This window comes from Pinus tabuliformis, chromosome 1_1 (assembly GCF_031772625.1).
Source record: "Pinus tabuliformis cultivar Carrire ecotype Pingquan chromosome 1_1, CPIR1, whole genome shotgun sequence".
Lineage (NCBI taxonomy): Eukaryota > Viridiplantae > Streptophyta > Pinopsida > Pinales > Pinaceae > Pinus > Pinus tabuliformis.
The window spans coordinates 53,175,331-53,319,509 of record NC_142297.1 but is presented as its reverse complement, the minus strand read 5'-3'; positions in this window follow the sequence as shown (position 1 = coordinate 53,319,509).

Here is a 144,179-nt window from a genome sequence, read left to right as displayed (position 1 = left end):
AATTCTCAGAGCTCACAGATTTTGTCAATGCATCTGTAGTATTTTTCAAAGTGTCCACCTTTACCAACAACACCTTTTTGTCTTCTATCATATACCTCACAAAGTGATATTGAACATCAATGTGCTTTGTCTTTGAATGATATGCAGGGTTCTTTGCCAAGAAAAATGTACTTTGGTTGTCACAGTGTATCCTTATAGCTCCTTGTACTAACCCTATACTTGAACACAATCTTTGCAACCAAACTGCTTCCTTGCTTGCATGAGTTGGCTGCCATGTATTCTGCCTCTGTAGTTGATAGTGCCACTACATATTGTTTCTTACTCATCCAACTGATTGCACCTCCAAATAGGTTAAACACATACCCACTTGTAGATTTTCTCTAATCCAGATCTCTAGCCCAGTCTGCATCAAGAAATCCATGAATATCCAACACTCTGTCCAATCCTGGTCTTCCTTGGTAGCACAAACCATAATCACTAGTGCCACGCAAATACCTGAAAACCCGCTTCACTGTTGTCCAGTGCTCCTTCCCTGGTTTTGACATAAACCTGCTAAATACTCCCACTCCATCTGTAATGTCTAGTCTAGTACAAACCATTTCATACATCAGGCTACCGACTGTACTTGCATATGGAACACAGGACATGTCCTCTTCCTCTTCTTGTGTCTTGGGACATTGTTTAGCAGATAACTTCACACCTACAGGAATAGGAACCTTCACCAGTTTACTATCCTGCATATTAAACCTCTGCAATATTGTCTCGACATACTTCCTCTGGTTTAACTAGAGCTTCCTCTTTTCTCGGTCTCTTTTAATTTCCATGCCCAAAATATAGTTTTCAGCACCAAGATCTTTCATGTCGAATTTGGAGGACAATTGGGTCTTCAAATCCTGGATAATTCCTTTGTCATTTCCAACTAGCAACTTATCATCCACATACAAGACCAAATAAATAAAACGGTCACCAATTAATTTAAAATACTCATAGTGATCTGGTTTGCTTCTGGTGAAGCCAAGTCCCCATATAAATGTCTCAAATTTTTAATACCACATCCTTGGTGACTGTTTTAACCCATACAGAAAATTCTTTGACTTGCATACCATTTCTTTCTTACCCTTCACCCAAAAGCTTCAGGTTGCTTCATGTGGATCTCCTCTTCCAAATCCCTGTGAAGAAATGTTGTCTTCAAATCCATCTGTTCTACCTCAAAATCAAAAGTAGCAGCAACAGATAAAAGTAATCTAATAGAAGCTACCTTGGAAACAGGAGAAAAAATATCACCAAAATCGATTCCCAACGCCTGAGAATAACCTTTTGCTACCAACCTAGCTTTGTATTTCACCACCTTTACTTCTGCTTTGTCTTCTTTTTGAACACCCATTTTCTACCAATGGTTTTCCTTCTAGCCGCAAACTCCACCAGATCCCAAGCCTCATTTTTGTGCAAAGATGTCATTTCATCAACCATGGCCTCCTTCCAAAGTTTCCATCTTATGAATCTACTGCATCCTTCATAGTTCTGGGATCATCATCAGTAATAGATAAAGCAAAATTTGAATAGAAAGCAGATGGACTATATCTTTTCGAATGCCTTATTTCTCAAACTGATCTTCTCACACCCGGAGTTTGTGGCTCTTCATCTTCTGATTCCTCCTCTACTGTAGAGTCTGATTCATCCTCCTTAAGATCAAGCTCTATCTTTTCAAGTTCCTTTGGTTGGACTTCATATTTAATAACATGTTTTACCTCTCTGAACACCACATCTCGGCTATACACAACCTTCCTTGTTACTAGCTTCCAAAGCTTATAACCCTTTAAACCATCCTTATACCCAATAAAGATGCACTTTTCAGATTTACTATCCAACTTGGTTCTTTCTCTGTTGAAACATGTACATATACATCACATCCAAATACCATCAGATGTGAAAGAGATGGTTTCTTACCAGTACATACCTCTTGTGGAGTCTTATCATCCAATGTTAATGAAGGTGATCTATTGACCAAGTAACATGCTGTCTCCACCGACTCTGCCCAGAATTCCTGTCCTAACTTGACACCACTGAGCATGCTTCTTTCCCTTCCCATCAATGTCTTGTTCATTCTTTCTGCAACTCAATTTTGCTCAGGTGTGTATGGAGTAGTCTTCTGCCATGCTATACCATATTTCTTACATAATTCTTCAAATTCCTTGCTGCAAAAATCTCCACCATTATCTCTCCTCAACACCTTTATATTCTTCTCTATCTGGTTTTCCACTAGAGCCTTAAATTCTTTAAACCTGTCAAAGACTTCAAATTTATTCTTAGGGAAATATATCCATATATTCCTTGAGAGGTCATATATAAATAATACATAGTACACAAACTTACTCAGTGATGGAATCTTCATAGGTCCAAACACATCACTGTGCACACGTTCTAATATATGTTTCGCCCTCTTACCACCAGAGGGAAAACTCACCCAATTCTGCTTTCCATATACACAATTTTCATAGAAATCAAAATCCAGAGAGCTATTACTCATACCTTCTACCATACCTTTACCATGAAGTATTCGAAGGCCCTTCTCTCCAATATGTCCAAGCCTTTGATGCCACAACATGGTCTTCTCTCCAGAGACCACTAGATTTTCTGCTCCACTTTTAGGAACCACAGAACTGTTGCACCCATTAATAACAGTGCTACCTTGCAGCTTGTACATAGTTCCAATCCGAACTCCCCGCATCAATTCCAGTGCTCTCTGAACCATTTTGCAGGTATCCTTCTCGAACACTGTTTTTACACCTACGCCATCCAGCTTGCTTACAAAAATCAGATTTCTGGTCAATGGAGGAATATGCAGAACACCTGGAAGTGTTCTAACCCTTCCACCTTGCAACTTCAACTTTATTTTTCCACGATCAACGATTCTAGCCTTCCTGTCATCCCCCAAGAAGACATCACCACCAACATATTTCTCATACTTGCAGAACCACTCTCTATGGGGAGTGAAGTGAAAGGATGCACCTGAGTCAATCAACCATTACTCATGATCTACATGTGTACTTGATGAAGTGTTAGGCCCCTATACTACCAGTGTAACCCCTTATTGTTATTAGTACAACCCACTTATTGTATTGATATACCCATGTAGTGCCCATATTTTTACTAATGTGCCCCATAGAAGCCCACTATTGTTATTATTGTGCCCTTACATTATTATTGTTATGTCGGCTCTGGTTATGTTATGACCCCTTAGACTCCTATATATAGAAAGGAGGTCTTTTCATTTGTATCATCCAAGAATTGTTCATTTATGTAATGTAAAGGAGGTTTCCCCCTCGAAGAGGCTGAATTCTAAGGCATTGATCTATCTTTTATATCTTTTCTTGAGCTGGTTTCATAACATTTGGTATCAGAGCTTTGGATTCTAGGGTTTCGCTGCTCCAAACAGGTCATCGTGGAATTTTCGCTATAACTTTTTTTCTGTGACGTTTCAAAAGTCACACAAAAAACCCATTTGAGACGAAATCATTTTGAACCTTGGGTCCGAATTTCAGAGCTTTTCGCACGATATTTGCGGAGATATGATCTGAGGAAGTTGGTCTTTTTGCAGACTCCTGAATTACATTCAAAACAGGTGACCTGGGGAAAATAGTCATAACTTTCTCTTTGAGCATTGGATTGAAATTTCATAAGAAGGTAAAGAAAGAGGACGGACTGTAGTTTCTTGTATGCATTTTTCAGATCCATAGGTCGAAAAATTGACACGTGGCACTTCATACAAGTTCGATCTTCTGGAAAGGTCTATAATCAGGTCATCTTGGGAGATTGTGCATAACTATTTTTTGGGGAATCCAATTTGGATCAGACTGGTGGCATTAGAAAGAGGACATAGAGGGCTACTACAGGTAGCAATTTCAGAACTTAAGTATCCACAAGTACAAAGTTACAGTTGTTTCAAGTTCGAGGTCCTAAAATCAAGAAAAAGCAAGATGAGGAAGTTTGATGGCAAGGATCCAGTAAATTGGATACTTCAGATGGAGCAATATTTTGATCTACATGGTGTACCACTGTTACAAAAGGTATGTATTGCATCTTCATATTTAGAACTGGATTAATTTTTATGGTATAAAGGGCTTTGTTCTTGTAAGAAACTTGTTACGTGGTCAATTCTCACGGAGGAAATGATAGCACATTATGAGGATACAAAGAGCAACACCTTCTTTAGAGCAACACCACAAAAATTAGAAAGAGTAAAAGGGCTTTGTGACATAATTGAAAGTAAAATTATGGCAACAAGGAAGTCTACCCCTCACAACTATAAAGATGGACGTGTTGTTCCTCCTAGCCTTCCACAACCTACAAGGGTTACACCACAACAATTGGAAGAAAAAGGGCTTTGTTACAATTGTGATAGCAAATGCACTAAAGGTCATAAGTGTGCTGAGAAGAAATTATTTTACATAGAGTATGAAGAGGAGGAAGAAAAGGATCAAGAAACATCAAAAGAAGAGGATATATGCCAGGACCCGACCCCAGAGAAAGAAGAAATGAATCAGAACATATCTTGTAAACTATTGGCAAGAATGACCACTCCTCAAACTCTCAAGATAGAAGGAAATATCAAGAAGAAAAAGGTGCAAGAAGTGAAATATCACATCAAGAAAGAAGAAATGAATCCAACCATATCTTGTAATTCACTGGTCGGAATTACCACTCCTCAAACTAGCGAGACAGAAAGACATATCAAGAAGAAAAATGTTCAAGAAGTGAAATATCACATCGAGCGTCAAGAAATGAATCTGACCATATCTTGTAAAGGATTGAAAGAAATTACCACTCCTCAAAATCTAAATATAGAAGGACATATCAAGAAGAAAAAGGTTCAAGCAGTGAAAGATCACATCGAGCATCAACAACAAGTTCTTCAACTTTTAAAGGATAGCGCCACTTCGGTGCAAAATCAAATGAAACAACAGGTAGATCAACATCATATTGAAAAATGTTTTGATGTAGGCGATTGGGTATTTTTACTACTACATCTAAAGCAAGCTATTTATGAGAAGGAAACATTGGCAATACTACATGTACTTAAAAAATGGCGACCTTACCGAATGGGAAGACTCTTCAAGGATGAGGATGTGGAAGCATTGTTTTGTGCTATTTCTATTATCCAACCAGATTGGATAAATGAAGCAAGGGATGAATGGAAGAAGGATAAAGAAGTATGGCCACTTATTCAAAACTTGCAAAAGATCCCAATTCAAACAATATTGCCAGATATTGAAAAGGAAGGAAAAATCATATTGGAACCTGGAGCAGTCACAGAAACAAGAACTTGACAGCTACAAAATCGATCAATTTCAGAGTATCTCATCAAGTGGAAGAACTTACCCGCTGAAGATTCCACATGGGAGGACAAGAATTTTCTACAAAAGCATCAAGAACTACTCAAGCATTGAGGACAACGCTTTTTGAAGGAGAGGGGCATGTTAGGCCCCTATACTACTAGTGTAACCCCTTATTGTTATTAGTACAACCCACTTATTATATTGATGTACCCTTGTAGTGCCCATATTGTTACTAATGTGCCCCATAGAAGCCAACTATTGTTATTATTGTGCCCTTACATTATTATTGTTATGTCGGCTCTGGTTATGTTATGACCCCTTAGACTCCTATATATAGAAAGGAGGTCTTTTCATTTGTATCATCCAAGAATTGTTCATTTATGTAATGTAAAGGAGGTTTCCCCCTCGAAGAGGCTGAATTCTAAGGCGTTGATCTATCTTTTCTTGAGCTGGTTTCATAACATGAAGCCAAGTACACATCCCCACCTTCATCTGAGGTGGTTTTCGCCTCTGCAAAAGGAACATCATCAGATCCCTTTCCTTTGTCATGAGCTTTAGATTTACAATCCCTTTTTTAGTGCCTTTCCTTTCCGCATTTCTAGCACACCACCTTTACAGGTTTTCCTGAAGATTTAGATCTCCCTCTATATTTAAATCTCCCACTCGATGAATTATTTTTGTTTCTATTCTAGGACTCTCTTCGTATAGACAAGGCATCACCATTCTGGCTCTCCATATTTTTCCGTCTCATTTCCTCCATCAACAAGGATGAGACTATTTCATCAAACTGCAAGGAAGTTACATTGCTACCTATTGCAATAACCAAACTATCCCAAGAATCTGGTAGAGAACACAACAAACTAATTCACTTATCTTCATATGAAATTTTAATATCAACAAATAATAACTGACTTACCATAGTATTAAATGCATTCAGATGTTATGTCACCGAGTCTCAATCTTTCATCCTCAGGTTATACAAATTTTTCCATAGGAATAGTTTATTCACCAGAGACTTAGATTGGTACAAAGTCCCTAACTTTTCCCACAAAGCCTTCGTCATAGCTTCCCCTGATACATTCAACAATACTGAATCTGAGACACACCATGGTATTGTGCTCTTAGCATTTCGATCCAACTTCTTCCATTCTTCTTCGGACACTCCCATTGGTTTAGTACTTGGATCTACTGCGACCCACTGATCTTTATCCACCAACACATCCTCCATCTTGAGTTTCCATAACTCAAAACTCTGACCATTATATTTCTCGATCTCTATCTTTCCACTACTCGTCATCTTCCTTTACCACTAGAATCAATCCCGTAGATCTCCCACTAAACAAGGTCTACCACAGGCCTGAGCGAAACCCCTCAGCAACAAAGGCTTCCCATTGAAGCCAAAACAACTTTGATACCAAATGTAGGTTTTAACCCCATACATAAATTACTTGCATACAAATTCTAAAACATATAAAATAAACAATGTGAGAGCATAACACATAAAACACATATACATAGAGATTTTCCCCTGGATACCTAAACCAGGACTACCAGCTTGATTTTTCATTATGTTCATTTCAATGTTACAATACATATTTATACATGGTGAAACGTCCAATACCATGGATCGAAAACCATCGCGTCCAAAACCATGGACCGAAAACCATCGCATTCAAAACCATGTGCGAAAATCATGCAAAAAATCATAGGTAGGTCCGCCCGACCTAATATAGGGTCCAAAAACAAAATTTTCTGGGGCGCGGCCCCGGACCCCATAGAGGGGGGCTACCTGCACCCCTCAAACCCCATGTGACCCCCTTGCTACACAATCGGAACAACGAAGGGGGGGGGGGGGGGGGGGTTGGGGGGCTCCGCCCCCCCTCTAACCCCTCGGTTAAATACGTGGGCTAGTCATGGAAAGAATATAACACAACCCAACAGGCTACCTATAAGGTTTCTAACTTAATGATTAACCTTTAATTCATCTAATATATTTTCTTCATAATACATTATTTTCCCATGCTCCTAGTGTTTATATATCTTCTTAATGACATCTTTACATTTTCAATGTAAAACCTTCTCTCTTGATATATCAGAGCACTACACAACTTGGATGTTGGTGTTGTACTCCCCTTCCAATAGTTTTCTTCACTAAAAACCCCTTGCAATAGTGCTTCCTAACGAATACTTTGCCAACACTATTGTCTCTTTAGGTTTCTCTTGATATCTCTACCCAATAACATTGTCTCTTGGAGTTATCTTCAACCACTCGAAGACTTTAAAATATATCCTTCAATCTTCAAAAACTAATTGTTTATTATCTACATAGAGAGGCCAAGGTTTGCAACTCTTTTTACCAATAATGCATAGATACCAAAGATTTCCAAAAATTCTCAACACGCCATGTGAATTTTCTCTTATACTATGTGCACTTTCAAGTCCTTAATAACATATACCCAACTACTAATTAGAGTTGTTCATTTCCATTTCCTACAAATCTAGCTAGTAAACATTGAAATTGTTGTAAAAATCATCCACTTAGTTTTCCCTCTTTCATGTTGTGACTTATAGCAAGACTCTCTCAACTTTGACACCAATTAATGTATCCAATAATGTCACTAATTAATTAGTTGAAGCACACCAAAGATTTGAGTTGAAGGAACAAACACGTAAGGGGAAAATAAAAAAATTGCACAAACAAAGTTTCTTTTTTTCCAAAGGAAAGAAGCTTCTATTAGGCTGTAGATTAATGCATTTACAACATATGTCTCAATGGGCTTCCACTATTGAAATAATGATAAAGCCAAATTATCTTTTCTTCAATCACTAGAAATTCAAAGAGAGATGAGAAAAGTGTTAGGTAAACTTGACTCAGGATAGAGTCAAAGTTGACCAGGTTAAACAGTGATGGTTTTGGGGCACATGGTATTGTGCACCCATAGTATTCTGCCCGTGGTATTATATGTAATGGAACCTATAAAAGGCTGGAAGGACTTCATTATAAGGCAAGACCTAGAGGTGAGCACTGAAGGCTCACTTGGTCGGATTGGCCAAGGTTTTGGCCAAGGATAATGAAATTTCATTATGGTTGGGTTTTTCCCCAGATTTGGGGTTTTCCTTGATAGACTTTTGTGTTCATGTGTTTATGGTTGTTGCTGGTTATTTCTTATATTTATTCCTCTCAGTAATTATTTATGTTATGTAGTAAATTTCTTAATAACTGGTATCAGAGCTAAATGTTGACTTCAAAGGGACGCTTTTGTTTCCAAGGGTTTTTTTTTGGCCTGGTGAATGAAAAAAATTTGATTTGCTGCACTCATGGAGGTCTCGATCTGAAGATTTGAGGCGCAAGTGGCTGAAGATGCAGCCGTGGACTGATATTGAAGATTCATGGCCAGAGATGCCTGAGTGTAGTATACCTGTCGGGAACCCGATTCATACATGACATTCTGATATGAGTATGGGTCTGTGTGCCCAAGTGGAATAGGCACAACCAGTCTGTACATTACTCTTGCATCGCTGCCGACAGGAGCTGGGGTGTATGGACCCTTGGGAACTGGTTCTCTGTAGGGTTCTGTAGGATCAGGTGCGCTCTGCCTTAGAACGGTTGGCCCTGCCTGAATGGTGGTTACATGATTCGACAAGGGGGCCACTTTGGAGCTGTAGACCTGCACGGGCGAGGACATCCTCTGCATATGATTATAATAGGAGCCTCCGATTGTAGGCATGGGTACCGGTTGCCCAATCGAACAAATTGCAGACATGGGCATGGGAGATCCAGTGTAAACGAGGTCGTGAGGCCGCAGTTGATGTCGTGGAAGGAGAGGATCGGTAGCAGGGTGTCTCCTGATGGATATCCCCATCTATCCAACCATATTTGGAACTTTATTTCCACGGGTGTGCGTTTGCAATCCCATCAGCAGGACGTGCTTTGTGCTGCCCGGGATGTTGACCATGACCAGCGCGATGGGTAAGGCAATCATGGTTGGAGACAAGCCGGGAAGCTATGAGGTTCTCGTGGTGGGAAGGATGAGAGATGATGCGGTAGTAGCAGAAGGTGAATGTGTGGTAAATCGCATGAATGATGACACCAAAAATGTTGGCGTGTTTCAGAGGATGAAGGCCTAAAATCGTTGCAATGGAGATATGATATCGCAAAGCTTATGGTAATAAGGCACAAATAAGGGCTGATCTATTGTGTGCTTGGAATTTGTTAATAAATTTGATTTCAAGTGAAAATACCACTACGAATGGTGTAACATGGTCACATGATTGATGAGTTCTGCTTGTGGTGAGATGTAGAGCGATAAATTAAAAGATGGCTAGGGTTTCGTTGGATAATATGCGAGAGAGGATGGATCAGAATCGCAACAGCAATGAACAAATGTTTTTTTTAATGAAGTCAAAATTATTGCATGTAAATGGGCATACTACTGTAAGACCTGGCAAGGCATGTGTACCCCATGGTGATCACTAGTAAACTCTGGGTTAGACCTAGGTGATGGGGGGGTGTCAGGTTAATAATACCCCCAGTAAAAACTCTGAGGGGGGTAAGAGCTAGAGTGAGCGAGATTGTCTCAGTTAGCAGGTTTGGCTGGAGTTAGTCAAGGAACCCCAAGTCATGTTTAAGGGGGTTTGTTAGGTAAACTTGACTCAGGATAGAGTCAAAGTTGACCAGGTTAAACAGTGATGGTTTTGGGGCACATGGTATTGTGCACCCATAGTATTTTGCTTGTGGTATTATATGTAATGGAGCCTATAAAAGGCCGGAAGGACTTCATTGTAAGGCAAGACCTAGAGGTGAGCAGTGAAGGCTCACTTGGTCGGATTGGCCAAGGTTTTGGCCAAGGATAATGAAATTTCATTATGGTTGGGTTTTTCCCCAGATTTGGGGTTTTCCTGATAAAATTTTGTGTTTATGTGTTTATGGTTGTTTCTGGTTATTTCTTATATTTATTCCTCTCAGTAATTATTTATGTTATGCAGTAAATTTATTAACAAAAAGAAAAAGTAATTTATGTTTGGCCTCCTTCTATTATACTTTCCTCTACTTTTCTCTATTGTGGGCCTTCTTTGGTAATCCTTCTCAATTTATTATATTTCTTTGATTTATTTTCCTCAAACTTTGTTGAAACAATAACATTGTTCTACCCAAAAGTGTTTCTTGATGATAATTCTCAGCAAAAAATTATTGGAATTGTCTCCTCATCTTTGACATATCTTTTATTTTCCCTCCACTTCTAATTTCCTTATCCTCGCTGTTAAACACACATGGGCAAAAAAGGAATCGGAAAGGAATCAGAAGGATAAAACATGAGAGTACATATTTTATTAACAACTGATATACATTTATAGTACATTGTTTGACCGTTGGGTTTCACATCCCAAGGTCTCTTGGACTTCTTTTTGTCTATTCGGCTTCCACACTAACACATTGAGGATTAGGTGTCCAACATTCCCCCCCTTAATCCAAAGGGTTATGTATGAGTCCAAGAAGAGAGCTGTAATACAAAATGTGCAGAAATGCATGGCAACACTAGGCTGAATGTGCTCTATGAAATGTTGGTATAGAGGGCGGTGGTTTAAGGATGACCACCAACATTGGAACGCTTAGTGCAGTTCCTAGAACTCTTCCAAAACTGGTAAGAAGCTGAAGTCTTCTGCTAGAGGAAGTGCTCCTATTGTTTTGAAGAGGGAAACCTTCAACCAATAAAGGGAGGTCTCACCTCGCAGAAAAGGGAGAACTTCAACCTGAAAAGGGAAGTCTCAACCTGTGATGGTTTACGAATGACCAACAACTCTGGAATGCTTAATGCAATTCCTGGAACTCTTCCAAATCTAGCAAGAAGATGAAGCCTTCTGCTAGAGGAAGTGTCCTCAAAAGTGTCCTCAATTTCATTCCTGGAATACTTCCGAAACTGGCAAGAAGCTGAAGTCTTTTGCTAGAGGAAGTGTCCCAGATTACCATCTGAAGGCATGCTCAGGGGCATCTCTGTCTCTAGCTACAACTCTAAAACTGGTGTGGCAGGTTGTGGCTCAGGCTCGCTTGATGTGACTTTGAAACTTGTAGATGACCATCATTTCCCCCCCTATCAGATACAAGGTCAGATGATGGACAAAACTCAACTACAAGGCTGTTCAATACTCTGGAACAAGTTCTGACATGTGACTGGAATATCTTCTTGGCTGTTGATGCCCATTGCCAGGAAGCGATCCATCCAAGATGAATCTTTGTTCTTGTAGGACGTTTGTTTCTAAAGCATCTGTGTGAAGAATGGGTGGTTTTATGACAATTCTTACATGGATTAAGATCAAAATAGTGATATTTCAGATGACCAACTCAGTCACAGTGTTGGCATTTCACAATCTGTTGTTGTTTTTGTTGCTATGGAAGAGGGGCAGAATCTGGAACATCTGGAGGTGAACTGTCATGAATGAATCTAGCACTCTGAAACTGAATGGGCTTTGAGTAGTCTAGAATATGAAAGGACATGTCCTTCTCATATCCAAGACTAGTTTTGTGCTTGTTTTGGACAAGATGTTCCCAAGGTCTAGTGATGGGCTTGGGAAGTGCAGAATGATTTTCTGCATCTGCATGTACAACTGCTGCTTTATTGGGCACTGGATCTAAATGAACTTCAACAATATTGTCTTGTTGTTTATGGGAGTCTGTTTCATTGTTCTGAAAAGAAACAGGTTCAGAATGATGACTCCTCTATTTTAATTCTTCTCGCTGTAGCTGAGTTTCGAGCTGCAAAAATTCTATCTTCTCTTGTGCATTTTGCAGACAAATTCTAATGTCAATCAAAGAGGATTTTTTGATTTTTACTGTATCATTAGTAGTAGATTGTATCAGGATTTTCAAAAACTCTAATACTTCATAAGCTTTCCCCATTTTCTCTAGTTCAAGAGTGCCAAGAAAAATGCAGAATAATGACAAGCACTTGAATTCTATAGAAAGAAATATGTAGACACTTGCAGCAAGGTCACTATAAAACAATCTTGTCCCCTTTGAAATAATTCTCTTCCTCCTTAATTTAATGGCTTCATATTTTAAGCATTTAAAGGAAATTGAAAGGATTTTTTAATCCAAAATATGCATATAACCATCCACTCAAAGATACACATAACTATCCACTTAGACACTATATAAAGAAGCCAAATTTCACCTCATTAAAGTACGTGTAACAAACCTCATGTTAAGGTTTCACACACCACTAACTATAAAGACGTCCTATTCAAAAGTAGAGTTCCCCAGATTCATGTAACAAATTTATGTACTTCCCTAAACTCTTCATTCTCACGCATGCACATGGCAGTTAGGAAGTGATACTACCATTTCATGAACACAACACACTTGACATTTCAGATGATTTGATGGCCGTTAGGTTTCCTGAAACTAAAAAAATGTATAAATTTGATTCGATGCAATTTGGATTTTCTGTTCTGCCAGCTGCGAGAATGACCAGTTTGGAAAACTAAAACAACGAACGGAAAACACGTACATTTTCGACCATTACAACTAACATTTTGGTGGTGATGGCCAGACAACTTTTGACTGTATGAAGCAATAAAAATAAGGAAGCAGACCTGATTTCGAAGGCTATAGTGGCCGAAGAGTCCTGTAACCATGCTGATTCATATGATGCTGTCGCTGTTGTGAACAAGAGAATGTGTAACAAGAAAAGTGACTTGAGCTTGAACAATTTCTGGGGCATGAAGTCTTGCCATGTAGGCTATATGACAAAAACTGGATGGAACTATTCAGTGCATTACCTTGTAAATTCTGTTTTACGACAGTAGCTTGGAAAGATTCTTTTTGTGAGAAATGATGGTCAGAAAATAAATGTCACCCACAGATGGTTATACATTTGATTGTGATTTCCTCATCGCGTCTAGGGTGAATATCCTTGTAAATCTTACAAAATCCCCATTTACCAATACGCTTTCATTGCGGAACCGTTCGTGGCGATGTCGAGCTCCTTGAAATTGAATCCATGGGGCCAGAACTCTAGCTCCAATTCTTCGATACCAATGGACAGCGTTCAAGAACGTTCAACTTACCAACAACGTGTCAACCAACGATGGATTCATATCATAGCAACATTCACCGTGGAGTAGATACCAAATACCAAATACGATGGGAGCGCTGAATAAATGATGGTCTTCTTCAAGCACGGGGTTGTCCTTCACTGGGCCAAGAATATATTGCAGCCTGGTGGAAATGTTGAGTATATATGAATGAAAGCAACGTTAAACAACATTACAGCAGCATTAATATATATTGTGTATGGTAGTCTTCATTTGTGGGGACTCATATTATAGAATTGGTCCCAATGGACTGTTTTCCAGTGACTTGACAGATAAAATATTACTGCAGTGTGGATCAATGGATGAAAAAGTAGATGGGTGTGTGCTAGGAGGAAGGCGATGAGAGCTGGCTGTGTATGGAGGAGGTCGTGGAATATAACCTGCTCGTCGAGCAGGGTTCCAAACTAGGAGGTATCCACCGATTCCTGCAACTTTACTTGTGAATACATGAGGAGCAGGTTGCTATCGCAGGTAATACTGAGTCGAGGTAAGGAGAGTACACGGTAAGGAATGGTGATGGGATAGGGAATTTGTATCATCCCTATTGAGCGACAGCAGGTAATGACCGAGAATAATCATGACAAGTAAAAAATAGTAAATGGTTTAGCGAGAGAAGCAACATGTTAAACAGGTGGCAAAGCCAAATTCAGTGTAAGATAAATTCAATCCAGAAATAAGAATGATAGTTCTTTTCAAGGAAATTCGTAGACTACAGAAGGCAGTTTCTTATCCAGAAAATAAACGCTCTTGGTAGTTGTTCTGACATGAAAAGATGGCAGAGGGACAGAGTCATACCACTAGCAATTCCATTCCAGCAATTCGAACGAGCGATATCACAGAGCATAACGGTTTGGAGGGTGGACCATTTCAGAGAGAATAAAACGTATATGACAGATACCACAGATTATATGAGAGTTGGCTGCGTATTAGAGCAAGGAGCAGCGTATATTTAGAAACTGAATTCTGTCAGATGGGAAGCGTATTACATGGGAAGCCTGAGGTTTCAACGATGGGTTTCTCAGCAAGGACACATGCATACAGTTTGCAGCAGTAATAAATAGACCATTTCAAGGCAACAAAGACCCAAATTTTAAATCTTCCATAGCACTACAAAGTGGCAGACAAATTCTCAATACAACAGGAAACTCAAAAACAACGTTTTGGGGTCTTGATATTTTATTCCAAATCAATTTTATAAAAACAAATCCTGCAATTCATTATTTCATCTCTCTATTCTGAGTAACGCTTCAAACACCAGCATACTGAACTCAACATAGCTGACTGAAATGAATGCAATGTCTAAGTTTTCAATGTTTTCAACCAAATTCACAGCGTCCAACACAATTCAATGTATACATCCCACATATCAAGAGAAACCACCAGAATGACATGCAGATAAAGGCCACACACACATAGTCGCTCACATTGCAGCAGGACCAACAATTGCCCACTCTGATACCATGTTAAACACACATGGGCAACAAAGGAATCGGAAAGGAATCAGAAGGATAAAACATGAGAGTACATCTTTTATTAACATCTGATATACATTTATAGTACATTGTTTGACAGTTGGGTTTCACATCCCAAGGTCTCTTGGACTTCTTTTTTTCTATGTGGCTTCCACACTAACCCATTGAGGATTAGGTACCTTGCAATTTTGTCCAATAACTTGTTGGAATTTCTTTTGTAATACCCCTGCTTATTTAATCATGTAAATATATGTACCATTTGATTATTTAATCATGTAAATATATGTACCAATGAAATTAGGTTGGCGAACCCAGTATTTTGACTATTAGGCTAGTGAGCCAAATGTTTTACTATATGGAATATGTGTCCAGTTAGATAGTTTTGGGGCTGTGGCCTTGATGCTTTTATGCTAGTTTTGACTGGGTGGCCACAAAATCCACAATGTAAATATTGTAAAATTGTATATATTTTTATAAATTAATAAAATGAGGCAAACTACAAGGCCACTCCACAAAAGGAGTATGGAGGCACAGATCCGAGGCAAAAGGAAATAGCTGGGTATGTTTTGGAAAAAGTGCGCCCTTGAGCCTACATGGCTTCAATGAGAACCACATGAACAGATGGGGCCATGCATTTATAAATATGTGTAGTTTCTTTTTATGAGTATTGACGGATGGATGGATACTTATTATTTTGGTTTTTAATTATCCATGGGAACTCATGGAAACTAAGTAAGAGAAATAAGGGTCAATGAGTCGTGGGGTGGAATCTGGAACTAACCAGGGTGTGGTTATTAGGTTAACTGTGCCCAGGGATGTATCTAATTTTTATGGAGCTCCAAAGTAGATCCAACAACTTGGTGGTTCAAAGGGTTTGTTTGCCCCAGTCATGGCTTAGTGACATGGATTTTTGGTAGGAAACTCATTGTCAATTTGCTAGCCTAGAGGGTTCATGGAGTCCTTTGAGCAGCATGATTGTTGGGTTGATACCTTAGTAGTTAGTCTCGAGGGTTCCTGAAGCCCTAGAGAAGCATGTTTTTAGGTTGGAAATTTGGCAATGGATGTGTGGTTGTCTTCGGTTGTTGTTGCCTTGGAATTGTTGTCCCAGATCGAGGGTGACTGGTGGTTGAGTTCATGAACCACTCAGTTTATGGTTGGGAGGAACATGGAGAGCCCATAGACAACTAATATTTTCTCTAAATAAGTTTTGAAATATTGTATTTAGCTATGAACTATGGAAAGTGTTTGAATAAATGCTTATATGTTTTGAGTGTATTATGTTTAATTTTTTTTATGCGTAATATACATAATTTCCTATCTTATAATGCTGCACATTATGATAATTAAAAGTATAGCTAGGCCCAGTTCATGTGTTGGAAAAAATAATATATGCATGCTTATTCAAATATTTCCATAGCTATTAACTGAGTTTGCAACATTGTTAAGGTAGTGTTACCTGGTTGGGGTTTGGGGACAATACAAATTGGTATTAGAGCAAGTTTCAAGATTGGGTTTGAATTGGGCTGGTTAGACACCATGTTTTTAACGAAATGTTACATGGTGGAACTGTTAAAAATTTCATTGATATTTCAGAGCATGTGTCATCAAGGATACAAAGCAAGTTAAAAGAATTTTTGGTTAACAATTGATGGGTTATGGGCTCAGTGGAGATAAGTTAGTGGCAGAATTAAGGAAACAGTTATTATGCCAAGTGGTTAATGAAAGTTCTGAGGATGGGAAGGGTGTGATGTCCCTCAGAACTAGACAACAATTTCTACGAAGGCTTGATGATGGTTAATTTGGTTCAAATGCAGGGCTAGTTTGTTAAAATTTGACCAATATTAGTCTTGGAGGGCTATCGATATAATTTAGGGTATTACACCCATGGAGAAGGAGATATTTTAATAATTTTGATTGATTAATTACATACTTAATGTAATTGTGCCGAGAGGTGATCTACAACCTAGTATAAGAGTAATGTGTAGATGTAATGTAAGAAAGTTTGTAAACATTTTTACATGTGAGCTTAATATGTTGAATTCGTATGAATATGTCTAATTTATAATACGCAAATTGGTAAACATTTACATGTCTATTAAAATTACATGTCTTTCACCATCTTATTTGGCCTCTTCCCGAGGTGGGGAGGAAAAAACATAGATTATATTCATTAGTTTACTTTGCATAAACTAACAATTGAAATAATGCTAACGTTAATTCCGTAAAATTTAATGTTTATTATTTTTTCAATGCCTGTGTTTTATGTTTTATAAACTTTTTTTACCTTGACACATGTACTGCGTAGCAAACTGCAACATTCTACCTAGGCGGCAACATGACACATGTGCTGCGTAGCAAACTACAACATTATGCGTGGAAAACTCCAACATTCTACCTGGGTAGCAACCACCCAACCTCCCATGATGTGGGGTGTTATGCAGGGTCTTTTACTAGGTAATCTAATCTTATTCAGGGTCTTCCACTTGTAAGCATCAGTAGCAGCTCCAGATTATCCAGTCAAACCAGCAGTAGTAATAGCATTTCCATATTATCCACATGATCCAGCACTAGCATCATATTTCAACGTCTTTCTCTCGCCAATGTACACCATTGTAGCTTGAGTCTTTATAGCTCGTATAGCTTGTATCTTTCTACTTAGGCATGACTGTGCATAAGGTATCAAGAAAATGTTACATATAAATTGAAGAATTGTAAGATGAACACAATAATAAAAAATGACTTTGTAACAATTTTGATATCTTGCCTTATAGGTAACAGAATGACTATAATTTTGATTGGTAATGAGGAAATATAGCTGATGTCAGAATTACCAGAGTTCAAATTCTAGGATCACTTTCTCAAAGATATTGAATTATTAGTTTCCTTGCAGTCAATTGCATGATCCACCTATGAAACTGGGCGAAGGGAAGCCAATTGCATATCGATATCCATCAACGAAAGCACTACAAATTTACCCCAATTACTCCCCAACAATGCTTACCTTGTAGAAATTGACAAGGGGCAGTTAGTAAGCATGAATCTATTACCCTTCGAAAGCCAGTTCTACAGCCTAACTGTTTTTATTCATCAATAGTTGCTTGCATGTTTAGATTTTTCTTAGTTACGCTAACAAAAAAAAGAGAGGGATGTGATAAACTCAATTCCACGGTCCCGCCTATGTACTTCTCGATTTCTTCATGCTCCTTGCTGAGAGCATGATAAGTATAAGACAAGCCATAAAGCCAGAAGGAGGACCAACAACAGCACAACCAGCAGTCCCCCACCAGAAAATGCACGCTTAATTTTATACAAATCATTCTATGAAAATATTGAACTTGTCTTTATACATATTAGGCATATTTAACATGTAACATTCAGTATTTCCATAAACAGAGTAAAAACATCACATATTTATAAGAAATACAAGAACTAATAGCAGAATAATCTCCTTTTTTTGTTCTTGAGAGCTTACATGACTTTACATCACAATCAAACTCGAACTCCATCTGCTTCCTATAAATCTTAGTCTTTGACATCCATATGTTTCATGTGGTTTTGTCTTCACATACCTGCAACCACCACGAAATTTCATCTTTTGCATTTCAAACAAACTGTCAACAATTGATGCTCCAACAAGAGAAAAATGAGTTAAGAAATAGAAATATATGAATATAGTGAGACTCCTAATAACTCGTATACTGATCTGCACAATTCTCTAGGTTTATGAAGGCTACTCTCCCAACACTCTAGGTCTATTAAGGCCACTCTCCCATCCCTTATCATGTTCATATGCGTAAGCAGGCATGACATAAAGAAATTTTCAAATAAATAAAAATGGAATGGTTACAAGTTGCTGAATAAAAGTGTTTTTTGCCTAATTACTTGCATCTCTTTTACTTCAATGGTGAGGGAACATGTAATACATGCAAAATTTTGATAAGTGTTGGTCTTCATGCATTTAGAACCATATCCCATCTCATGTACCTACCCTTTGTGCAATCTCATTTCATGCATTCCCAGTACCACGTTCCAACATAAGTAGATGATATATTGACGTTTGAATTAAGTAGATGATATATTGACATTTGAATTATTGATAACACTTGACCAAGTAAAAAATATTATTGCAAATTATGGATATGCCCCTGACTTGGCATACTTGGATCTCGGAAATAATATTCGGTCCACTCATACTAGATTTCATTTTTTCTTATGGTACTACTGCCACATGTCGAGTGATAAAAGGTGTCTTTTTAACTCCTAATTACCTTCACATTAGTTATCAACCCAGGGACGACCTTTTATTTCAAAAGTGTACTCAGTCTGAGGCGGCTATTTACTCAAGAGTAATGTTTTGCAGTATAGTGCTTAAAACCCAAAAGTAAATGAATGTTTGAAAACGAAATCTAACAATAACATAAACTCAAATGCTCTAAAATCCAACTATTCACTAAGCAAACATCAATTGAGGATACAGTAGCAATAACTCATTCCTCTAGAGATTGATGCAATTGAAATCAAACTAGAACAAGACAATCAATCTGGGAATGAGGAAGCAATAACCAATGTTCTCTACAGTTGACAGTCCTGCTTTAAAGCAATTAAAAGGAAATAGAAATTGAACTAAAGCTGCCATTGAAAGTAAACTAGGAAAACTCTTTAAAGCAAACTATTGCAATTAACTAACAGAAATGAACAACAAAGTAAATGGACAGCAAACTGTAATTAAAGGAATCGAATAACTAACAGTCTATAATGAATATCAAGGTCTGAAATGAACAACGAAGCTTTACATTTGAAATGAACAGCATAACAATATACATTGAGAAGGATGATAATCTTTGTCATGATGGAAAAGAACAACCACGCGATTCAATCTCAGCTTGTGCAATAAAACAATTTCATAAAATATTATAACAGCTCGCTGCAAAAAAATGAAACTGTAAGGCAATACGACTCAAATAAATAAGAATTAAATCAAACCATCACACGGCGAAAATTGGAAAGATATAATACACAACAACAACATAATCCACCAGTGGCTGGGCCCTTAGCCGCCAGCGGATGCTGCTGGGCTACTTCAGATGAGAAGAGTGAACGACAACCCTTTTATTTATTCATCATCAAACTGTGAAATTATTACAACAGCTAAAGCTTTGAGATTTACAATGTAAATGAAACAATCTCCTTTTCCTACTATTCTATCCTATCCCATCATCATTCTTGAATCTCTAATTCTGAATCCTCAATTCTCCATCATTTTTCCATCCGAAATCATTCCCATCTCTGATCTCTGTTTTAATTTAAATAGAGAGAGATCAGAGAGAAGTTACAATAAAGATAAGTACAACATGATTTCTATTACAAAATTGGTTTGCTTCTAACCAATTGATCAACAAGAGCAAGGTGAATTTGGCTTTGCAGCTGAGATTTGGAAAATGGCTGCACAACAAATCTGAGAAAATCGTGCTCAAAGAACCCTGTGTTTCTCTCAATACAAGTCGAAGTTGGGCAAACCGTTCTTCAACTAAGTTAATTGGGTCCATTCTGGACAAAACCCATGTTCTGGATTTTCTAGATTCTACTTCATTTGCTCAGAATCTCAACCGCAAAACTGCCACTTCTTATTCCAGCGAATTGCTCAGTTGGAATATTTAATGATCAAATCTTTAATCTGGAAATTATCTTGGAATGTTATAACCAATTTAATAAAATTTCATTGATAAAATAATGCATAATCATCAATTTATGAGAAATAAAGGAGAATAAATAATATTTTTACATAAGATCATAAATCATTGTAAAATAGAATTATATGATAAATTATGATAAATGACGTGCTGAAGAATGGTAGAAATGGGTGGAATAAGCGTGCACAAGTGACAATAATAATGGTATATTAACGACCCAACATACCCCCACACTCAATATGTTGCATGTCCTCATGCAACCCAAAGACAAAACCCATGTGTTAACCAAGCAATAAAAAAATGTGTTCATCCCAGCTCATGAAATGGATAGAACAAATGAATTCTTTCTTAATTAATGAATATTCACTTTTAGCACTCTTGATGAAGGCATAACAATTTTTACATTGATATAAGTGACATCAACCTTCATTAACCATTTTCCCAAAAAATACAAACCAGATTTTGTTGAAATATTGCAAGTAAATTTACAATATATGAATGCCTCTATGATCCAAAAATCAGATCGTTTTGATGCACGGATCATGAGATATAAACAAAATGGTTGTAGGTGACAGTGCATGATTTCCGAAATTTTATGAACCAATATAACTTGAAATTGTCTAGGTTTGTATATTTTAATGATACGTCTGTGTTTTCCAGAAATCACAAGAATTGAGTTCATAGTTTTAAAAATATTATGGAAATCAATTTCTGCACTGTGTAAAAATGAAATTGTATGTCTTAAATGAGGAAGAAAGTAGAAAACATCCATCATGCGTAGCAATTCCTCCCCCTCTCTGAAGAATTAGCATGCCCTCATGCGATGCTAGAAAACAAATAAAGGTGGTTGCTACCAGCTGTTGAATTCTATGCTTGGTGTAAAACAACATGGAATAAGGGAGGTGTTGAGAAGGAATAAGAATAGCAATGGATGATAAAGAATATGAATAACATGGTTATAAGAAAGAAATGAATGAAAGCAACACTCCACAAACTGAAAGATGATATGTCGCTGAAAAATGGGAAGTGGTATAGATGTGGACTGAAGGATGTGTTGAGATTTTCTGTTTGTAATGAAATAGGAAAAATCTCAGCTGGTGACAACAATAGGAATTCAGGTCCTAGATTAACTCCAGGTTGTTGGGAGGGAGTTAATGCCTCCTATATTTGATGTGAGGGAATTAATGAGGCTGTTAGATTCTCTGGGCTATATAACAGGAAACCATTCAGATGTTTGCTAAGAGAGTGTGAGGATTTCTTGATGTAATCTCCAATTTAAATTAATAAATTCCTGATGCCTATGTTTGGTGGACGTAGCCCAGATTGGTTGGGTGAACCACGTTAAAAACTGTGTTTATGTGCTTGATTTATTTTGCTGTGTTATTTGTTGATTTGTTGTGCCTCTGAAATTCCAACAATTGGTATCAGAGCATGTTGGAGGTGCTGGTGCAGAGAGGATAGCCTGGATCGTTTGCTGGCAGCGCGCGTGGAGCTGTATATTGCTGGAGCGCGGACTTGTGTTGACCGGAGCGCTGGTGGACCAAGGCTGGAGGCAATCCTGGTATTAAATGGTGCGTTGTTAACCTGGTATGTTAAGCAATTGCTGGTGCGCTGTTTTAATTGCGTGGAGCCTGAATTGTTTACGTTGCCTGGTGCGTATTTTTTACATGACCGAATTGGATATCGACCCTTAATCTCAAGCATTTCATTACTTCAAGTGAGCTTTATTTTACAAGAAACAAAGGAAGGCATGCTATGGAAACGTCAGTGTTCGAGAGCTCTGTCCAAACTTAGGTTGTCATGAAGATATTGTAATGCTCTGTTGGTAGAACAAGCGTGTCTTCAAAAAAATGTCAACCGAATGAACATCCTGCTGCTTTAGATATAGATGTGGGACTTTTCTGCATGTGATACGCTGTTGGAAATTAATGTAACAGGTTGCTAAGTCTTTATCGACAGAGAATTTGTTTCAAGTTATATTACAGAAAGATGACGCAGCTTATCAGTGAAACATCGAAAGCCCAAACCATTCTCAAGCCAATGGTATTGTCCCTGCGCGTGTTTGTTTTTTTTTTTAAATGACGGAATGTCATAAGAAGCCCCTACGCAGTGTGATTTGATAAAACCCGCGTGAATATATTCCAGTCTCTGCTATAAAACACAGTGCCAGTTAGATTGTGGGAATTTTTTGTGTGCTGGGATATTGAAGTTTTTTTTTAAACAGGGACGTATCTTATTTTTTTTTGAGATGTGTATATGGCATAAAGTTTTTTTTTAAAAGAAAAGTAATATAAGTGCAAAGGGCAGTTTTTTTTTAAAGGCAAAGGCAATTTGTTCTTTTATTGCTGGTTGGATATTGGAGATTATTGTGTTTTTTTTTTTTTTTTTTTTTTTTTTTCTGCTGATACAAGATGGCCAAAACACAAAGTGCCCGTTTTGAAATAGAGAAATTTATGGGAAAAATAATTCCGATATCTGGAAGGTGAAGATGCACGATCTGCTGGTTCAACAAGGTGTGGCGAAAGCACTGTTGGGGAAAAATAAAAGGCCTCCTTCCATGACGGAGGATGAATGGGATGAGATGGATGATAGAGCTCTGAGCGCAATTCGGTTATGTCTGGCGGACGATGTTCTGTTCAACATTGTGTCAGAGAAATCCGTCGCAGGCTTGTGGTCGAAGCTTGAGAAGCTCTATATGACGAAATCTTTGACAAATCGGATTCTCCTGAAACGACAGCTTTACGGTTTGCGGATGAAAGAAGGTACCTCAATTGCTGATCACCTGAATGTTTTTAATACCTTATTGGTGCAATTAGACAGTCTAGATGTGAAATTTGATTCAGAGGATAAGGCAATAACTCTATTATGTTCTTTGCCTGAATCCTGGGATCACTTTGTTACTTCCATAAGCTTTAGTACAACAGAAATCCTTGAGTTTGACGATGTTGTTGGAGCCTTGTTGGCTGAGGAGACGAGGAAGAGGTCGAATGAAGACACCTCTACATCAGAGGTAATGATGGCCAGAGGTCGCTCACGGGAGAGACACTCCGGGGGAAAGCATAGCGACTCTCGCTCAAAGTCCAAAGGAAAGAAGCCAAAGGTGAAGTGCTGGCATTGTGGCAAGGCTGGACATCTGAAAAGGATTGCTGGAAGCGAAAGCAGGCTGCTAAAGAAGGCTCTTCGACAGAAAAGAAGGAAGCCAACACTACAGATACAGGTTCAGTATCAGGTTCAGGTATGAGTGATGAGGTATTGTCTGTTAATGTTTCAAAACATGATCAACATTGGTTGTTAGATTCTGGGGCATCTAACCACATGTGTATACATAAAGATTGGTTTAAAACATATAGATCAATTGATGATGATGTTGTGTACATGGGTAATGATGTAACATGTAATATTGTGGGAATTGGGAGCATACAACTGCAAATGTTTGATGGGACAAAAAAAATATTAACTGATGTGAGGCATGTACCAGATTTAAGGAAAAATTTGATTTCATTAGGAGCACTTGATTCAAATGGATATAAAACTGTAATTCAAGGTGGAGTAATGAAAATTTACAAAGGCATCTTACTATTTATGAAAGCTAAGAAAGTAGGAAATCTATTTCAGTTAGAAGGTAGAACTGGGTCAGATCATGTGTTTGTGTCTGAACATGACAGTAACTCCATTCACTTATGGCATCAAAGATTAGGGCATATGAGTGAAAGAGGATTGAAAATTTTGGCTGACCGAAAGTTACTTCCTAATCTAAGATCTGGAAAATTGGATTTCTGTAAACATTGTCTGTTTGGTAAACAAAGTAAACAAAAGTTTAAAACAGGCAAACATACTAGTAAAGGCATACTTGATTATATCCATTCAGATGTTTGGGGTCCAGCCCCTACAATGTCATATGGTGGCTCGTCATATTTTGTATCATTCATTGATGACTTTTCTCGGAAAGTATGGGTCTACATGTTGAAAAAGAAGTCTGATGTTTTTACAGTTTTCAAGCAGTTTAGAGCATTGGTAGAAAACAACACTGGTAGAACTATAAAATGTTTAAGAACTGACAATGGTGGTGAGTTTTCCTCCAAGGAGTTTGACAGCTATTGCAAGGATGCAGGGATCGAGAGACATAAGACCACGGTTTATACTCCTCAGCAGAATGGAGTTGCTGAACGCATGAACAAGACTCTTCTAGAGAGAGCAAGGTGTATGCTGAGTAACGCCGGGTTGCCAAAGGAGTTGTGGACGGAAGCGGTGGCAACAGCTTGTTATGTGATAAACCGGTCTCCATCAACGGCTATAGACTGCAAGATTCCGCAAGAGGTATGGAAAGGACACCCTTGTGACTATTCTAAACTCAGAGTGTTTGGTTGTGATGCATATGCTCTAGTGCCTAAACATCAGCGAACTAAGTTAGATCCAAAGTCTAAAAGGTATATCTTTGTTGGGTATGGTGTTGGAACAAAGGGATATAGATTGTGGGATCCTACTACCCGCAAAATCATCATCAACAGAGATGTAAAGTTTGATGAATCCTCTCTTGTACAGTTAGATGTAGATAGAAGATTGAAACAGGATGATGTATCTGATTTCCAGCATATTCAGTTTGACAGCATTTCTAATGATAGTCATAATGACCATAGTTCAGATTCTAGTCATGAACAGGTTTCAGAATCAGATTTTGAACAGGGTTCAGATGGAGGTCATGAACAGGTCTCAGATGGCGATCATGAAGAAGTTCCTACAGATGATAGACAACCAATTGTGGAAGCACCAGAAACATTCTTAAGGAGGTCTACAAGGATCAAACGCCCTCCGAGAAGGTATGATGATCATGTTACTTCAGTTGCTTTGATCGCTAATGATGATGAACCTTTGTGTTATCAGGAAGCTGTAAAAGGTTCAAATAGTGACAAATGGAAAGCAGCCATGAAGGAAGAAATGATGGCCTTAGGTAAGAATGGTACGTGGGATCTGGTTGAACTTCCCAAAGGCAGGAAAACTGTGGGATGCAAGTGGGTGTACAAGCTGAAACGAGGTGTGAATGATACGGAAGACAGGTACAAAGCGAGGCTGGTTGCAAAAGGGTTTTCTCAGAAAGCTGGCATAGACTTTCATGAGATATTTTCACCAGTGGTTAAAATTGTTTCAATTAGAATTGTGTTAGCATTAGTGGCTTTGTTTGATTTAGAGTTGCAGCAGTTAGATGTTAAGACTGCATTTCTACATGGTGATTTAGATGAGGAAATATATATGGAACAACCGGAAGGGTTTGTTCAGCATCGCAATGAGAAATTTGTCTGCAGGCTCAAGAAGTCATTATATGGCCTGAAGCAGTCGCCTCGGCAGTGGTATAAGAAGTTTGATTCTTTCATGTTGAGTCAGAAATATGTAAGAAGTGAATATGATCATTGTGTTTATTTTAAGCAGTTAAATAATGGCATGTTCATTATCTTAGTGTTGTATGTTGATGATATGCTTTTAGCAAGCAAAAGCATTGAAGAAATCAACAGGTTGAAGACTCAAATGGCAAGGACGTTTGATATGAAAGATCTAGGAGCCGCAAGACAGATTTTGGGCATGGAGATTTTCAGAGACAGGAGTAATGGTAAGCTGTGGCTATCACAACAGAAGTATGTTGAGAAAATACTTTTGAGGTTTGGTATGAACAATGTGAAGCCTGTGTCGATCCCTTTAGCTTCCCATTTTAAGCTTTCTTCGAGTTTATGTCCTAATACAGATGAAGAAAAGGATTATATGTCTCGAATTCCTTATGCCAATGTAGTAGGATGTTTGATGTATGCGATGGTGTGTACGTGACCAGATATTTCTCATGCAGTTGGGGTTGTCAGCAGGTACATGGCAAATCCGGGTAAAGAGCACTGGTCAGCAGTGAAATGGGTGCTTCGGTACTTGAGAGGCACAAGTAGTTATTGTATTTCTTACAATAAGAGTAGTGAATTTGTTTGCGGATATGTTGATTCCGATTTTGCAGGTGATTTGGATAAGAGAAGGTCAACTTCAGGGTACGTCTTTACTCTTGTAGGTGGAGCTATCAGCTGGATGTCAAAGCTACAGAACATTGTTGCTTTGTCCACTACTGAAGCAGAATACATTGCTGCTTCTCATGCTTGCAAAGAGGCGGTTTGGTTGAAAGGTTTGCTTGGTGAGTTTGGTAGGTTACAGGACAACATCAGGTTACTTTGTGATAGTCAAAGTGCAATACATTTGGCTAAGAATCCGGCCTATCATAGCAAATCAAAGCATATTCCAATTAAGTACCATTTTGTAAGACAGGTTATCACTGAAAGGGGAGTTTCTCTTGAAAAGGTGCCTACAAAGGAGAACTGTGCAGACATGTTCACGAAACCAGTTTTGTTGGAGAAGCTACGCTGGTGTTTGGCTTCTCTTGGCTTGCAGAAAAGATAAAATAATAATAACAGGGCATCAGGCGAATTGTTGTCAAGGTGGAGATTGTTGAGATTTTCTGTTTGTAATGAAATAGGAAAAATCTCAGCTGGTGACAACAATAGGAATTCAGGTCCTAGATTAACTCCAGGTTGTTGGGAGGGAGTTAATGCCTCCTATATTTGATGTGAGGGAATTAATGAGGCTGTTAGATTCTCTGGGCTATATAACAGGCAACCATTCGGATGTTTGCTAAGAGAGTGTGAGGATTTCTTGATGTAATCTCCAATTTAAATTAATAAATTCCTGATGCCTATGTTTGGTGGACGTAGCCCAGATTGGTTGGGTGAACCACGTTAAAAACTGTGTTTATGTGCTTGATTTATTTTGCTGTGTTATTTGTTGATTTTCTGTGCCACTGAAATTCCAACAGGATGATAAATAATGCTCAAAAATGGATTTTTATGAAATTCTCCTAAATTCGTAATAAATCATAAAATTATGCGATTTTACCTCAAGTTTTACCTCCAAAAATGTGGAATGACATATATGGACTGGGATTTGTTGAAGCTGATGTAGGCAGAGTTGGTGCTGAAAGTGATGCAAAAGGTGGAATCCAGGTAAGCACATCATGTCTGAAGAATTGTTCACGTTCGTGAGTTGCTCGAGCCTCTTCTATTAGTTGCAATAGTGTGGTCATGCTGTGAATAGAATTCTGCCCATACTTGTTGTTCTCTTGTAAACAAAGCATTATTTTGGATACAATGTTCTTGAATCCATAATGTTAGCTTTGAATAGCAACAGATAAGATGCATGCAAAATTTCAATTAGAAAAACTTGTGTATACAGGCAATAGTAATATTTTGTCAAGTCAAGAAGTAATGGCAGAGTGCAGTAATCATATCGCATGCAATCCCATAATGCATACATTCCCCCCTCCAATTGGAAAAGGGATCCCATGACCATAAAGCATATGAAAGGTGTTGTGTTGATGACAAGACAAGGGAATGAACAATACAACAGTAAATGAAGCAGAGTACACATATCAATGATAGGACAGTGAGAGTTATGGTGATAATGAGAGCAGAGTGTGTAAAGATAGTTATGAATAAGAGATAGGATGCTTTGGATTGATGATAAGTTATGAAAAAGAGAAAAATGACAACAATATGAAAAAAAAGATGCTTTACTAACGGTATTCTAGCTGAAAATGATGTGATTAATCATAAAACAATTTCTCATGCATAAAGGTTCAAAACAGGGAAAAAAATTAAGGAAATAACTTCTCTGATAAAAAGAAAGAATAAGAAAAGGGTATTATAGTAATAATTGACGATAAGATATAACTTCAATACCATAAGCAGAGCCGCTGCTGCCAGCAGGTGTCCATAGCCTCGACAGGGTTGCTTTTTAACCCATATGAGCCAGGATCCTCAATTTATAAATGGAAAGTTACAGTGTTGTTCCACAGAAGAGATCAGTGTGCTAGCATGGTAACTAGATAACCACACTGCCATTCACTGGGATGTAACAAAAGTGATCAGGCCAGCTCGTGATGGGACCTCCTGTTCCAAGGATAATTTGGCTATCCAATGGATCATAACCCTGGTGTGGTGGCCATAATGGGAATGTCACTCTATTATAGCCTTATGAACATGGTAGGTTGACTCGTAATGGGACCCCCTATCCTCCATCTGCGAACAAAAGTTTATTGTTATTACACATTTTTATGATAAAAAGAGGGAGGCTCTGTACTCCTTAAGAGCAGGGATGGTGGAAGAAGTTGAAAATGTCAGTAGAAAAGAAATATACCCATAATCTCATTTATTATAGACAGAGAAGATTATAACCAGGAAGGATGGAACCAGCATGGTATTAAGATGATCAATCTGAATCATGTACAACAGAAAATAATGCAGTAAAGTAATATATAAATAATTGTGTCCATTTTGAAAATAAGCTATCATCAAGGAGTTGTTCTATTAAAGATCATAACGTGAATGATATTAAATCGCTTCAAAAGAATCCATAATTCTTGTCCTCATAAAAGTAGTGTACTTCATGCCATGAAGGGGAATCGGTAAAATGTGGTTGAGATGAACTAGGAATATCCTACAAGAGGAAGAAATGGTTGCTCTAAAAAATACTCCCAAAGTGTTGCTCTTTTGAAGGAACAACAAAAACACTCAAAAAAAAGTGGTGTTCCTTGTAGGGAACAGTAAAGGAAATGCACACTAAAAAGAAAAAATACACATAAAAAAGTGTGAAAACACAAATGCCGTTCCTTTGGAAAAAGGAACAATAAAAACTAAAAAGTGCCATTCCTTTAGAAAAGGAACAACAAAAATAAAAAGTGTCGTTCCTTTGGAAAAGGAACATAAAAAACGCAAGTGTTGTTCTTTTAGAAAAAGAACAGCAAAAATGAAAAGTGTCGTTCCTTTGGAAAAGGAACAACAAAAATGAAAAGTGTCGTTCCTTTGGAAAAGGAACAACAAAAACGTAAGTGTCGTTCCTTTGGAAAAGGAACAGCAAAAATGAAAAGTGTTGTTCCTTTGGAAAAGGAACAACAAAAACGCAAGTTCCGTTCCTTTGGAAAAGGAATAGCAAAATGAACCGCGAAAAAGGAACAACAAAATGAACTGTGGAAAAGGAACGACAAAATGAACCATGGAAAAGGAACAACAAAATGAATCGTGAAAAAGGAACAACCAAATGAAAGTGAAAAAGGAACAACAAATTGAACTGCTGACCCAAAATTTGATGTTCCTTTGGAAAAGGAAAAACAAAACGAAAATGTTGTCCCTTTGAAAAAGGAACAACAGAAACAAAAAAAGTGCACACAAATGTTGTCCCTTCAGAAAAGGAACAACAAAATGCACACGCATAAAATGCAAGCACGCAAAGAATGAATTAGCTGTTCACTGTATTGATGTTGAGGATGAGTTACAGTTTGAATGAAGAAACACCTGAAACACAAAATATAAGAAAGATCAGAAAAGAAACAACATTTTATTTAAAAACAATATGTAATTAAGTTACAACAGCTATGATGTTATGTAAAAAAAAAACGATTTATTCAAAAAATGTTTTGGCAGCAAAGACATGACATGAATATTCAAATGGAAATCAATTCTTAATTTCTTCTATTATGAATCCATTGGGTAATGAGTTGGATGAAATTCCTTTGTTTCATTTAAAATTTCTTTCAAGAATCACTCGTCCATAAATTGACATTCTTTTTCTCCTAGGACCTGCAAAAAACGAGTGTCTACCTGCAATAAAACATTAAATCATGGAGAAAGAGAGGTGCACGGCTCCTATGATCCAAGAATTATGTAAAAAAATAAAGAGTAGTTACTCTATAGAACAAATCCATGGAGAAAATAACAAAGTAAAATTTATTTGTCACTTTGCGGGAGAGCAGTGGCCAATCATGCTAACCTGTAGTGTTTTGATCACAACTTTTTTGTTTTTCGTCCAAATTGAGTGATTCCAAAGCCAGATGAGAGATAATTCAAAGGTTTATCTCCAGTAGCAACAGGTTTTAAAAATTCAATGATATGATATTTCAATTTTAGTTAGAACAACCTGCATAACAGAGTCATTTTCAATTACCCAGCTTAGACCAACAGTTGATACTTCAAGCATAAATTTTTCGTTTGATGTCGGATTCGAATGATTAAAATTGGAAATGAAAGTATATTCATTTATTTATCTCCAATAGAAATAGGTTTTGAATACAAGAAGAATTGATAGGTCAAATATTATAAGGAACAACTGGAAAGACATAGTTTTAAGGGTGCTAATTTATGATAGACAGTCAGTATTTTGATCATAACTTCCCCATACTGTATCAAAAATGAGTGATTCTAATTGAATTGTAAACTAGATTCATAGGGTAATATACCATAGAAGCAGGTTTTAAAAATTCATTCATTTAGGCCTCCAAAAACGGACTGTCCCAAATCTGTTCTTAAGCTGCCCGCTAGACACCCTCTCAATGTTTTGGTTCGAAATTTTTCGTTTCAAATCCAAATTGAGTGATTCAAATTGGGTTGGAAATTAGACATCAAGGGCTACTTACGATAGAAATATGTTTTAAAAATAGTGCATTTTGGTCCCTCAAAACATGACTGTCGCGACTGTTTTTTCAGAAATTTCATCAAGCCCGCAAGCCAAAAAAATGTGATATTCAAGCATTTTTTCAAATTGGTGATAAAAGTGAATATGATTGTTTGTAGAACTATTATTTCCATTATAAGTCATCTACATACACAAATGAATTAAAAAAATTATCACCGATGTTGATTTCCATAGCATGTTGCAACAAAAAATAACTAGCTTTACAAAAATAAAAATAAAAAAGATGTGTTTGTTTTATTTGTTTATTTATTTTATTTTCTCCACTATCCTACTCTTCTTTGAGAATCGAATATGCTTATGTATAAGAGTATTTCCAATGAAACCATTTTAGAAATAAGGCTTTACGTATGCACACACCCAAATTTGAAAAATGCATGTTGATAAAAATTAGGGTATGAGAAGCCAACTTCCCTTGAAAAGATGGTATAAAAAATTGTTGAAGTATGGAGTGATGATGCAAACACGTGATGGAGTGAAACCAATCTTCAATATATCCGTTACTTTCTTGATTTCCCTTCATGCCATGAAGTTCTGGAGCCTTTAAAATGGTTTGTTGGTGCAACCTAAAAGAAACCTCATTTTCTTCCATAGCTTCTACAATTTTTTAATTTGAAACATTCTGAATCTCATTGTAAGTCTTCTTTAATGGCACATGTGAGATAGAATGGGTGGGAAGGGTGCGTAAATTTGGTAGTTCAACACTGTAAGCATGTTGTACTAGTTTATTATGGTGAGGGTGTGGAATTAGTTGAGCAGGAAATTCAAAAGTAGAAATGTTGGGCAGTTTCTTACCAAAACAAAAGATGTTCTTCATGTGTTTCTTCGAAGCTCCTTCTTCCAATGTTCCTGTCAATTAGTTAGTGAAATGGGTGGTGCTTACATCACCACTTGAGTGAAATCATGTGATTCATTTTTCAACTATTTTTTCCCTAGTCATTCACACAAAAATTCAAACATCTATTTCTACTCTAAGTTCTTTAACAATTCTATTGAAAAGCGGGCAGGGGAGCAGGGCTTTTACATGCTCTGTATGTAGGTTCTTACCTTCCATTTTTAATACCCAATTCTTTCCTAACAGACGCTCATCGGATGCACACTACTCTTTTAAAAATGGCTACACTCTCCCCGGCAACGGCGCCAAAATGTCGAGCGATAAAAAGGTGTCTTTTTAACTCCTAATTACCTTCACATTAATTATCAACCCAGAGACGACTTTTTATTTCAAGAGTGTACTCAGTCTGAGGCGGATATTTACTCAAGAGTAATGTTTTACAGTATAGTTCTTAAAATCCAAAAGTAAATGAATGCTTGAAAAAGAAATCTAACAATAACATAAACTCAAATGCTCTGAAATCCAACTATTCACTCAGCAAACATCAATTGAGGATACAGTAGCAATAACTCATTCCTCTAGAGATTGATGCAATTGAAATCAAACTAGAACAAGACAATCAATCTGGGAATGAGGAAGCAATAACCAATGTTCTCTACAGTTGACAGTCTTGCTTTAAAGCAATTAAAAGGAAATAGAAATTGAACTAAAGCTGCCATTGAAAGTAAACTACGAAAACTCTCTAAAAGCAAACTATTGCAATTAACTAACAAAAATGAACAACAAAGTAAATGGACAACAAACTGTAATTAAAGGAATCGAATAACCAACAGTCTATAATGAATATCAAGGTCTGGAATGAACAACGAAGCTTTACATTTGAAATGAATAGCATAACAATATACATTGAGAAGGATGATAACCTCTGTCATGATGGAAAAGAACAACCACGCGATTCAATCTCAGCTTGTGCAATAAAACAATTTCATAAAATATTATAACAACTCGCTGCAAAAACATGAAACTGTAAGGCAATACGATTCAAAGAAATAAGAATTAAATCAAACCATCACACGACGAAAATTGGAAAGATATAATACATAGCAGCAGCATAATCCACCAGTGGCTGGGCCCTTAGCCGCCAGCGAATGTTGCTGGGCTACTTCAGATGAGAAGAGTGAACGACAACCCTTTTATTTATTCATCATCAAACTGTGAAATTATTACAACATCTAAAGCTTTGAGAATTACAATGGCAATGAAGCAATCTCCTTTTCCTCCTATTCTATCATATCCCATCATCATTCTTGAATCTCTAATTCTGAATCCTCAATTCTCCATCATTTTTCCATTCGAAATAATTCCCATCTCTGATCTCTGTTTTAATTTAAATAGAGAGAGATAAGAGAGAAGTTACAATAAATATAAATACAACATGATTTCTATTGCAAAATTGGTTTGCTTCTAACCAATTGATCAACAAGAGCAAGGCGAATTTGGCTTTGCAGCTGAGATTTGGAAAACGGCCGCACAAAAAATCTAAGAAAATCGTGCTCAAAGAACCTTGTGTTTCTCTCAATACAAGTCGAATTTGGGCAAACCGTTCTTTAAATAAGTTAATTGGGTCCATTCTGGACAAAACTCATGTTCCGGATTTTCTAGATTCTGCTTCATTTGCTCAGAATCTCAACCGTAAAACTGTCGCTTCTTATTCCAGCGAATTGCTGAGTTGGAATATTTAATGATCAAATCTTCAATCTGGAAATTATATTGGAGGCTAAAAATGGTGAATAATGTTATAACCAATTTATTAAACTTTCATTGATAAAATCATGCATAATCATCAATTTATTAGAAATAAAGGAGAATAAATAATATTTTTACATAAGATCATAAATCATTGTAAAATAGAATTATATGATAAATTATGATAAATGACGAGATGAAGAATGGTAGAAATGGGTGGAATAAGCATTCAAAAGTGACAATAATAATGGTATATTAACGACCCAACACCATAGAAAACCCAGTTTTTTATTTCCTATAAACACGAGCATATGTGCGCTAGATTACACTGTAGTTAAAAGAATTCATTGAAGTAAAGAAAAGATGCTAACACCAAAGTGAATGGATAAGTGTTATTAGTGTTAGCATGGCAATGAAAAACAAGCAGGAAGCAAATGTGAGAAACACACAAGTGTGCCAAACCAAGGCATATTACCATTTGCAAACAACAATATCAAATATTGTACCAGTGTTTCTATCTTGTAGTGTTGCATCGACTAGAAAAAAATAGCATGATGTTCAAACTGAAAGCACATGCTGCTCCATCATATCAAACATCTACAACATCGTTTTAGTTAGTAAAGGTGAACCTTAGCAAGAAACAGTATTAGAAAAACAAACACAGAGTTCATAAATTCACTGGCGCACTAACTGAAGATTGAATTATTGACTCAGGATCAAAGTACCATTTCATACTAATGAACCAACATCATAATAAATCATTAGATCTTAACATGTTCATATTTACCAACATTCAGGGCAGGGAATAGCTACCATGTAACCAATCTTGTTCATATATATTTTAACTCGAATGATGAATGGCAGGAGGAACAATGTATATAAATGTCTCAAATTTTATGTTTGAAATAATTGAGGGATATATAGTTTATTAAGGATATATGTTGTTACATATAAATACATTGTTCCCTTCCTCACTCACTGAGTGTGTATGTGAGTATTTTATAGGGGAATTTCTCGATACGTTACAAAAGACGGTATATACATATATAATTATATAAGTGTGTTTATAAAGGTTATTTTGAAATCCATGTTTGGATCCTGTTCCATGGAGTATGGGCATGGTTCAGTGTTGATTTATGTGTTCGAACAACGTATGGTGGATCACATTGTGGTAGGGTAGTGACGGCATGGTGGCACAACCACGAAGGTACAGTGGCACAATGGTCAAGGCCATGAAGGCACAGTGGTAGGGTAGTGACGGCCTTAAGGATCATAACAACATGGAGCAGGGTCATGGTCACAAGCTCGAGATCGATGGTTAAGAATATAAGAATAATGAGGGGTAGAGTTATTCTAAAATAAAACAGAAGAAGTAGAAAAAATAAAGGTACCATCAAGAAAACAATTAGTGGCAGAATTGGATTCCATGTGTAAAAAGTCGAAGAAAAATTATTAGAACTTCTGAGGGACATAGATTGCAGCCTATAACTTGGAATTAAGCATGTAATTAGTTGTTGGAAAGATAATTCCAAAAAAAATTACCATAATTTGAAGTGAGGTTTGAATTTTTGGGAGACTTTAAAGGAAAGTTACCACAATCTTTATTGGTAAAAATTCCTTAACAAGATGTAAATTTTTCGAGGGTTTATCCTTCAACTTGAGCATCATAATTAAGTAATTAGATAGTCAATAGAAAGCTATTAGCAAGGAGCATAGGATGGTGATATTATAACTCATAATTCCAAGAGGAAATTGGGTAAGAATGTACAGAGAAATGTATAGGTGAAAACTCTAGAGAAATTTCATAATGGAAGATAGGAAGCTTGAGGATGCTCAAAGACCTTACAGTGAAGGAGATGAATTTAGGGCTGAAAATATCTCTTTGTGTAATGATAATACTAAATTTAATGGTCATGGAGAAAGAACACTTGAGGAGACAATGAGAAGTCTAAAGCTGGAAGTGCTCAACTACAAGGCTAACAATGAAAAAATGAAGGAACAACAACTGATTAATAATTAAATTCTACAAAACTTGAACAAGATGCAGAAGGAATTAAAGCGACACACTGAGTCCAAATTAGCCTATGCGTCAGTGAATAATTTAAGGAGAACGGTGCAAGAAGTTCAAGGTACTCTATGAGTGTTTTTCATCAACATCATCAATCAGTCAGGAGAGCAAGTAAAAGGGCCTATTCCACTACAAAATCTGATAATAGCTCTATTCTGTCACCATAGAGAGAAACAAAAGTAAAATATGTCTGGAAAAGTCTAACGGGAGCTGAGGAAAATTAAGCCCCCACCATCAATGGAGAAACCAAGAAAGGGGATGAAGTAGAGACTTGGTTGCTGGAGATAAATAAGTATCTTCAATTGTTCCATTATTCTTAAAACTTAGAGGCCATCATTGCTATATATCTCTTGAAGGGTAAGGAATATATCTCTTGGGAGCAACTTAAGGCAATTAAGGATCTATATGAGAGACAAATTATTTGGAATAAATTCAAAGAGTACTTCCAACAAAAGTATATTTCTGAAGGTTATTATGAGCGTAAAATGCAGGAATTTTTTGAGCCATAACTGGGACATATGACCATGGAGGAGTATGGTTGGAAATTCATTAAACTTCTAAGGTATGTTAAATTCATTAAAGATGGAAAATCCAAAATACAAAGGAAAATTAGTAGCCTACCCTATTTTTAAGAAGACAAATTAAAATATGATGAGCCTAAGACCCTTGAGCAAACTATGAGAAAAGTGGAACAACTGTATGAGAACAACAACAATGTCATTCTGTAGAAAACTATGGGCAACAAAAAGAAAATAATTCCACAAAGCAAAGGAAGAAGGGGTTCAAACCTCCACAATTCAAGAACAATTCACATATAGGTCAATATGCTACATCAACTCCTAGCTATCTAGAAGGGGGCAATATTTTCAACAAAAATCCTCAAATTCCACCAATTAAATATTGGGGTTGCCAAGGAGTTCACATGTATAGGGAAATCCTAAGAGAGCATAGAAGATGAGGGTTGTGCACATAATGTAAGCAAACATCCTCATAGTTTATGCACCTTTGGATAACCAAAAAACAAACATCATGAAAATATCATAGAGGTAGAAGGTAAGCTTAACAATAAGTTTATTACTATTTTAATTGATTCTAGAGTCGGTCACAATTATATTAATGTGAATTTGGTTGAAAATCTTAATTTAAATAAATGTAAGAATTCCAAACCTTGGTTAGTACAACTAGTTATATGTATGAAAATAAAATTTATGGAGTCAGTAAGAGAATTCCCAATTAAGATGAATGGGTTGAAAACCACAGTGGAATTGATTTTAATTTCCCTAAGCTCATATGATTATTTGACTGGCATGGATTGGTTGGATAAGCACCATGCAATCCTTTACTACTACAATAAAAAAATTATGTGCATGGATGATAAGGGACAACAAAGAAAGGTTCAAGGAATTCCTAGGCAATTATCCATGAGGGAAATATTATCTATGTAGCTGAAAAGGAACTTGAGGAGAAAATGCCAAATCCTTGTAGCTCATTTGGAAGAGACAAACATGAATCAACAATTTTATTTGCGGAATTACCCAGTACTTTAGGAATTCCCCATAGTATTTATAGAGATACCTTGATTTCATCCAATAAGGGATATTGAATTTAGTATCGCTCTAGTATTGGGAGTAGTGTTAGTGTCTAAGACACCATATAGAATGAGTACTCCATAGCTTAAGGAGTTGTAAATGCAGTTGGAACTATTACTGAAAAGGGATATATACGCCCCAATGTGTCACCGTGGGGTGCAACAGTTCTTTTTGTTAAGAAGTAGGATGAAACTTTGTGTTTCTGTATTGACTTTGAATAATTAAATAAAGTCACCCTTAAAAACAAATACCCATTGTCGAGAATTGATGATTTGTTTGATCAACTCCATGGGGCAATTGTTTCTTTCTAAAATAGATTTAGGATATAGATATCACCAACTACAGATCAAAGAGGAAGATATTAGTAAAACTACATTCTAAACTCGTTATGGGCATTATGAGTTCGTTGTTGTACCATTTGGATTATGCAAGGAACTAAATTTTTTTATGTGTTTAATGGATGGAGTCTTTAGGGAGTATTTGGACAAGTTTGTTTTGTTTTTCTCAATGATATTCTAATATACTCCAAGTATGAAGAAGAACATCTGAAACATTTGAGGCCATTGATGGGCCTCCCAAATAGGTCCAATTCAAGGCCCATATTTGTTATCGGGAAAAGTGTCCATTTAGATCTACTCTATCCCACTAAGGTGTGACAACTACCTTAGAAACAAACAGAGAAAACTACTTTTGTATTCTTCTTTATGAACTATAAACAAAGAGGAATTGGATGAACCAACCTGTGTCTTGCGCTAGTCCTTCGATCCAATCTCTCTCCTCTTTGACAGCTTCCAGCTACTTGCTCCCTTGCTTGCCCAGCTTCACCAAGTACCTGCAAAATCACAGAAGGAAGAAACTATACAAAGACATGGGCTTATATTCATAAATAATTTAGGATCAGATTTAAGTTAACCATACAAATGTAACAAACATCAATGAAACAAAAGCATGGAGAAGAAACTCAAATATTTTTATTGATATACAAGAAGATCCAGGAGGAGTTACAACCGATGATTCCTGACCCAGCATCAACCTCCCAGCAAAGAAGTCTCTTCTTCAACCCCAACAAAGCATAGATCACCCAATTCTCTGATATGTATCTCAAAACCAACATCAATTCCTTACAATGTGCAAAATTCCAGCCCCTGGATCTCTGGGATGAGGGATCCATATATAGATGTATGCAAGGAGGATGAGTCAGCTCATGAATTGATTAGTGGCTTCTCTCTGTCAGTTCTTGCTTCCACTTGGAGACTGATAGCCTCTTACTCATCCTTGGTCGAATTCAGTGAGGCAAGTGTCATTGGAGAAGATTCTGGAAGCTTCCATTGTCTCTCCACCTCGTGGAATGACTCTGCCACTTGTCATTTCCCGCTCAACGCACCCTGGTAGTGCATTTAGGTGCGTTGCAATGCACCTAGCTAGTGGACTTAGGTGCTATGCAACGCACTTGGCTAGTGGAGCAGTTGAAATGATCCTGATTTGACTAATTCTGAGCAGTTTCTGGTGGAGAACTTCTGGGAGAAGCTATATTTTGTTGACCTTGTTCCTTTAGGAGTTAGAACAACACTTTTAGGGACTTAGGAGCCATTGGTTTATGGACATTTCATGCTTAGAGTTGTAAGGCACAAAAATGTCTATAACAGTTTCCCCCAAAAGTATGAGGCCGTTTATCGGGTGAAATGCTTTATTAGGAGGATCCGAAGTTCTTTCAATGCTGGGAGGAGACCTGTAATAAGATACAATACAATACATTATCTTCATACTGTTTTCATGATCTAGCTGAGGCGGGTATTCCCATGCTCAGCTTTATAAATTCATTTTCATGTACATAGGACAGACAATCGTCTGATGGTAGACTGATGATTTTGATAGAGCCATCATCCTTTTGGTAGGATGATTATCTGTGCTGCAATGTTGTACATTTCAATGTCTTTATTTTCCTGAATATATATCGCATCCCGGATGGATGAAACTAGATCCGGGGTCTTCAATCTCGTCCGATCTTCACTCGAAGTACAAGTCGATCCATGTGAGAAATGTTTTGAAGTCGAACATGGAAAGACATCGCTTGATTACCAGTCAATGATGTAAATTGTTAACAAGCACGAGAGGAATCACCGATAATGATAATGACCCTCAAGGAACTGCAGTACAATTCACGTGGCGTGAATAAAGGACTTGGCGTCGAACAAAACGCAAAATATTTCGGTCGAAGGTCATTGATGTATACCTGTCGCCGGAAGTGAGAAACTTGCCATTGAGGCATGCAAGCTTCAAAGTACTGAATGGGGTGTTCCTAGACCAACTTCTTGGATAATGAGCTGATGTCGACAAGAAGTGATCCATCATAGGAGGGCCTTAATGAATCCCACATCAATGACACGGAACGGAGCAAATGATTTTGATGGAGGTGAAAATGATATGATGATATATGGTTCAGGGTGGCGGTCATGAAAGAATGGAGTATAATGTATGGTAGTGGGCGGGACACAAGTGGCCTTTCTGGATGACTTCTCTTGAACATGTCGGCGACACTTATGTGATGGATTGGTAGCATTAACCCCAAATGTGGATGGTATGGCGAGACCATGGCGATGTGACCGGTGAATGGAACAGTCCAACCCGACTCGGGCACGGAGTGGAAGTGTCATGTTCAAGAGCGACTTGCTGCCAATAAAGTTCCTTTGAGTTTTCTTCCCAATTTTTCCCCAGTCATTGCTGACCAGTACGAGTCTAATGACAAAGATAACTCGGTCCTTTTCATTTTTAGAGAGTCTGAAAAGGTACGTAAAGGTAACTCCAAAATTCCTTTTTCGTCATCTAATCCCTTAAGTCCAAAAAAGTATAAAACAATACAGAAGGGATGAATTTTCGATTAGCTTTAACGAGCCGAACAAAACAAGCGCTCGATCTTTTTGTGCAATAATCCCTCAGGTCCAAAAAGATTAAAATCTAGAGGAGGGATAGCACTTCCTGTCGCTTTAACGAGCTGGAAGGCCAAAACTCGGCAATCTTTTCATATTTTACGAGTCAGTTGAAAAGAGCTTAAAGAAGACTCGTCTTTTGAGGAACGAGTGATAAAATGGGTAGCAGCTGATTCCAGGTAAGGCTTGGAATTTTCCAATCACGGCAGTGTTACAAGGATGGCTAGTGAAATCACTCTTCGCAGCTGTTCCTCAAAATGGGTAAACAATCAAATGGAGGTGAATGATCGGCCAATTGAAAAGTGGAGGTGACGGTGCCAACACAACCAAGGCTTTAATGGCTGAAATGGTTCATTCACGGTGGTTATTTACCGAGGAATAGTTCATTTTTTAACGAGCTTAAACGCGGGTGGAAACATTTGCTCATATCTTATGTTTATTTTTTAACGAGCTTGAACTATGTGCTAAAACTGCTCGATTAATCCAGTCATATGATAAGAATGTCTCATATAAAAATGGTAACTTTTAGATTTTTTCCCCACGTCCTTTCTTTATGCAAGTTGGGTGACGACTAATCCTACGAGTTTAAAGGGTTAGAGGTCCTAAAAATTTAAAAAATAAATAGCCGCCCCTTGCTTGCACTCCAAAAGGTTTGCATGCCCCCAGGTATAAAATATTTTTTCAAGGTTACCCCTCAATTTGCAGACAAAACATTTGTTCTATCAGGAGAGGCCTACCTCTTACAGGTTACCAAAGATTGTCTTATTTGCGTTGCAAATGAAACATTTCTTCGGCGATGTCTACCGAGATAAACAAAGGTGAGTGACGATGCCCGCCAACTCACATAACTTTGACAAGAGAATCTTATTCTAGAATAACCCCTCTTCCACTGATGGACGGGGTACAGACTAGTCATATTCTCCCGCAGAAACCTACCCTATACCCGAAGTTTTCCTGCCGAAGCAGACCAGGACGCATGCCCCCTGGGTTTCAGTCATATCCCTCCGAATTACTCGCGCTCATCGGGAGGATGGACTGGGGATTGAGACATTTCTTGCGTGGAAAGACCATTTAGGGATGGTATATGACTATTTGCTATGCGTGATCCGGGAAATGAAAGCTGGTCCACGAGCTTGACCACTCTTCCTTCGTGCAGAAAACACATTACTCTAAAGAGTGAGGAGACGATGGCTCCCATGCAATAAATATAGTCTCGTCCAAGGAGTAGGTTATAATCCAAGGGTCCTTGAACTACCATGACGTTCATGCGAACTGTCTTCCTTCTCAATGTTATGGGCACATCGGGAAGGATCCCTAAAGGTCGACTGGTTCCTTTATTAAAGCCTGTCAGATTTCTCATCTCAGGCAAAAGCGATGGCGAACCAAGCGCTTTCCAAGCAATAGAGGAAAGGATACTCACAGAAGCCCCCTCATCTATGATGGTACCAGCCATGACCATTCTATATATTTGAACGATAATTCAGAATGGTATGCTTGCTGGTAAACGGGGTCTGCCTAGTTGATTCCAGTCGAATGAGACAACTAGGTTGCTTGGAGGTGGGACCGAGTAGACGGCCAGGTATGGCTCTGACGAACTTCCTTCATGCGGTAAAGGAACAGGTAGATTTCCCCCATGTTCGTCGGAGTCTGTGTTGATGAAGAGAATTTGGACGGTGTCATCCTTGTTCTCTTCAGTGACTGTATCATCCAAAGATAAAACCTCTGAAGGCAAGACTGGGTCAACTGCCGCCTCGACCTTTTGACTTTCGTCTGGTATGGATTCAGTTGGTTTATCTTCAATGATAGGCGCTTCAGCCGACCACTTGAGCGGGCCAGCTGGATTCTCAACTAGTGACGGACTCGGCAAGAGTTTTTTATATCCAGGAGGGAGTCGTAACGGTGAAACCGGATGATCATCCAAAACTCTTTTAGCTTCGTCTAAGAAGGGACAACGGTGGAGGGCATGATTGCCTTCGCACAGTTTACAAGGAAATATAGCTTTCCCTTTTTGTCTTGGGGCTTCACTTTCACTAGTTGACGGTGTGCTTTCAACATGATCACCAGAGGTTGATGACACCAGATTGTGCAAACGAGGAGACCAGTCCCATAGTATCCGGGGGATGCAAGGACAATCTCTGTGAAAGTGGTCTCCTTTTCAAATGACACATGGTGATTTAGGCCTGGTCGGTGCAGTGTGTGGATTTTCATTAGACGACACTCGTTTTCCCCCATTCGCCTTTGGCTCCTTCTTCTTCTTTTCCTTCTTCTCCTTAGGAACATGGCTTTTAGCTTTACCAGTTCTGTCAAGCAAAGAGGAAGGAGGAGAGGAAGAATTATAGGAAGTAGAAGGCTGGTGGGCAACTCTGGACTCGTCTAATTGCTGATTCGATTGTTCAGGAATAGTGGTGTTCTGAACGACATTGGTTGAGAAGAGCCATACTGGCAAGCCAATTGTCAGTCCTGGAAGCGACAATGTGGCCATATGGGGCGCACCAACATCTCCCCAAGAGGAGAAGGGACTAGGATTTCCACCAAGGGGAATTCCTTGGTTGGTAGGCTCCATTTTCTCAACCCAAGATCAACATAGGAAAGGGTATGAATATTCCGTTTAAAATAAATTTTAACACGCTTTGACACAACTTGTTTTTTCAGTTTTTAAGAGTCGAGAAAAAACAAAAGATGACTCTAGTCTCCTTCGATTTTTAATGAGCCTGAAGTGACAAGTGCTTAGATGGACCTTTTCCGTTAAGGAGTCTGAAAAGGAACAAAAACGACTACTTTGGAGGTCTAGGTAGAGGGAGTACCAAACCAATCGCAAAACTGCAGAATACTTTTTATGGTACGACAGTCAATCTTCCCGAATGCTGTGTTCGGTGCATTGCGATCAGTAGGGCGGCCGACACGGCTTCCTATGGATAAAGGTTTTAAGCCTATAGGGGTCTCCCAATATATACTCGACGGTACGTGGGAGCACAAGTCCGTACTGGCACTTATCGTCTCAAAGTGGAGGAATCACCCAACCATCAGTGAGGAAAACAGTTACCAGGCTTTACGACGCCGGAATACGTCTCTAGCCTAGACCTCTAAATGTTGTGCGTTAAGTTCCAAAGCGTTGTTAAGTTCATTGAGTTTATTTTAAGTTGATCTTTCTTATGAAGTTTGCCTTTTGGGATCACCACAAGATGTAGATGTGATTCCTAAAATGCAATCTAAAGATGATAAACAAACTTTTATCTCTTTTCAGCAATGAAAATCCTAGCTACAAAGGGAAAAGAAAGACACAATCTTTTCGCAAAGAGCAAAGAGCACACTGTAAATGCACTTTCCCTAAATCAAGCCAAACAGACTGCCAATATGCAAATGCACATGCATGTGTTTTGTTTTTTACTTTCTTAATATTGATGCCTAAAAAGAAAGTTGTTGTACAAATCAGAATTTGCTTTCAAGTGATAAACACAAACAAAGCTTCTTTTCGAAATCAAAAGGTAGAGATGATTACGACACTTTATGATTTTGAAATAAATACTCGTTTCGACACTAGAAAGTCAAAAATTCAAACCAAAGGCAAAGGTAAAAGCATAATCGACTATCAACAACAAATAAACTTTCTCCTATGATCAAAATCGACACTTGCGACAGATCTAAATCAAAGGACGACAATACGGCTATTATACTTTTGCAATGGAAAATTGTAAACGACGCATCAAACACATAAAAAACATCTACAGTTTCTTTTGTACAACTGAGGTGGAATATCAATAAGGAAAAGGGGTTTGAAGCAGTGAAATACTGATCAAAGGCTGCAAAAAACAGAGACAAAACTGGAAAAAATGAAGCAAAGAACCTCAGCTGCACAAGGCTAGGCTGATCAGCGCACCTGTTACACAGAGAAACTGCATTGCAGCATAGGTAGCCCTCTCGGGAAGTGCGTTGAAATGCAGAACCTCTTCACAGAGCCTGCGCTGGGGCAGAAACGAGAATTCTATCCGGGTCCTGGGTCACGGTTTGCAGTTTAATCTTTGGTTTTTGGCCGGGTAAAAGCAATCAGAAATGCACAATCAGAGGTAGATCTAAGGGGGGTTCTAAGAGCTATCACAAGGGCAATCAGTTGGTCTATGAATCAGCTGTTCAAGTCATAAACAGATCCAATGAATGGATTGAAGCAGCAGATGTCTACTTTGCATTTGTTAATGGCAAATGCAGTTCGATTGCTGCTTCTAAGTTTATGAAATAAACAACAAGAGAAACACAAACAAACTAATTAGACACGATCCCCAGTGGAGTCGCCATTTTGTTATCGGGAAAAGTGTCCATTTAGATCTACTCTATCCCACTAAGGTGTGATAGCTACCTTAGAAACAAACAAAGAAAAGTACTTTTGTATTCTTCTTTATGAACTATAAACAAAGAGGAATTGGATGAACCAACCTATGTCTTGCGCTAGTCCTTCGATCCAATCTCTCTCCTCTTTGACAGCTTCCAGCTACCTGCTCCTTTTCTTGCCTAGCTTCACCAAGTACCTGCAAGATCACAGAAGGAAGAAACTATACAAAGACATGGGCTTATATTCATAAATAGCTTAGGATCAGATTTAAGTGAACCATACAAATGTAACAAACATCAATGAAACACAAGCATGGAGAAGAAACTCAAATAGTTTTATTGATATACAAGAAGATCCAGGAGGAGTTACAACCGATGATTCCTGACCCAGCATCAACCTCCCAGCAAAGAAGTCCCTTCTTCAACCCCAACAAAGCATAGATCACCCAATTCTCTGATATGTATCTCAAAACCAACAACAATTCCTTACAATGTGAAAAATTCCAGCCCCTGGATCTCTGGGATGAGGGATCCATATATAGATGTATGTAAGGAGGATGAGTCAGCTCATGAATTGATTAGTGGCTTCTCTCTGTCAGTTCTTGCTTCCACTTGGAGACTGAGAGCCTCTTACTCATCCTTGGTCGAATTCAGTGAGGCAAGTGTCATTGGAGAAGATTCTGGAAGCTCCCATTGTCTCTCCACCTCGTGGAATGACTCTGCCACTTGTCATTTCCCGCTCAACGCACCCTGGTAGTGCATTTAGGTGTGTTGCAATGCACCTAGCTAGTGGACTTAGGTGCTATGCAACGCACTTGGCTAGTGTAGCAGTTGAAATGATCCTGATTTGACTAATTATGAGCAGTTTCTGGTGGAGAACTTATGGGAGAAGCTATATTTTGTTGACCTTGTTCCTTTAGGAGTTAGAAAAACACTTTTAGGGACTTAGGAGCCCTTGGTTTATGGACATTTCATGCTTAGAACTGTAAGGCACAAAAATGTCTATAACAATATGACCATCCTTTCAACACATTTTAACCTCTGTTTTTTCATTTTGATGATATATTTTTGAGATATAATGTGTTCACTAGGAAGGTTAAGGAATATTTGTTATATCCTATAGCATAATGCATTGAATGTGCATGAAAAAGAGCATTTTTTAATGCAAAAAATGTTGTGGACCAACATTGGAAGGTTTAGGAGGCATGTTCTTTGCATCATCTCATCAACAAATCGGTTGTCTTATGGGTAGTTATTACCCCCTCAGTGACAACGAGAACCCTAGGAGACCAAATGCACTTTTGGAAGAGTTTTGGAGGAAATCAACTCTCCCTTCAAGGACGTTGACTACCACTCATTTTTGTGTAAATAAATGAGCTTAACAGCTTAGTATGATTCAAATTTCAAAGGAAGATAGGAGACAAAATCTACTTGTTGTTTCCATTGTCATGTTATTGTTGACAAGTTTAATCCTCTCCGTGGAAAGAGACGATTCCTCTAGCCCAATGAGTGGGTCTAGCAACTGAAGTGACAATCAACTAGACATCTTCCTAGATTACAATTGAAAAGTAGAATGAGAGAGATGACCTACCTCGCTCTGATGCTATTTCAATTTCCTTTGTTGAGATCCTCGAATCACTTATATCACGAACTTGTTCTAGCATCTTTGAATTCTTATGTACCTGCACAAGTGATTAAGAGACTACAAAACATGCCAAAACCAATAGAAAATCCAATAATAACCTACTTAACTCATAAAGGAATTCCAAGCTAATGCATACATGAACATATATTTGGGAAGATGAACCAGTAGTTGTATATTATTTAAAGAATAAAGCGAAACTTACAACCATAGCCTTGATGTTTAAAGGCTCTCCTTAAGTGGTAATCCAATTCCAAGCCAAGAAACTCTCTAAACACTCCTTCTCCAAGTCTAATGAATAACCTCTAAGCACAAGCTCAACATAGGGGTGCAAATGGACATAGACCAACTATTTGGGAATGGGAGAGGAGGAATTTATAGGTTGGAATAGGGAGTTAGTACTTCTCCAAAGATATGATTAGGTCCACATCTCAAGGAGGTAGCTCATAGGTATGAGACCAAGAAGTCAAATTATGAGGATTCGACCTCATCTATGAGAAACCACCTCTAGCGCGTTGCTTTGGAAGCTTCTAGATCATGAAGCTTCTCATCCTCTTTGGGAAAACTTCATTTTTGAGACCATCATGGGTATGCAAGGGGAAAAAGTGATGCCATCACCATCCTAACATGGTGTAACAAACGACCATCATGGTTTTAAGCTTCATAAGAGCGATGACCCTCATTTTAGGGTTTTAAGAGCTATTTCTTCAGGGAAAGCTCTAGAGGTTTTCCAAGAAAAGTTATAGGAGGGATCTGAGCTATATACATGGGGGCTTCACTCAATGGACCTCTAACATATCACCTACATTCGTGTCATACTAAATAATACCCCTAATTTGACTACATATCGGAAAATACCTCTAAAAATAACATTATTTAACCCCCTACTAATATGAACCCAATACACCTTCCCAATTTAAAAAACCCCTAATTTTGCTAGATATTGTAGGTATGCATTTTTTCATTAAAATTTTTAATATCCTTTTATATTTTTTCATTAACTTTGAGCTCCTTTTTTTATAACCATCAATATAAAAACCCTTTAACCCTATATATCCCCCAATATATTATGTCATTTTCCCCTCAATATATATCCCCCAATATGAACCCACGTGGTATGGTATTGCTCCCCTAGTGAAGTTCTCGTGGCTATATACATGGATGAGTATATTGTATAATGGTCATGTTTTGAGCACTTTAGGGTATGTCACAGGGAAGTGTAGGAGGCGTGGCAAAATACTACGTAATAGATACCCCCGAAAGCATGAAGGAAGAACGAGTAGTGATGGCTAAGATGATTTAAAAGCTTTTGTCAAGGACGAGGACACGCACTGTCAGGAGACCTGCAAATCAGGAATGCATATACATATACATATTTGAGATCAAGACATGAATCCATGGCATGGACAAAACCATCTGGATGATGAAGACTATATGAAAATATCCATGATTTGGATGCAGCCATCCACATAACAAGGATCATCATAAACATAAAGTCCCACGGTATGGTTATAACCATCTATATATTAGAAACATGTGTAAAACCATAAATGACATATAACTCCATGCATCCTGAGTCATAACAAAAAAGACTCAGGGTCTTGCGCTCCATCTCGACTCGATCAATGTACGAATCCTAACATGCGAATAAATGTGTTGAAGTCAAACATTCTAGAAAACCACCTGATTACTAGCCAATGATGTGGACCATTAACAAGTACGAGAGAAACCACCAATAATGAAAACAGTCCTCAAGGTACAAAAGTACAATCCATGAATGTGATAATGAATGCTGAGGTCAAACATTCATGGAGTCACCTAATTGAAAGCCAATAATGAAGACCTATTGTTGGATGTGAAGAATTGGCCATTAGGGCATGCCGTCTCTAAGGTACTGAAAGGGAGTTCCTAAGTCATCTTCCTGGATAATGAGTTGAAGTCCACAGGAAGAGACCCGTAAAAGGAGGAAAATGTGTAGGAATTTATAGGGTAAGTTCCTCAGACATAACACCAAAGGACACTGCTCACAAACAGATCACAGATCAATACACTAGTATTTCAAAGAGGGAAATAGTGCATGGCTTGAGCCAACGTGGCCAGTTCAGGCAATTTATTAATAAAATAATGAAAATTTACATAAGCTTCTCTCATGAATAGTTACCCTACAAATGACCCTCCATGCTCTTTAAATAGAGATCATGGACCAATCGGGTGATAAGCCACGGATCAAGTGTCGGTAATACCAAGGAGAGAATGAACAGTTGGATCACTACATATTGTGACTGTCGGGTTGTAAGTTACAAAAGTACATAGTAAAGAAGCACACTTTACCTAACTCTACACTAGACCAAGTTATACTTAACTATTTCCTATGTGTAGGAATATCCTAACATCCCCCCTTAAGAACAACTTGGGTTAGGATTGAAGGTGTTAGTGTCAATGTCTTGACACATCCATCAGTGATCAAATTACTCTTTTGCACGCATATTAGGTGTCTCATTTGATCAACTGCATTCCATTAAGTCATGGATCAACTGATGGTAGTGGTTTCATTTCAGTTTCCCTCATGTCATATACTTGTTGGCTCATTCAAAACCTATTTTTAGTCATTTATAGTCATTTCAGTTCATTTCATTCAGTTTTAGGGTTTAGTTTTACTAGGTCTAAGGTTTGTCATCACGGTCATCCAAAATTTAATAAAAAGGTTGGCAGGCACATGAGGAGGATAAATGAGTTCATAAAATCATAATTTTACTTCTGATATGCTCAATAAATCTTTTTTACTTCAAAACTCTTTTTTGAGGTCAAAACAGAGTTTTTCTATTTTTTGTAAAAATTTCATGTAATTTAAGTGTTTCTATATATAATAAACTCAGCAGTCATTCCTGGTCACCTTGCCAACTACTGCCACTGCAAAAACAAAAGCACCAGGGCTTCATTCCATCAAAGTGCCAAGAAAAAGCCAAACTTCTAATTGAAAAAACAGAGTTTTTGAGAAAAGTGACTAAGAATTTATAAAAGTGGGTTTCTAATGAGGAAAAATTAAAGTGCATCATATATAAAGCAAATTCATGCTAGCTACTACTTTCATTGTGCAAAAAGTCAAATAGAGAGCCAAAATCGCGTTTTGAAGGGAAATTGAGCAAAGGAGGAAGAAAACTCGAAATATGCAGCAAGTTTGCCTTGCGCTGCGCATCAGAGGGTCGGTGCTATGCATCAGAGGAGCGCTACGCATCAGAGGAGCGCTACGCATCAGACAGTTTTTTCCAGTGTTAAATTACACAGGTGCTGAGCATCAGGCAGGCACTGCGCATTGGCTAGGGAGTTTCTAAAATCACTCAAATTTATCCCAAACTCTCCCAAATGCTGCATTTCACTCCTACAAGTAAGTTTTCATCGATCTTGAGCTGAAATTAGTCTTCTTCATGTTTTGTTCATGAGTTTTTCTTCTTAAAATCAAAACCCTAGCTTGCCTTCATACATTTTCACCTCATTGCAAAATTTTCACTTCATTACAAAACCAACATCCTTTGTCCCTTTTCCCAAACTTCATTGCCCTAAAACTATCCATTAATTCCATTTTCCCTTTCCCTATTCCCCTAAGAAACTAATTCCCTTCATTAAACCCTAAGTCCCTCATAAGTCAAAACCCTACTTTCCTAAATCTTTCCTTTCATTCCCCTACTCCACTTCACATTTGAAAAATCTCTTCATACTCATCCTCTTTGTCCCAACCCATTATCATTGTTCACCATACCATCATCACATTACATCATTAAGTTAAGCGGAAAGAAGAAGTGAATCAAGTTTTGAAGAAGATACACTTAGAGATAGCTCAAGGGAAAGAAATGTGCAGTCCAGGAAGCCTCACAAGGGTGGAAAAATCATTAGGGAGGAACCTATTAGCATGAGCGAACTCCCTGCTTGCCCTCTAGCCATCACATGTTTCAGATATCAGTCCTGTTTTGAGTTTTGTGAAATGATTGAGAGGTTCAAATATCGCCATGAGTTAGCAAGGTATTTTGTGATAAACTTGGATAACAATATGGTGCATCTTGCTATGGTCAACTTCACTCTTTCACCAAATATCATTGCAGAGGCCACAAGAATTCCATATGTAGGGGAAAAGTGGAACAAAAGGCAAAATATTAGTAAGCATCATTATGAACCTTATATCAAGGCCAAGTACCATGGTAAACTTAGCAGGGTGTTTCCTTTCAAATTCTTGGAGGACTGGTATGTTCCACTCATGAAAATTATCATCAAATACTTTACATGTGAGGGTAGGTTCTCCAAACTTTATGCCTACCATATCAAATTGCTTATGTACTTCACCAGGTGTTGTAGGGAAAAGTATCCGACTCGGATGACCCTATCCCACTCTAAGGGTGACAGTTCCTTAGCAACAACTGTAAAACAAACTACTAAAGGTTTACTTCTTTATGAAAGCAAAAGAGAATGGAGAAATGCACTAACCGTTGCCTTGCACTTAATGTCGAATCCAAACTCTTCTCTTTGGCCGCTTGCTCCTAGCTCCTTGATCTTTTGCTTTCCCAGCTACAATGAGATCCTGCAAAATAACAAAGAAGGAAACTACAAGAGGCATGCAATCATAACTGGTTCATGGATTAGTGTAAACCAAACATGCAATCATCACCATATATTATTGAAACAAGAGCACATAGAAGAACCTCAATAGCTTTTATTAATGTAGAAGAAAAGGTTCTGAGAGTATTACAACCATTGAAGGCTCAAACCCAGCAACACCTCCTAGCAGAAAGAATTGCTCTTCTTTACCTCTCTCAAACAATCACCCAATAGCTCAATAGTGAAACCAACAGCATATCATTACTTTGCACACAATTCCAGCCTCCTCTGAGCTCATAGGAGAGAGCTCAATATATAGATGAATTGAGAAAGGATGAGTCAGCTTGCAACTGATGTGTAGCTTCCTTGTGTCCTCTCTCTCTTCAGTTAATCTTTAGTTGATATTCAGTTCTTGAGTCCACTTGGAGAACCTTGCTTCCACTTGGAGAAACAGAGCCTCTGACTCATCACAAGGCGAAATCCCTGATCCAAGTGTCATTTTTGGAAGATTCCAAAGCAATGACTCATTGTGCCACTTGTCCCATCCCGCTCAGCACAGGTGGCCTTTGTTCCACTTGCTTTGCAACGCAGTTACACCATGGAGCAACTGAGTTTCAACGCAGAAACCTGGTGGAGCACCTGCTTTGATTTCAGGATTGCTTGTTTTTGAGTGTTTTCAGGTGGAGAACTGATCTGAGAGCTGTTGGTTTGCTGACCTTGTTCCTCTAGGGGTAGGAACATCATGTTTAGGGAACTTTGGATCCCTTGGATTATTGACAATTCATGCTTGTTGCTGTAAGGCACAAAATTGTCTATAACAGATGCCCCCTAAAGTATGAGGTCGTTTATCGGGTGAAATGCTTTATTGAGAGGATCCGAAGTTCATTCAATCTGCTGAGAAGAGTCCTGTAATAAGATACAATACAATACATTATTTTTTCATACATTTTTCATGGTCTAGCTGAGGCGGGCATTCCCATGCTCAGCTTTATAAATACATTTCGGTACATAGAACAGACGATCGTCTGATTGTAGACTGATAATTCTCTGCTGAAATTATCATCCTTTGAGAAGGATGATCATCTGTTGTAATGATGTACATATCAAATGTCTTTATGTCCTGAATATATATCGCAGCCCGGATGGATGAAACTAGATCCGGGGTCTTCAATCTCTTCCGATCTTCACTCGATGTACAAGTCGATCCATGTGAGAATTTCTTGAAGTCGAACATGGAAAGACATCGCTTGATTACCGGTCAATGATGTAAACCGTTAACAAGCGCGAGAGGAATCACCGATAAGGATGATGACCCTCAAGGTATGGCAGTACAATCCACATGGTGGGAATAAAGGACTTGGCGTCGACCACCATGCAAAATCTTCTGGTCGAAGGTCATTGATGTATACCTGTCGCCGGAAGTGAGAAACTTGCCATTGAGGCATGCAAGCTTCAAAGTACTGAGGGGGGTGTTCCTAGATCAACTCCTTGGATAATGAGCTGATGTCGACAAGGAGCGATCCGTCAAAGGAGGGCCTTAATGAATCCCACATCAGTGACATGGAACGGAGCTAGTGATTGTGATGAGGTGAAAACAAATTGTGATGTATGATTCAGGGTGGCGGTCATGAAGTGGATGAAGGATAATGTATGGCAGTGGGTGGAACACGGTTGACTCTTTTACAGAACCACATCTCTTGAACACGTAACGACACTGATGTGATGGATTGGTAGCATTACCCCAATTGCGGATGGTGTGGCGAGGACCATGGTTATGAGACCGGTGAATGAAACAACCCAACCCGATGTGATACGGAGGACAAAGTGTCATGTTCAAGAGCGACTTGCTACCATTAATGCTATGAGGTTCTCCCAATTTTTCCCCAGTCATTGCTGACGAGTACCTCTTTATTTTTGTCAAGCTTGAGGAGGATAACATATGCTTGTTCTATAACCTGCCCTTCGGGCAAGCCCATCGCTATATTTTAACGAGCATAGCGATAGGGAAACTCGTTCTCGTCTAAAGACAAGTTTGTCACTATTTAATCATTTTAACGAGTCTAACGACAAGGAAAACTCGGTCCTTTTCATTTTTAGAGAGTCTGAAAAGGTACGAAAAGTTAACTCCATAATTCCTTTTTCGTCTTCTAATCCCTTAAGTCTGAAAAAGTATAAAACCATACAGAAGGGATGAATTTTCGATTTCTTTAACGAGCCGAACAAGACAAGCGCTCGATCTTTTTGTGCAATAATCCCTCAGGTCCAAAAAGATTAAAATCTAGAGGAGGGATAGCTCTTCTTGTCCTTTAACGAGCTGGAAGGCCAAAACTCGGCAAACTTTTCATATTTTACGAGTCAGTGAAAAGAGCTCAAAGAAGACTCGTCTTTTGAGGAACGAGTGATGAACAGGGATAGAAGCAGATTCCAGGTACAGGTTGGAATTCTCCAATCACGGCAGTGTCACAAGGATGGCTAAGTGAAATCACTCTTCGCAGCTATTCCTAAAAATGGGTAAACACACATATGGAGGTGAATGATTGGCCAAATGAACAGATGGAGGTGATGGCAAATAAACATGACCAGGGGCTTTTAATATGGCTTTCAAAGGTTACATTTCTCCAGGTTATTTACCGGTTCATTTTTTCTGGATGAGCTTGAACTGCTAGGGAAAGATTGCTCACAACTTGTGTTTATTTTTTAACGAGCATGAACTCTGTACAAAACTGCTCGATTCTTGCATTTATTTTTTAACGAGCATGAACATTGCTAAAACTGCTCGATTCTTCCCCCAGCATAATAATAATGCAGATGAGGCGCATGCCCCCTAAATCATAAGGGGACATTTCATTTTTTAATGAGGTTGACATCGTAAAGAACTATCCTCTTTACTCTTTATTTCATTTTTTAAACGAGGTTGACTTGAGATAGGAACTATCCTCGAAATCTTTAGATCCATTAAAAATAGAAGGCTTCATATTCCGTTGCACCCATCTCTGCAAGATTACTCGGCGGTGGTCGGGCAAAAGTTCCCATTAAAGAAGGACCTTTTAGGAAAATTACTCCGATATATGGGAGATGATGATTGCTTCCATGGATCGATGGAATGCTCCTCGTGTTGGACGGCGACACAACTTCTGTCGAAGTTGTTGTCGAACTGCCTGGTCGACTTTTTCTTTCGCCATTCAATGGTTGTGAATTCCCATGGCTTATGTTTAATGTTGAAATTAAAGCATCATCTTGGCGCTTAAAACTTGACAACATCATAACTTGTGATGGGGAAGCATTTCCACTGTCAACCAGATTCTGACTTGGGTCGGGAAATGGATCAGTCAATACGGCTGGAGTGTGCGGATTCTTTACGAATCTCTTAAACTCAGCTTTGTATGGGCAATCTGACGTCCAATGATCATCATCACATATGTGACATCTCCTAGGTGTTTTCTCCTTTCTACGAGGATTTTTTCGAGGAGATGACTTTCTTTGATCTTTCTTCCCTTTGTTTTGATTCTTCTTGCTTCCTGGTTGATTGGTTTCTTTGCCTTTATCTGTCGATACGGCATTTACTTCCGAAGCAAGAACTTCTTCATGCGCATTTTGATTCAAATACTTATGGGCCTTCTTTTGATGGGTCTTTTTCGGATTCGTGTTTGCCGTGCCAATCACGCCATCACCGGCATGAGAGTCACTGTTTGATTTAGGAGGAGGAGGGATTGAAAACTCTGGTCTAGGGGCGTCTGGTATTTTGTCATAGAGCGTGCCGGACTGAGTATATACTAAATCCAAGTATTGTGCACGAGCGATAACTTGCTCTTCTGTTACGACTCCTCCCTTTGCTACATCTTTCGTTATGGCCGGAAGTAACGACTTTATAAACCACTCAGCTAAAAGCTGATCAGGAACGTATGGTTTAACCATTCTTCGTCGACGTCGCCACTCATGTATATGATCTGATATATGAGTTGCGGTTGTCTGTTTGAAGTTAGTCAATATCTCTGTTCCTGTTTCATACCTTATCGGTAATTGAAAGTGGGTCAAGAATGTCGTGGCAAGGGAGCCAAAACTGTCGAACGAAGCTCTAGGCAATTCTATATACCATTTTGCCGTTGGACCTGTCAATGTCCTCTGAAAGAGGCAAAGCCTTATCGAATCATCATTTAAAGTGTTCGACGAACACCATAGATGAAACGTCATCACATGATTCGACGGGTCTTCACCTGGATTTCCATTGAATTTAGGGATGTCAGATGGAAGTTTGTGTGGAATCACTGGCCACCAAGGGGCGTAAGCAATTGGATCATTGGTTAACCGATGTAAATCAGGCAACTCTAAAGTCGCCACGAATGGTAACTGCTGGTTCAAGTTAGGCGAAGCGTAACCAGGATACGATGGAATCGCCTGAACAGTCGGTCTTTGCATACCAGCATAATGGAGTTGATGTTGGTATGATGAATACGGTTGATGGACTTGACCACTATAAGGTGGTTGATTTTGACCATTTTGAATATATGGTTGTCCAGTATTCGAAAATATTTGCTGTTCAGAACCTTGGTACACTTGTTGGAATCGCGGTTGTTGGTATTGCACTATCCACGGTTGCGACACCATGGGTTGTTGCGCTACACTAACCATTGGACCAAGATGTGGGGTGGCTGTACCCAACTGTACTTGTGTTGCCCCACTAGTAGGCGATTGCTGTTGGGTCGCAGGGTCAAGGGGCTGTTGCATGAGAACCTGAGAAATCTGAGGTTGACATACGACAGGCATTGTTTGAACTTGCGACATGGTCACAATAGCCGGTGTAGTTGGGATGTTTGTCACAGGTACACACTGTTGCATAGAATATACAACTCTCGGTGGCTGGGATATCACAGGTACCCAACTACTTGTTGCAATTCCGCCATAACTTGAATAAGGTTGAGAACTCCCGTATGGGTACCCTCCCGGAGGGGGTAATGAAAGGGCATACTGCCCCCCATACGGTAGCAACCCAGAACTCAAGGCAATTTGTCCTGGAGGACTGGATGGCCTAATTAGATTCCTAAAAGGGTCAATTTGATGAGTCTCACCATGAGAGTTACCAGACATTACTCCGGAAAAAAGAGGAACAGACCATACTGTCGAGATAGCCTCTTGGTGGACTCCTTCTAGTGACTGAGCGCTAGTTGGGATAGATGGTATGCCGGCGAACATTGTTGGATTTGCAGCAGGTAATTCTGTCGTCGCCGTGTCATTTGACACAGTCCTAGATGTCGACGGTTGTTCAGTCATTTTTAGTCTATCCAATTGATCACCTAGTGATTCTACAGGAACTTCCACTGGTGATGGACAAACTTCTGTTGTAGCAGGAAATAGAGAGACCCCTACTCCAAATTGAATTGGAGTGGATACTTGCGGTTCCTCTATAATTTCCTCTATCACAATCAGGCCAGGTGGAAGAGGAAGACCGTCATGTCCGTAAAAGATTTCCGGTGCCGAAGAAGGGGTTGTATCGACCGCGATAGATGTTTGAGGAACAAAACTCTCTGGACCGGTTACAGATGGAACTGGTTCAGTCATACAAGTATTTGCCCCCAGACTAGGATCCGTATTACTATCCCTCTGTGGCGATTGAACTTCTATGGAGGCAGGGTTTCCAGAAATTTTTGGAGTGACCAGAATCTCAGATGTTGTTGGAACACTCGTTCTAACTTTCAAAGGAGATTTTGAACTAGTTCGACGAGCTCGCTTTGTCCAGATTGTTTTCGAGAACGACGGATATTCAATTGACTTTCTTCCACGATTGCGGATTACTCGATCAACTAAAATATAAAGGGGAAAATTTGTGTTTCCGATTTGAATGAATTTTATTAGACGCTTTTAAACATAACTTTGCTTTTTCATGTTTTAAGAGTCGAGAAAAAGCTAAAGATGACTCTAGTCTCCTTCGATGTATTAACGAGCCCGAAGTGACAAATGCTCGGTCGGACCTTTTCAGTTATAGAGTTTGAAAAGGGCCAAAAGAAACTGCTCTGGAGATCTAGGCAGAGGGTGTGCCAAACCTTTCGCGAAACCACAGAATACATTTTACGGTACGGGTGGTCGATCTTCGTGAATGCTGTGTTCACTGCATCGCGATCAGTAGGGCGGCCGACACGGCTTCCTATGGATAAAGGATAATTGCCTATAGGGGTCTCCCAATATATACGCGACGGTACGTGGGAGCACAAATCCGTATTAGTGCCACCGACTCTCAGGAGGAATCACCCACCTTCGTAGAGATCGACAATCACTATGTTTAACGACGCCGGAACACGTCTCTACCTAGACCTCTAGATGTTTGCGTTATGTTTCAAATGCGTTGTTAGGTTCATTCAGTATATTTTAAGTTGATCTTTTTAAAGTTTGCCTTTCAAGGTTCACCACGAGATGTATATGACAAATTCCTAAATGCAGCCTAAGATGAGAAGCAAGCTTTTTCAAATCTTTTTGACTGATGAAAATCTTAACTACTGAGGGAGAAGAAAGGAAAATTCTTTTCACACAGTTCATATAGCACAAACTAATGCACTTTCTCCTAAATCATCATGCAAACTTTTTCAAATGCAAAATGCACAATGCATGTATTTTCTTTTCCCTTTCTTAATGTGGATGGATTACAAAAAGAAAGTGGTTATATAACTTTGATTTTGATTTAGAGTGAAAACAAACAAGTTTGTCCAAAATCAAAAGACACCTTAAGATTTACTTGCTTAATCACTGGAAATACATGAAATCAAACCATACTAACGAAAGTAAAAATACTAATCAGCTATGGACAGCAAACAAGCTAACTCTTTAGACCAGCAAAATGCCTAACACAGGTTCAGATCTAAGAGGCCAAAAGCAAGACTAGTTTACTCTTCGTAATGGGAAATTGTAAATGAGTAAGAAATACAAAGAACAAGTACAATTTCGTTATATAATAGAGGCAGAATGATGGCAAGTAATATTGGTTTCTGAACAGGTACAAGACTGACACTTAGCAGCAAATCTAAGTGAAAACAGGCAAGAGAAAGGAGGAAACCCCAAATGCACTAGGCAAATTTGGGCCAACGCAGGCTCTGCACAGCCAATCTGGCTCTCAGCGCAGGTAGCCCCTTCGGGACCTGCGTTGCAAAGCAGGTAGCCTGTGTACTACCTGCTTTGGAAAACGAGAATTGCGTTTTCAGAGTTTCTGGGTCATAATTTTCTCAAAAATGCACGGTTTTTGCTCAAATCAGAGACAATCAGTCAAGCACACTCAAAGGGATGATCAAGAAGGTGCAAAGCTATCACTAAGAGCTTACAAGGATCCTTGTAGATCAGCTCTTCAAATCATGAACTTGCTCAGAAATGAGCTAGAGTAGCTGCCCTCTACTTCGCTTTTGATATAGTCAAAAGCTTTTCGATTTGGTACTCTTTTGTTCAGGAAATGAATAGCAAAATACTACAAACACAATAAAACGGATACGATTCCCCAGTGGAGTCGCCAGTTTGTTGTAGGGAAAAGTATCCGACTCGGATGACCCTATCCCACTCTAAGGGTGACAGTTCCTTAGCAACAACTGTAAAACAAACTACTAAAGGTTTACTTCTTTATGAAAGCAAAAGAGAATGGAGAAATGCACTAACCGTTGCCTTGCGCTTAATGTCGAATCCAAACTCTTCTCTTTGGACACTTGCTCCTAGCTCCTTGATCTTTTGCTTGCCCAACTACAATGAGATCCTACAAAATAACAAAGAAGGAAACTACAAGAGGCATGCAATTATAACTGGTTCATGGATTAGTGTAAACCAAACATGCAATCATCACCATATATTATTGAAACAAGAGCACATAGAAGAACCTCAATAGCTTTTATTAATGTAGAAGAAAAGGTTCTGAGAGTATTACAACCATTGAAGGCTCCAACCCAGCAACACCTCCCAGCAGAAAGAATTGCTCTTCTTCACCTCTCTCAAACAATCACCCAATAGCTCAATAGTGAAACCAACAACATATCATTACTTTGCACAAAATTCCATCCTCCTCTGATCTCATAGGAGAGAGCTCAATATATAGATGAATTGAGAAAGGATGAGTCAGCTTGCAACTGATGTGTAGCTGCCTTGTGTCCTCTCTCTCTTCAGTTAATCTTTAGTTGATCTTCAGTTCTTGAGTCCACTTGGAGAACCTTGCTTCCACTTGGAGAAATAGAGCCTCTGACTGATCACAAGGCGAAATCCCTGATCCAAGTGTCATTTTTGGAAGATTCCAAAGAAATGACTCATTGTGCCACTTGTCCCATCCCGCTCAGCGCAGGTGGCCTTTGTTCCACTTGCTTTGCAACACAGGTACACCATGGAGCAACTGAGTTTCAGCGCAGAAACCTAGTGGAGCACCTGCTTTTTGAGTGTTTTCAGGTGGAGAACTGATCTGAGAGCTGTTGGTTTGCTGACCTTGTTCCTCTAGGGGTAGGAACATCATGTTTAGGGAACTTTGGATCCCTTGGATTATTGACAATTCATGCTTGTTGCTGTAAGGCACAAAATTGTCTATAACACAAGGGTCAGAATGATTAGCATCCCTTATTTCATATGCAAAAACGTAGAGAGGATGACAATGATTACAAAAACAAAACCATTTCCACAGTAGCTCAATAGTATTTATCACTTTTCTATTATCAAAATTGTTGTTTTGCATCAACTCACTCATTTAGGAGTGCCATGGGAAAATTTCATTTCCCATGAGTGCTTCAAGGGGTCTCAAATATTTTCAGATCCTTAAGAAGGAGGTGAAACTTCTGGGCAACAAAAGGAACTTGAAAATAAAACAGAGGAGGTTCATGTTCACGTGTTTGTCACTAATGAAAGAGGCACTAGGATGCTCTTTGGAGCTGCCAAGAGAGTACTATCTCCACCAGGGGTGGAAGGGGTCTCGTTCTATTCACCGAACCACAGGGAAATGCTATCTTCACTAGGGTGAAAGGGGCTTTGCCTTCTTCTCCAGCTAAACAAGTATAGGGAAGAGACAAAGGAAAGCAAAAGATGCATGAGGAGGGCCCTACTGAAGGGAAAGACGGGGATTTTGTTTTGATTGAGGAGGATGTCACTGATTTGGGCTCTTAAAGCTCAAGACTCAAGGACATGATTATCAAAGAGAAGGAGGCTGAAATACAAGCCTTATCACTTAATATTGAGAGGACCAAATGGATCATCAACTTTCTTGAGCAGGAAAACAAGCAACTGGAAGATAAGCAAGCTATTATGGAACTGCAAATGATTAGAGAAAATAGGAAAGTGGCAAAGAAAAGAAAGATCAAGATGACCTCCCTTGAGAAAGAAATTGAGGCTGACTGAGAATCATGGTTGGAGAGGGAAAAAATTCACCTTGAGAAGATGCTTGAGAAAGCCAACAAAGAGAAGAAAATGTTGCACCATATGGCCTATCACTACCTAACCGGGAACAAGATTTGCAAAACAAGGGTAAAGAGGCTAAAAGCTAAGTTAGGGAGAGCCTTGAGGGTCAAGAAAGAGCATGATAAACTTAAAATTTTGGTTGAAGCTTCATTAGCTTAGAGAATCACTTAATATGGTTGCTTCTTGCCAAATTTGAAGAAATTTTGGGAACTTTTTGTCATTTTCAATTTTGTACATAAAAACACAGGAAATTTCAGTTGATGGCGCTGTGCATTGCATTGGCTCACTCTTTTGCCAAATGTCTGGTAGTTTTCGATTCCTCATGAAAAACAATGAAACCCAGAAAGTTTCATAAATTTTGGAGGAGATCTGGGTCACTTAAAGGGAAAAAAACACTTAAAAAATGCCCTCTCTGCCACTTTTTGGACCCACAGGAAGCAGTCTTGGGAGAAATGATTTTTGGAGGGGTAAATCAACTCCAAATTAGAAAATTCGAAGTGGTTCAGAAACTAGACAAGAATATATTTCCAACAAGCTATGTTGGGCTAGATTTGGTGAAGCGAAAGGCCTCCAAAAGCAGTCATGAAGTGGAACTACACATCAGGCTCAAGGCGCTGCGCATCAGGCAAATTTTTGCCAATTTTGCCTAAAACTCAAAATTTCGCCCAGTTTGACTACCAATTGACTTTTTCTTTTCTCCTTGCTAAATTTGTGATGGTAAATGATGTAGTATGATGTAAATTTGATGAAAAATGACTTGAGGGGGTAGATACATCAGTTAGAGGTGGTTTGAGGTTGAATGAATCACTTTCCATGGTTTTAGAGGTAAGTTGTTCCACTGCCTATAATCTTGTTCCTAGTTTAGATATGGTTGAAACCACCCCTCTTCTCATGGATTCAACACCTGATGGCTAGCAGAGGTGGTTTGATGCCTATATTATGTACTTTCTTAGTCATTTGTAAAGGTTGGACTCTTGTTGATTCTTTGAGCTTCATTGTAAATCACTTTTGCAGTTTGGCAAGGAAATGAACCAGAGTTTTGTAGCATTTTGTGGGATTCTTGTGGTAATGTGTCTTGGAATTGTTTCTTCCTTTTCTATTTAGTTTCTCTTATGTGTTATATGTGCCAGCATCTATTTCTTTCTTCATAACTAAATGAATCAAGATAGATAGGTGGAATACATTGATATTCAGTGCTCTGCCTTGGGAATACATTTAGTTTTTAATGTTTTATTTAGTTTGAAGAGGACTCGTGAACTTTGCATGCCCTCTCCAACTCCTCACTGGTATTAGACTTACCATCACACTCAATTCAAAGTGCCAAAACACCTACCTACCTTGCCCGACAGAACATCCTGCAAATCTGAGCTGATTTCCCGGACCCAAAGCTACCTTCTTCATTTGATCCAGAAACCAACCATCAAAATCAAACAAAATTTTTTGACCTAATATACCTGGCCTAAAATCATCATTCATTTCAGTCATCTCAAGCAATAGTTACCAATATTCTAATTGAGATTGACAAGGAGAGAGCCCTCTCCCAACTTGGTAGAGCTAGCTACCAGGTTAAGCGTGGTTTGATGTTACCCTAGACCTGCCTTCCTTCAGCCTGAGGTCAATATAGGCTCTAATAGAAGGATGTACAAATATGACACAATAGGAGAAGGAAGGAGGCATTAGAGCCTATCCCCCCTTAGTGAAAACTTCCTAAACTCCAACCATAAATCGAATTTTAGTAAACTTCGCCTCTGTGATAGCTTTTGTAAAGATGTCTGCAACTTGATCATCTGTTGAACAATATTGCACTTCAAGAACATGGTCATGAATGGGCTTTTTGATGAAGTGCATGTGAAGTTCAATGTGTTTGCTGCGCTGATGTTGGACTGGATCTTTTCATAGTTGAATGGTGCTTTGATTCTCACACCAAAGTGTAGTCGGATGCTGCTGCTGAAAGCCAAACTATGACAGGATTTGACGAAGCCCCATGGCTTCGTTACTAGCTTCTACGACACCACAATACTCTGCTTCTGCTGAAGAAAGAGAAATGACACTTTGTTTCTTGCAAGCCCATGTAATAGGTCTTGAACCAAGAGTGAACACATAACCTGCAGTAGACTTCTGATCATTAGGGTCACCAGCCCAAACGGAATCAGTGAAACCAACCAATAGAGGAGATGCTTCTGCACTATAATGAATCCTAAAATGAACTGTACCTCGAACATAATGAAGTATTCTTTTAGCTGCCTTCCAATGACTTTCATGTTGGTTTTTCATAAACCGAGCAATAAGGCCAACGACAAAGGAAAGGTCAGGACGAGTATGGGTCAGATACAAAAGTTTTCCTACAAGTTGATAGTATAAGGTAACATCAACTTTAGGGGAAGTACAAGTGACTGAAATTTTGGCTCCAGACTAAAAGGGAGAAGGGGATGGCTTACAATATTCCATGTGAAAATGGTGTAGAAGATCACATGCATACATGGACTGGGAAAGGGAAATACCTTCCTTGGATTGCAAGACTTAAAGACCAAGAAAATAATGCAAGTGTCCTAAGTCTGTCATTTCAAACTTCTTTTTAAGGATGGACTTCACATGGTTTATAATGTTGGGATCACTACTAGTAAGAATAAGATCATCAACATAAAGAACACGAATGATAAGAGACTTGCCCACTTTCTTGGTGTAGACAGTATTGTTAGAATGACACCTAGAAAAGCCAGTTTCTAAAAGAAAGCTATCCATTTTGGCATACCAAGCTCGAGGGGATTGCTTAAGACCATAAAGGGAATTCTTAAGCTAGCATACAAGGCTGGAGTTTTTTTTTATAAAGCTTGTAGGTTGTTCCAAATAGATTTCTTCATGCAAGTCCCCATGCAAGAAGGCAGATTTAACATTCACCTGATGGACTTCCCATTTGAAATAGGTAGCAAGGGGAAGGACAAGGCAGATAGAGTTCATTTTTGCAATAGGGGAGAAGGTTTCAGTATAGTCAATGCCTTCAACTTGTGAAAAACCCTTAGCAACAAGACAAGCTTTATGTTTATCTACTTTTCCATTTGGTCCATACTTGGTTCTGTAAACCCATTTGCATCTAACAAGTTTTCATCCCTTTGGAAGAGGAATAAGATCCCATGTATAATTTCCCAATAATGAATGATATTCTTCATTCATAGTTGTGTCCCAATTTGGATGGCTTGAAGCTTCTGCAAAGGTGTTAGGATTATAATTCGCTGAAGTTTGAGCTAGTAAAGAAGAGGATCTATCAAACTGAGAACATGTACATCATTGATCTGTAGGATCACCGACAAGAGCACCTGTTGCATCCCGAGTAGCACAGACCCATTTTGGAAGCTAATGAGCTGAAGGAGAATCCTAAGAAGGTGGGGGAGTATTGTCATCCTTACTGTCATCATCTGAAGAAGAAATATTTTCAGAAGTAGAAGGGATAGAGAGAGGTGGCGCATTCGCTGAACTAGGCTTGTAGGCCGATATATTTTTAGCAAACTTTACATCTCTTCTAATGACAACATTTTTGGACTTAAGTGGAATAAGTCTATATCTTTTGACATCTTAAAAATATATAAAAAAAATACATTTTTCACTCTTAAGTTCTAAAGCTTTATGTTTCTCATATGGAATATGGGCCCATGCTTCACTTCCAAAAACATGAAAGTGACTTACATCTTGTTTAATTGAGCTCCATGCTTCTTCTGGAGTGATATTCTTTAAAAAAGTTAGTAGGAGTGCGATTTATTATGTAATTTTCACAGTTAATTGCTTCTGCCCAAAGATTTTGACTAAGTCCTTTATATTGAAGCATGCAATTAGCATTTTCCTTTAAGGTGTGATTCTTCCTTTCAGCTACACCATTTTGTTGTGGAGTATATGGAATAGTATGTTGCATTTGAATTCCATTCTCAGTGCAAAAGCTGATGAATTTGTTGTTAACATATGCTCCGCCATTGTCAGATCTTAGCTTAAGAATTTGATGTCCATATTGTTTTTCAACAAAGGCCTTAAAGGCCAAGAACATGTTAAATACTTCACTCTTGAGTTTTAAGAAGTATACCCAAGTGCGTCTGGAGAAATCATCAATGAAAGTTAAGAAATAATTGTAGCCAAAGAATGAAACAACTGGAAGTGGACCACATAAATCACTATGCACAAGCTGTAAAGAGGCTGAGGTGTGCCAAGAGGCACATTTTTCAAAACTATACTGATGATATTTTCCGAGTACACGTTCGTAACAAACATTGTCTCTGCAATATACCATTGGAAGACCTGTCACCATATTTTCTTTGTAGAGATTCTGAAGGGAGCGATAGTTTAGGTGACCAAATCACTCATGAAAAATTTTTCTCACTTCATCATTATGAGAAACAAATACCGAGGGCAGATTTCATGACCCAAAGTTGTTAAAATTATACAACCTTGTAGAATCATCAACAATTCCAGTAGCTAAAATCTGTCTAGGATCTCTTAGGTCCTTAATTACAACATCGTGAGGTGAAAATTCAACGCTTTTACCTTCACCTGAATGAGTTATCTGATATATAGATAGAAGGTTGCAGGATAAGGTTGGAACACAATACATCATTAAATTTACCATTGTCTAGATGAACAGTTCCAGTCCTTACAACACTAAGCGATCTATCAACACTAACATATATAGTTTTTGTGCTACAATCATTTAAAGAAGAAAACATGCCTTTGTTTCTGGCCATCCGATAAGAAGCTCGAGAACCAATGAGCCACTCATGAGAATGAGAAAAAGAAGATACATTTAGTGCATAACCAGTCTGAGATGCTTGAAAACCACATGCAGAAAGTGATATTCCTAAAGATGAATTTGAAGTTGAAGAGTGCTCCAAACGGATGTTATGCTTCTTCATTACTACTTCCAAAGCTTCCATCTTCTTAAATCATTTGGATTCTAAGTGGCCATCTTGATTACAAAAGTGGCAATGTCTATTAGTCTTCTTCCCTTTGTTTTTATTTGCCTTATCATTTTTTTGAAATGATTTTCATTTTGAAACTGAAATTGCTTAGGACCCTTGTTTGGTTTACGACCATTCTTTTTAGGATACTGCTTCTTAGGATTCTTTGAATTTGGTTGTTGCTGGGTGGCTAAGGCTTTCTTAGAAGAGTTTCCAAGATTAAGAAGACCAAGATATAAGAGATTTTCTTGTTCTCTTATTAAAGAATCACAAAAGGCATCAAAAGAGGGGGACTTGAAGTCTTGTTCTTAAGAAATAAAGGCTTCCCTAGTAGAATGGAAGGTAAAGACCTTTACTTCTAAGTAAATCCACAATGTAGGACCACCATTGGAAGTAGTTGGTGCTGTCAAGAATAACTTGGCATGGACTTTCCATTTTAATGGAAACTGAAAATGTACATGTTAAAACTAAGTGTTCCAATCGAAAGATCTCAAAAAATTAGGCTAATTAAAAAAATGGCTCTGAAAACAGATTCTGGATGAAGAAGTTATGGCTTTCTAAAGAAAAGTTGTTGAAGATGCCGACGAAGTGCGTGAATGTGTGGAAATGAATAATGTTATATTTAAAAAAAAAATCCGCCCCCTTTCCAAACTTAATCTAGTTAGCTCATTTAAAAAAAATGATGTGACTCACTTTTATAAATAAGTGAAAGTCACTTTTACAATGGTACTTTATAGCTACCCACTAAATTGTAACTTAAATAAAAGATAAAGAGATTTTAGAATTATAAGTGACTCACTTTTTATAATGGGTGAGAACACTTTTACATAAAGTAACTTTAAAACATAAGTTACATGTGCTTTTTGAAAAATTAATTCAACAAAAAGAAAGACTTGAACTCAAGACCTTTGTTCTCATAAAGTAACTTTGGACCAAGTGAGCTAGTTTAAAAGGTTAGTAATTTTTGGAAAAGAGGAAGATTTTTTTTTTTAAGCTTTGGGGTGCGTGCTTACTTAAGAAATCTCTTTTTTTGCCTACAAAACAAAAACCACAAAACCCAACAGGGACATACAAGAAAAACAAATCTTATGGTTTGAAGTTAGCTTTACCCAAAAACTAGAAATTTTCCTCAATGTTTCTGATTTTCCAAGATCACACTAAGGCGTGGCAAAAAAGAGCATACTCATGAGAAAAATCATTCCTTTCTGTTTCTGATTTTACCAGATCGAATAGAGTTGCGGGACAAAGAGCATACACAAAAATGAAAGGTATAGATCTGGTAATATAAAACAAAGAGATAAATAAACCCAAATAAACATAGAGAAAATAACTAAAAACTTCAAATAAACACTATATACCTCAAGATCTTAAAAATGATGTAGCTAGGGCTACCAGAAAACTTTTCGTGAAACGAAAGGGGTTCCTCACTGGGACATATGCTCCTAACAAAATAGAGTAGTCCTCTCGGCCCGAAAGCAGTCAGAAACAATAGATCTAGGAAAGGACAGTCAGATGCAGTTCTACTGTCTTCCTATTTGGATCACCAATAGATGCGGCCCTTAAATAGCTCTGATACCATGTAGGAATTTACAGGGTAAGTTCCTTAGACAAAAAACCAAAGGACACCTCTCACAAACAGATCACAGATCAATACACCAATATTCTTGACGTGGTTAAAATCCTCAAAGAGGGAAATAGTCGAAAGCCTGAGCCAACTTGACCACTTTAGGCAATTTATTAATAAAAGAATGAAAATTTACATAAGCTTCTCTCATGAACGGTTACCCTACAAATGACCCTCCATGCTCTTTAAATAGAGATCATGGACCAATCGGGTGTGAAGCCATGGATCAAGTGTCGGTAATACCGAGGAGAGAATGAACCATCAGATCACTACATATCATGACCGTTGGATTGTAAGTTACAAAAGTACATAGTAAAGAAACACACTTTACCTAATTCTACACTAGACCAAGTTATACTTAACTATTTCCTATGTGTCAGAATATCCTAACAAAATGATGAATCCCCCATCATTGACACGAAACAAGGAATAAAGCTGAATAATATTCAGGACTGTAACAATGACTCAAACAATGTATAGGTAAATAACTGCATATTGGACTTCTCTTGAACATATCGACAACACGACTTCGGAGTGTGGCAGCATTTGACTCGACATAGGACTAAGTTTATGATGACAATGTGGAATAATCAAATGAGAGGAAAAATGGATCACCCAAACTCGGGAGGTAAAGTGACTGAGTGAGGATATCCCAAACCCGACATGAGAGCAAAAGAGTATCATGTTCAAGAGTGACATGCTGCCTATACAAAGGATGTCTCATATTCATTTCCCCCCGCTATTTCTAGTGAGTACCCCAATTAATTTTTATCACAAGCTCAAATGGGAGAGAATATGCTTGTCATGTAAGTTCACTCTTCGAATGAATCCATCCTAGTAAGTTTTACGAGCTCTGGGAAGGAGAAGCTCAGTCTCATCATGGTGACAAGTCTTTCATCGTAAAGTTTTAATGAGATCGACGTAAGAATAGCTCGGTATCTTTTCCATGTTTAGAGAGTTTGAAAAAGAGACAAAAAAGAAAACTCCATCATGTCCCTTTTCGTAATTTTTCCTTGAATCTGAAAATGTAGAAAACAATACCCGAGGGAGCCTCTTGACCATGTTGACCAAGGTGTACCTTTTTCGTAAATATTCAATCTCAGCCCGAAAAAGGGGTAAATGTATACTGAGGTGATGTCGATTCATTTAGTTTAACGAGTTCAAAACGAAAAGCACTCAGAAATCTTTTAAGTTTTCGAGAGTAAAAAAAGAGTTGAAAGATGACTCCAAGGGGGTTCCTTTTTCATTTGTTTAATGAGTTCGAAAAGAGATAAAATAAAACTCACCAGAATCGATCAATAATGATCAATGTTCACATTGAAGGTACCTATAACTACACAAGAAACAAACCCATCATCGATATCAAGAGAAAATATTAAAATATAATGAAAATATTGATGAAATGACTTTCAAAACTTATAAATAGGTAAAAGTAATTCATTTTTTACCATTTTACCAAACAGAGCTCTGAAAGTTCTTTTTGTGCCCTAATTCTCTTTATTTTCCAGTGTTTGTTGCGAGAGATCCAAGGTACCATTTCACGAACCGTCTATGACATGTAAGAGCCTCATCCATGCTCTTGCATTTTATTACTTTTTTATGCATTTTAAATGGTGATTTTTATGCTAGAAAGGAGGATTTTCAAAAAATTTAGGGCGTCGGCGACCATCGCGAGTATGGTCATTAGACCCGCGATGGTCTGGCTTAAGCCTAAAGGCTCGTGCGATACCATTGCACTGTTTGTAAAAATAGGTGTGATGGTGCCAATGGTGGTTATTAAAGAAACAAAACTCTCTTTTAAGAAAAAAATGATGATTTTGATACATGAAAAAAGGAATTAATAAGTGTTAAATGTTGTTTTGCAGGAGAATTTGGTCTTGGAGTGGAAATAAAGAGGCCATGAGGCTGAATACATTCAAGCAGCTCAAGATCGTGAATGCATAATCACTACGAGGAACTGCAGGCTGCTAAAATTCTTCAGGACCACTGGGTTAAGGGCTGAGATGGAATTGTTTCCCTATCTGATTAGTCTTTGGGATGTAGATCGAGAGATCTTCATCATAAAAGGCTAGGAACTAGAACTGGGGGAGATGGATATCTACTTCATCACGAGATTGTCCTGACGAGGGGAAGCAGTTCAACTCTTTGGATCTTACCAAGGAGGTGAGAGTACAAGGGGTTTAGTCCAGAGGTACTGTCTAGGTGATAAAATAACCAATGGAAGTAAGGTCAAGATAGCGAAAATCACCAACAACCTCATTTTGAGAATTATTTTGTTCACTATGGCACGTGTATTCGAAACAAAAGCCTTACATGAGGCTTTAAAATTCCAGTTCCAATATGCTATCACATGTTTTAACCCCACAGTCCTCAACTAGTGTGGAGGCCTCTTGGAAAACATGAAATGGCAACTAACCAAGGGGAATAATGGACACCTAGAGAAATTTAGGTTTGGTTCTATACTAGTGACCTTAGTTTTGGAGTGAGTTCCCCTATTCTGGTATCAGTGGGCAGAGGTACCAGATCCTGTCCCCCGAGATCTGAGACTTGTGAGATGAAGTCAACTGATGCCTTGAGGAGGAATAGGCTAGCATATTCATTACCCACCACAATTCTTCATTTGGCTAGAATGCCAACTACTCATGGTGGATGACTATGCTTATCCTGGCATGGATTTCATGTGGGATCCAGATCTGCCTCTACCACTAGGAGAACAGTGGACTGATGCACGTAAAAACTTGTTTTTTGGATTTTTTCAAATTTTATGATTTTTTTATAAAAGTGTAAAATGAGACTCTACTCGTGATAAATGTGCATATGTGGGACCAGAGAGACCACCAAGCATGCCGCCAATAGCACGACGATTTGCACAACAGATAGTGGGTGCAGACTATGAGGAAGGGGCAAACCCCTTAGCTGAGATGGAGCATAATCTGAAGGTTATAACTTATGGTGTTCCAGAGTATGCCACTATCGATGATGTTCCACTACATTGGCAGAGACACACTGTGGGAGTCTCTGCGAGACTGCATGGGCTGCTAGGCTGAGTGATCAGGGCGGTCTCATGCTATCATGAGAACCGTGCAATTTGATAGTGTATCTAGCCTTTTACACATTTGTAGGCTTTGAAATCCAAGTGTCCCATAACACTCTATTTTTGACATTTTGATGTAAACACTCTAGCAGACATGATATATATATATATATATATATATATATATATATATATATATATATATATATATGCATTTTTTATTATGTGTTCATAACATGATTCAGTTTTATAAATAACACAAATGCCTATCAAAGAACAAAATTTGCGAATGCATCGGTTAGTGTATTTAAATTACGTGGAGTATGTTGATTTGTAATGTAATCAAAATTTCTTTCTAGCATCTAACATGTAGATACATGCACAATATTTGTGGATTTCTCACTGAGTAATGATTATTTAATTGCAATACAACGAGCTGTGAATCCAACTTGACAACTAAATCCCTAATGCCAAGAGTAACTACTTCTGACATGATTTGAATAACTGCACTATACTCAACAACATTATTGGTTGTTTGACCAAGGCAAATACCTTGAAAATTAATTAGCCCACCATTAGGGTCATAGAGTACCCATGTTGCAGAAGAGAGGTTCCGTGGGCTACGATAAGCACCATTAAGAAAACCAACGTAATGGCTTGATGACATCTATAAACCGAGTGGAACACAGAGTAAGTAGAAAAACACATGTCTGCAAAGCAAACAAAACACATCAAAAATCAAAGATGCACACTAACCAATTAACACACTAATGTACAAAAGTTATTACACAAATTTCATGCATAATACTTTTTAAGATACAACCCATTGCGGGGCTGTGACAAAGCATTTCCCTCATAATCACATAGCTCATAGGCACCTTTCTGTAAGACATGCTTGATGATGTAGGGCCCATGCCACATGGGTTTGAACTTTCCTACCCCCAATTTATCATTAGCTTGATCGTAAAGAAGGACCAAGTCGCCTTCAGCAAAAGTGCGAGGAGAAATGGTTTTGTCAAAATGAGCTTTGACTCACTTGTTTTGAGCTTCGATGACCATCGCAACAATGCAATGAGTCTTGTCAAGTCTCTCAAGATATAGTAGCCACTCCTCTTCAGGCGAGGCATTCAGAACAAGTTCGATGGCTAGTTTAAGTGAAAGGATTTCACATTCAATTGGCAGAGTTTCCTCTAAGCCATACACCAGCTAGAATGGAGTAAATGCAGTGGCCATCTTAGCAGAAGTTCTGTAAGCCCAGAGAGTTGAGAATAGCATTCAATGCCAATCCTTTCTGTGCTTCCCAATGGTACGTTGAAGCATAGTAATCAAAACTTTATAACTACCTCAACTTGGCCATTGGCCTTTGGATAATAAGGAGTTGAGATATCATGTCGAAGGCCCAACTGAGTAGGCAGCTTTGCCATCATGTGCTGACGAAAATGTGATCCATGGTTAGTCACGATATCTTGTGGAACACCAAAACGTGCTATGACATGGTTAAAAAGGAATTGAGCAACAATAATATTGTTATCATTGTATGTAGGCATCGCCTCGACCCATTTAGTAAAATAGTCGACGACGATGATGATATAACCATGCCCCTCGGCTGAGAGAGGGTTACATGTCATGAATCAATGCCCCATTTAGAAAATGGGCCAATGGTAATGACTGGGTGTGAGTGGGGTGCACTTCTTATAGTTGAAAATATGGCATTCATAGAACTTTTGGAGAACTAGAATGCAATATTTGAAGATAGAAGGCCAGAAATAACACGCGTAGAGGATTTTCTGAGTAGTGGCATATCCAAGCATATGACCACCACAAGCACTAGAGTGGAAATCATCTAAGACCTGCTCAACCTCTTTTAGGGTGAGACATCTGTGAAGAACAAAGTCCACACCTACCCGATACAATGTATCTTTGAGGATCCGATAGGGCTGGGACTGATGCCAAATGTGGCATTGGTCCAATTGGGACAACTAAGATTAGAAAGTCTAGGTTTGGAGATAAACAATAATGTCTCCATACCATGGGTGAAGAGCGCTGATCAGAAACATAGTTTCATCGGGTATCTGCTTAGTAAAATCAGTTGAAGTGATGGTAGATGGAAAAGAACAAATTAACTCAGCAAAGACGAGTGATTTCTTTGATTTGGAAACAATAAATTCCAAATCAAAATCTTGTAGGATGAAAATCCATTTGGAATATTTTCTCCCCAGTAATTGGCGAGTTAGTATATATGTCATGGGGTTGCAATCAGAAATCATGGTGGTTTTTCGTAAAATGATATATGTCGAAATATTTGGACGACATTCATTGCCGCCAAGGAAAGCTTCTCGACATGAGCATACTGAGACTTAGTATCAAGAAGATTTTAGATCAAATAGTAAACCACATGATCTTAGCCATCATCGTTGTCCTGAACTAACACCATAGGAACAGTGGTATCAGTTGCAGCCAAATATAGGAAGTAATTGCGATGATAATCAGGGGGGTGTAATAAAGGAGCACTAATCAATGTGTTCTTTAAAGAATTGAAGGGTTTCCAGGAAAATTCATCCCAAATAAAAGGGATCCCCTTCTTAAGTAGGCGAGTAAAACCCTTTGCAAGTTCAGCGTACTTAGGGATGAACCGATGGAGAAAATTATCTTTTCCCTGTAGCTCTGCAATTGCAGTAATGATGTGCGGGGGGTAAATTAACAATGGCCTCAACTTTCAAAGGATCAATCCTAATACCTTCAAGAGACACCAAAAAACCTAAGAGCCAGCCAAACTCGATGCAAAACACACGCTTGTGTGGATTGAGACAGATATTGTCATGCCGAAATCATAAAAACATGGCCCTTAAGTGATTCAGATGGTCACAACGTTTAGCCAAATGAGCTGGTAAGTCATTGAGGTATGGTTGAAAAATATGTCGAATGTCATGAAATTCATAAGACATTGCACATTGGAAAGTAGTGCCAGCATTCTTCAAACCGAAAGGAATCTTTTTGTAAGCGAATGTACCCAAAGGGCAGATAAAGGCCATTTTATGCTGATCGGCGGGTGAAATGTTAATCTAGTTATATCCAGAAAAGCCATCCATGAATGAAAAAATCTCACTCCCATCTCATTCGTTGATGATATGGTCAATAAATGGAGTAGGATAATTTTCCTTAGGACAAGCACGATTGATATCGAAATAATCAACACAAACACGTATCATGCCCTAATTTTTGGAAACATGGACAATATTGGATACCCAATCCATCAATGGAATAGGATAAATGAAATTTTCAAAAGCTTCTCCACTCTTGCTTTGATAGCAACAGCCTTTCAAGGGTGCACAGGGCGAAGCCGTTGTTGAACAGGCTTAGCAGCAGGATAAGTTGGAATCTCATGCACTAATGAGCCTCATCATTGGGTAATTATATGAGCCTTAATTCACCTCCTAGCTTAGTCAAACCAACTTTTCTCATAACATATTACATGTTTTTGATTATATTTTGTTTATGAGGTGAGTTAGAGTTGGATATTATTCTTAGTGGACTAATATGCATTGAATGCAGGATTAAAGGAGAAAATCATGGAATTTTGGCAAAGACTAAGGTAAAAACTCGAATGGGATAAGGGAGAGGGATTTTTGGAGGTAAATCCTCCTCATTTACTACTCCTCCATTCAAATATTCCTCCATTCATCACATCAGCTCGGAGTGAAAACAACCAAATCATGAGGATTAGAAGACAACCGAGCAAGTGAGAGAAAAAGCACTAGTTTATCTCAAGTTTGGGAGCCGAGCCTCCCTAATTTTAAGGAATTCATTGGGGACTTCAGTTGTATAAGTAGAGAGGCCTAGGACCTCAGTAGGATTCAATTTTTTATTGTAAAACTCTAAACTATTTTCGAGCTGCAATACTTGTGAAAGTTCTATTGATGTAATTTGTTGTTTTGGTAATAAGAATGAGTTTTTTTTTGAGCCAACACTGAGTTAACTCAGAGGGTTGAAGCTCTTGGGTTAGGGCCCAACCCTAGTAGCCAAGGCTCCTCTTTCTTGTACATGTATGTTTAGTGTAGTTTCATAGCTTCATTGTTAATTTTCTTTTTAGATGCATTTGCATTTAAAGTAGTGTAGATTAGATTGGTTGTTTATTAGTTTTCTTCCATTTGTGCCTTACTTCAAGCAGTAGGTTAGTAGGGATAAAAAATCACCACAAGGTTGTCAGCAGGTGTCTCGGCCTCACTTCCGCCCTCTGGGATCTTGACTTAAGGAAGAGACCCTTAAGCATCTCCGAAAACACTGATTTCTAGTTCTTTTATGAGCTTTGGAGTTTTTTGTATTTAAATTAGTATTTGGTTAGTTTTGCAAGGTAGATTTCCATTGTCATCTTTCTCATCACCATTTCTGCAGTAGATCTCATCCATGCTTTCATTCCTTCAACAACTTTCCTCATGCATAGTGTAGGCAGTTAAGTCATTAATTATGCTTTTCTAGTTTGTGAAAATGTTCGTGTTTGCATAGCTTTTTGGAAGAGATACATATTTTATGCAGAGCCGGTGCTTCAAGAGGAGATTAAGACTTCATAGCCAGTAGCCACCTTCCACTCCATCCACCTCAGCCATCCCTTTTTTCACCATCACCTTCACTAGTTTTTCATCATTTTTCATAGAAATCCTTCCAAGCCCATTGAGCGAATCCAACCATCTATAATCTTGGATATTGGCTGTTGAGTGATCCTAGACCTTCTCCCACTCCATTCCACCCATCACACACCTTTCCTAGGCCTCCCATCACCCACAACACTTTACATTTTTCTCTCGGCTATATCCTGTAGGTTTCTATTACATCCTGTAGGTTTTCTTGAAATGCTCTGTTTTAAGGCCGAATTGATGGAAAAGCTCTAGGAAGTTACCAAAAGCATCCCAAGGGTCTTCCACATCATCCAAACATCTCATAACCCTTCCCGCCATCCTCAAGCATCCTTAATTCACCTGCCATATCCATAAAAACAATTAGTTTGCATACTCGATTTTGCATAAAAAGACAAAAAAAGAAAAAACAGATTTATTTCAGTTTCTTTACTTGCACATTAGTGATGTTTTCTTCTTCTTACTTTTATAACTTAGATAGTAGCATTTGTTTCATGTTGATTTAGCATTTCTTCCAAGCATATTTTTTTAGTGGTTAATTAGGAAATGGTGTGATTTAGCATTACATGTCGACCTTCTCCATTATTGCAGCAGAGTAACTCTCTCTTAGAGTATATTTACCTTTCTTCCATCAAAGAATCAAACTTCTTCTGACTCCATAGAAGTCTGGCTTGGAACCTCAGTAGTCTCTCACCAACTATACAGTGACAACAAGAAGAACCATCACTTTTACTTGTGTATACAACACTATCACCTGTTAGCCCTGCTATGTAGCGCTGACTTTCTAAGGTCAGAAGGAAGCACGTTATGTTTGGTTATGTCCAAAAAGGGGGCTTACATTGGTCACTTTCCCTCTTCCCTCACCCCTCTCACCTTTAATCTTCCTCATTTCCTAAACAAACCTTCTAAACTCGACAAAATTCCCTTGGCCTCAACCCCAAGAGCAAAACCCATAAAACCCTACCATATGTCTTCACGCATTCATAACTCATCACGCCGCATCCCCGCCATTGATCACCCCCGATGATCCAATGGCTCTCGTCGCACCCGATAAAGGTGACTTGCTCTACCACTCCCCACCGTCAGATCATCTCCGCCGAGATCTAATAGTCTTCGCATTCATCGTGCTAGCGACTTGATCGAGTGATAGCATGTGATGAGAGCAGTTTTTCTCTCTCATCCACCACTACGTGTCGATCATTGAGTGGAATCGCTCGGCCCTGAGCATTTACCACTTAGCACCCGAAAGCGGTGCGATGAAACCTGTTACAACCCGACCAAACTACCCTTGCCCATTAAACGCCCATGCAACTCCGATGCCCGATGACCGTTCGATTTGTCTGCTGAAGATCTAATGGCCCTAACACACCCCACTCTCATCTCGACCGATAGCCTCTGCCGATCCATCTCCGCCGTTCATTTCCCCGATCTGATGGTCATTCTTCTCGCTCACCCAAATCATCCACCTACCCATGCATTTCATGTTCTCTGACCATTCTGTTGCTCGAAGAAGGAGATAACCAGATCTACTAGCATCAATTACAGTAATACCCCCAACAACCATATTTAACATAAAGCATGGCCAAATGAGAAAAGGACACAACATGAATCCGTAACCAAATTTATCAGTCATGGACTCCACTGGTACGAGCACTCCAACCACCTAAAAGACAACACAACACCTAAACAGATTGGATTCACCCACTGAAACAAGCAAACTCATTCAGAGACTCCATCAGGTGGTTAAATGTAGTTGGTGGTCAATTAGGACCCCTCCATACCTAAATGGCAAGAGGCCATTGTAATGTAAACTTATAAATACCCAGAAGAAATATGTAATCAAGGTTGGCATTTTATGTAAGGTTCAACTTCTGGAAACTGTAGACATTTTGACACTTGCAGCATCTAATCTTCATTTTCAGCAAATACAAGCTTCTTTTGCTGTTAACTGCTCACTGTCCATTTTCCTCTGTTCTAAGCTTGTGCCTAATATGTTGTGTTCTTGATCTCTAGATGTTTAGCACTAGATAACTGTCATGTTATCTCTGTGTTAGAATCTTGAATGCATCACTGAATAGGTTGCTCAGGTTTCTTTCTATCTGATGCACGAGAGCTGTCATCCTATCTTTTCATTGATATATTAGACTTGCAGGTTTCTGTACTAGTTGCAGCCATCCATTACATGGTCTTGCGTATCTGCTGGTGTGGTTAGTATTCTCCATATTCACCTAATATCTAAACTGTGAGCATTGGTGGTCTAAAGCCTTGTAGTCTGAGGGTGTTCATGCATGTTTAGAGTGAAACAGAGTAGAAGTGGTTATCTGGCTTGAGCCAAACCATCATTCCTTCCATTAAACCTGCAACAATAGTTTAATTTATATGTTACCAGGCATCTCCGAGCTACAACCTAGGAGATTTTCTTGGAATCCTAACATAATTGGTGCCATTTCCAAGGAGAGGAGATTGAAGCTCAGCTTCCCTGGGAGAATGACATAGATCCAACTTTGATGATAGACAAAGTCTAAACACATTTTTGGTTGTAATCATCTATCTGGCGACTCTACTGGAGGCCTAACCTTTTGGCGACTCCACATCACAGTTCTGGCTCAGTTTGTGAGACACACTCGGAGAAATCCTCAAAAATCACCAGCTAACCCAGTGCCTGACCTTGAGAAGATTGTCAAGCAAAGAAAGACATCACGAAAAGGAGCATCAGGATTAGGTAAGCCTAAACAATCTTATGTATCTTTGCAAGAAAGGCTTGTAACTGAGTATGCACAGATTGAAAATATAGAGCCTAGCACTATCAGTAAAGAAATACTCTCAGAGATTCATAAAGATCCTTGTTCAATAAGTTCCCCTTTGGATCTTAGTCCAAAGGAACCCTCTCTTCCATTCCATCAGTTTCCTTCGGCCCTGTCATTCATTTCTCAACTCCCTACCTTCCAAACTGCCAATACCCTCCCATCCACCCCAGTCATGGCAGGCCCACAAGCACCCACCAAGATGGAAAGAATCATAGCTGCTAGGTATGGACCACTAGTCGTGCCTATTCCTTTGAATTCCATGCCTGCAGGAGAATATCAGAAATACATGCCTAAGTTCATTGGGACAGAGGGAGTAATAGTTGAAGAACACCTTGAGTCCTTTTATAGCTATGCTGATAGCCTAGATATCAGTGAAGATGATGTGTGGATGAGAGTATTTGTCCAAAGACTTGATGGAGAGGCTAGAAATTGGTTTAGAAAACTGACCCCTAGGTCTATAACAGACATTGAGGCATTAGACGATGTGTTTTTAAAGCATTGGGGAGATAAGAAAGATCTACTATACTACCATATTGAGTTTGGCAACCTGAAAAGGGAAAATGGGGAGTCATTGTCTGATTTTAATAAAAGAGTCAAACATATGTATAGCAAGATACCAGATGAAGTAAAGCCTACCCCCACCTCTGCCAAACTCACCTATGCCAATGCCTTTGATTCTGATTTCTGTCTACTATTAAGAGAGAGAAGATGTGTTACTCTAGCTGAAATGTAAGATGTAGCCTTGGAGGTGGAATCCAATATCATGGTTGCAGAGAAACTCAAAGGACATGCTGATAGAAGGAGGCAGAGAGGTGAGTCTTCCTCTTCTTCTTCATCTTCAGAACCTAAAATAGACAAAATGACTAAAATGATAGAGTCATTGGCTGTTGAAATATCCAAACTAAAGGTTGAACAGAGTTTTGGGAAGGCAAGGCTACCTAATACATTTTCTCCTAGAAATCCCAATCCATTCAGAAGAGCAAATGAACAATTGCAGATCATTCAGAGTGGTAAAGAGGCCAGTGAAGAACAATGGGTTAAGACTCCTTTCCAGAACGTAGTCATGGAGGAGGAGCAGTTTGAGGAAGAGGACGAGATTCACTATATGGAAGACAAGGGCAGTGCTGCCTTTTTGACATTAGCTGCCTATGAGGAGTCATTACTCAAGGACCTTGCCAGTCAAGAGTGGGATAGAGAAGCCGTTCTACAAACTGAAGACCAGCAAAGATATAACTTAAGGTCAAGAACAAGTAATGTTAAAGAGAATCTTGCCCAAAGAGTTGCTGCCCCCACAGAGCAGTAGATCAACAAGCAGAAGCAACCGGCAGCTGATCCCATCATCTTGAAAGCACCAGCTCAAGAGGTAAGAGGCCCTGACAAGTCTCCTTCCCCTTTCAGTTTTGAATCAGAAGTCCAGAAGTTAAAAATATATGTACCTCTGATAGAACTTGTAAAGAGTGAGGTCTTTAAGAAGCCCATCTTTGATGCCCTTGAGCTGAAAGCCACACAAGCATCCAATTACTATGTGAATTTACAAGATGATAAACCTGCAGTCGTACTTAGCCCAATGATTGAACCTGTTGATGACAATTCCCCATCATTTTATGTCTCCTTGACCATTCATGACAAAATCCTCCACAACTGTTTGCTAGACATAGGTGCCAATCATAATTTGATGCTCAAAGCTGTCATAAAAGAGTTATGCCTTGATATTACCAGACCTTATCATGACTTGTTCTCCTTTGATTCGAGGAAGGTGAAATGTTTGGGGTTAATCAAAGACTTATCCATCACCCTAACTCAGCTGCCCATGAAAAGCATGATGATGGATATTGTGGTAGCAGATGTCCCCCTAAGTTTGGTATGCTACTTTCCAGAGGGTGGATTAAGAGGTTGGGTGGGACAATACAAAATGACTTGTCTTATGCCAGTGTCCCAGTTCTTGGAGGAGAAAGCAGAAGACTATACAGGGAAGCCCAGCTGGCCTATATCATTAGTGATGAGAATAATCCCACTAATCATCCCATTTACGCTGTGGACATTGATTTTGGAGCATGTATTCTCCAAATTGAAGAATCCCATAGGGCCTCAGTGTAGCTCAAGAAACCAGTATGCGTGGCCATGGAAGAGGAAGGGACACAGGCTTGGGATATGTTCTTGGATGGAGCCTATTCAAAGGAAATTGTAGGAGCAGGAGTGGTGCTGGTGTCTCCAAAACAAGAAAGCACACATTTGTCTTTTCAAGTAACTTTTTAGGTCACCAACAATATAACAGAGTATGAGGCTCTGATATTGGGCTTAAACACTGCCAAGGAAATAGGAATAAGAGACATAAAGGTGTTTGGAGATGCTGATCTCATCATTCAACAAGTGAATCAAAATTTCCAAGAAAGGCACCTGAGGCTGAAAGCATACAGAGATGAGGTATGGAGACTCAAAGATGCTTTTGATAGCTTTTGTATCTCATATATTCCTAGAGTGAAAAATCAGCTTGCCGATTCCCTTGATGTGTCTGCTAGCATGTCCATTCCTCCCATGCCCCCTAGATTGGCATATGAAGTCTAGATAAAATATAGACCATCCTTGCCTGATAATGTCCAGCATTGGAAATTCTTTGAGGATGATGATGAAGTAAATAGGTTTTTTCAAGTCATTGATGAATTCTCTGAAATGCAAATTGATCAAGAGAATGAAACCTTGGAGGAATGTCCCCAGCCCCAGCTAAGGAACAAAATTGGCCAAGACAGTATTATACAGTTGCCTAGAAATCATATACCTAAAGGGCTAGTGTCTCTAGAGAAGCTGTTTGAACATAACGATGTGCCTCATAAGGCTACCCTAAAGGAAAATCAGTCTGCTATCCATAGGCATAACATAGGGAGTCCAGATCATCCAAAGTATATAAATCTATCCACCCATTTGTTTGCTGCCAAAGTTTTGAGTATTGCACCTTAATGAAGAAATTTGCTGATGTCTTTGCCTAGGAATACAATAACCTTAAAACTTATGACAAAAATATCATTCAGCATAAGATCCCATTGGAGAAAGACACCATTCCTTTCAAGCAGAAGCTAAGACCCATAAATCCTTTGCTCCTCCCTCGGGTTGAAAAGGAAATCAAGAAGTTGTTGGCTGCCAAAATCATAGTTCCCTTGAGATATTTGAAGTGGGTAGCCAACTTAGTAGTGGCGAGGAAGAAAAGTGGAGAAATCAGGTTGTGTGTTGATTTCAAGAACCTGAACAAATTTTCCAGAAAGGAAAACTATCCCCTGCCAAAGATGGAACATTTGCTACAAAAAATCTCAGGAGCCAAAGTCATGTCTTTCCTGGATGGATTTTCAGGGTATAAACAAGTTGTTGTACATCCAGATGACCAAGAAAAGACTACTTTCACTGCTCCTTGGGGAACTTTTATGTACTCTAGGATGCCCTTTGGGCTGATGAATGTTGGGGCTACCTTTCAGAGAGGCATGGATATAGCATTTGTAGGAGAAAAGGATAAGTTCGTCCTTGTCTACCTAGATGATATAACAATATACTCTAGCAGCCATCAAGATCATTTGTAGCATTTGAAGAAAGTGTTTCTAAAGTGCAGAAGGTATGGGATATCAGTGAATCCTAAGAAGTCACAATTTGCTTTAGAAGAGGGCAATCTTCTAGGACACATTGTTTCTGCTACAGGTGTCAAGATTGACCCAGAGAGAGTGAAATCGATACAAACCTTGTCTGTCCCAAGATAAGAAAAAGGGCATCCAATCCTTTCTCAGTAAAATAAATTTTGTAAGGAGGTTTATTCCTAATTTTGTAGAATTGGTAAAACACATCACCTCTATGCTGAAAAAGAAATCAAAGATCAAATGGACTGATGCAGCAAGAAGATCTTTTGAAGCCATCAAAAGAGCTATTATGGAAGCTCCCACTTTAATCAGCCCAGACTATAGCAAGGAGTTCCATATCTTCTCCTTTGCTTCCAGTGACACCCTTGCAGTAGTCTTATTGCAGAAAGATGATGGAGATTTAGAGCATCCAGTGGCATTTTTCAGTAAAACCTTAAGGGATGTTGAACCAAGGTATGATATTGTTGAAAAGTAGGCTTATGCTATTATCAAATCTTTAAAAGCTTTTAGAATCTACATTCTACACTCCAAGGTAATTGCATATGTGCCCTTTGCTTCAGTAAAGGATGTCCTAACGCAGCCAGATGTTGATGGAAGAAGGGCTAAATGGATTGCAAATCTTATTGAATTCAACATAGAATTGAAGCCCACCAAGCTTATTAAGGGTCAGGGCCTTGCCAAGCTGATGGATGAAGAAAAGTGCAGGATGCTAGACATAAATTGGATAAGCACAAACTCAGATGACAGACAGACAGGGGGTGAAACCGTCGAACGAGGACATAACTAGTCTTTGGTCAAAAATTTGGCCTCTTGTGAATGGTATGATAAAATAGCTCAATTTCCGTTGAAACTAGAAGTTCCTCCACACCTTAGTTCAAGCTAAGCTAGGAATATTAAGCTTAGAGCAGGTAGGTTCTGTATTCATGAAAACTTCCTTTATTGGAGGGATCCATCTGGAATCCTTTTAAGATGTCTGGACAAGGAATAATCTATGGAGGTCATGTATCAGTTTCATTCAAGCATCTGTGGAGGACATCACTATTAGAAAACCACAACCCATAAGATCCTCAGAGCTGGGTATTATTGGTCCACTCTGTTTTATGGTGTCTTTTCATTTGTAAGCTCCTATGACAAATGCCAGAGGTTTGAAGGAAAATAGCAGTTGAAGTTCTTACACTTGAAGCCAATACATGCCTGTGGCCCTTTCTAGCAGTGGGGTTTGGATTTCATAGGGGAAATTAATCCACATTCTAGTGGCCAGCTCAGATGGATCTTAGTAGCCACTGACTACTTCACTAAATGGATTGAGGCCATCCCTACTAGGAAAGCTGATCACCAGGTTGTCATGAAGTTTTTGACAGAAAACATTTTCACCAGGTTTTGTTGTCCACACAAATTGGTTACAGATAATGCAACAACCTTCAGGGCAAAAGAGTTGGTGGACATGTGTGACTCAATGGGCATTGAGCTAGTGCATTCCACCTCATATTACCCTCAAGGTATTGGTCTACCAGAATCATCCAATAATATCTTGATAAGGATAATCAAAAAGTTGCTGGAAGACAACAAAAAGAATTGGGATTCCAAACTGAAGTTTGCATTGTGGGCTGATAGGGTAACCACCAAAAAATCCATAGGGAATTATTTGTTCAAGCTGGTATATGGCACTAAGGCTGTATTCCCAATCCAGTTGACCCTCCCTGTGGCCAAGTTCTTGCAGGAAGAGAAAAATGAGGAAAATGACATGGCAAAGAGTATTAGTGACTTGGCTGAAGTGCATCAAATCAGAAATCAATTGATTGAAAGGTCTACAACACATCAAAAGAGAATCAAGGAAGCCTTTGACAGAAAGGCAAAGATGGACCATTTTCAAATTGGAAACTTGGTTCTTAAGTGGGATGCACTGAAGGAAAAGAAAGGAAATAATGGGAAGTTTGATGCCCTATGGAATGGGCCTTTGTTCATTGCTCAAATCCAGGGGAACAACACTTTCATGCTACAAAGTATGGAAGGAGAAATAGTTTTTAATGTCCCAATCAATGGGCGGTTTTTGAAAGTTTATGTTAATTAAGGCCTTCAGGCCTGAACATTATAAATATGTTCTTTTTAAAAGTTTCAATGTAGGCTTAATTAGACTCCATTCCCAATGGAACACTAGGAAATATTGTTGATCTTGTTTTTGTAGGAAAGGAAGTGGTCTACGGTTCTTGAAACCTCACAGGGAGCATTCCATCCCCAGAGGGAGCCAGTGTTAGCCCTACTATGCAGCACTAACTTTCTAAGGTCATAAGGAAGCATGTTTTGTTTGGTTATGTCCAAAAAGGGGGCTTACATTGGTCACTTTCCCCTCTTCCCTCACCCCTCTCACCTTTAATCTTCCTCATTTCCTAAACAAACCTTCTAAACCCGACAAAATTCCCTTGGCCTTAGTGCCAAGCGCAAAACCCCAAAACACCCATAAAACCCTACCATATGTCTTTGCGCATTCATAACTCATCGCGCCGCATCCTCGTCGTTGATCACCCCCGCCGATCCAACGGCTCTCCTCTCACCCGTTAAAGGTGACCCTCTCTACCACTCCCCCCCATCAGATCATCTCCACCGAGATCTAACGGTCTTCACATTCATCGCACAGGTGACTTGATCGAGTGATAGTACATGATGAGAGTGGTTTTTCTCTCTCATCCACGACTACGTGTCGATCATTGAGCGGAATCGCTCGGCCCCAGACATTTAGCACTTAGCACCTGAAAGCGGTGCGATGAAAACCGTTACCGCCTGACCAAACTGCCCTTGCCCGTTAAAAGCCCGTGCAACTCCGACGCTCGATGACCATCCGATTTGCCGGTTGAAGACCTAATGGCCCTAACACACCCTGCTCTCATCTTGGCTGATAGCCTCCGCCGATCCATCTCCACTATTCATTTCCCTGATCTGACGGTCATTCTCCTCGCTCACCAAAATCGTCCACCTACCCATGCATTTCACATCCTCTGCCCATTCTGTTGCCCGAAGGAGGAGATAACCAACTATGCTAGCATCAGTTACAGTAATACTCCCAACAACCATATTTAACATAAAGCATGGCCAAAGGAGAAAAGGACATAACACGACTCCATAACCGAATTTATCAGTCATGGACTCCATCGGTATGAGCACTCCAACCACCTAAAGGATAGCACAACACTTGAACAGATCAGATTCACCCACTGAAACAAGCAACCTCATTCAAGGACTCCATCAGGTGGTTAAACGCAATTGGTGGTCAATTAGGACCCCTCCATACCTAAACGGCCAGAGGTCATTGTAATGTAAACTTATAAATACCTAGAAGAAATATGTAATCAAGGTTGGAATTTTATGTAAGGTTCAACTTCTGGAAACTGTAGACATTTTGTCACTTGCAGTGTCTCATCTTCATTTTCAACAAATACAAGCTTCTTTTGCTGTTAATTTCTCACTATCCATTTTCCTCTGTTCTAAGCTTGTGCTTGATATGTTGTGTTCTTGATCTATAGATGTTTAGCACTAGATAACTGTCATCTTATCTCTGTGTTAGAATCTTGAATGCATCACTGAATATGTTGCTCAGGTTTGTTTCTATCTAATGCAGGAGAGATGTCATCCTGTCTTTGCATTAATATATTAGATTTGCAGGTTTCTGTACTAGTTGTAGCTGGCCATCATATGGTCTTGTGCATCTACTGGTGTGGTTAGTATTCTCCATATTCACCTAACATCTAAACGTTGAGCATTGGTGGTCTGAAGCCTTGTAGTCTGAGGGTGTTCATGCATGTCTGGAGTGAAACAGAGTAGAAGTGGTTATCTGGCTTGAGCCAAACCAGCATTCCTTCCATTAAACCTGCAACAATAGTTTAATTTATATGTTACCAAGCATCTCTGAGCTACAACCTAGGAGAGTTACTTTGAATCCTAACATCACCTCCAAGTTTTTACGAACCCTAGGTTGATAAAGTAAAGCTGGTAGCCCAAGAGTTGCAGCATCCTTGATACAATACTAGAGCACATCACTTTTTAGCATCATTGTCGGGGTGTGTCTGAGTAAAATGTGATTACTGCTTTCTTTTGTTCCATTTCTTGTCTTCAATATTCTTCCATTAGTTTATTTCTGCAAAATTAATCTAGTTATTTCCTTTCTTCCATTTTACATTTTCTACTTTCCTTTCCATTTCGCAAGCAAGATTTCAATTAAGCAAGTAGCTTTTTCATTCTGTCAGTAATTTTCATTCAATCAAAAATTTTGATTCTGCAAGTACTTTCCAAGTTTGAAAAAATACAAAACCAAACCAAAAATATTTCCTTTCATGCCTCGTAGGAATAGGGACAACTTAGGGAATTTTTTGCTAAATACCCCCACTGCATCAAACAACCAACCTTCCCTCTTCTTCGGTGACTGTGAACTGGAGGAACCCTTAGGTGAGAAGCCTGACATATTTGAAGAACCTACAGGGGAAGAAGAAGAAGAAGAACCCATTCCTACTAAACCAATGGCTGGAAACAAAAATGGCAGAGGGAATAGATACAGAGTTGAGGTTGCCTTCCCAATTAGAGAAACCAACGACACTAAGAGGAAAAATATAAGCCCCACTACACTACCTCATTTCCATGGCCTAACCAAAGGGGACCCTAACACTTGCCTATTTGAGTTTGTTATTATATGTTGAACCTATGACTATACAGATGATGAGAAAAAGTTAAAACTATTTACATCTACCCTCATGGATGTAGCATTGAGCTGGTTCATGGGTTTACCTAGAGATACCATCACAACTTGGGCTCAGATGCAGCAGACTTTTAACAACAAATTTTAGGACTACTATCAGTTAAAATATACTAAAGAAGAAATTTTTAGGATGACCATAGGCAATGATGAATCCGTAGAGGATTACGAAGAAAGATTCCAACGTAGTTATAAAAGGGCCAGGTGCACACTTGACCCTGAGTCACTGAAGTTGGTCTTGCTTAGGGGAGTAAGGGAAGATCTTCTGGATATCCTACATTTGTTAGTAGGAGGAGATATCTACCAATTACCCTATGAGGATATCAATATTGTCTTTAGAAACCATTATAGGGCAGCTAGGAAAAAGGGTAGGGGTAGTCAACCTATGGTTAGTACATCATCTTCCAACTCATCCATCAAGGGTGAAATTAGAAATATGCTGGAAGATTTCAAAAGTGAGATGTTGCAAACCCTTGCCTTGCAATTGGACACCATTAATATCAAAAGGAAGCAAGAGGGAGCAGAGAGAGCCTTGGCCATTTTTTTTTCCTAGATGCACTAGGAGGCATCCTAGGAATGAATGTCCATTGAACTCTATTGAAATTTGTTCAATCTGTGAAGAAAACCACTCCATAGAAAAGTTCCCTTATTTTCCTGGGCTCAAAGTTGTATATCAAGGAGCTAAAGGGGTCACTAAGCAACTCTGCTACATTAACCAAAGGAGACCTCATGGGCCTAGACCATACTAGCAGGGCATGCAAGGGTCGGCCCATGCATATTAAAACACCAACCAATCCACAACCATACCTTCTTTGGGACTACCTGCTCATCCTTCCTGATATACACCCCCTCCTTTGTCCTTTGCATCTCAGTATCACTCCCAGCCAGCCAGCCAGTCATTTCGACCTTATGCTCCACCACAACCTCAATGTAATGCACTGCCCCAAGGGTGGAGGCCCCAATACAATAATGATCCAGCTCTATTTCCTCCACCACCTACCCAACCATAGCTCCTACAATATGCTCTATCCAAGCAACCCTAGATGCCTTCCCATCCAAATTTGAACCCAAAAAATAGGCAGGCTCAACAAGTATATAGTGGAGAGACATCATATCCGGCTTATGCTATGGAAATATGGGAGATTAACCTGAGATCTGGGAGAGTTCTCCTGGATAACCAACGTCTGCCTCCACCTAGGGAGGTTGAGGAAGAGAGAGAGGAGAGAAATATTAAAGTAAACCCACCCTTTCCTGAGAGATTAGCCCAACCACTCGAGCCTACCCCAGAAGAGACTGAACTTTTAGGAGAATTAAAAAAACTATGTGTAAAGATTCCACTTCTCTGGGAAATAAAAGATGTTCTTGTTTACAATAAGTTTATTAAGGAGAAGTGCTTCAAGAATCTAGGGAGGTGAAGAAGGGATGCCCCTACCATTAATGTCACTAGGCAGCTATCCGACTTAATGCCGGGGTAGGTAATCTATCCAAAATATTTGGACCCTTGAAGCCCTATAGTATATGTGCACATAAATGACACCATTGTCCTAAACACTCTGATTGATCTTAGTGCTACCATTAATGTGATGACTAAGGACACCATTCTCAAGCTAAAACTCCAGGGTTCATTGAGGAAGACCATAATAGTTTTGCAACTTGTAGACTGTTCCACAGTAACCCCTGAAGGGATTGTGGAGGATGTGATGGTCTCCATTGACTCTTGGGAGTACCCTACAGATTTCCTAGTTCTCCAGCCTAAGGCTAATATTAATGTTACCCTTTCATCCTTGGGAGACCATGGTTGGCCTTGGCCACTACTGATGCTTACATTAGCTGCAGAGCAAGGAATATGACCATTAAGAATGGGCATATGTCCAAGTAGTTAGTCCTATACCCTCCTGCTCAACCTTATCTAGAGCATGACTTAACTTTATGGTTGGAGGAGGATGAACAAGATGAATTTTATTCCGCCAAACTTTATACTTTAGAAGCAACCATAGGAGGAGGACAACATGATGAGGATGACTTGATTGAACACCTACTCCAAAGTCCAACTCCCATTTCATTGCCCTTAGAAGAAGAAGTAAAGAAAACCCAGAAAAATCATTCAATTAACTTATGGTTGGCCTATTCCAACCCACTCCATGTCAAAACCATACAATTCAGCCCAAAGAGAACCATGAAAATCAATCCATCTCTTTTTGATCTCCAAGAAGAGAAGTTATGCAATATTCTAAAGGGAAATCTTGAAGCCTTCGCTTGGAGTTACAAAGAAATGAAGGGCGTAAACCCCTCAGTGTGTACTCACCACATATACATCAAATAAGGTTGCAAGCCCATCCGACAACCCCAAAGGAGGATGAATCCAGCTCTTAAAGATATAGTGAAAGAAGAACTGCAAAAACAACTAGATGTAGGATTCATTTACCCTATCTCCGACAATGAGTGGGTCTCTCTTTTGGTGTTAGTTGAAAAGAATAATGATAAGTGGAGAATTTGCGTCAATTATAGGGAGTTGAACAAAGCCACAAAGAAGGACCATTTCCCTCTACCCTTCATTGACCAAGTGCTAGATGGTCTTGTAGGGAAAAGGTTTTTTTCCTTCCTATATGGATTCAGTGGGTACAATCAAGTCCAGATCTGCCTGAATGACCAAGATAAAACCAAATTCACTTGTCCTTGGGGTAATTTTGGCTATAAGGTCCTTCCTTTTGGCCTATGCAATGCTCTTGCCACTTTCCACAGAGAAGTCTTGAGTATTTTCGCCGAATTAGTCCATGATGCGATGAAAATTTATATAGATGACTTTACACCTTATGGCTGTGATTTTCAAGAAGCTCTGTCTAACCTAGGAAAAATACTACACAAATGCATTGAAATGATCCTGTCTCTCAGTCCCAAAAAATGTGAATTCTTGATGACTATAGGGACCATGCTAGGTCATTAAATATCTCAGTAAGGACTGCAGGTGGACCCAAAATAAATAGCTATCATCCAAAGGGTCCCATCCCATCAAAAGCAGAGAGATGCTAAAAGTTTCCTAGGGCTAGGTAGATACTACCGAAGGTTCATAAAGGACTTCAGCAAGTTTGCCTCTCCTTTATCTGGTCTGTTGGCCAAGGACTCAGAGTTTATATGGTCAAAAAGTTATCAAGAAGCCTTAGACATCCTAAAGGACACGTTAACCACTGCGTCGATTCTCCGAGGCCAAAATTGGGCCCTCCCATTTCATATCCATGCTGATGCCTTACACAAAGCCATAGGAACAACCCTAGGTCAGATAGATGAAAAACTGCCTTATGCTGTCTATTTTATTAGTAAGAATTTGTCCAAAGCTGAACTAAATTACAAAGTGACTGAAAAGGAATTCCTGGCTGTTGTGCATTCATTGAACAAATTCAGGAATTATATTATAGGCTATAAAACGTTTGTGCATACTGACCATGCTGCAAACAAATATTTAATGAACAAACCAGAAGTGAATGCTCGAATTATAATATGGCTACTTTTATTATAGCAGTTTGATCTAACCATTGTTGATAAGCCTGGTAAGGAAAATGTTGTTGCAGACTTTTTGTTTAGAGTAAATTTGCCTGCAGGTGAAGAAGGAATGGTTGATGACCAGTTACTGAATGAGCACTTATTTTCTATTTCAGTTCTCTCTCCATGGTTTTCTGATATAGCAAATTATTTGGTATCAACACAGTTCCCATCAAACTTATCCTCCAAAGAAAAGAGCAAGATAGTAAGGAAAAGTGCCCCCTTCACTTGGATTCGAGGCAATCTCTTCAAACTTGGCCCAAATCAAATCTTGAGAAGGCGTGTCAGGGAGGAGGAAGTCTTCGGCATCCTTTTTATCTGTCATGATGGGCCTTGTGGAGGTCACTTTGTAGCAAAGAGGACAACATTCAAAGTGTTACAAATAGGCTATTATTGGCCCACTCTTCATCAAGATGTGAAAAAATATACTAGTCAGTGTGATCGGTGCCAAAGGATGGGAAGGCCTACTCCAAGAGATGAAATGCCTCTATAGCCTCAAGTGACTTTCAAGCCATTGGCAAGTGGGGAATGGACTTCATTGGGCCTATTGACCCTCCTTCCAAGAAAAAACAATACATTATTATGTGCACTGGTTATTTGACTAAGTGGGTTGAAACCAAGGCAATTAAGGCAGCAAAAGAGGAGAAGGTGGCTGAGTTCCTAAGGGAGAATGTATTCTACAAATTTGGGTGCCCCAGAGAGCTGGTCACAGACCAAGGCAGCCAGTTTACCTCCAACATGATTGAATAATTTCTCAACCATCACAAGATCAAGCATAGAACCTCCACTCCCTATCATCCACAAGCTTATGAGCAAGTGGAGGTGACCAACAGAGCACTGGAGGGAATCTTGACCAAAGTGGTAAGCAACAGTAGGCAGGATTGGGCAGATAGGCTAGTTGAGGCCACCTGGGCCTATAATACCACATGGAAGACCACCATTAGATTCACACCCTATGAGCTGGTCTATGGGAAAAGGGCCTTGCTGTCCATTGAATTTGAGTATAACACATTAAGGATGGCAACCCAACTAGATCTAGATCTAAGCAGTGCACACAAAGAGAGATTGTTCTAGTTGAATGGTTTGGATGAACTCAGAATGCGGCCCTCCTACATACATAGGTAGTTCAACTTCAGAGGAATATTTGCCATGATAAAAACATCAAGGAAAAGCAATTTCAGGAAGGTGATTTGGAGTTGCTATATGATTCTAGGTTTAAATACTTCAAGGGAAAGTTAAGGAAAAGATGTCTAGGACCTTATGTTGTGGAAAGATGCCATGGTAATGGTTTAGTGCAAAATAGAACCATATATGAAGAGGCCATTCCTCTCCTTGTTAATGGACACCAATTGAAAATTTACAAGAGACCTTTATCAAAAGAAGATTTCATTGATGATATCAATAAAACAATGATGATATTGGAGCAAGTTCCTGATCCTCCCTCATCAAATCACTGAGAAAAGAAAAAGAAGAATAAGGACTCAGGTGAAAACCTCCATGAGGTTCCTGAGTCCCATAATTAGGTTAACAACCTCTTGAGGTGGCCCAGTGGTGTCAAAAAAAAGAAGAGAAAAGAGAATAAGAAAGATCCTTCGTGTTAGCACTCAAAAATTTCTCTAGAAGTTGTCAAAAGAAAGAAAATTACAAAGTTAACCACTAACCAACTTTGGAGGTTAGGCTCTAGCCAACCTAAACTCAAAGAGGGCTCTCTCTGTATGATTTAACTTTGTTTGTTTAAATTTTAGGCTAGTTATGGTTGTTCTTGGGGTTTTTGATTTGTATTTGAGATTGGGTGGTGGGCTTCCTTAAACAGATGTTTTTTTTGTTTTTTGTGTGTGCGTGCTTTATCATTTAGAGGATTTTTGTGAATAATGGTTCATTTAAGGCATAGCTATATATTTATGCAAGAACACAAAAACTAGAGGATACTGAAATTAGCAAATCAAAGAAAAATCATTATCTTTAGAGTAATTGCTTTGAATCGATAAGAAAAAGAGGGAAAGGCACAACTTTGTTGTCTTTATTTTCACTAAAACCAATTTGATTGATTATTTTTATCATGTTGGTTCTTCCTTAAATCTTCATAATTCTCTTTGATCATTACTATTGAATAAGAATAAGGGCATATTTTCTTCTATTGAGATGTTCAAACTTCTTCCACCATCCCTACTCTTAAGGAGTGTTGAGCCATCCTCTGTATATAAATAGGAAAGTGCTATATATAAAAAATAAAAAGAGAAAAATATACATCTATATGATTACTAACATGATTTGTTAGATGAAGGATAGGGGGTCTAATCAAGAGCCAGCCTACCAGGATCATAAGGAAGCAAGTGAAGTGACATTCCCACTATCGCCACTACACCAGGGATATGATTTTTATTGGGAAATCTAGTGTCCATTCAAAGCTTCTAGTCCCACTAAGATGGGTAGCTATCTTAGAAACAAAAAAACTAAAGTTACTCTCGTTTTCCTTTATGAGAAGTAGATAGGAGAGGAGCAAAGAATACCAACCTCAATCTGCCGCCTGGTTCCTTGCTTGTTCCTTCTCCCCTCTGACAGATCTTTGCTACTCCTTCCTTTCTTACCGCACGTCAAAGAGTACCTGTAAAGTCAAAGCAATGTAATACCTTCAAATTACTAGGATCTACAATCATAAACAATATAGGACCAGATATATATTGACCACACAAATGCATATATCATCAAACATACAAGAATGTGGAGGAAAAATCGAATAGCTTTATTGATAGAAAGAGTAGAAGAGAGGATTACAACCCATTGATCTGACCTAGCGTCATCCTCCCAGCATGAAAGCCCTTCTTCACCTCATGAAAAGCTTAGATCACCCAACACTATGAAATTCCACGAAGAAACCAACAACACTTCCTTACAAGATATAAGATTCCAGCCTTTGGATCTCTGGGATGAGGGATCCATATATAGATGTTTGCAGGGGGTTGAGTCAGCTTCTGGGATTTTGATTAGTGTCCTCTCTTTGATAGTTCTTGGTTCCACTTGGAGATTCATGATCTCTTACTCATCCTTGGGCGAATTCAGAGAGGCAAGTGTCATAGGAGAAGTTTGTGGAAGATTCCATGATCATCCACCTTGAAAACTGTCTCTGCCATTTGTCTACTCTCGCCCATCACACCCTATAGAAGGGATTTTCAGTATGCATTGCACTTTTTGCATGTGGCAAGTGAGATGCATCGCACCCTTAGCACTGAGCAGTCTGTATGGTCCTGTTTTGACCAGTTCTGAGCAGTTTTCCATGGAGAACTTCTGGGAGATGATGTAATCAGCTGACCTTGTTCCTTTAGGGTGTGAAACAACACTTTTAGGGACTTAGAAGCCTTTGGTTTATGGAAATATATGATTGGCGTTGCAGTGCCAAAATATGTCTATAATAGTTGCCCCCTAAAGCATGAGGTCGTAAATCTTTTGATGTCGGGTGAAATGCTTTATCATGAGGATTCGAGATTTTTCGAACTAGAAGGCAACCTGTAATAAGATACAACACAATACATTATCTTCATAATATTTTCATGATCTAGCTGAGTCGGGCATTCCCATGCTCAGCTTTATAAATTCATTTTTATGTACATAGGACAGACAACCGTCTGTGTGGCAGACTGATGATTCTGATAGAGCCATCATCCTTTGATTCAGATGATCATTTGTGCAGCAATGATGTATATTTGATGTCTTTATTTTCGTGAATATATCACAGCCTGGATGGATGAAACTAGATCTAGGGTCTTCAAACTCTTTCAATCTTCACCTGAAGTACAAGGTGATCCATGTGAAAAGATTTTCTGGAGTCGAACATGGAAATACATAGCCTGATTACAAGCCAATGATGTAAGCTGTTAACAGGTGCGAGAGGAATCACCAATAATGATGATGACCCTCAAGGTATGACAGTACAATTCACGTGGTGTGAAAATGGGACTTGGCGTCGAACACCACGCAAAATCTTTCGGTTGAAGGCCATTGATGTAAACATGTCGCCGGAAGTGAGAAACTTGCCATTGAGGCATGCAAGCTTCAAAGTACTGAAAGGGTTGTTCCTAGGTGACTTCTTGGATAATGAGCTGTCGTCAACAAGAAGTGACCCATCATAGGAGGGCCTTAATGAATCCCACATCTACGACACGGAACGGAGAAAATGATTTTGTGGAGGTGAAAACGATCTGATGATACATGGTTCAGGGTGGTGGTCATGAAAGAATGAAGGGTGAAGGTATTGCAGTGGGTGAGACACAAGCTGGGTTGGTGAATTCTCTGAGTGACTTATCTTGAACATATCAGCGAAACTGAAATGGATTGGTAGCATTAACCCCAAAGATGGATGGTACGGTGGACCAATGGTAATATGATCGGTGAATGGAATAACCCAACCTGACTCAATCATGGTGATGGAGTGAAAGTGTCATGTTCAAGAGCGACTTGCTACCAATAAAGTTTCTTCAATTTTTCTTCCCAATTTTTCGCCAGTCATTGCTAACCAGTACCTCTTTATTTTTATCAAGCTGGAGGAGGATAAAATATGTTTTTTCTATAATTTTCCCTTCAGGCAAACCCGTCGCTATGTTTTAACGAGCCTAGCGACAGTGAAACTCATTCTTTCCTGCATGGACAAGTTTGTCGCTATTGGTTTTGACAAGTTTAACGACAAATACAACTCCGTCCTTTTTCAATTTTAGAGAGTCTAAAAAGGGACAGAAAGAAAACTACTATAATCCTATTTCGTCATATAATACCTTAAGTCTGAAAAAGTATAAAATAATATGAAAGGGATGAATTTTCGATAGTTTTAACAAGCCGAACAAGACAAGTGCTCGATATTTTTGTGTAATAATCCCGCAGGTCAAAAAAGATTAAAATCTAGAGGGATAGCACTTCTGATAGCGTTAACGAGTTGGAGAGGCCAATTGCTCGACAATCTTTTCATATTTTATGAGTCAGATGAAAAGAGCTTAAAGGAGACTCGTTTTTTGAGGAATGAGTGATATTTTTGGGTATCAGCTGGTTCCAGGTAAGGTTTGGAATTTTCCAATCATGGCAGTGTTACGAGGATGGCTAAGAGAATCACTTGTCGCAGCTATTCCTCAAAAGGGTAAAAAATCAAACGGAGGCGTATTATTGACTTAAAACAGAGTGGAGGTGATGGTAAGAACACGACCAAGGCTCAAAAGCTGATGATAATGCATTCACAATGGTTATTTACCGGAGATTGGTTCATTTTTTAATGAGATTAAACTCTGGCGGAACATATTCTCATTGCTTAGGTTTAATTTTTAACGAGCTTGAACTTTGCGTAAAACTACTCATGCCAGTCGTATAATAAGGATGTCTCATTGATAGGTTCAATTTTTAGGGAGCTTGCACCATTCGAAACTTTGCTCCGAATCCTTTCTTTATGTAAGCTAGGAACGACCAATCCTACGAGTTTAAAGGGTTGAGAATCTACAAACTAAGAAAATAAATGGTCGCTTTTCACTTTCCATGCGAAAAGGTTTGCATGCCCCCAGGTATAATGAAGTAGAGTCTCTAGGTTACCCTTCAATTTGCAAAAAAAGCACTTGCTCTGTCAGGAAAGGCATACCCTTTGATGTACAAAGTAGAATTTCCAGATTACCCTTAAATTTGCAAACAAAGCATTTTCTCTGTCAGGAAAGGCATACCTTTGATGGAGGTATCTTATTCCAGTCTAATCCCATTTTCCTAAATGGATGGGTGTGTTAGAATAGTCATATTCCTATGTGGAAACCCACCTTATACCTTGGGTTCTTCTACCGAAGAAGACCCGGGTGCATGCCCCTGGGTTTCAGTCACAACCACCGAATTACTTGCGCTCATCAGGTGGACGGACTGGAGATTGATGAGACATTCCTTGTGTGAAAAGACCAGTTAGGGATGGCATTTGACTATTAGCTATGTGTGAGCCGGGGAATGAAAGCTGGTCTACAAGATGGACCACTTTTCCTTCATGCGAAAAACACATTACTCGAAAGAGTGAGGAGACAATGGCTCCCATGCTATAAATGTAGTCACGCCCAAGGAGTATATTATAATCTAGAGGTCCTTGGACTACCATTACGTTCATATAAATAGTTTTCCCTCTCAAATTTATAGGAAAATTTGGAAGGATCCCTAACGGGCGACTGGTTCCTTTGTCGAAGCCTGTCAGATTTTGCATCTCAGGCAAAAGCGATGGCGAACCGATCGCTTTCCAAGCAGTTTAGGAAAGGATACTCATAGAAGCCCCTTCATCTATGGTAGTACTGAACATGACCATTCTGTAAGCTTGTACAATGATTCAGAATGGTACATTAGATGGTAGACGGGGTCTGCCTAGTAGATTCCAGTCGAAGGAAACAACTAGGTTGCTCGGAGGTGGGACCAAATAAACGACTAGATATGACTCTGAAGAACTTCCTTCCTGTGGTAAAGGAATGGGTAGATTTCCCCTATGTTCATCGGAGTCTGTGTTTACAAAAATAATTTGAACGGTGTCGTTCTCATTCTCTTCGGTGACTGTATCATCTGAAGATGGACCTTCTGAAGACAAGACTGGGTCGACTGCCATCTCGACGAGATGACTTTGGTCAGGTGTGGACTCAGAGGGTTTATCTTCAATGATAGATCCTTTGACCGACCACAAAGGTGTGTCAGTCAGATTTCCAACTAGTGATGGACTCGGCAAGAGTTTCTTGTACCCAGGAGGAAGCCGTAGCGGTGAAGCAGGACGGTTATCCAAGACTCTTTTAGCTTCATCCAGGAAGGGACAATGGTGGACAACATGATTGCCTTCACACAGTCTACAAGAAAATTTATATTTTCCTTTCTACCTAGAGACTTCGTTTTCACTAGTTGATGGTGTACTCTCAACATGATCGCCAGAGGATGACAACACCAGATTGTGCAAACAAGGAGACCAGTCCCTAAAGATTTGAGGGAATGCAAGGAAAATGTCGATGATAATGGCCTTCTTTGCAAATGACACATGGAGATTTAGGTTTGGACAGTGTAGTGTGTGGATTTTTTCTAGATGATGCATGGTTGCCCCTTGTTTCCTTTGGCTCCTTCTTCTTCTTCTTCTTCTCCTTCCATTTCTTCTTCTTCTCAGTTACTTGGTTTTTTGTTTTACTAGCTTCACCAAGTGAAGAGGAAGGAGAGGAGGGAGAAACAAACGAAGCAGAAGGTTGGGGGGTAACTCTAGTATCATCTAGTTTCTGATTTGATTGCTCAGGAATCACGGTGCTTTGAACGACAGAGGTCGAGAAGAGACATATTGGCAAGCCAATTGTCAGTCTTGGAAGGGACAATGTGGCCATATGAGGTGCACCAACATCTCCCCAAGAGGAGAAAGGACTAGGATTTCCCCCAAGGGGAAATCCTTGGTTGGTGGATTCCATTTTCTCAACTTAAGACCAACAAGGGAACAATGACATTATTCCGATTAAAATAAATTTTATGACGCTTTGACACAACTTGCTTTTTCAATTTTTAAGAGTCGAGAAAAAGCTAAAGATGACTCTAGTCGCCTTCGATTTTTAATGAGCCTAAAGTGACAAGTGCTTAGATGGACCTTTTCCTTTAAGGAGTATGAAAAGGAACGAAAGAGACTGCTCTGGAAGTCTAGATAGAGGTATTACCAAACCAATTGCAAAACTGCATAATACTTTTTATGGTACAACAGTCAATCTTCCCGAATGTTGTGTTCATTGCATTGTGATTGATAGGGTGGCAAACACGGATTCCTAAGGATAACGGGTATAACCTATTGTGGTGCCCTAATATATACTCGACGGTACATGGGAGCACAAGTCCATATTGGCACTTGTCGTCTCAAAGAGGAGGAATCACCCAACCTACGATGAAAGCGATAGTTACCAGGCTTTGCGACGCCGGAATACATCTCTAGCCTAGACTTCTAAATGTTGTGTGTTAGGTTCCAAAGTGTTTTTATGTTCATTGAATTTATTTTACAGTTGATCTTTCCTAAGAAGTTTTCCTTTTAAGGTTCACTGCGTGATGTAGATATACAATTCCTAAAATGAAATCTAAGATGATAAACAATCATTTATTCTTCTTTTTGCAACGAAAATCCTAGCTACTAAGGAAAGAGAAGCGAGATTCTTTCAACATAGAGCAGAGAGCACACACTATATGCATTGTCCTAGATCAAAATCAACAAGCAGTCTAAATACAAATGCACATACATTTATTTGTTTTCCGCTTTCTTAATGTGTGGATGACAAAAATAATGCTAATTATAAATCTGAATTATATTTTCAAAGCAACGACACTAACGATTTTCTCTTCAAAAGACAAAAGGAAGACAATGACGACACTTTGCGATTTTGAATTGAAAACTGATTTCGACACTTGAAAAACTATTAATTCAAATCAAATACAAGAGTAACAGTGTAATCGACCATCAAAATAGTAGGATTCTTTTCTTTGACTAAAAATGACACTTGCGACACTTCCAAATCAAAAGACGACAATTCGACTAAGCTACTTGTTTGTAAATGAGAACTGTAAATGGTGAACAATACATAAAACATTCACAATTATTTGTACAATGGAGGCTGAATAATGCAAAGGAAGGGATTTTCTACAATGGTATACTGATCACAGACAACAAAATTCCTGAATAAAGTTGAAGAGAGTGAACAAAAACCAAAATCTGGAGGCAGAAATAGTCTTATATGATCATCGCACCAGTAACACAGAGCAACATGGATGCATCTCACCTACTGCACACAGGAGGTGTGATGCATCCAGATTTCCAAGAGGAGAAGGTGAGATGGCCCAGGGAAATTAGGATGTTTGCAAATCAATTGTTCAGTTTATAAGAAAAACCCGGAGATGGACTGAAGCAGCATTGATCTACTTTGCACTTGCATAGAAAATGAAATTTGAAGGCTAACTGGCTTAACTTCAGGCTCCATCTGTAGTTTATAAAGAAAACAAATATAGATAAGCAAATAATATATTTTCTCCCCAGCGGAGTCGCCATTTTGTTATTGGGAAATATAGTGTCCATTCAGAGTTGCTAGTCCCACTAAGATAGGTAGATATCTTAGAAACAAACAAACTAAAGTTACTCTCATTTTCCTTTATGAGAAGTAGATAGGAGAGGAGCAAAGAATACCAACCTCAATCTTCTGCTTGGTTCCTTGCTTGTTCCTTCTCCCCTCTGACAGATCTTTGCTGCTCCTTCCTTGCTTACCCTACTTCAAAGAGTACCTATAAATTCAAAGCCGCATAATACCTTCAAAGTACTAGGATCTACAATCATAAACAATATAGGACCATATATATATTGACCACACAAATGCATATATCATCAAGCATACAAGAATATGGAGGAAAACTCAAATAGATTTATTGATAGAAAGAGTAGAATAGAGGATTACAACCCATTGATCTGACCCAGTGTCATCCTCCCATCATGAAAGCCCTTCTTCACCTCATGAAAAGCTTAGATCACCCAACACTATGAAATTCCACCAAGAAACCAACAACACTTCCTTACAAGATACAAGATTCCAGCCTCTGGATCTCTGGGATGAGAGATCCATATTTAGATGTTTGTAGGGGGGTGAGTCAGCTTCTAGGATTTTGATTAGTGTCCTCTCTCTGATAGTTCTTAGTTCCACTTGGAGATTCATGATCTCTTACTCATCCCTGGCATACGTGTCAACTCCTTATTTGGAGGTACCATGAATCCATCCAAACTCAGGAATAGCAAGTTTAACGGTATTGATTTTTCCCAATATGTACAGCTTGCTGTTCCATTGTCGTTTTTGTGTTTTTACTCTCTAAAAATTTAACAGTGTGCTAAAGCTTGAACAACTTGTTGTTCCATCACCATTTCCGTGTTTTTGCTCTATAAAAAGTAACAGTGTGCTATGCTTGAACAAGGTTGGGAGGTAGATTGATACGCAACGAACCGAAGGTGTTAATGATCTACGACGCTTCATGCGAAATTTTAATAAGAGCAGGATGGATTTCCTACCTTAACCGACTACAACAGTCTAATGAGACGGTGGCCATTGAATTTCTGCAAAATTTGCAAGAAGATCGTTCCATGGTGAGGGGGAGGCAAATAAAAGTAACAGACGCGATAATTCCTAAAGTATTAGGACTACCAGCTATTGGACCAATATGGACCCAGAAGAAAGTGAGACTTCAAGATGCCATAACCATCTTCTGGGACGAAGGACATAGTCTTACTGTCAAAGGAAAAAGAGTTCTTCTTGCAACCCTAGGAGAGCCATGGGCAGAATTAGCGAGGATTATGCAAAGCTACATCACCTGCGATGGCAGAAAAGACATGGTAAGACGATGCCATCTCAAACTGTTAGCTGTGTGAAAACAAAAATGTGCTGTAAATTTGCCCGCATACTTAAATTCTTTATTGCATGATGCTGCTCGAAGTATGAGAAAATCTCGTCATGTAAAAATGGTAGTAAGTCATCACGGCTTAATTCGGCTAATAGTCAGTTACAATCTTGCTCAATAGCAAAGTAGTTGGGAAGAATTGATATTCTCAATAGATAGGGGAATGGCCTTACCAGCCCCAAAACGAAAGAGAATCGATAGCACACCAATGAGACTGCAAAAATGAACATAGTCCACCAGATTGGGGAGAAGCAGAGGAATGCTGGGAAATCCCTAAGAAAGCAGCAGCCAGCTAGTAGAGATATATGACTCAGAGGATGAGCAACCCCCACTACTTGAAGGAAGGGAAAATGAAGAAGATGAATTAGAAGAAAATGAAGAAGAGGAACTGAAAGAGGAAACTGAGCACTTTAGTGAGGAACAAGGGGAGGAAGCAGAGAAACTTAGCGAAAGCCCATTACAAAACCCTCTGCAAGAATATGAATTGGCCCAAATTTTGGCCAACATGGCGGAGTATATCCAGCCCCACAACCCACTTAACCTCAATATCGAGGCAGGACAATGACAAGAGCACTCTACTCACAATAAGGGTGCATCTGAAGAAATGAACGATGAGGAAGAAGAGGAAAGACAATCACAGGAACACTTTGCTCACAGTCAAAGTGCATTCAAAGAAATGCATGAAGAAGAAGAAGTAGAAGAAGAAGCCACCCAAGAAATAGCAAATCAACCCAGGGTATCCACCCCTGAGAAACCTGATCAATAGGACAAGAACACTGAAGACGTGTTCCAAGAAAAAACATGGAAATAGGCCAAGGCAAGGGTAAAATCATTGAAGAACAAAGCCCAGGCCCAAGAAAAGAAACAGTTGTTCCTTCGAAGAAAACGAATGAAATCAAAATGCTATGAAAAGAACAGCAGCGGCTACTAAATGTAGTTACACAGCTCAGACAACAAATAAGGGTCTTAAAAATGGGGAGGATCTAAAAAAGAACCCCTGGAACAAAGGATGCAACCACCCAGACGAAACCCCATAAAATGAAGACCAAAAGGACTCAAACCTAACCCATTATCATCCAAGAATGCAAGGAATAACATGTGGCTGTTACAAATGCAGAGGCCCAAACCGAAAGCACACCAGTCTGTAATAAGGACATCCAGACAGAGGCATTTTCCTCTAGCATCACAACCGACTAGACAGTTCATGAGAAGGAAACACAGACTATAGGAACTAGATGTCGCAATAAGGAGATCTAGGTAGATCTCTAGCCCAAAAATGTTTTGATGGACAATGATCCAAGGATAGTGAAACTTCAAAAAGATCTGGCACAAGCCCGACAAATGATAGAAAAGCTCACAGAGGAAACTGTTCCTTAGGAGAAATATCAGAAGTTATAGCAGCAAGTAAAGAACATCAATGCATTGGAGAGCGAGGCCTTCAATAGATGGCATAGTGTAGAGGAAAAAGTTAAAAAGGTAACTAATAGACTAGACACAGTTATGAGTCAAATGGACACTTTATGTTCTCTATATACCGATGTTCTAGCCTGTAGGGCACCTGCCAAAAATTATGCTTGTTTTTTATGGAAAGGTACTTATAATTAAAAATTAAAGCTATCAAGGTAGGAGTGCCTATAGAGCTAAAAACTACTGATGATTTCATAAAATACTGTAAACATTATGGGGTGAAAGTCCAGAAATTTCTATGTGAGTTTTATTTGCATAATCTTGTGTTGGATGGTGAAACGAAAGAAAACCTTAGCCCTTTTGTGGCTGATATCTAGCTCCAGGCATTCATCTCTTTTGTTGTTAACCATATAAAGTGGCTTAAAGCCTATAATAGCTTTCAGAGATAGGAGAACGGCTTAGATCTATGGGTAAGGGGTGAACCAAGAAACCCAATATGAATGTGGAATAAGCATGGAAGCTTAATAAGAAAGCAGGGTGTGATCCAGACATTGGGACCCATTCACACAACAATTGTCTAGCAAGGGGTAGAATACTTCCTAGCCATCAAATACCTTGCCATAGCAGCAGTTAAAATTCAATATAAGACTTCCAATCTCAATGTTCAGGACCGCGAGCCATTCAATTATGAAAATTTTAAGCTAGGTGTTGATCGCCTGGTTACCTATAATGACCTCATATTGAGAGAGGGCCCGCATTGGTTAGGCTGTAGGTTTTGAAGTCCAATCATCTGGTATCCTACACCAAGGTATAGAGCCCTATATGAATTGCCTGAAGGCTAGATAGGGCATATTTTTGATGCTTTAGCTAGAAATAATGGTTTTAGACCACTGCATGAAAATCCTTCTCCAGCCTATTTCCTAACTGCCTTGCATGTAAATTACAATGTTTTCATGAGGCCATGAAAAAGGGTAAGCAGGGGGGTGTGTTGAGCATTGGAAAAGGTATGTATTTACCACTTATTTCTTTATCTTCTCCTTTGAATCATAACTTTTTTACACTCTAAGATGGCAATATGATTAAAGAATTGTGGTGGAATTAAGGAGATTTGTGATTTATGAAAAATGAGTAATTATTATCTTTTTATATACATAAAGTGAAGAAAAGGAAAATTTCTATTCAGGAGGAGAAGACAAAGAAGAAGCAATTGTTGTCCCTTTGATAGGAAGTCGTGTCCAGATGAGGAAATCAATATCAGAGCGCATGGTCCAGGAAAAGGAAGAGAAAATGCGGCATTAGCGCAAGAGGACAAAACGATAAGTTGGAGATCAAAGATATGGCGAATCCCTTAGGATCATTTGATCCTGAGGGATCGCTTCTTCAAGACTTATCTGTATTTTTGATACTTTCGCCTGGCCATAATAAAAGGGGACAACGTTGGTAGCCAAGGGGGTGGATTTTATTGTCAATTTGTAGAACTTATTATTGTAAACTTAACTTTGATCATAGACTCTCTTTGAAGAGCAATCGATGTAACTCTGCCATTTATGATTAATATATAGATTTGTTGTTGTTTTGTCTTCTGATCCTGGAGTAATCGTAGCAGTGCTTCCCTGGTGGCTAAGGGCCTGGCAGTAGTGGATCACTTGCTTCTTGTATCATTATTTTCTGATTACAGTCATGTGTGGTTTGATTTCCTTTGCATTCTCTTAATTTGCTTTATTCAGTAATATTTTGTTCCTAAAAATTTCATTGAATTGATATGTTATATCAAAATCACAATCGAATAGCAAAATTATTATTCACAACCGAAATGTTATGTTGTTCCTTATGAAACCATATTGAATTGTCTAATTTGTATTTTGCGGTTTATTTACAGATTGATATTGTTGTTCATTTACAGATTGATATCGTTGTTCATTTATAGTTGTGATTGCCGTTCATTTAGCTACAGTCCACATATAATTGCGATTGTTGTTCATTTCACTGTTGTTCAATTATAATTGCAATTGTCGTTCCTTTATACCTATGGTTAATGTCCTGTATGCTAGAATAAGATTACTGATTCTATAGTTGCTGCGTGTTTTCACTTAATTAAGTTTGTTGTTCAATTTCTGTAGGTTTACTTAGATTTGTTGTTCGTTTCTTAGATTGTTGTTCAATTTCTTTATTAGTTAAAGATTGTTGTTCAATTCCTTTCTTAGTTAAAGATAGTTGTTTGATTCCTTTCGGTTAAGTTTGCTGCTTATTTCATTTTTGTAGATTAAGCTTTGTTGTTCGATCTTTCCAGTAGATTCAGATGTTGTTCCTTGTATGCTAATCTAATTTTTATTTCCAGTATTTGCTATGGTGTGAATAGGAATATCTACAATTGTAACGAACATTGACTACTTTTGTCTAAGTTCTCAGATTGGAGATCTTGTATGTGATTGATTTTCATTTACATCAGTTTACAAAGGAAAGAGTTATCATTACTGCATCCTTGACTGATGATTGCTGTAGTTTCTTGAGTAAATTATTTAGTTACAAAGAATTTAAATTTCTTACCATTACAATTAGATTTTGTTCCCAACATTCATTTACTTTTACTTTTGTAAGCACTATACTACAAGCATTACTCTTGAACAAGTGACTGCCTTCGACTGAGTACACTCTTAAGATAATTTTTTTTACCTGGATTGATAATTAATGTAGGGTAAATAGGGGTTAAAAGACACCTTTTTATCGCTCAACAAAGAGCAAGCGATTTCACATTTTGAGGACATGTTTAGGTTTCTAGGAGATGATAGCATACATGCTTGCTTGAGGAGATGGAACACACTACCATACAACTTAAAGATCAAAGAGTATCACTCTCCTCAAAGGTTGAGAGAGGCACTAAACAAGACACCCATATATAAGAAATCTATGCAAAGGTTGAAAGTCAATTGGCTTGGCCTAAAACTCATTCCACCACTACTCTTAGGGATGCTAGAAGGGAGAAAGGAAGAAGAAGAAAAGAGGCAGTGGGAGGAGGTAGAAAAGAAGGCAGGATTTTATGAACAAGATGAGGAGACCACAACAAAGGCATGGGATGTCAGAGAGGCCACTAGAGCCATGAAGGATATGGATATTGATTAAGTTTCTTAGAGGATGAGCAACACTTTCAGCAGGGGGGTGATGATGAGCCTCATCATTGGGTAATTATATGGGCCTTAATTCACCTCCTAGATTAGTCAAACCGACTTTTCTCATAACTTATTACATGCTTTTGATTATATTTTGTTTATGAGGCGAGTTAGAGTTGGATATTATGCTTAGTGGACTAATATGCATTGAATGCAGGATTAAAGGAGAAAATCATGGAATTTTGGCAAAGACTAAGGTCAAAACTTGAATGGGACAAGGGAGAGGGATTGTAGGAGCCAAATCCTCATTTACTACTCCTCCATTCAAATATTCCTCCATTCATCACATCAGTTTGGAGTGAAAACATCGAAGTCATGAGGATTAGAAGGCAGCCGAGGAAGTGAGAGGAAAAGCACCAGTTTATCTTGAGTTTGGGAGCCGAGCATCCCTAATTTTAAGGAAGTTGTTGGGGAGTTCAGTTGTATAAGTAGAGAGGCCTAGGACCTTAGTAGGATTCAGATTTTTATTGTAAAACTCTAAGATATTTTCAAGTTGAAATACTTGTGAAAGTTCTATTGATGTAATTTTTTGTTTTGGTAATAAGAATGAGTTTTGGTAATATATATATATATATATATATATATATATATATATATATATATATATATATATATATATATATATATATCCAATTCTCAAATATATCTAATGTTCAAATAATAAGTTCCCTACATTTTTCATATTATGTTGCATCAAACATATCAAATGATATTGTGTTCGAGAGGTCAACATTGTTCAACATTAGTAGCATATGCACTCAAAAAATAGGTCCTTGTTGCTTACACATAGAGGCCCATGAACACGTTCAAAGCTCACTTTAAAACCAATTCAATGCATTATGTAGCAATTTAATGCACACATATTTTCTCAAATTCTCTCACACTTGTTTTGAAGCCCAAAATTGTCTCTTTTTTACTACCTTCTTACACTCCATCCTCCTTTTTTACTCCAATAACTCTAATTGGGCATCAATCTACAAGGTTCATGGAAATAGTAGGTACTTAAACATATTTTATTTCATAAGTTTCATTGTTATTTATCACTTAGATTAATATTTGCATGAGCTACTAAATTGCACCATTTATGCAACTAATGACTGATTCTGTAGCAAAGTCGAAGGTTTGATTGGTTCTAAGACTCCATCCGAGGAACGATATATGTTGGGCCTCAGTTTTGGTCTATTTTTGCTTAGGGAAACCTACTTAAACCTTATATTTTCCATCCATTTTCCATCACATCCATCTCATTTTGATGTATTTTATGCATATTCAGGTGTTTAATTTTAATTTTGCAATTTCTAGAAGTTTTTATGAAAATTGATTTTCAAGTGCAATTTTGGACTGAATCAGAAATTCCCGTAATAGCTATGTGGATGACATATTTGCAGGACACTTGGGCTCAAGTTTGATGCATGGATGGACAGCTTGGGAACTAGGACTAAGCTAACTCCACTTGGTTCGGCCAGAACAAGCTCAGGGAAAATTTTAAGAACCCCCCCTAAATTTATAAATATAATAAATGGGCGAATCTCCATGGTATATAGGAAAAATGGAAGGCGATTTTATCAATAATATAATATGTATATATAATTTTTTGGCGAATCTCTCACTAGACATGGCGAATATTTTACTCAATTACAAAATCTTGTAAGATCTTGGCGAGTCTTTCACTAAATAATAAAACTTTGTAAAGTCCTAGTGGATCTTAGCATAGGCTACATGCTGGTTTAATTCCCCCATTTAAATAGGCTACATTCCAGGTGAATACCATGGGTCAATACCATGTGCCATTTTGGTGAATACCATGGGTCAATACCATGTGCCATTTTTATTTTTATTAATTCTAATATTAGGGTTAATAATGGTTTTTTGCATGGTATTAATAACAATCTAGTCCATGGTATTTGTCCCATAGTATTTTGGCCATAGTTTTCACCTAAATATAACCCATTTTTTTGAGTGTTCGTAAATATAAGGTGACTTATGGAGTAAATATAAAAAAATGTTTTGTTTGTTTACCATTCCTCTCGTTTATTTATATTTTTATTAATTTACCATACCTCTTTTACAAATATGGTATTTGGCCCATAGGATTCACTTAAATAAAACCTCTTTCTTGAGCCTTCATAAATAGAACGAGGGTTATGGACTAAATATAAAAAGAGGTTTTATTTATTTACGATACGTCTAGTTTGTTTATATTTTTATTTATTTACCATACCTTTTGAGTGAGTATAAAAAGACGTTTTATTTATTTACCATTCCTCCACTTTACTTATATTTTTATTTGTTTACACCCTTACATGTATATAAGGTGACTTATGGAGTAAATATAAAAAATGTTTTTATTTATTTACCATACCTCTCATTTATTTATATTTTTATTAATTTACCATACCTCTTTTATAAATATGGTATTTGGCCCATAGGATTCACTTAAATAAAACCTATTCTTGAAAATGGGCGAATGGATTCACTTAAATAAAACCTATTCTTGAAAATGGGCGAATGGAAGGTTGTAAGTCCTAATTTCAAGGGCTAAATTTACCTTTTTTACCCTCTCCCTTAAAATAAGGTGGGCTATTTGAGGTGATTTGTAAAAATGTACTATGATACAAAATATTTGCCCACTAAAAAATTAAAAACCCTTAATTTCGCCAAAGGGCGAACATTCGCCCCTAAAATTATCCTTGAACAAGCTTTATTAGGCCCGGTCAAGGCTGGTCAAACATGACTAGTCACCAGAAAATCCCTAGGAAATAGGGCAGTTTTGAGATTTTATGGGATTGACCATATTTCTTGGGATGAATTGGATGAGTTCGACTTAGATAGGTGGATATGAGTAGATATGAGTGTTAGAGATAATATAGATAAGTTTGTTTCATTAAACCTCTATTTAAAGCCAAGACTTTGATGGCTTTTGTAAGGGAATTTGTATGTAACTGTTGTATAATTTGAGTTGGGAGCTAATTTGAAAAACTTGTTTCATCCCAATTTGTTGTTCATGCTTGGTTGATCTACTGAAGTTGTTTTAGCTGATATTTCTTCAAGTGTGCAAGGCAAGGGTGGAGGGCCCCCACACCAAGCTAAGTACATTTCTTGGTTCAATTTTCATAGTTTTCATAAACTAGTTTTTGTTTCAAATGTATTTAGATGTGTGATGATTGTTGAATGAATATTAGTTTAATTCTAATCTACATATGAAGGGACACAAAGGAATTTAAGTTAAATTCCCCTTCTATTTGATCTTGAACTAAAACTGAATTTCATTCTCCATTTCTCATTTGAAGTTATTTATGCATTTCTAGTTTGAAGCAATGGTGATTGTGACATAGGAGGATTGTGAAGAAGGAAAATTTGGACCTCCTTAGTTAGGAGCACCTTCTTCTACATCTTCTGCATCATAAACCATTGTTAATTAGTGCTCTTAGAGTTATCTTCATGAAAGTAGTATTGTAGGGAAGGACAACCTGGTTCTCCTAAGTTAGGAGGCTCTTCCCTCATATATTACATAAGTGAATTAGAAATTGTAAAATAGGTTTATATTTGTAATATGTACTTCTTTAAATCTTCAAATTTTATCTTCTAAACTTGATTATATCTGATGTCCATATACAATGGATTTGCCTCCAAGTTTTACAAACCCGGATTGATAATTAAATACTTGTATTAATTTAGTCAATAAATTAGCCCAACAATATATATGGGCAGGTGGATAATAGATGGCAGAATGATATTACTATCTTCATGTTTTGTATTGATGATAAGAACATTGCATAGGCCTAGTCAACGCAGAATTCAACCAACAATGAAGGAGCCGAAGGTGAACCAAGCGAGCGAAGAAATTAATTAAAGCTGATATTTAGCCTCATGATTTTCTTCTCCAATATAAAATTGTGAGGAAATAATGAGATATTATCTTTTTATGATATTTTTAGTATTTGTTGAGTAGGATAGGTTCATAAATCTCTAAACAATTATTTGATGGAGGTTATAATTCTATCTGTCGTCATGAAAAACATAGTCTTGAATATTGTTTATAAAACTTTGTTTTACAGTTATAAAATTATGTTTTATTTATCCTTGTTGTATGTTTCCTTGATGCGTATATAGTCCATTTGAAGAGTAGTGTTGTTGCCTACGTCTTGCAGGAGGCCCCTGTGGATTTGTAAGGATTTTATTGTTTTCAACTAATATTTCAATTATGCATTTTATATCATGTTTAATCCATTCATCTAACTGTCCAATTCGATTTCTAGTGAATGATTTTGATAGTGGTCACTGAGTTTATAATAGAACATGTTGTGTTTAATCTTTTTTCCTTTAGACGAATGAGTGAAGTCAAGATGTCTTGTGCACATGATAAGTAGGATAACAGAGTGTGGATTTATTTATGATTTGAAGTATAATTTGAGTTTGGTGAAGAGAATTTCAATTTCAAATTAGTGTTAATTTTTCTTTTTCTATGAGAGTGATTGAAATTTAGTTTCATTATTTAGTGGAGTAAGTGTGATATTTATTTTTGCAAAGTGTGATATTCATTTTAAACAAGTGTGATAATCCTAGTTTCATATTTCTTTCAAGAAAGTGTGATATTGCTTTCAAGCAAAGTGTGATATTTCATTTAAGTAAGTGCAATAATTTTGATTTCATTTTTTCTAAAGAGTGACATATTTATTTTCATGTAATAATGATGAAAACTTGTGCATCTTGATATCTCAATTTAATCTAGGAATTTCTTGAATAATGTAATATCCCTCCCCTTAATAATAAATAATAAATAATAATATAATAATAATTAATAAATAATACAAAAATAATAAATAATAATATAAATAATAAATAATAATAAATAAATAACTTAATAATAATAAAAATAATAACTCATAAATGTTAAATAATAAATAAGGTTAAAAATATATACAAAGAAAATAAATAAAAATAATAAAAATAAAAATAGTAATAAAGATCTAGATAAGAATAAATAAAACAAGAAAAGGAAACTATCAAAAAGAAGGAAATAAAACTTAAAAAATCAAAAGAAAGTTTCATGTAGACACATGGGTGTGTGCATGTGGTTTCTCTTTCAATATTGTTATATTTTATTAGATGGTGAGGAGGATGGGAGGCATGCCATCTCTCCGAGTTTCTATCCTTCATTCTCTTGGAGAATAGTGTTCTAAGAACTACGAGTCACTGGCAGTAGTACATTGATTGAGGGCTAGGGGGTGGCCAGTTGTAGCAGATCCTTGCACAATTGAGCCCACGATTGGGTGGAGAGTCGTCCCTGTTGGAAATAATACTGAGAGGGGGGGTGAATCAATATTATCTAATTCTTTTTAAATATATTTATACTTTGAATTATTGTATGTCAGTACCATAAAATAATGAGCATGAACAAGAAAAACAGATAGTCACACCAAAGAACACCCGATATAAGGTGGAAACCCAATGTGGGTGAAAACCACCTGCTGCAATATGTTTCTATATTCTTTCAATTAGAAACTCCTTTTACAATGATTTTGTACTGGTGCAGTCCTTTACCAGTACGCAGGCTGCAACCTGCAGAGAGCTACAACTCTCTCTCCTTGAAGGGAGTTACAACCCCCTACTTATTTTCTTTCAAGGACCACTTTTTCATAAATTTTCAGACTGGATCCATGAACATCAATCAATCATCAAGTATATCTGCATCAAACAATCTCCTTTTCCCAATTAGCACTGAATCAAGTAAACACTTCTCTGACAGCTATACCCAGAACACAGTAACAGTAACCACACACCAAATTCTGAACCCAGAGTACTGCAGCAATAGACAGAGGAAGCTAGATCATAATTTAAAGATATACGCTACTTCAACAACCTGAAACCTGCATGCAGATCTATAAAGGATAATTCCTTCTTTCAAATATTCAGACACTAATTAACCCAGATTGTTAGATTTATAGATCAAGCATGCGCCTAAATTATACAAAGATACTATTATTCAAGCATAAATATTATGACCCATCAATAGAACTTATCCTTCTTTATGCGCTAAGGTTCCTCCTTCATTCAGATCCAGATCTGCACCATAACCCAATCACAAATATTTCAGATCTAGCACTTATTAGATATTCAATTCATTCGATGATACTTTGCCAAATGATCTTCTTCCTCTTATATAGTCTTAGGCCTTTCACAATACCACGGTCCAAAACCATAATAACACAATACCACGGACCCAATACTTGGGATCAACACTTTTGGATGCAATACCACGGACCAAAACCATAGGATCAAAAAACTATCAGACTAATACCATGAACCAACCATGAAAGTGCGTGAGATCAACACTTTTGGATGCAATACCACAGACCAAAACCATAGCATCAAAAACTGTCGGACTAATACCATGAGCCAACCATGAAAGTGCGTGAACTTTTCTCTTCATGAAAGGAACTTTTCTCTGCATGAAAGTGCGTTAACTTTTCTCTACATGAAATAAACTTTTCTCTGCATAAAAGTGCGTGAACGTTTCTCTACATGAAATAAACGTTTCTCTGCATAAAAGTGCATGAACTTTTCTCTACATGAAATAAACTTTTCTCTGCATAAAAGTGCGTGAACGTTTCTCTACATGAAAGAAACTTTTATCTACATAAAAGTGCGTGAACTTTTCTCTACATGAAATAAAATTTTCTCTGCATAAAAGTGCGTGAACTTTTCTACACTATAATTTATCATCTGAGATGAGTGGGTTGCCATCAAGTACAACATATGTATAATAATGCCAACAATCTCCCCCTTTGGACTTGATGGCAACAACAACCAATCACTCTCTCCCTTTGACATCAAGGGCAAAGGGGAAACCAAGATAATATCTTTCCTAGAGAAAAATTCTGCTGCCGATAGTCCCCCTGAGTATCTGCTGACATCTCTGAAAGAGCTCCCCCTTTGTATATGCCAAGGTGTACCACTCTATCCATGCTTCCTCTGAGTACATGCTGAAGTCTCTGCTCTACTGAAGTGTGTTGTTCATGCTCCCCCTGACTATAAGCAAGGTCAATAACTGATAGCAGCAGCATCTGATAATCACCATAATGACCATGAAAGAGATAGAGACATATTGCAGCGATATTCCTTCTGTCCTTTCTCCATAATGACAACAATGCATTATATGCTCCCCCTGAACTTGTGCCATTCGATCTTTGACCAATCCGCAACTCAGCAAATGTATGCATATACCGCAGATGAACCTTGCGTACAACCAACAATCAGAAGAGAGTCAACAACAAGATGATGCATCAACAACCCCCAACTTTTTCTTGAGGTATTCAAAGGTCTCCCTCAGCAATGGTTTGGTGAGAATATCAGCAACTTGTTCCTTAGAAGGAACATACTCCAACGTTCAAGCACTTGTTCTCGGAGAAAGTGATATTTGATTGGTATCTGCTTGGTCTTTGAATGCATGACTGGGTTCTTTGAAATGTTGATTGCACTTGTATTATCACATAAGATGGAGATAGGTGGTGTACAAGTGATTTGAAAATCTTGCAAGGTCTGCATCATCCAAAGGAGTTGAGTGCAGCAAGATGCAGCAGCCACATATTCCGCTTCAGCTGTAGGCAAAGCAATTGAACTCTGTTTCTTGCTGAGCCAAGATACTAATCGGGAACCCATAAAGAATGCAGCACCACTTGTGCTCTTCCTGTCATCCACGCTTCCGTCCTAATCTGCATCTGTATAAGCATGAAGTGTGAGATCTGTATCTCTAGGATACCATAATCCATAGTTTTGAGTCCCTTGAAGATATTTGAAGATTCTTTTCACTGCCTGAAGATGAGTTTCCTTTGGATTTGCCTGAAATCTTCCAACTATTCCTACTGCATGCATGATGTCTCGTCGGCAACCTGTCAAATAAAGTAGACTTCCAATCATAGATCTGTAAGTTGGTTGATGCACTGCTGCTGATTCATCATTTGCACTGAGGTTACATCCTGTGACCATGGGTGTACATACTGGTTTTGCTTCTTCCATACCATATTTCTTCAAAATCTTCTTGAGATACTTGGTTTGGGACAAGAAGATCCCTCCATTTTGTTGGATTTGCAAACCAAGAAAATATGTCAATTCTCCAAGCAAGGACATTTCGAATTCTTTCTGCATCACCAAGGCAAAGCTTTGACTCATAGATTCTTCATTGTTGCCAAAGATAATGTCATCTACATACACAACAAGTATTAGCAATTTGTCATTTTCAATTTTTATATAAAGATTGCTATCTGTTGATCCTTTTGAAAAACCTTGTTGATGAAGATATTTGTCCAAACGATAGTACCAAGCCCTTGGAGCTTGTTTAAGACCATAGAGAGCCTTTTTCAATCTGCATACAAGATTTGGATCATTTCCAACAATGAAACCATCTGGCTGCTCAATGTATACTTCTTCTTCTAAGTCTCCATTCAGAAAGGCTGATTTGATGTCCATTTGAAATACTTTGAACTTTTGAAAGCTTGAGAGAGCAAGGAACATTTGGATGGCCTCAAGTCTTGCAACAGGAGCAAAAGTTTCCTCAAAATCTATTCCTTCTTGCTGCGCATACCCTTTACAAACAAGTCTTGCCTTGTTTGTAATTACTTCCCCATTTTCATTCAACTTATTTTTGAAGACCCATTTTGTCCCTATAAAATTCTTATCCTTAGGTCTAGGAACCAACTCCCAAGTGTTGTTCTTTTAGATCTGTTCAAGTTCTTCATCCATTGCTTTGACCCAACATTCATCTTTGCATGCCTCTTTTACATTTTGTGGTTCAGTGGAGGAGAGTAATGCCAAATAGCTTGAAGCTTCTGCAATTGTTCTTCTTGTTTGTACACCTGTTTCTTTCTGCCCCAAAATCTGAGATTCTGGATGATTCTTCTGAACATACCGAGATGGAGTCTTCTCTTCTATTCTTATTTGTTCCTCTGGTGCTCCTTGAGGTCCTTCTTCTTCATCATTCTGTCTTTGAGGTTAGTCTTCATCTTCTTCGATATTTTCATGATTTACTTGCCTAGGAATGTATCCCTTTTCATCAACCACTACATTAACGCTGTCAACAATTCTTCCAAGTCTTTTATTGTAGCACTTATATGCTTTCCTGTGTGGAGAATAACCAAGAAGAATCCTTCATCTGCTCTAGGTTCAAGTTTGCCAAGTTACTCATCAGTATTCTTAATATAGCATTTGCTCCCAAAGATTTTGAAGTGCTTTACCGAAGGAGTCTCACCATACCAGAGCTCATGAGGAGTTTGAGTGTTGTTCACTCGGACATTTGTTTTGTTGAGAATAACAATCGCAGCATATGCGGCTTCACCCCAGAAAGTTGCGGGAGTTCCAGACTCATCCAGCATAGCACGAGCCATTTGTTGGATTGTTTTGTTCATCCTTTCCACCACTCCATTTTGCTGAGGAGTTCTAGCTGTAGAGAATTCTCTTCTTATCCCACGTTCTTCACAGAAATCGAAAAATTCATTTGAGGTAAACTCCCCACCTCTATCAGACCTGAGGCACTTAATTTTGTAACCTGATTCATTTTCAACCAAGGCTTTGAAGGATTTGAATTTCTCGAATGCTTCGTCTTTGTGCTTCATAAGTCCTAACCAATCAAACCTGGAGAAATATTCAATGAATAATATCAAGTATTCTTCTCCTCGAGGTGTCATTTTCCTAAATGGACCACATACATTTGTATGGACTAGCTCAAGAGGCATGCTAGCTGATCCTTCCTTCTCTGGAAAGTTAGTTCTGGTTTGCTTTCCAAACTGACATGATTTGCATATGGTGTTGTCTGGAATTTTGATATCTGGAAGACCACGAACTGCCTGATATTTGCATGCTTTCCTTATTTGTGAAAATCTTAGATGCCCCAAACTTCAGTGCCATAACCAATGTTCATCATCCTTGCTCAAATAGCATTGTTGTTGTCCTTCTTCAAATATGTATAGATTATTTGGAGTTCTTCTACCTTTGATCACTGTTTCACCTGTATCAAGATCACGAACACGACATCTGTTTGATCTAAATATCACCTCGGTTCCTTGTTCACACATCTGGCTGACACTTAGAAGATTATTCTTCAATCCGTCAACATACAAAATATTTCCAGCTTTGACCTTTTCTTTTAACTGAGCTGTGCCTTTTCCTTTTATAGCTGTTGGAGTATCATTTCCAAAAGAAACTTTCTTTCCCTTTTCTAAAGAAGAATATGATTCAAGTTTTTCTTTATCACCTGTCATATGCTTCGAACATCCACTGTCGATGTACCATAGATTTTCCTGTCCCTCTGCATAAAAGGCTATCCCACATCTTTCTGATTTTGGTTCCTTTATTCTCCATGTTCTGATGCTTGAGGCTTGTTCCTTTGTCTAATGAAATCTGCTCCTGCATTTAGAATATTCATGACCGGAGTTATTACAAATAGAACATTCAATTTCATTTTCAAGAGTTGAAAAGTCGTTATAGGTCCTTTTTGTAGTCCCAGACATACTTCTTTGTTTTTGAGCTTCTCTAGTCATGATTGTTTTATATGCAACACATTGAACTGCTTTGTGACCAAAGTTATGGCAAGAGAAACATTGGCCATTGAAGAAACTTCTGCGGTTATCAAATCTACCGCCCAAATGATTGTAATTCTTATTGTCATCCATTCTTGAAGCAAAATGAGAAGATTTTACCTGTGGTTGCTTGTAGCTTTTGTTCACCATTAAGACAGATTGCCTCTGGTTTACCTGGTAGTCTTTGTTAGTTCTTGATGTAATTCGTCCCTGCTTTACTTGGTGATCTCCATTGTGCTTTTGCTCATTCCTTCTTGCTACATCAAGATAACTCTTTGAGGTGGATGCTTGAGATGTTTCTCCATTATACCCTAGACCTGTCTTGTTTAGTGGAGAACGTTGTACGTTGATGATCTCATCTAGACTTTCAGATCCTTTGGCAAACTTAAGATTAATAGTCTTTGTTTTCTCAATTTCTTTTCTAAGGCCAACAATTTCACATTCTAACTTTTCAAGAAATTTTTCTTTTTCATCAATTTGAAATTGTAGAGTATCAATGATCACATTCTTTTCTTCTATACATGTCTTGAGTCTAGAAATCTCTTCATAAAAACTATCCACATCTATAGCATCCATGTAATCATCATCTTCAATGGCCATTAAAAGATTATAGTCATTACCTCGTTCATCTTCATCACTATTTGATAGACGATCATTGTCTTCATGAGTGTAGTAGCTTTTCTTATTTGCATTACGTTTCTTGTTCCATCTAATAGGTTCCTTTCCCTTGTCGATCTTATCCTTATGAGGACATTTGGTAGCATAGTGACCTACTCTTCCACAAGCAAAGCATTTGAAGGGTAACTTACCTCTGAACCGTCTAGCACCCCATTGAATATTTCTGACAAAATTTGATTCTTCTTCTTCTTCTGACCCATGTCCTGATTCATAGTACTCTCCTTTACTTGAAGCCTTGAAGGCAGCTTCTTTCCTGTCAGATGGACCTCCTTTTCTCATTTCATAAGCAGTTAGAATTACATGTAGTTGTGACATTTTAAGATGTTGTAGATTCTCCTTTTCTTCTATAGCAGAAACTTTAGATTCAAACCTAGGTGACAAAGATCTTAGAACTTTTTCAACCACAACAGCCTCTTTTATTTCTTCACCCAAATTTTTCATACAATTAACAATCTCATCCACACGAAGAAAATAGTTAGCCACACTTTCATCATTATACATCATGAGATTTTCATATTGAATCCTGAGGGTTTGAAGTTTTGCACGTTTTACCTGATCATCTCCTTCATAGCTCAGAACAATCTTGTCCCATATTTATTTTGCAGATTTATACTACATAACTTTCACAAATTCTGATTGAGATAGACATCCTAGAAGAGTATTGACTGCCTTTGCATTTGTTTCATATTTCTTCTTCTCAACTGGATCTGTAGGAGTAGCTGATGGAAAAGTATACCCTGTTTCTACGATGTCCCAGACTTTTGTACCCAAAGATTGAAGATAGGCAGTAACTCTTACCTTCCAATACACGAAGTTTGTCCCATCAAAAATCGGTGGCCTTATTGATGCTTCCCTCTCGTAGTTGCTCATGATGATAGATCTTCCTTCAAGCGATCAAGCTCCTTCAGAAGGACCTGCTCTGATACCAATTGTTGGAAATAATACTGAGAGGGGAGGTGAATCAGTATTATCTAATTCTTTTTCAATATATTTATACTTATAATTATTGTATGTCAGTACCATAAAATAATGAGCATGAACAAGAAAAATAGATAGTCACACCAAAGAACACCCGATATAAGATGGAAACCCAATGTGGGTGAAAACCAACTGCTGCAATATGTCTCTATATTCTTTCAATTAGAAACTCCTTTTACAATGATTTTGTACTGGTGCAGTCCTTTACCAGTACGCAGGCTGCAACCTGTAGAGAGCTACAACTCTCTCTCCTGGAAGGGAGTTACAACCCCCTACTTATTTTCTTTCAATGACCACTTTTTCATAAATTTTCAAACTGGATCCATGAACATCAATCAATCATCAAGTATATCTGCATCAAACAATCTCCTTTTCCCAATTAGCATTGAATCAAGTAAACACTTCTCTGACAGCTATACCCAGAACATAGTAACAGTAACCACGCACCAAATTCTGAACCCAGAATACTACAGCAATAGACAGAGGCAGCTAGATCATAATTTAAAGATATACGCTACTTCAACAACCTGAAACCTGCGTGCAGATCTATAAAGGATAATTCCTTCTTTCAAATATTCAGACACTAATTAACCCAGATTGTTAGATTTATAGATCAAGCATGCGCCTAAATTATACAAAGATACTATTATTCAAGCATAAATATTATGACCCATCAATAGAACTTATCCTTCTTTATGCGCTAAGGTTCCTCCTTCATTCAGATCCAGATCTGCACCATAACCCAATCACAAATATTTCAGATCTAGAACTTATTAGATATTTAATTCATTCGATGATACTTTGCCAAATGATCTTCTTCCTCTTATATATTCTTAGGCCTTTCACAATACCACGGTCCAAAACCATAATAACACAATACCACGGACCCAATTCTTGGGATCAACACTTTTGGATGCAATACCACGGACCAAAACCATAGGATCAAAAAACTATCGGACTAATACCATGAACCAACCATGAAAGTGCGTGAGATCAACACTTTTGGATGCAATACCACGGACCAAAACCATAGCATCAAAAACTGCTGGACTAATACCATGAGCCAACCATGAAAGTGCGTGAACTTTTCTCTTCATGAAAGGAACTTTTCTCTGCATGAAAGTGCATGAACATTTCTCTACATGAAACAAACTTTTCTCTGCATAAAAGTGCATGAACGTTTCTCTACATGAAATAAACTTTTCTCTGCATAAAAGTGCGTGAACTTTTCTCTACATGAAATAAACTTTTCTCTGCATAAAAGTGCGTGAACGTTTCTCTACATGAAAGAAACTTTAATCTGCATAAAAGTGCGTGAACGTTTCTCTACATGAAATAAACTTTTCTCTGCATAAAAGTGCGTGAACTTTTCTGCACTATAATTTATCATATGAGATGAGTGGGTTGCCATCAAGTACAACATATGTTTCATAATGCCAACAGTCCCCATAACCTTGTTGTCATCTGGCAGACATCAATCACAGGTAATATAGGTATGTACTTATTTGTTGATTCTGATTTTAATTAGGAAATTAATTTTATATTTACTTTGGGTTGTTACATCTTGCGAGATGCCTATGGTCATTGAGTACCGGACCAGATTCCTGCCTTGGGGCAGATGAGGTTTGAGTCAGGCGCGAGCCTTGGGGCCAGCCTTGGACTAGGATACAGACCGAGTCAGGCTTATGCCTAGTTCCATAAGTGGGAAAAAGGGACAGAGGTTCCTTGAGATTTCCAGGGGTGTTGGGGACTTTCGATGCCTGTTGGTTATACTAGTTCAACAGAGGGTGTTGGCAACATGAAGTAAATTAAATAATAAATAATAAATAATAAAAATAATAAATAATACAAAAATAATAATTAATAATATAAATAATAAATAATATTAAATAAATCACTTAATAATAATAAAAATATTAAATCATAAATGTTAAATAATAAATAAGGTTAACAATATATACAAAGAAAATAAATAAAAATGATAAATAAAATTAGTAATAAAGCTCTAGATAAGAATAAATAAAATAGGAAAAGGAAACTATCAAAAAGAAGGAAATAAAACAAGAAAAGGAAACTATCAAAAAGAAGGAAATAAAACAAGAAAAATAAAAAAATCAAAAGAAAGTTGTATGTAGACACATGGGTGTGTGCATGTGGTTTCCCTTTCAATATTTTTCTATTTTATTAGATGGTGAGGAGGATGAGAGGCATGCCATCTCTCCGAGTTTCTATCCTTCATTCTCTTGGAGAATAGTGTTCTAAGACTTAGGAGTCACTGGTAGTAGTACGTTGATTGAGGGCTAGGGGGTGGCCAGTTGTAGCAGATCCTTGAAAAATTGAGCCTACGATTGGGTGGAGAGTCGTCCCCATAACCTTGTTGTCATATAGCAGACATCAATCACAGGTAATATATGTATGTACTTATTTGTTGATTCTGATTTTAATTAGGAAATTAATTTTATATTTTCTTTGGGCTATTACAAATAACCAGGACTTCTAGTACATACAATAATTCCTTAATATACTAGCCATGTTCGATAATTTATGTAGTAATTTAACATCAACTAAATTACCAAACATTTTGGCCCTGTTTTCGGGGAAGTGTATATAGCAGTGTTTTTCTTTTCATTAAAAAATAAAAATACAAATACAAATTATATGCATAGGGAAAGATATTCTAGAGATAGATTTATAAGTGGAGGTAGGAGTTTGATTCCAACATCATCACTCATCCCACCATGACCTCGTAGTGCCACACCATCCACCCAAACTTATATTCCATCAATTACAGGAAGAAATACACTTTCTGAGGTACTTAAATCTGAAATCCAGCCTAAAGATTCACCAGCTTTCTCTACTTAAGTCATAGTAGAAGAAGAAGATCCTACATCCCCAACAGAAGGAGTAATTTTCTATCTTCAACTAAAGAACAACTTTTAGGATAAGAACTAGAAATCCCCAATGAAGAGGAAGAAGAAGAAACTTATTTTAACATTCCATTGGTAGAAGAACCAGAGGAGCTAGAGGAGAAACTAGAAAACCCAATTTTGGAACCTTACATTAGCTCTAAATAATCTACAATGGCAGGAGAAGGGGAATGTGAAGTACATAATGTCAATGGTGAACAACCTAGGATTGGATGTGGAAGAGGAGGAAGTAGAAGAGGTGGAAGATGTGGTAGAAGATGAAGAGGAGGCGGTAGAGGAGATCCAAAACATTTTGGATTTCCCATATTTCATGAAGATACCACAACCATAATGAAAAATATCTCATCCTCTATCCTCCCTAATTTCCATGGATTAAGAAATGAGGATCCTGAAACATTTCTCTTTGAGTTTCAAGTCTCGTGTAGATCCTATGACTGCTTGCTTGATACTCAAAAGTTGAATTGTTTCCATCCACTCTTAATGATGCAACGCTAAAATGGTTTATGGACTTAGGAGTATATTCTATAAGAACATAGGAACAAATGAAAACTAAATGCTTAGATAAATACAAGGATTATTGTATGCCCTATAACCTTAAATATGAAGTCTTTAAAATTATGCAAAAATAAGATGAAAATCTTGAATATGTCATTGAAAGATTTGCTTATAATGTAAAAAGGGCTAAAATACATAATCTGGATGAAGAAAATTTGAAATCTCTCTTATTGAAATCCATCAAAGATGAGTGGATAGATTTTCTCGATGTGGTGGGTAAAGGAGATATTTATCAGTTATCATTTGGAGATATTTGTGACTTATGCATACACATTTCAAGAGAAAAGGAAAGAACTAGGAAACATCCAAGAGATCATGTTACGTCTAGGATTAATAAATCTACAGCTCGGACAATAAGTAGGGTTGAAATAGGCAATTTTCTTGACAACTTTAAAAGAAATATTTTGGGGATTCTTAGTGAACAAATATATACCCTTAAAGTACAAACAAAGAAAAAGACTGAAAATGTTGCATTATCTATCTTTTGTCAAAATGTAGAAAGAACCATGCCTTGAGAGAATACCCTCTTGACTTAAAAATCATAGAAACTTGTGTTATATGTACAAAAAATCGTGATACAAAGGAATGTTCTTCAATACTTGGTCTTAAAGTTTTCTATCAAGAGGAAGTAATGAAAAATCAAGTAGAACCTCTCTTTTTTACTGCCAAGAGACCATGGAAAAATCCACAATCGAATATGATTCAAGGTTTCAACACTCAAACATATGCACAACCATCACAAAGTAATTGGACTACACCCATGCCTTGGAAACCTTGGCCTCAACCTTGGGAACAAGGATGGAAAAATCCTTATGGAAAGTATCCTAAATATCGTCAATTTCAACAAACTTACACTATTTTTACACCACAATATTTTCCTTAGCTTGTTCGACCCTCTCCACCTCAAAATTCAAATCCATAACTTTCATTACCATTTCCACAAAAGCCAAATCAACTGCCTACTCAGCCACTCCATATCTAAATAATAGAAACTCACAGCCTGTTTACAACATGGAAGGACAAAATTTCCAAACTTGCATGATAACTCCATTAGATCTAAACAATGTTCAACTTAGATCTGGTAGAGTATTGGAAAAGAGGTCACCCTCCATTGTTATCCAAGAGTCTGAAAAGGTGACCTCTTTGAAAAAGGGACATATCTTCATCAAGAGGAAAATCCTCAAAAACAAACCACCCCTGTACATTTTGATGATACTCCAATAAAATCAACTCTCATTATAAAACAACCTTCAGTTTTTGTTCAGAATCCACCTTTTCTCGAAAGATTGAAAATTGACAAAGGGGTAGAAAAAAAGATTATTTTGCATGATTATGACATGATAGATGAACTGAAGAATGTTTGCATAAAAATTCCTTTGTTACAAGCTATCAAAGGAATACCAATATGTGCAAACATAATCAGGGAGTTAAGTATTAAAAAACCAGGAAGAAAAAGGAAAGAAGTTAAACGAATCCAGTTTGTTTGGAAAATTGCAGATATCATGATGGGAAAGACAAAAGTTAAAAAATATCTAGATCTATTCATCCCCATTGTGAAAACACACATTAATGGTGTTGATATTCCAAATATATTGATTGATTTAGGAGCAGTCATAAATATCATGCTTAAACAAACTATGAATCAATTGAAACTTCTTAATATTCAATATACACCTACATTATTGCAAGTAGCAGATAGATATGCTATCAAACATGATGGTGAATTAGAAGATGTATATGTATCCTTAGATTCTTGGGAATATCCATCTGACTTCATGATATTGACACCCAAAAATAATCTAGGAGGACACCCATTGATTCTAGGTAGACCATGGTTAGCTACAACTAATGATTTTATAAGTTGTATATCTGGCGATATGTTTATCTCTTAGGGAAGCTAGACAAATAAATTCAAATTATATCCTCTTGTAAAAAAATTTATAGAAGTAGAAAGCGAAGCATGGATAGATGATGATAATGAAAACTTTGATATGCAAACAATTTTTGCAACTTCACAAAGAAATGAAGAAGATCGAATTTTTAATTTAATGGAAAATAATGAATCGTCCTCATATTATCAACAAAATCAAAGTTTTCAAGAACAATGTAATATTGAATATCTATCATCTCATCAAATGGATTTACATTCTATGGAGAAATTTGGCAATTCTTTAATAGAATTTTTTCTAGGGAAAACTTTGGATATTAATGATAATTTGGAAGAATCTCAAAAGAAATAATTAGTGAAGATGTTACAAGAACATTTCTCCGCTTATGGATGGGAATACATTGATATGAAAGGAATTGATCTTAACACTTGTATGCATCATATATATATTGAAGAAAATGCCAGACTAATCTGACAACCCTAGAGGAGGATGAATCCGAATACAAGGGAAATTGTTAAAGAGGAATTACATAAATTGTTAAATGTGAATTTCATTTATTGATTATTAGACATCCAGTGGGTTTCACCATTGATAATTGTTCCAAAAAAGAATAAAAAATGGAGGGTATTCATTGATTATAGAATTAAATAAAGTCACCTTAAAATATCATTTTCCACTTCCTTTTATTGATCAAGTCCTTGATACATTGGCAGGGAAAAAATATTTTTCATTCTTGGATGGTTTTAGTGGATATAACCAGATCCAAGTAGTTCCAGAAGATCAAGATAAAACAACATTTACCTGTCCATGGGGCACTTCTGCTTATCGAGCACTTCCTTTTGGGTTATGTAATGCACCTAAAACATTCCAAAGGGAAGTTTTAGGCATTTTTTATAATCTAATTCATGATTGTGTGGAAGTTTACATGGATGATTTTACTGTCTATGGAAACTCTTTTGAAGAAGCTATTAAAAATTTGGAAAAATTCATCATTAGGAATTAGAAGCAAATCTCTCATTAAGCCATGAAAAATGTTTTATGATGTTCACTAAGAGAATTGTTTTAGGCCACCATATTTCAGGAAATGGAATTAAAGTGGATGCATCTATGGCAGAAGTAATTTATAAATTATCAGTTCCAACTTGTCAAAGAGATGTTAGAATTTTTCTTGGTTTTACTGGCTATTATAGAATATCTATAGAAAAAATTACAAAGATAGCCTCTCCACTTTTCAAATTGCTTACAAAAGATTGTGAATTCATCTGGAATTCTAATTGCCAAAATGCTTTCAAGACATTGAAACAAAATATTTCCGAAGCATCCATTTTAACATGACCAAACTAGAAACTACCTTTTCACATTTCAACTGATGCCTCAGATACAAATTTAAGGGTTGTATTAGGACATAGAGATTTAAATTCTTATGCCATTTACTATACAAGCAAAAAATTGACCTCTGCACAGTTAAATTACGCTGTAACATAAAATGAGTTTTTAGTTGTTGTACATGCCATCAATAAATTTAGACATTATATCACTCATTGTGAAACCTTCATTCACATAGATCATTGTACAATTAGATATTTAATGAATAAATAAATTTTAATGGGAGAATTACAAGACAATTATTGTTATTACAAGAATTAAAAATTACTATTTTAGATAGACTTGGAAAGAAAAACACAATTGTTGATTTGCTATCTAGAATCCAAAATGATAATAATGATGTTCTTGTAGAGGATAATTTTCTTGATGAATATATTTTTGAAGTATCTATTAAATCTCCTTGGTTTTCCGATATTGCTAATTATTTGGCTACAAGGAAGTTACCATCATATCTGTCTCCTCGAGATAAAAGAAAGATTATTCAAACTAGTGCATCTTATTCATGGATAAATGAACAAAATTACAAGAAAGGACCTGACTTAATCATTTGAAGATGTGTTAGAGAGGAGGAAGTACTAGAGATATTAAAATATTGTCATGATGAACCATGTGGAGGACATATCATTGATAAAATAACTGCCTATAAAGTCCTTCTCTTAGGATATTATTGGCCTTCTCTTTTTAAGGATTCCAAATAATATGTTAAGATATGTGACAATTGTCAATGAATAGGGATACATGTTCCTTTGGATGAAATGCCTCTACAACCTCAGGTTTTACTTATTGAACCTTTTGAGAAATGAGATTTGGATTTTATTGGTCCAATCAATCCACCATGTTAGCCTCTTGTTGCAATAGGTTTCATATTTCATGATTGACAGTGGAAGTGCCAAAAATGTTCACCTTTTCCATGCTGCTAAAGTTCCATTTTTGAAGGTTTCTCAATTGAAGGAAAGCCAAACAGTCCAAGCTTGGTTTACCTAGGTTTAAATTTCTTGCTTTAGAATATAGAGGGTTTATCTGTCCAAACAGTTTAAGCTTGGCAGATTAGTAGCTAGGTAAAGGACGAAGGAGCCCAACAGCTTAATCTGGGCCCCTGGAGGAAATAAGGCTAGTTTTAGATAGGAAAGCAGTTTAAAAGAAAAAAGGAAATCAGGGTTTGCAAGTCTAAGTGCACCCTTCCTAAATAAAGAAAAAATGCTAGGTGTTGTAAATTGGGTAGGTAGCCTGGGGTTGCAGAAGCAAGATCATCTTCAGTTTTTTGGGCATTGTCAAAGAAGGCTCATCTCATCAGTGGCAAAGGTATCAAAGCAGTGCTTTTCTGGCAGAATGTTGAAAAGCATGTCTAACTTCCCCTCACCTCTCTCTCAAAGTTCCTTACTAACATCCCCCTAAAGGACCTTGCGATCTGCCTAACAAGTTCTAGTCTTACTTCATTTTTATAAAACATTAAGTCAAGGTTTTGGCTTTCTTCATGAAAATAAGCCACATTTATTGTGTAAAAATCATGTTTTCATCTTTTACATAATCTCTATGTCTATCTTCACTTCATAGACTTACCATTGTTCTCTTTCCTTTTCCACTCCACCACTATCATAACTAACTCCTAATTCTACTATGTAGCTCCCTAATTTCTCCCCTATCCCTATTCACTACTAAAACTATATTGAATTCCCAAAAAAGATACTAAATAGCCCCTCCCCTAGGCACTATAGCCATATTCCCTAAGTTCGGGGAATGCTAAGCTCATTTGGGGCCTGGCATTAACCCTTCCGCGTCCTAACCCGGGGTTAATATGACATTTGGTTAAATTAACAACCACCGTTCCCTCCCCCACACATAAAATTTATACTAAGTTCTTCCGCGCATACATTCCCTTTGGAATTAATTTGATATTCGATCAAATTAATAGCCACCCGCGCCCATTTGCAAACCCACTAAACCCATATAACCCAAAGTTTAAACCCCCGTAGCGTTGAATAAAGATTTAACATTCGGGCGGGCCCAGTACATTAACATCCCGTCAAATCGTTGTCCCGTCCACAGTTGGATCGGGCCCTCCCCATCCGACGGCTCTCGGCGATTTCGGAAGCACCCCGCTGCTCGACCGTTAGCTTCCGATGGCGAGGCGGTTTCTCCACTGTACAAAAGACACCTGTCAGCTTTCTATTGCATCGGAAGGGCTCTGACGAATACCGCTCCCGTACAGAAAGCGGTCCGATGAAACCGCTTTCAGCCTTCTGTACGTGCGACCCATGTCACCTATCCTGTTCTACGTGTCTGCCTCGTCACCACGCCATGTCATCGGCCCAGTCAACTGCCACGTCACCCTCCGTACCAAGCCCGCCAATAACGTCATGCTGACGTCATAGTAAAAAAGCACCAAAAATGCCAAATATTCATAAAAATGCGCAAATCGACTATTTTATGTCATTTTCACTGCTCAGTTGTGGGAGCTCTCTGCATGCTATTTCACGTTGTTTTTCCGCCTAAGTGTAAAATTCAATCAAACAAGCCACTGCCGGCTGCAAATTTGTCACCATTGCACTTGCTCATCCACTGCGGTGCCTTAAATCCAGGTATTTACCCGATGAAACGCCCATAACCCTGTTTTTATATTTTCTCTGCAAAAATTTCCAATACACCAAAATTCACCTGGAACACATCGACACCTACAACTTTTTCCTGCCTGGCTCACCATATAACTCAGTTGTGGCCAAGGCCCTGCGCCTCTGTTGTCACTGATAAAGCTGCCATTCATAAGCTTCAAAATCCAGCTTCAATTTGCCCTCAGAACCGCTGAAGACAGTCTGCTAAAGCCCTCTATTTGTCTCCCCTTCCGTATACTTATTGCAGAACCTTGCACGGGTTTCATTTCACTAAGTTATGCTCATCAAAACATCTCTGCACAAAGCTTAAAACTCTGAGTTCCTGGCCCAGAAAACCATTATCAAAATTCCTGTTTTTGCTGAAGTACTGGCCTAATTCAGCGGTAATTATTGTCGAAACATGGAGACCCCAGTTGCCCTCAATATTGCACAACTAAATGCTCCACATAGGGACTTGGAATGGCTGCCCCTAGCTGACATGGATTATCAAATGAAGGAAATCGTTGAAATAAGCAACAAATATCACATAGAAACCTTTTGTGAGCTAAAGAGGAAACACAGAAGCGATACTGATGACATGGGTATGTTATGAAACCAGCTCAAGAAAATATAGAAAAGATAAATCCACGCCTTAGAATTCAGCCTCTTCGAGGGGGCAACCTCCTTTACATTACATAAATGAACAATTCTTTTCTGATACAAATGACAAAACCTCCTTTCTATATATAGGAGTCTAAGGAGTCACAATATAATCCAGCCGACCTAACAATAATAATATAAAGCCACAAAAATAACAATAGAGGGATTCTATGGGGCACAGAAATAACAATATGGGGGTAATAGGGCACAACAATATAAATAGGGGGTATAACTACAATAGTAATGGGGTAATCACTAGTATTATAGGGACCCAACATGCCCCTCTCCTTCAAAAAAGTGTTGTCCTCAACGCTTGAGCAGTTCTGGATACTTCTGCATAAAATTCTCATCCTCCCATGTGGAATCTTCAGCGGATAAGTTCTTCCACTTGATAAGATACTCTGAAATTGATCGATTTCGTAGCTGTCGAGTTCTTTTTTCTGTGATTGCTTCCGGTTCCAATATAATTTTTTCTTCCTCGTCAAGTTCTGGCAATATTGTTTGAATTGGGAGCTTGTCACCTATAACCTTCTTTAAACATGAAACATGGAAAACTGGGTGCAATCGAGAAGCTGCAGGAAGCTCCAATTTGTATGCCATAGTACCAATCTTTTCCAACACCTTGTACGGACCATAATACTTTGGTGATAATTTATTATCCTTCTTAGCTTGCTTTAGGGACATTTGCTTATATGGTTGTAGCCGTAGGAATACCCAATCACCTACATCAAAACTTCTTTCACTGCGATGTTGATCTGCCTGTTGTTTCATTCTATTTTGTGCCAACACGAGGTTATCCTTTAAGAGTTGGAGGACTTGTTGTTGATGTTCGATGTGATGTTCCACTGCCTGAACCTTAGAATTTTCTCTTAAATATGATGTGATGGATGGTGGTTGATACCCATAAAGTGCCATAAATGGGGTCATTTTTGTTGCTGTATGGAAGGAAGTGTTATACCACCATTCAGCTAGAGGCAACCATTTGACCCATTGTGTCTGTTTATCAGATACAAAGCAACGAAGATATCCTTCCAAACATTTGTTTACTATCTCAGTTTGCCCATCAGATTGAGGATGATAAGATGAGCTATGAGCTAACTGAGTACCAAGACAAGAAAATAATTCTGTCCAAAAATTTCCAGTGAAAATGGGATCTCTGTCACTTACAATAATCTTTGGGTTTCCATGTAGCTTTTGAACTGTTTCCATAAATGCAGTAGAAACTGTACTGGCTTTAAATGGATGTGATAATGCACAAAAGTGTGCATACTTGGTAAGTCTGTCAACTACCACCATGATGACACTCTTTCCCTCAGACTTGGGTAAACCTGTGATAAAATCCATTGAAACCTCCTCCCAACGTTGGCTTGGAATGGATAAAGGTTGTAATAGACCTGGTGTCTTAATTGTTTCAACTTTATTTTGCTGGCAAACCAAACATTCCGCCACAAACTTTTGAATATCTGATTTAAGGCCATCCCAAAAAAATTCCTTCTTAACCCTGTGGTAAGTTTTTAAAAATCCTGAGTGCCCTCCTAAGGGAGAAGTGTGCAATTCCATAAGAATCTTTTGTTTTAGCTGGGAATTCTTACAGAGGTATAAGCGATCTTTGTACCATAACGAATCATTTTGCCAGCTAAATGTATCAGAAGTACTGGAATCTTGTTGTAGCTTTTGAATAAGTGCCCACACTTCTTCGTCGTTCTTCCATTCCTCCCTTGCTTCGTTTATCCAATCTGGTTGGATAATAGAAATGGCACACAACAATGCTTCCACATCCTCATCCTTTCTTGAGAGTGCATCTGCCACCACATTTTGCTTCCCTTTTTTGTAGATGATTTCAAAGTCATAACCCAACATCTTTGTGACCCACTTTTGTTGCTCTTCAGAGGATAATCTTTGTTCTAAAAAGTATTTAAGGCTATCATGATCCGTTTTTACCTTGAAGTGTCTTCCCATTAGGTAGGGTCGCCATTTCTTAAGTGCATGGAGTATTGCCAACATTTCCTTCTCATAAATAGCTTTGTTTAAAAACTTTCCCTTGATTGGACGACTTTCAAAAGCAATGGGTCTTTCATCTTGCATTAGAACAACACCAATTCCATTTCCTGAAGCATCACATTCCACAATAAAGGTTTTTGTGAAGTCCGGCGTAGCTAAGACCGGTGCTTGGCACATTGCCTCTTTAAGATGTTCAAAGGCCTTTGTTGCTTCTGAAGTCCATGAAAATGAATCTTTCTTCAATAATGTTGTTAGAGGTGCTGCTATTCTCCCATAATTCTTAACAAACTTGCGATAATACCCTGTCAACCCAAGAAATCCTCGCAGATGCTTTATGGATGTGGGGATTTTCCATTCCTTAATGGCTTTAATTTTGCTAGGGTCTACCTTAACTCCTTCATGAGATACAATATGACCCAAATATTCCACCTCCTGGACTCCAAAGAAACATTTGGATCTTTTTGCATATAATTGTTTCTCCTCCAATAGTTGTAACACCCTGTCAACATGTTCAACATGATCCTTCCAAGACTTGCTGTAGATTAGTATATCATCAAAAAATACTAACACAAATTTTCTAAGGAATGGTTTGAAAATTGAATTCATCAAACCTTGAAATGTTGAAGGTGCATTGGTAAGGCCAAAAGGCATGACCAAAAATTCATAATGACCCTCATGAGTTCTAAATGCTGTTTTCGGAATGTCTTCAATCTTCATTCTAATTTGATGATATCCCGAACGAAGATCCAACTTGGTGAAGTAAATTGATCCATGCAATTCATCCAGTAATTCATCAATAACAGGAATGGGGAACTTATCTTTAATAGTGAGCTTGTTGAGCTCCCTATAATCTGGACACATGCGCCATGATCCATCCTTCTTGTGCACCAATACTACTGGAGCTGAGAAAGAACTTTGACTCGGTTGAATTATACCAGCCTCTAGCATTTCTGCAACCATACGTTCAATTTCACTTTTTGGACATATGGATATCTGTACGGCCTGATGTTTGGAGGAACACTTCCTGGAATCAGATGAATAGCATGATCATGATCACGCATAGGTGGGAGACCTTTGGGAGTCTCAAATACCTTGGAATGATTGTCCAGGACTTTTTGGAGATCTGGAGAAATAGATGATTCCAATGTGGAAACATCTAGCGAACATAATTGTGCAATTACACCTCTTTGCTCCTTTTTTAGAAGCTTTGTCATGCCATTAGAGCTGATTATCTTTCCTGGTTTCCCTGCAATACCCCTTAATTCAACTTCCTTTCCTTCCACAGAAAATTTCATGAAAAGTTCTTGAAAATTAAAAGCTATTGTACCCAAGGATTGTAGCCATTGGACTCCTAGTACAACATCAGCACCTCCCATTGGAATGGAAAGCATTGGGCTAGTCAATACATATTCTCCCATGGATAGCTTGATATTATGGCACTTTCCAGAACAATTTATTGTTCCTCCATTTGCAATCATCACTTGACACTCTGGTGCTGGATATAGGAAGCAATTCAATTCTTTTGCTACCCTACAATGAATAAAATTGTGGGTGCTTCCTGAATCAATCAACACTATTACCTTTTTCTTCTTGATTTGTCCTTCTATCTTGATGGTTTGAGGAGTGGTAATTCCCGCCAATGCATTACAAGATATGGTCGGATTTATTTGTTCTTCATCTAGGCTTTGTTCCTGGAATATATCCTCTTCTTTTGACCTTTCTTGCTCCTTTTCTTCTTCCTCTTCACAATCTATGTAGAATAATTTCTTCTCAGCACACTTATGACCTTTTGTGTATTTGCTATCACAATTGTAACAAAGCCCTTTTGCTCTTTTTTCTTCCAATTGTTGTGGTGTCAACCTTGTAGGTTGTGGAAGACTATGGGCAACAACACTTCCGTCTTTATAGTTGTGAACGGTATGCTTCCTAGTTGCCATAATTTTGCTTTCCATTTTTCTTGCTAACCTGAATGCCTTCTCTAATGAATCAGGTTCCCAAAGGCGCACATCATGTTGGATATTATCCTTTAAAGACCCTATGAACACATCAATCCTATGCTCCTCTGGAATATCTTTTACCCTTATGTTCAATTTTTGGAACTCCTCAATGTGCTCCATTATTGAACCCTTTTGTTTGAGACTTATCAATTGGCTAAAAAAAGTGTTGCTTTTTGTATCCTCATAATGTGCTATCAATTCTTCCGTAAAAATTGCCCAAGTGATAAATTGTTTACGAGAACAAAGCCATTGATACCATACAAACTGATTTGGTTCCAAATATAAAGTTGCCATACGTACCTTTTGTGTGTTTTGCACATTATTGAGATCGAAGAATTGCTCCATCTGTAATATCCATGTGGCGGGATCCTTGCCATCAAACTTCCTCATATCGATTTTTGGAACATGGTGAGTCTTCGATCCAACATTAGAGTCTATGGAATCATGATTAACATTTCTTTTATTCTCATCATGAGTTTCCTTTACTACCTTTTCACCATTAGTGACCCTTTCTTGTAGCAACTTCTTCAATTCATCCATCTTATCATCCATGCCATCAATTTTAGCATCCATGCCATTCACCTTAGCTTCCATGCCATCCATCTTAGCTTCCATGCCCTTTATCTTAGATTCCACGCCATTTACCTTAGATTCCACGCCATTTATCTTAGATTCCACGCCACTTATCTTAGCTTCTGTTAGCTTTTGTGAGCGTGACATTTGTTGCACTTGTTCTTGTAATTTTGATATATCATGTAGCATTTCTTCCTCTTCTTCATGAGTCATGCTAGATCTTTCAGGTTCCTTACTAGGTGTTTGCATTTTCTTTCCTCGGGGCATCAGTTACCGATAATAATGTTTTACTATGCCCTTTGAATTCCGTTAAACCAAGCTTACACAAAAATTAAAAAAAAACTACACACCTTTTTTCACTTTATAGAAGCCTGATATTGAATCTGATGTATCTCTGTAATTTCAGATCATCCAATTCTGAAATTGCTACTTGCAGTAGCCTTCTGCGTCCTCTTTCCAATGCCACAAGTCTGAGCCAAATTGGATTCTCCAAGGAAGAGTTATGTGAAATCTCCCACAGTGACTTGCTTTTAGACTAGTTCAGTAGAGCGAACTTGTACGACGTGCCACGAGTCACTGTTTCAACCTTTGAATCTGAAACACACATAAAAGACACTACAGTCCGTCCTCTTTCTATAACTTTTTACGAAATTTCAATCCGATCCTCAGAGAGAGAGTTATGACGATTTTCCCCAGGTCACCTGTTTTGAATGTAATTCAGGAGTCTGCAAAAAGGCCAACTTCCTCAGATCATATCTCCGAAAATATCATGCAAAAACTCTGAAATTCGGACCCAAAGTTCAGAGCCAATTCTTCTCAAATGGGTTTTTTTTGCGACTTCTGAAACGTCACAGAAAAAAGTTATAGCGAAAATACCACGATGACCTGTTTGGAGCAGCGAAACCCTAGAATCCAAAGCTCTGATACCAAATGTTATGAAACCAGCTCAAGAAAAGATAGAAAAGATAAATCCACGCCTTAGAATTCAGCCTCTTCAAGGGGGCAACCTCCTTTACATTACATAAATGAACAATTCTTTTTTGATACAAATGACAAAACCTCCTTTCTATATATAGGAGTCTAAGGAGTCACAATATAATCCAGCCGACCTAACAATAATAATATAAAGCCACAAAAATAACAATAGAGGGATTCTATGGGGCACAGAAATAACAATATGGGGGTAATAGGAGCACAACAATATAAATAGGGGGTATAACTACAATAGTAATGGGGTAATCACTAGTATTATAGGGACCCAACAAGGTATCTGGGAGTCCAACTTGCCCATCTATTATCTTCCACAAGTGAATGTATTCCCTGACTTCATCCATCAGTGTTGTGAACATTATGAACCCACTCAAAGAGTAGTTTTGGCTCCATCTGGAACTGTTTTGTTTCACATCACTCCTCAATCCATAGATGAGATGTTAAGCTTTGAGCCAACTAAGCCTCTAGTGCCCCTTTCTATGAATTTTCTACTTAACCAAGGTATCAAACTGCCCAGCTTAGAGGTCACAAGGATTGGCCAATTATTCATGCTTCCATATTACCAGTCCCGACAACCTCCTCCTTATCTACATGTCTGGTTCAATGAAACAAGGATACTGCTAGTAGACATGATATCCTGCATCTTAGGATTCAACACTAGTGAGTTTGTTGATGAGGTAATCTTGGTAATGCTATCCATGTTTACTCCAGGGCAGCCCGCTGCTGCCCAGTATGATTATGCTACCTTCATAGCTGAAAAAATTAATGAGCAATTCATGGACCTGGAGAGAGAAAGAGTGTTTAAATATACCTCCTACATATATCACTTGCTGCTGTACTATCAGCCTGATAGTTTCCCGGTCTTCCTCAGAAAATTGGATGCTAAGGGCAAGTGAAGTTCTATAATATTTTGGTCATCAGTCTGCCACCATGTTCCTTACTCTCCATACACCTACTGTGAGTTCATTGACCTATTTATATACCCAGCTTCCTCCTTACTGGTGAGCACTCTGCTCCCTAGACTCACTGATGAAATGCAAAAGATCCTGCAACTTTCCAAGACCTACAGTATTGGAGACTGGTATTTTTATCAACACCACACAGTAATCAGGATTTATGCGTGTGAGTTGGCCCCTTACAAACTGCCCAAATATGTCCCCATGAGACTCTTTGCCTTGGAATACTTCCGGCAATTTGGTAATGCAGACATGCTTCACTTCTATGGCAAGAGCAAAAAGGCACAATTGAAAATCAGACATCAATTGGGCCCATTTATTTTTAATAAAAGAGAAGAGGCCTGGAAGGAGGCAAACAAGATGTTGAAAGACTTTATGTTATTGAAAACAAGTTTTTACTGGGCACCATATGACCCAAATCACTTTATAAGCCTTAGAAGATTCAAGTACAAGCTTGCAGCATATGAACATTGTGATATCCCCCAAATTGAACAATTTTCCAACCAACAAGAATGGGTAAAGGGCACACTAGTTGAAGAACTGTCTGAGGAAGAGATAGCAGAAAAGGCAATCAAAAACCTTGAAAAAGCGGTTGACTTGGAATCTTTTGGACAGGTGTTTTTTACAGCTCCTCGGCACCTTGGAGAAGGCACTTCATCTGCCACGGCTCCCCAGCAACCAGCCCAAAAAACTGTCCCATCAGCAGCAACAGACAAAGGTAAAGAAGTGCAGCATTCAGAAGAACATGTACACAATTTGGGACAACAAGGAAAAATGGCGGATCAACTGGTTTCTACTGATGAACAAAGCCAAGGGCAAGACTTGTCTACACAAACAAACGTAACAGAAATTTTGGTGTTGCAGACACCTCTCAATGAAGAAAGATCAAAGAAAAGGGATAGACAACAAGAAACACCTCCAGGCACATCCACAGAGCAGCAAGGAGAGAAGAGACAAAGGTTAAATCCTTTTTCAGAAGAAGAAATGCCAGATACAACCACAGAATAGCAGTTTCCTCCTAGCATGGAGACATCGGCCAGCTCATTTCAGTAGGAGCATGAGAGAGAGCATGGCGTGGAAGTATCATCCACCAGGCAACAGAGCTGACAGGTCCATGACATCAAAAAATCATTTACTGATATCAAGGCTAGGAATGAGCCAGTGAGAATCCAACTGTATAATCAGTTAATAAGGATGGCTGCCACCAATCAGCAAAGACTAATGGCAGCCTATGACATTCAAGAAGGCAATATGACCCTTGGTCACTTCAGGCCTACAACTCAACAACCCCAATCAGCTGTTGATTACATTAGAACCAATCTGGAGGTGTTTTCCAAGGATATACATCCAATGGACCAGATTGAATTGCACAAGCAGACAGGGGAAATGCTATATTCTACTCTAGCAGATAAGACATTGTTAGCTCACAAATTGCAAAATTCTTTGCACAACACTGCTGCCCAACTTGAGTTGGAAAAGGCTTCTTCACAGGCCAAGGACAACAGAATCAAGTCCTTGGAGGAGATTATCATAGAAATGGGACATGATCCCTCTAATCCCAAGGGCGTGCAAGATCTATTAAAAAAGAGGGATGAAGACATAGCTGCCCTTAGGAAACACATCAAGCTATCATCTATGTTGCATCCTCAGACTACGGAGGTAGCTCAACAGAAAGAAGAAAATGATGTAGTGGCTTTACTCATGACCTTGCATAAAAGATTGGTAGAAACAGAAAGTGCCCTGGAGGCAGCATTACAGGGAAGACAGGGAGAGTTGGCCTCTCAGCCTATTCAAACAGCTCAGATTCTCACAGCCGCTCCTCCCATGGCCAGCACAACAGTCCCCCCCATTACCCCAGCAAACAGCTAACTCAAGTTCAGCACCAACTACAACAACTACCTCAACACCTACAGAGAAAGACACCAGCTTGAAAATGGACAATATGATGAAGGAAATAGAAGCTCTGGAATTGCAAATGACAGAGTTGAGACAAATGAAGGAAAAATTGGCTACAATTGAGACAAAATATGAAAAATCAAAGCAGGAGGTAGCTCAGAAGACAAGAGAGGTCAAAGCCTTAGAAAAAAGAATAAAGGAGCTAGAGAAAGAGCTCACTTTTGATAGAACTCTAGCTGATATAAAGAAAAATCTATGGGCCAAAATCGGCAAATCCATTACAGATCAATGGCAATCCATTGAAACCATTCACAAGAAAATGGAGTTGATAAATTTGGCTAAGTTCGAAAATGAAAAGGCTAGAGCATCTTGAGAAATATTCCTGAGGAAGCAAATAGAATGATCCAATTCTTGAATAATCGCACCAAGGGGCAGCTGGCAGCATTAGGAATCAGTGGCAAGATTGAAACTATCCTACTAATAAAAAGGGTGTTAACCCTTAGGAACTTTGTGCATGAATTGGACAGAAAATGCCAAGAGATGCAAGATGAGGTGGATGAGTTCAAGGCAAAGATCATGGAATTACATAGCATAGGACTGCCAAGTTTGTTAACCAGTGCCAGAAGACTACTGTCACATGACCTTTATGCTAACAGAGTCAATAATTTTGCTGCCAACCAAATCACTACCTCCTCGAGTACTTCAGAAGGAACAGGGTCTCCATTAGGACAGAGTGTTTTTGATAAATTAGAAAATCTATTTTACATTGCACATGAGATAAATCACCTGTTTGAATTCCAACCCACCTTCCATAGGTACACAGAAGCCGAGGAAACATTGATTAAGATACAAAGGTATCAGTTACCAACTGAGGACTGGTGGAGAGGAAAAAAAGAGATATTTCTCAGGTGATTTTGTTTATTAATTATTTTTTATCAGGCTCCAGGTCAGCATATACAGATGGCAAGATACACCTGTCAAAGGTAAATCGGCATAGAGAAAAATTGAAACGATGATTACAGCTCATCAAATGTTGGAAAGCCGAGCACGCAGGATGAAGACCTAGACAGCAACAGGCAACGTACCAACATCAGGGCGATACACGCTAAATAAATGTACAGCAGGCAGCCCACTCACTCAACCCACAAAGTCAAAGGTTTTCTAACAGAAATAGATAGCTAACAAGCCAATATTAACTCCAGCTTTAATGTTTCATTTACTCCCTGGCAGGAGTTGGTGATGTAATTTATTGCTTGAAGAGTCATCACCTAGATATTTTGTGACTTCTTTTTCTATATATATGACCTCCTGCATTGTTAAAGGGGTTGGTCTACTAATGCATCCAGGAGAGACTTGCACTGTATTTCTGATATTTTTCTATAATCAAAGACTTCTTAAAAGCTTGGAGAATGGATTGTTTATTGTGTTGTTGATGTTTCTGAAGACTTAAATGAGGAATTCTTGTGCTGCAATATGAAATAATAAGTGTTCCTTACCTCTGTTATTTCATTTTAATATATGCTCAAGTCACATAACAAAGGATTGGTTTAGAATTTGCTTTGCTGCACTCTATGCCCAGGTTTTGTGGCTTCTTAATGTTTTCCTCTTGATCTAGACATAAATATGAATTCTGTAATGGCTCATGTTTGATCTATTTCACATATGAATGACTGTCATCTAGGAATTCTTAGCTGCTCCCAGATAGAGTTTATTCATCTTCTTTCTGCTAACCTGTTTGAGAGATTCTTTGTTGCCTCCCATTTCTTAGCCCTTTTCATCCTTTTAAGCTCAAAAGTTGTTTCATGAGCAGCTACCTTGCTCCTCATTTTTCTTGTGACCAAGAAAACGCACCAGCAGTATTACTCCATGACTCCATGCCTAATGGTTTGAAACTTTCACACTATACTTGCCTCTCTACTTGAAGCATCATATTTCCAACCAAAACACAAACAAAACCCCTGAACTCAATAGCTAGCCTGAAATCATCATCAACAAAGCTAAATCAGAAAGTGAGAGCCCTCTCTGACTGCAGGTGGGCTAGAACTTGCAGTCCAAAGTTGGTTTGTGGTTACCTCGGCCGTATCCTTTCTGGAGCTTAAGGACAACTTGAGTGATAACATAATGGTGACTCCACTGGGGATCATCCTCAAATAATTTCATTAATCAAGTTGGAAAGCTCCACTGGGGGAGAACCAGACCAAAAGTTTCTTTCTAGTTTCTGGAGAAGGTCATCTTTCCTTCAGAACCACGTTTACAAAGTTTAGTTCTGATCTGTGATGGTGGACAGAGATCAAACACTCCAAAGTTTAATCATCCATCTGGCGATTCAACATCACCTTCACAATCAAGACTCTGCTGGAGGAGCGAACCTAAAAGAAAAATTTTCAAAGTTTTGAGTAGTTTTACAGCCAAATAATCCCATTTCACAGTGGTAATAGCCAAATAGGATGACCGGATATGTGGAAGATGAAGTTAAACAAGCTGTAAATGAATTCAGAAAGTTGTTATCAAAATATGAACTTGATGAAAAAAAATTTGGACTGTTGTTGATTAAGATCAGTGCAATACAACAGCCTCAAATCAAAATGTGTCTTCTTGAATTACTTGCTGAAGAACATGAAAATGAGATTGAACTTTTGCATTCCCAAATCCAGTCATATGATTTTCAAGATCCTAAATTTTTTTTCCAAGAACTTCCTTCTCCAACTCATGGGGAAATTGTACTACCTTCTGACTTACAGATTAAGGATGACTATGCTTTCAAGACAAAGGCTGAAGGATTGGTTGCAAAACTTGTTGCAGAGAATACAACTATTCCATCAAACCAAGAAAGCTCAGATAGAACCATCCCACATGATGCTTTTATTGATCCTGTAGCAAATTACATGGAGACCTTTCTAAACTCAAAATTTGTAACATGTTTTCTCTATGAGGACCAAGTATTCCAGTAGTGGCCTTTATATGTCACAATTTTGACCATGGGGGCACATGATCCAACAATGTTTCTCATTTCACCAACTGTCAGTCAAACAGTTAGTTTCTTTTTACAAGTGCTTAAATGGTTGCACTGGTTGTTTCATTTTACCTAACCAACAAAGAAGTGTTGATTAGGGTAGGTAGGTAGGATTTCAGTTTCTGTTTGGATAGCAGCTCGTTGTAGCTGAAGCTCGAAGTGAAGGCCCTAAGCTCCTCAAGTATGCTGTCATGTTCATAAATAAAGCAGCCATTAAAGGGAAAGTGTTTAGAGTACTGCAACCACAGAAGATCAAGGAAGTATGACCTACTGTTCTTGGCTTTTCACAAGGAAAATCCATCCCCAAGGGTAGCCCTTGTTAGCCTCCTGTTGCAACAGGTTTCATATTTCATGATTGACAGTGGAAGTGCCAAAAATGTTCACCTTTTTCATGCTGCTAAAGTTCCATTTTTGAAGGTTTCTCAGTTGAAGGAAAGCCAAACAGTCTAAGCTTGGTTTCCCTAGGTTTAAATTTCTTGCTTTAGAATATAGAGAGTTTATCTGTCCAAAAAGTTTAAGCTTGGCAGATTAGTAGCTAGGTAAAGGACGAAGGAGCCCAACAGCTTAATCTGGGCCCTTGGAAGAAATAAGGCTAGTTTTAGATAGGAAAGCAGTTTAAAAGAAAAAAGGCAATCAGGGTTTGCAAGTCTAAGTGCACCCTTCCTGAAGAAACAAAAAATGCTAGGTGTTGTAAATTGGGTAGGTAGCCTAGGGTTGCAGAAGCAAGATCATCTTCAGTTTTTTGGGCATTGTCAAAGAAGGCTCATATCATCAGTGGCAGAGGTATCAAAGTAGTGTTTTTCTGGCAGAATGTTGAAAAGCATGTCTAACTTCCCCTCACCTCCCTCTCAAAGTTCCTTACTAACATCCCCCTAAAGGACCTTGGGATCTGCCCAACAAGTTCTAGTCTTACTTCATTTTTATAAAACATTAAGTCAAGGTTTTGGCTTTCTTCATGAAAAGAAGCCACATTTCTTGTGTAAAAATCATGTTTTCATCTTTTACATAATCTCTATGTCTATCTTCACTTCATAGACTTACCATTGTTCTCTTTCCTTTTCCACTCCACCACTATCATAACTAACTCCTAATTCTACTATGTAGCTCCCTAATTTCTCCCCTATCCCTATTCACTACTAAAACTATATGAAATTCCCAAAAAAGATACTAAATAGCCCCTCCCCTTGGCACTATAGCCATATTTCCTAAGTCCGGGGAATGCTAAGCTCATTTGGGGCCTGGCATTAACCCTTCCGCGTCCTAACCCGGGGTTAATATGACATTTGGTTAAATTAACAACCACCGTTCCCTCCCCCACACATAAACTTTATACTAAGTTCTTCCGCGCATACAATCCCTTCGGAATTAATTTGATATTTGATCAAATTAATAGCCACCCGCGCCCATTTGCAAACCCACTAAACCCATATAACCCAAAGTTTAAACCCCTGTAGCACTGAATAAAGATTCAACATTCAGGTGGGCCCAGTACGTTAACATCCTGTCAAATCGTTATCTCGTCCACCATCAGATCGGGCCCTCCCCATCTGACGGCTCTTGGCGATTTCGGAAGCACCCCGCTGCTCGAACGTTAGCTTCCGATGGCGAGGTGGTTTCTCCGCCGTACAAAAGACACCTGTCAGTGTTCTATTGCATCGGAAGGGCTTTAACGAATACCGCTCCCGTACAGAAAGCGGTCCGATGAAACCACTTTCAGCCTTCTGTAAGCGCGACCCATGTCACCTGTCCTGTTCTACATGTCTACCTCGTCACCACGCCATGTCATCGGCCCAGTCAACTGCCATGTCACCCTCCATACCAAGCCCGCCAATAACATCATGCTGACGTCATAGTAAAAAAGCGCCAAAAATGCCAAATTTTCATAAAAACGCGCAAATCGACCGTTTTATGTCATTTTCACTGCTCAGTTGTGGGAGCTCTCTGCATGCTATTTCACGTTGTTTTTCCGCCTAAGTGAAAAATTCGATCAAATGAGCCACTGCCGCCTGCAAATTTGTCTCCATTGCACCTGCTCATCCGCTGCCAGCGCCTTTAATCCAGGTATTTACCCGAAGAAACGCCCGTAACCCTGTTTTTATATTTTCTCTGCAAAAATTGCCAATACACCAAAATTCACCTGGAACAAATCGACACCTGCGACTTTTTCCTACCTGCCTCACCATATAACTCAATTGTGGCCAAGGCCCTGCATCTCTGTTGTCTCTGATAAATCTGCCATTCATAAGCTTCAAAATCCAGCTTCAATTTGCCCTCAGAACCGCTGAAGACAGTCTGCTAAAGCCCTCTGTTTATCTCCCCTTCAGTATACTTATTGTAGAACCTTGCACGGGTTTCATTTCACTAAGCTATGCTCATCAAAACATCTTTGCACAAAGCTTGAAACTCTGAGTTCCTGGCCCAGAAAACCATTATCAGAATTCTTGTTTTTGCTGAAGTACTGGCCTAATTCAGCTGTAATTATTGTTGAAACATGGAGACCCTAGTTACCCTCAATATTGCGCCACTGGATGCTCCACATAGGGACTTGGAATGGCTGCCCCTAGCTGACAGGGATTATCAAATGAAGGAAACCGTTGAAATAAGCAATAAATATCACATAGAAACCTTTTGTGAGCTAAAGAGGAAACACAGAAGCGGTACTGATGACATGGGTATCTAGGAGTCCAACTTGCCAATCTATTATCTTCCACAAGTGAATGTATTCCCTGACTTCATCCATTAGTGTTGTGAACATTATGAACCCACTCAAAGAGCAGTTTTGGCTCCATCTGGAACTGTTTTGTTTCACATCACTCCTCAATCCATAAATGAGATGCTAAGCTTTGAGCCAACTAAGCCTCTGGTGCCCCTTTCTATGAATTTTCTACTTAACCAAGGTACCAAACTACCCAGCTCAGAGGTCACAAGGATTGGCCAATTATTCATGCTTCTAGATTACCAACCCCGGCAACCTCCTCCTTATCTACATGTTTAGTTCAATGAAACAGGGAGGCTGCTAGTAGACATGATATCTTGCATCTTAGGATTCAACACCAGTGAGTTTGTTGATGAGGTAATCTTGGTAATGCTATCCATGTTTACTCCAGGGCAGCCCGCTGTTGTCCAGTATGATTATGCTACCTTCATAGCTGAAAAAATTCATGAGCAATTCATGAACCTGGAGAGAGAAAGAGTGTTTAAATATACCTCCTACATATATCACTTGTTGTTGTACTATCAGCCTGATAGTTTCCCAGTCTTCCTCAGAAAATTGGATGCTAAGGGCAAGCGAAGGTCTGTAATATTTTGGTCATCAGTCTGCCACCATGTTCATTACTCTCCATACACCTACTGTGAGTTCATTGACTTATTTATATACCCAGCTTCCTCCTTACTGGTGAGCACTCTGCTCCCTAGACTCACTGATGAAATGCAACATATCCTGCAACTTTCATAGACCTACAGTATTGGAGATTGGTATTTTTATCAACACCACACAGTAATCAGGATTTATGGGTGTGAGTTGGCACCTTACAAATTGCCCAAATATGTCCCCATGAGACTCTTTGCCTTGGAATACTTCCGGAAATTTGGTAATGCAGACATGATTCACTTCTATGGCAAGAGAAAAAAGGCACAACTAAAAATCAGATATCAATTGGGCCCATTTATTTTTAATAAAAGAGAAGAAGACTGGAAGGAGGCAGACAAGATGTTGAAAGACTTTCTGTTATTGAAAACAAGTTTTTACTGGGCACCATATGATCCAAATCACTTTATAAGCCTTAGAAGAGTCAAGTACAAGCTTGCAGCATATGAACACTGTGATATCCCCCAAATTGAACAATTTTCCAACCAACAAGAATGGGTAAAGGGCACACTAGTTGAAGAACTGTCTGAGGAAGAGATAGCAGAAAAGGCAATCAAAAACCTTGAAAAAGCGGTTGACTTGGAATCTTTTGGACAGGTGTTTTTTACAGCTCCTCAACACCTTGGAGAAGGCACCTCATCTGCCACGGCTCCCCAGCAACCAGCCCAAGAAGCTGTCCCACCAGTAGCAACAGATAAAGGTAAAGAAGTGCAGCATTCAGAAGATCATTCAGAAGAATAGGTACACAATTTGGGATAGCAAGGAAAAATGGCAGATCAACCGGTTTCTACTGATGAACAAAGCCAAGGGCAAGACTTGTCTACACAAACAAAGGTAACAAAAATTCCGGTGTTGCAGACACCTCTCAATGAAGAAAGACCAAGGAAAGGGACAGACAACAAGAAACACCTCTAGGCACATCCACAGAGCAGCAAGGAGAGAAGAGACAAAGGTTAAATCCTTTTTCAGAAGAATAAATGCCAGAGACAACCACAGAACAGCAGGTTCCTCCTAGCATGGAGACATCGGCCAACTCATTTCAGCAAGAGCATGAGAGACTGCATGGCATGGAAGTATCATCCACCAGGCAATAGAGCCGACAGGGCCATGACATCAAAAAAGCATTTACTGATATCAAGGCTAGGAATGAGCCAGTGAGAACCCAACTGTATAATCAGTTGATAAGGATTGCTCCCACCAATCAGCAATGGCTAATGGAGGCCTATGACATTCAAGGAGGCAAGATGACCCTTGGTCACTTCAGGCCTACAACTCAACAACCCCAATCAGATGTTGATTACATTAGAACCAATATGGAGGTGTTTGCCAAGGATATACATCCAAAAGACCAGATTGAATTGCACAAGCAGACAGGGGAAATGCTATATTCTACTCTAGCAGATAAGACATTGTTAGCTCACAAATTGCAAAACTCTTTGCACAACACTGCTGCCGAACTTTAGTTGGAAAAGGCTTCTTCGCAGGCCAAGGACAACAGAATCAAGTCCTTGGAGGAGATTATCATAGAAATGGGACATGATCCCTCTAATCCCAAGGGTGTGCAAGCTCTATTAAAAAAGAGGGATGAAGACATAGCTGCCCTTAGGAAACACATCAAGCTATCATCTATGCTGCATCCTCATACTACAGAGGTAGCTCAACAGAAAGAAGAAAAGGATGTAGTGGCTTTACTCATGACATTGCATAAAATATTTGTAGAAACAGAAAGTGCCCTGGAGGCAGCATTACAGGGAAGACAGGGAGAGTTGGCCTCTCAGCCTATTCAAACAGCTCAGATTCTCACAGCCGCTCCTCCCACGGCCAGCACAACAGTCCCCCCTATTACCCCAGTAGCAGAAACAGGTACCTCAAGTTCAGCAACAACTACAACAACTACCTTAACACCTACACAGAAACACAGCAGCTTGAAAATGGACAATATTATGAAGGAAATAGAAGCTCTGGAATTGCAAATGACAGAGTTGAGACAAATCAAGGAAACGCTGGCTACAATTGAGACAAAATATGACAAATCAAAGCAGGAGGTAGTTGAGAAGACAAGAGAGGTCAAAGCCTTAGAAAAAAGAATAAAGGAGCTAGAGAAAGAGCTCACTTTTGATAGAACTCTAGCTAATATAAAGAAAATTCTATGGGCCAAAATCGGCCAATCCATTACAGATCAATGGCAATCCATTGAAACCATTCACGAGCAAATGGAGTTGATAAATTTGGCTCAGTTCGAAAACCAAAAGGCCAGAGCATCTTTGAGAAATTTTCCCGAGGAAGCAAATAGAATGATCCAATTCTTGAATACTCGCACCAAGGGGCAGCCGGCAACATTAGGAGTCAGTAGCAGGACTGAAACTATCCTGCTAATAAAAAGGTTGTTAACCCTTAGGAACTTTGTGCAGGCATTGGACAGAAAATTCCAAGAGATGAAAGCCGCGGTGGATGAGTTCAAGGCAAAGATCATGGCATTACATAGCAGAGGACTGCCAAGTTTGTTAACCAGTGCCGGAAGACTGTTGTCACATGACCTTTATGTTAACAGAGTCAATAATTTTGCTGCCAACCAAATCACAGCCTCCTCCAGTACTTCAGAAGGAACAAGGCCTCCATCAGGACATAGTGTTTTTGATAAATTAGAAAATCTATTTTACATTGCAAATGAGATAAATCACCTGTTCGAATTCCAACCCACCTTCCATAGGTACACAAAAGCTGAGGAAACATTGATAAAGATACAAAGGCATCAATTACCAACTGAGGACTGGTGGAGAGGAATAAAAGAGATATTGCTCAGGTGATTTTGTTTATTAATTATTTTTTATCAAGCTCCAGGTTAGCATATACAGATGGCAAGATACACCTATCAAAGGTAAATCGGCATAGAGCAAAATTGAAACGATGATTACAGCTCATCAAATGCTGGAAAGCCGAGCACACAGGATGAAGACCCAGACAGCAGCAGGCAACGTAC